This window comes from Carcharodon carcharias, chromosome 1 (assembly GCF_017639515.1).
Source record: "Carcharodon carcharias isolate sCarCar2 chromosome 1, sCarCar2.pri, whole genome shotgun sequence".
Taxonomy (NCBI): domain Eukaryota; kingdom Metazoa; phylum Chordata; class Chondrichthyes; order Lamniformes; family Lamnidae; genus Carcharodon; species Carcharodon carcharias.
The window spans coordinates 152333820-152477998 of NC_054467.1; the positions used below are offsets into that span (position 1 = coordinate 152333820).

A 144179-nucleotide genomic window follows, 5' to 3' on the forward strand; every position below is an offset into this window, starting at 1 on the left:
AAATAGGTTTAACCTACAACTAGAAAGCCATTGTTTCCTAGACTTTGAAATAATTATGCCTAGCAAAGCACTAGATTTTGGTCAATTCTAAAGATAACTGAGCCAAACAGCAACTGGCATTTATAAAGAAAACCTGCTAATAGACTAAGTTTGGAACACTATCAGGAACAGTCGTTTGGGACTAGTTTGAAATGTGAAAGGAAAAACATTTAATATCACCACCTTTATACCTTATTCCATGAGTCATTTATCATTAACGTTTAGTCCTTCTCAGCCAAGATGATGGATTAGTCCAGGTCCCAGATCACTCCATATCTGCAAACTGTTGTCTGTAGCAAGGTTTAGATAGGTAATGATTTTGTTCTTCTCCGAAGTTTAACATTCATTGTGAGGTGGCTACAGGCCCACAAAAAAATAAATTGGTGAAACTCATCCCCGCAAAAAAGTTGACTTAAATATGACAGGCAGTGCTGGACTTCCAACCAATGAACAAGTATATTCCACTGCTTTGATGGAATCACAAGAAATCTACAATCATATTTAAGATAAATTAGCATTAGTGTTTCAGTGTTAAATATTTCTGACCAGTGTCTTTTATTTCTGAAACAACTCATTCTCATGGCTTTCTGTGTACATTGCCCTTAGAAGAGTCACTTGCAGCCACATAATCTAAGTGAATTTGAAGTAAATAATGAGCACAAATAGACATAAATGCAATAAAAACATAACAAACATAACATCTGAATATGCATACAATCTGGCTGACACAAACAGCCAGCAATACAAAGTGGACAGCTGTTGACAGACCAAACTTTAACAGAAGCATTATTGCTTTTGGATTGGCTACACAATTAATTAATTAATTGACTAGGTAGTACTGTTTCATGGGAGACAATAAATGGACGACATGCTTCACTATAAAGAGAATGAATCAGATAAATTACCAAACTGCTATTTATCAAACAAAATTATCATTAACTTTGGTCTTTCAGATTATTGTAACATTTACACAAAAAAAACTTTTCCTTTCTATCACAGCAGAATGAGGTGTTTTGTTATCCAGAATGAAAAGGAAGGTTCAGTGAATCTTTTCCCCACCCTGTGCCTCGGATCTGGGTATCAGGTTAGTATGCATGCATGCTGACTAGGACAGTAATATATCATTATGTACAGCAAAAATCTCAAGTCAATTATGTAGCTTTTTTTGTAATTCAGAAGTTATGGATGAATTCGATAATCACACACATCTGATCAAATTTGATCATTCAATCTTATTTCGCAAACTGATCATCATTTCGGGGTACTGGGAACAAATGCAAGAAATAGGTAAATATGTATAGTTTTTCAACAGCAACCAAAGGTGCTAACAATATCTGGGAATTTAATTTTATATAATTCCTAATGTTTCAGACATTTTATTTAACAGTAAAAACTGACCCTTTAAACACTGGGGACCAACTTCAGTGAAATAACCAACTTTCTAAAAATCCGAGCAAAGCTATAATTAAAAAAGCTAAAAATATAAAAATATTAACCTGCACCATAAGTCTTGGTAGTATTCAGTGAAATACTAAATGGAAAGCAGCACCTCTTTGAATACACTAACAGGTTCCACTATCTGAGGTGCAGAATATTAAAAAAATGACCTGACCCAAAAATCTATACAATATACATAAGTCTGCATAATGAACTATTTGTTAACATCTGTACAGGACAAAAAAATCAACACATCTATATGTAAATCTAAATTATGCAGAAAAAGTAAACAAATAAAGTAACAGAAGTCATAAAAGCCATAATTTATGGCAGCTACCTGAACAAAGTATCCATTTTCCTGTTGTATTTTTCAAGGTCCTGGCTCCAAATGATCATACAATGCGTGCAAAAGCCTTCATTTGATTTTGCTACAGTATTAATTCAAGGTATTTTGTTCCAATTGTTTTGAGTTCAATATTCAGGACGTAGGCAGAGCCAGTTGACATGATTTCTTCACTTTGTTTTCTTCATATGAATATTGTGACTTCTATAGCCACAGTAGTATGTGTTTCTGAATATGTGCACAGTAGATCTCAAGTTCAAATTTAAAAGGACAGAAAGAAAAAAATAGTATATTAAAACGAAACAAGAAACAATACAGCGCAGGGAAACTACTTCTGTTTGCTCTTCAGGTATTAGGTGAAGAATGGAACATGCAGAAAAGTTGATTCTTCTAAAAACTCCAGCTACTAATTTTAATCCATTATCAAAAATCTCCTAGAAAAATGTGGGGTGATTCACAGGCATTACCACCAAATTGATTATTTTAGTAATCATAGAACCATTTTAGGCAATTTTACTGAGTGTTGTGAAAGCTGTGCAGAAGGAAATCGGTATCAAGAAGCATTAAAAGGAGACGGCAAGATGACTATTAGAAGCATCTTGGAAGAGGGTGGTGAGATCCAAATAAAAGGAATGACAAGATAAATGCATCTAGTGAACAATTGAGAGAAGGAAAGTTTGGAATGTAAGTTATGAGAAATACAAAACAATTAACTTGAGCAGAGAAGTATGGATAGACAGGAATGAACAACTCGATTACAGCTTTAAGAATCTGTGAGGCTGACAATCTTCACTAGGAATACCAAGCAAGGCACCATTGGAAGGACAATGCACTTGAACAAGTCTCTGAAAACAAAATCTGTTGCTAGTCTGGTCGAAATATTGGTGTCTTCGGTAAAAATTCTATTAAGATGACCTAAGAAAGAAGTAATTAAAAACAAAATGATTACAAAAAATGTACAATCCTCTTAACAGTTTATTCCCAGCAATACTTTAATAAGACTGAACGAGGAATGACAGCCAACAAACATCCCACAAATTTTGAAACCATTTAGTATGTCCTTTCTTTAACTTGAAAGTCATTAGTCAACCAGGCTCCCAGCATGTGACTAACAATGGCCAACAGATTATAATATCCTCACAGTATTAGCACTGCACAAACACCTGGCTAATATAAATAGAAAGAAGTTGAGTAACAATTAAGAAACTGTGTGTTTTAACACAATTCTTATTTATTTTGATTATGTTACTTTTCAACAAAGCCAATCAATGGCCATTTTGAATATTTTTCTGCTATGTTCTGAAGAGATTTCACACCATGAGTCTGACATCTTTGAAAATGTTCATTAATCAAAACTAACGAGTTGGGAGCTGTGTTTAATTTTAATTACATGAAGAAGTTCAAACAGCTTCTGAATTGTGAAGTGAAAGAGAATTAAGGCCCTAATGGCATGTATTGCAGAAAATGAGGGAAGTTTGAGAGGAAATAGCTAAGGTTCTGATCATAATTTTTAAAAATCCTCCTTAAATATGTAAATTATACTAGGGGACTGAACGGTTGCTTCTTTAATTAAGCTAAATATGCAAAGGAACTACAGTGTTACCTTTATTCAAAAAGGGTTAAGCTAAGCCTAAGCCAATCATCTGAATTTGATTGGTGGTTAAGTGGAGACGGGTCATTATGTGTGACAAAATTAATACTCAACTTGAAAGACAAAACTAATTAAGGTAAGCTAGGATAGTTTTACAAAGGTAAGTCATGTCCACTAAATTCAATAGTTAATTGAGGAAATAAGAGTCCACTGACAGAAAAATGAATAGCTTTCAAGTATATTGATTTTTATAAGGTACTACATAGAAGGTTTGTTAATAAAATTGAATATATTAAGAGCATGCGCTAGCATGGATAGGTAATTTGTTTAGAGGATAGACTGGTGGTTAGTGGATGTTTTTCAGACCAAAGGGATTTAAGGAGTGCTGTCTCGCAGGGCTGGGACAATTATATGGACAGGCTATCAAAATTTGCAGGCATCATAAAAATAGAAACCAAAGTTAACGTTGAAGAGGACTGTAATTGATTACAAGAGAACAAATAGGTTAGTTAGTGGATTGGGCAGAAAGAGGCAAAATTAGATTGGTGAGAAATGTAAGCAATACATTTTGGGAGGAAGAATGAATTCAAAAGAATTACGGGAGCAGTGAGACTGAAGGATTTGGATGCACAGTCTTTAAAAGTGGATGGTCAAATTGATAAAGCTTATGGGATCCTAAGTTTTACAAATAGAGGAATCAAAAGTAGAGAGGCAGAGTTAAACCTAAACAAATCACAGATCAGGCTGCGGTTAGAATGCTTTGTCCCATTTTGGGGTATCTTTCTTCACCAGAATATTAACGGTGAGATTTTAATTATAAGAAAAAAGAAAACGTCAGCTCTTTTCAATGTATTTCATTTAATTTCATTACGCAGTGAAGGTTAAAAAGATATCTGCTAGAGTATTCCAAGTTATGAGGATTGTTTTCCTAATGTACGTAGGGAAAGATTATTTTCAAGAGTTGGTGATTCAGTAACTAGAGGGCATAAATTTCAGACAGCCAAAAAATGAAAGCAGACATTCAAAGGAGATGTTTTAAAAATGCAGAATTTTGTTAGGAACAGAAGTGCAATCCATAATAAAAGTGAAGTGAATAAAAGAAGTGCATAAATACTTGGAAAAGAAAAATAAAAAGAACATGAAGAGTAGGGAAATGGAACTTTTGAGGGGCATAGTGGCAATAATCTAAACGGGCCTCCTCCTGTCTGTACAAGGTTATGATTGTTGAACCTCACCTTCAGTCACCCCTCCTAACTCCCAATTCCTACTTGGAGTTGAACTTCTGACTCCTTTGTGAAATGTCTCAAGATACATTGCCAAGTTAAAGGCACTATATAAATGCAAGATTTTGTTGCTGTAGCTGAAGCAGGCTGTGCATGTCCAGAAAAACAGAGATATGTGATGCCCAGTGCCACCAGCAGTAATAAAGACAGGAAATACTTGAAAAACACAGCAGATCTGACCGCATCTGTGGAGAGAGAAACAGAGCTAACGTTTCGAGTCCATGAACCATCTTCACTGGCAGTAGCCATTGAAGTTTGGTGCTGTGCATCTGCTTGAGCAAAGAAAAACACAAGGCATAACTCCATTTGGTTGGAGGCACAGCTGACCAAGTTTGGGGGGCGGCGGGGGTGGGGGGTGGGGGGGGGGGTGTTGCTGAGTAGTCTCTAATGTAAGTGAAACATAATGCACTCTGATGACTTCAGAATGATTTTTCAATAAAACTAAAAATCAGGGTTACAATTTTTCCTAAGTGCAGAATCAAAATTATGAGTTTTGTTATTTTGTTGTTACTGCTATCTTCCATTTAGTATTAATTAGAAATCATTCCCATTTATTTTCTAAAAATAATTTTAAATTAATATGTAACATTGGTGCTAGCTTATCTTCATTTTTTTACATTTAAAATCAGTTTAGGACTTTATATACATAGGTTGCTAGTTACTCTTTAGCTGCAACTATGAACAAAACAGTTCGTACCAGCAAAGAATGAATCTTAATTCAAACAGTTTCTTGTTTGGGGACTAGGGACATGACGTTGCTATCTAAGAGGAGAAAAACCTTTAACAACTTACTCAGGTCCTCCCTCCTTTGCATTACAAAAAACTCTTCACGTGCCTTTCACATTCTCATAAATCAACATGTTTGATATAGTTGCTGATGTTACAAATAATCTATAGCAACCAATTCAGCGAATGGGTGCTGTTCCACACAAAAAAGCATTTTGAAAGGCCTTTGTTATCTTGTAGACTTTGGTTTCAAATAGGGTTTTCAATAAGGTTAACAGAAGAAAGGTGATGAGAAAAGCAGATATTTAAATAAGACATTAAGTAGAAGTTAACTAACATTTGTGAAATTCCACAAGGAAACAAAGTTTGAAATGAATATTTTCTAACAGCAAAACAAGGAGTGAAACTGTTACTAAAATCTAACGACTTTCACAATCCAAAGTTTCCATAGAATGCAGAGCAGGCATGACGAAAATCCATCAAAACCATTCTGCATTTTTTTAAAAATTCAATTAAAATTAAATAGCTCATTAAAAGTCAGGATGCAACTAAACAATTTGTGTCAAATTGAGAAAAATAGATAAACAGAGGTCTGACCTTGTACTTAAATGCAGTGGGTACAACGCAATTTATGTACAAACTCAGATCACTTTGGTTCTACTTTCATTACTTTAAAAAAAAATTAAACAGAACCGCATTTAGCCAGCAGACAACATCATTTAAGTATTGGTCATCTGTCTGCAGTATTCAATATTAGCAAATTATCCTTGATCTATATTCCATTCCTGTCACCCCCTCCTCAAGTCTTCCCATACTAAACCAAGATCATTACCCGGCATATGAGACTGACATCAAGTGATGCGTTTCTTCCTATGGGGGTTTGATGAATGGGATATAGTGAGAAAAGTTGCAAGTCTTACCTTAGTGCAAATAATATTTGGTAGCTAGAGGAACTGTGGGAGTCAAATTCTTTTCAACTAATCTGTCACAATGTGAGCTGCTACCCTGTTTTTGACGAGCCAATGCCAATTTTACAAAATGCTCGAAGAGCTTACTAATTCATAATGCATTTCAGAAACAGATAAGCACAGTACTAGATTAAATTACCCAAAACAAAAAGGAAACTGCATGCATATAATTTTGTTTTGATCACAAATTTGACTCTTGCTTTGAGATACCTGCTCAATAGTTGTTTTGTCTAATCATTGACCAACAACAATGATTTTACTTGGTTCTCATGGAACCCACTACTTCTCCATTAGATTATTGTTCAGATTGCAGTGTGTGTTTGAAAGAGAGCTTCCCATTTCACTTTGCATAGTTAAACTAAAACAGGCTTAAACATTTTTGTGATGAACTTACATAAAGATTTTTATTTTTGGATGGACACACCAATCCCCTTAATACATCTAAAGTTAATTCATTCTGCAATTAATTTATTATTTTCAGAGCACAGTGCAAGCCTTGTTTTCAGGCCATTCATAACTTTATAAATCTGCCTTGCACGTGAATATGTGCATCTGTGGACCGTAATAAATTTTTCCACTCAAGCGACTAAGTAGGCTGACACCTTTCTGATTAATAACTGCTGAAAGAATAAGATCAGAAGCAAAATAAATGATCATTTAATAGAGAAAGTAACAAAACAGCCCTTTAACTTACATATTCCATCATGTTATTGGTTTCACATTTCCTTTTGCTTAGTCTCCAGTGCAAGCACAGCTGGAAAAGAAATGGAGAAAAGGAAGAAAAATGACTTCCATTTTATTCCTACATCCAGACAAACCCATTTATCCATCTTTCATATTTTTCTACCAACAAAAGCATCTGTTTCCATACTGTGCAATTCAGACCCCAATGGTCTGAACCCCATGCTAAAGTTGCTCCCTGCGGCACTCACCTTGTGGTATAACCTATTGTTTTCCCATTCTAATAACTTCTCGATCGATCTTCGTGTCTGGAAGACAAATGAGGTAGAATTTTACTCTTGACTGGCTTCTGAAAAACGTTGCAGTGCAGCTGCTTGTGTGAATGGAAGAGGCAGAGAGGTGTGGGGACAGTGACTGAATACAGGGTGGTCCTATGCCACAGGCTGTGTTCTGCCAAAGCACCTTTAGTGTTAAACAGTAACTAAAAATGGTACTCATTCCCCGTGTGCCCCCCACCCCTACTTTCAAACCAACAACCTTTTAAAAGGTTTTTAGTTATGACAAAAGAGAAAGTTATTACTATTATAAAGTAATTAATTTTAATATCATGTTGGTTAATAAAAAGCCATCCAAATTATGCACGCAACAAATATTAAATGCAGATGTGTACAAGCAAATAGTAAGATGTATACAAGAAACTTACCGTCAAAATCTACATAACTAGAATATTAAGGAGGGCTTGCACAATTGATATATTTGTTATAGTAACTCTTATATCACAAACCAAATCAACGGCTCGGCTCAACATGAAATTAATGTTATATCTTTATTAAAAGATCATATTGCACTACTTCTGAAATGTATCAACTTGAGCAAAATAATGAGGTTTAAGATTTAAAAAAGGATTGCTTTATCACAATTTGTATCTATTAGTGATTCAACTTCTGGCTCCAGTTATTACCCATAAATTGTAAAGAATGGTCAGTAATTAGATTTAATCCAAATACATAAAATTGAGAACTATATCCTTACTTGAAGTTTAGCAGAATATACTGTTTATTTCTGAGCTTAAATTCTGTTTTCCCCAATACAGTAAAATAAAACCATCAGATAGTGAAATGTATTTTACTATTTGCTTATAGCCTTATTTCTTAAAACACAGTCCTTTATTTCATGTTCCTTCATCTAGTTTAAATTGTGCAAAGTAAAAAGAATGGTTTACTATGCAACTTCTTCAGGGATGCCCATGACTGGAAGCTAGTTCATGTTTTGTTTGAATCAAAGATAGAACATGTAACGCTGACGATATTGATTCTAATAGAGCAAGAGGGACAAAAGAATCCCTACTGATTACCCCTTTCATATCACTAACATATCTATATATCAACAGGAATTGGACTAAGATAGCAGAGAAAACTTGTCCTTTTTAAAAAGGAAGGGGGAAGGGTAAATAAGTGATGAAGCCAGGTGTCAAAATAAGATTCTAAAGCTGCAGGTGCAGAAAAGCCATTAAACATTGCCCTGCAGTTCAACTGCATCACTGATGCAGCTGCTGCTCACAAACCCAAGTACATCACTGTTAAAAGGATGTCAGAAAACAAAGTAAAAACAGGTACAAGATACACAATTGTCCTTTCCTGTTCTAACTTACAACTCAAGCTTCACAGTGTTAATTAAGAAAAGTTATAACTATCAAGGTATATAACCGGGTAACAGATATTCCCACGGAAATTTGCAAGGAATAATTTTCCTTTAAAGGCTGACGTTAGTCAACCCAGAAATGCTGAGCACAGCCTTATTGGTGTGCTAACCATTCTTGTTCATTTAAGTGAGGCAAGAGTCAAACCTGTAGCATCTAAGCCAGAAAAGTAAATAATTTTGCCAATTGCATTTTAAAATATCTTATCTGTAAAGCTACATTTTTGAGATGAAATTCTAACCAACACAAAAGTTGCTACTGATGTAATAAGTCACTTGTTTTAAAGAATATTACCAGTTTGATTTCACAACTGGAACCTGAAAAAATATAATATATTGATAACTAACATTTCTACTGAGTGCAGTGAAATGTCTTGTAAACAGCCAAAATGCTTAATAGTAGAAAGTTTTCTATAAACAATCGGTAAATACACAAAATATTACAATCAGATAATACATTTAAATAAACAACTGAACATAACAAGGTGCCTAAGTATCACTATTATTTTCATAAGTTTTTTTAAACTGAATTCATTACTCAGAATTGTGGAAAATCAAAATCTTAAAACAGGCGATGTTCCAGTTTAATATGAATTCAAAAAAGAAAAAAAAACTAATGTAATAAAATCCCTTTTTTTGTGACTATAGTCTAGGTACATACACAGATTACTGGGATCTTTACTTGGCAAGTCAATCACATTTTAAAAATTAGAACAGCAGATATTTTTTAAAAAACAAAAATACCCTTGGGGGAGGTTTAACTCCCTACTTAACGATTACATCAGCCATCCAGATGTAGACTTTTTCTTTACTAATACTACTGGCATTTATTGCTGGATATCTGTCAGCTACACAAACATAATATAGAAGCAACAGGATAGAAGTTATACTTTTGGATGAAAAAAGTTTGATAGATATATTTAAAATCTAAACTTTGCTAATGCTGCCCAATCTTATTTTGTGAACACCATAATAGCATCTATACATCCTCAGTCTGACCTCCTTTGCATGTAAACAATGCAGCAGTTTATCGTTACACTTTTTAATTTTAGTTGCTAGTCAATCTGAAATAAAAAGAAAATAAGTTTGTGGAGTGTAATTAACATTCAGTTCAGTCATTTTGGCCCTTGTCTAGCCTCAAAGCTTTGTTAAAATTTGCTATTCTGAAGGCTTGAGGGAAATCGATTTGATTCTAATGGTACCATGAAAAGAACATGATCTAACTGCTTTCAGCCCTCCGTAAATCTGTACTTGGTCTTTATCACAATGCTACCCCAATTTAAAAAGCACTGAATGTCTCGTCAATGACTTTGTGAAACAGACAAGGAGCGGACATAAAAATTCCAATAGTTGTTTAAGCAGCAAAGTTCATTTGCATCACAGCGAATTTGAAAAGGCCTGACCTCTCAAACCGCCTCTCAGGTCTATGAAGTTGTAGCCTTGACAAGCTTGCATTGACAGAGCTCATTGACTCTGAAAGGCTACTTTATCAATGGAAAAAGACGGACTACGTTCTTCTACTTCAAACTGGCATCTGCCTGCCCACCCGCTGCTGATCCGAAGGTGACACTAATACAAAACTACAGATTTTACTCCCCAATATCCCTTTAGCATCGACATTAAGTACAGGATATACTTCATTTCTGTTTTTTTTCAATGCTGGCTGGCTGCATTCTACAGGAGTTGTACTTCTTAACAAAGCAAGTACCAATGGAACTACTGGGTGCAATCACATTATAGGCTGGAACAAAAACTCTGAACACAAGCCGAAAAACTGCTTAGCCTCAATACCAGAAGCTGCACAAATTTCAATGTCAGGCTTTAAATAAAGGAAATTTTTCAAATTTCCTAAGGTTCTGTTTCTTGCAAACTTACCAACACAACATTCTATCAAACTAAAGCTTCAACTAAGATAAAACACTGGGAGATTAATGATCAGAGTATAATCTGCCAAAAAATTTGATCTGTCTCTTTACTATCAGCAAATCGGAAATAGTGATGCATTTCTGCACTTTCAAATAGTACCTAAAATATTCCTGAAGTGTAGACACATCACTGAATCTAAATTTTCCTTGTAATTTTATGCTCTTTCTTCCCCTTCGAAAAGCATTGGTTTATTTGCAAACATTGGTAGCCCTCTGATATTTTTCCCAGGTTGTCAGCAAAGCGCAATCTTATTCCACCAGATCACAATATGTCCACAATTTTAAAAGAGGTCACTAGATACCGAGCAGGCATAGAGGTGGATTGTAGTGGCCTTACTATTTGTATGACTGACATCAGATAACTCAGCAGAGAGGATGAATGTGGGACTTACTTATCTGTAAGCAGCAGCTACGCATTGGGAATTTTCAGTGAGATATCAAGGAAGATCACTTAACCCCATTTAAGTTACTTTAGCAGAGTTTGAAGTACAACATTACCCCTAACATGGATGTTTTCCAAGAGAGAAACACTTTACAAATTGCACAAATATTCTGTTATTACTTGGCAGTCAGACAGCTCCAGTGGTGATACCAAGAGGGCTGGAGAGGAACCTAGAGTGGGAGGGGAAGGATCCAGTCATCATGGGCCACATAGGTTCCAACAACATAGGTCAGACTAAGAAAGAGGTTCTGCTGAGGGAGCAGGAGCAGCTAGGGACTAAATTAAAAAAGTAGAACCACAAAGGTAATAATTGGCTAAGCTAAATAAGATCAGAGAGTTAAATGCATGGCTCAAAGATTGATTTGGGAGAAATGGGTTTCAACTCATGGCACACTGGCACCGGTACTAGGGTCAAGAGACAGCTGTACTGTTGAGGTGGTCTTCACCTGAATTGCATTGAGACCAGTGTCTTGGCAAACTGTAAAACTAGGGCTGTAGAGAGTGCTTTAAACTAAATAGTGAGAGGGAGGGTTCACATGAGGGGAGATTTGGAAAGTTGAACAGAAAGGACAAGACAATAGTGCAGGGTAGCAATACGGGTAATAATAACCAGATTGTGACAGGAAGGGGCAGACGGTACAAAAATAAGAGTGCACCAGCAATTAAGATCAAGAGTAGGGAAAATTGGTAAAAAGACAGAATTAAAGGCTCTTTAGCTGAACGCACACAGCATTCATAACAAGATGGATGGATTGCCAGCACAAACAGAAATAAATGAGAATGATTTAATCATCATTAGATATGGTTGCAAAGTGGCCACAGCTGGGAACCTAAATATTCAAGGATATTTGACATTTCGGAAGGATAAGGAGGAAAAGGTGGTGGGGTAGCTCTTTTAATCAAGGATGAGATCAGTAATCATGAGAATTGATCTTGGCTCAAAGGATCAAAATGTGGAATCAGTTTAGGCGGAGGTAAGAAATAGTAAAGAGGCGGGAGTGCTTTATAGGGTCTCTGACAGTGGCTACATTGTCGGACAGAGTACAAAATAAGAAATAATAGGGGCTTGTAAGAAAGGTACAGCAACAATTGTAGGTGATTTTAATCTTCATATAGGTTGGACAAATCAAGTTGGCAAACATAACCTGGAGAGTGAGTTCATAGCATGTACTTAGGACAGTTTCTTAAAACAAATGGTTCTAGAACCAACCATGGAACAGGCTAGTTTAGACCTGATAATGTGTAATGAGACCGGATTAATAAATAATTTCATTATAAAGGATCCTCTAGGTAAGAGTAATCATAACATGATAGAATTTCACATTCCGTTTGATGGTGCGAAACTGAGTCTGAAACTAGTGTCTTAAACTTTAATAAAGGCAATTACAAAGATATGAAGATAGAATTGACTACAGTGGAATTGGAAAGTAAGTTTAAAGGGAAGATGGTAGAGATGCAGTGGCAAACACTTAAGGAGATATTTCATAACTCTCAACAAAAACATATTCCATTGACAAAATATGAAAAAGATGCACCATCTATGGCTAACTAAGAAATTTAGGATGGTATTAAATTAAAAGATGTACAATGCTGCAAAGATTAGTGGTAGGCCAGAAGATTAGAAAAAGTTTAGAACCTAGCAAAGGGTGACTAAAAAATAATAAGGGGGAAACTGGAGTATGAGAAAATTAGCAAATATAAAAATATACAATAAAAGCTACATGTATATAAAAAGGAAAAGGGTAGCTAAAATGAGCTTTGGTCCCTTAGAATGTGAGACAGGAGAATTAATAGTGGGAAACAAAGAAAAGGCAAAAGACTTTGAACAAGCATTTTGTATCTGTCCTCACAGTAGAAGACACAAAACATCTCAAATAGTAGAAAAGCGGGGCAAAAGGGGTAGAGGAACTTAAAACAAATCATGATCACTAGAGAAGTAGTACTAGGAAAAATAATAGGACTAAAGGCTGACAAGTCCATGGACTTGATGGCCTACACCCTGGAGTCTTAAAAGAAATGCCATTTCAACACACCACCCTGCTCTCATGCCCACATGTCCATCCTTGGCCTGCTGCAATGTTCCAGTGAAGCTCAACGCAAACTAGAGGAACAGCACCTCATCTTCCAATTAGGCACTTTACAGCCTTCCGGACTTAACATTGAGTTCCACAACTTCAGATCATGAACTCTCTTCTCCATCCCCACCCCCTTTTTCCAATAATTTATAATTTTTAAAATATATTTTTCTTTTCCCACCTATTTCCATTATTTTTAAATTTATTTCCACCCATTGTTTTATCTCCACCTTTTAGCCTATTTCGAGCTCTTCCCCCCACCCCACCCCCACAGGGGCTATCTATCACTTGCCTGTCCTGCTTTCTACCTTTAATGTCACCATTAGCACATTCCTTAGCTAATATCACCACCATCAACACCCCTTTGTCCTTTTGTCTATGGCATCTTTGGCAATCTCTTCATTGCCTCCACCTATCACTGACCCTCTATCGAGCTTTACCTGTCCCACCCCCCTCAACCAGCTTATAATTCACCTCATTTCTATTTTTCCTTAGTTCTGATGAAGAGTCATACGGACTCGAAACATTAACTGCATTCCTTCCACAGATGCTGTCAGACCTGCTGAGTTTTTCCAGCTATTTTTGTTTTTGTTTCAGATTTCCAGCATCCACGGTATTTTACTCTCTTAAAAGAAATTGCTGCAGAGATAGTGAAAGTATTGGTTGCAATCTTCCAAAATTCCCTAGATTCTGGAAAATTTCCAGCGGATTGGAAAGCCACAAATGCATCACATCAAGAAAGGAGGGAGACAGAAAGCAGGGAATTATCAGCCAGTCGAACATTTGTCATTAGAAAAATGCTGGAATCCATTATTAAGAAGATAGGAACAGGCATTTAGAAAATCATAATACAATCAGGCAGAGTCAGCATGGTTTTGCAAAAGGGAAATCATGATTGACAAATTTATTAGAGTTCTTTGAGGATTTAACAAGCAGGGTTGATAAAGGAAAACCAGTAGATATAATGCATTTGAATTTCCAAAATGCATTTGGTTAAATGCCACATCAAATATTACTACACAAAATAAGAGCTCATGGTGTTGGCGGTGATATATTAGAATGGTTAGAGGACTGGATAATTAACAGGGAACAGAGCGTCGAGATAAATGGATCATTTTCAGGCTGACAAACTGTAAATAGGAATGCCACAGAGATCAGTGCTGTGGCCTCAACTATTTACCATCTACATTAATAACTTGAATAAAGGAAATGACTATATTGTACCTAAGTTTGCTGATGATAGGTAGGAAAGCAAGTTGTGAAAAGGATACAAACAGTCTGCAAAAGGATATAGATACGTGAATGGACAAAAAATTAGTAGATGGATTATAGTGTGGGGAAATGAGAGGTTTTCCACTTTGGCAAGTTGACTAGAAAAGCAAAATATTACTTAACGGAGAGAGACTGCAGAATACAATAGGATGGAGGGATCTAGATGTCCTTGTACATGAATCACAAAACGTTAGTGTGCAGATACAGCAAGTACTTAAGAAGGCAAATGGAATTTTCGCATTTATTGCAAGAGAAATGGAGTATAAAAGTAGGGAGGTCTTGCCGCAACCATACAGGGCATTACTGACACCTCACCTGGAGTACAGTGTGCAGTTTTGGTCTTCTTACTTAAGCAGATATATACAATAAACTCTGTTATCCAGCACACTACCAAACAGAATTCTCTACTAACTGCAAATTCTGATCTTCCCCTAATATAAATCATCACTATAATAACTTGAAGCAATTATGAAGTTATCCAGAACCTGTATTTTATACTTTATGTTTTAATGTACTGTTGAAGATTAGAAGCAAAAAGAATACTGTTCTTTACTTCCTGAATACTTGCATATTAGTTCATGCTACAAGTATTGTGCTGTACTCTGTTGGTGAATGGAATTCTCTGCTAACCAGAATTCTTGCTTAACCGGCACACCCCATTTCCCATGCATTCCGGATTGCAAAGATTTTACTGTACTTGCATTGGAAGCAGTTCAGAGAAGGTTCACCGGGTCGATTTGTGGGATAAGGAGTTTGTCTTATGAGGAAAGGTTGAGCAGATTGGGCTTATACTAATTTAAAGTTTAGAAGAATGAGTGATGATCTTATTGAGGCGGCTTGACAGGGTAGATGCTGAGTGGATGGAAATCTAGAACTAGGGGACAATTTAAAAATGAGGGGCTTCCTATTTAAGTTGGAGATGAGGAGGAATTTCTGAGGAGGGTCATTAGTCTTTGGAATTTTCTGCCAGAGAGCAGTGGAGGCTGGGCCATTGAATATATTCAAGGTTGAGTTAGACAAATTGTTGATGGACAAAGGAGTCAAGGGTCATGGGGTTTGGGAGGAGAATGAAGCTAAGATCAGCCATGATCTTACTGGTGGGCAGGCCAAGTGCCTATTTCAGCTCTTATTTCATATGATCTCATGATCTTATGAAATTTAAACTGTGAAGTGGTATATTTTAGTGGAAAGAATGAGGAAAGGCAATATGAAATTAAGGATACAATTTTAAAAGGGGCACAAGAGCCTCTGCTCTCTAGGTATATGTGTATATACATATACATGTATATGTGCACAAATCATTCAAGGTGGTAGGGCTGGTTGAGAAAGCGCTTAATAATGCATACAGGATCCTGGGCTAAATAGACACAGAGTATAAAAGCAAGAAGGTTCTATGGTAAACCTTTATAAAACACTGATTTGGCCTCAACTGGAGTATTGTGTTCAATTTTTGGCACTACACTTTAAGAAAGGTGTGAAAGCATTGGAGAAAGTTCCGGGAACGAGAGACTTCAGTTACGTGAATGGATTGGCAAAGCCGGGGTTATTCTCCTTAGAGAAGGTTAAGAGGAGATTTGATAGAGATATTCAAAATCATGAGGGAAGGCTCTAGACAGAGTAGATAGGAAGAAACTGTTCCCAATAGCTTAAGGGTCAAGAACCATGGGACACCATTTTAAGATGATTGGCAAAAGGACCAGAGGCAATATGAGTAAAAAGCTATTTACACAGCAAGTGGTTGGATCTGGAATGCACTGTCCAAGAGTGTAGTGGAGACAGTTTCAATCATGGCTTTCAACAGGGAATTAGATAATTATCTATAGAGAAAAAATTTGCAGGGCTATGGTGAAAGGATGAGGGAGTAGAACTAGCAGAGTTGCTCTTGCAGAAATCCAGCACAGGCACAACAGACCAAATGACCTTTTATGTTGTAACCATTCTATGGTTATGATTCTATATGTTTAAAAATATCACAAGGCTATCACAGTACATTGTCCCCATTTCAATCTAGGTGACATTAATGGGAAGAAAGTCATCTCTCATTGCCAGCTATGAAGGTCATTTGGGAAGTAAGTTTGGGAACAGATTTGAACAATTGGACATAACTCAAGAATCTCACTCAGTGACCGTAGAGATGGCTGCTGTAGGAAAGAAAGTGAGAAAAAAAATGTTATTCTGACATTTTACAGATAACTTTACTTGGTCAAATGTGATTTGAATGCATTCTACCTCAAATTTGGACAGGTAATTTTATAGCTTTACATTTTAGTGAGGAGTCAATGTTTGACTGTGCATATTCAGTGCATGCTGTGGAAAATGTTATGACAATTTAAACAGTTGGAAAGTCATCCAAAAATGAGCACTCAAATTGAAATTTTCTAGTGGATGCAACTCCTTGTCCAGAAACCAAAGTCAGAAAATGACCAGTTAGGTAACCCCAAAAAGGAAAATAATATTCAGTTTCCTAACACTGATATCAATCACCTTAATAGTGCTTCTTTCCCCTCTATATTTTTATGATTGATTTCGCAATTAAATCTAATGTATTGTAATACTGCCACCATCTAACTTTAGAGCTCTGTTAAATTTATAAACATTAAGTTTATTTGCATGTTTTATGAAGTCACTAGACAATTTTGAATGCACAATGCTTGGGGAATGAGTACGCAAATATTTTTAGCATGGCTGTGTCTGCGCTACATTATATCCAAGTCTGTAGGATGCAACTATGATCAAAGTTTATATTGCATTTAAAGTTTTGACATTTCATACTTTAAGTGATTTAGTTATTAACTAAAAGGCAATCAATTTAATCTGAGAAAATATAATTGTAGTTCGAGATAGTGACACATGCCAGTGCAACAATTAGTGCTAATGATTTAATTCTAAATTGAATGCCAAAAAATAAATGCTTACTGATACGAAACAAAGTCAATTCTCAGTTTGCTCAACTGTTTAGTTTTCAGTCTTTACAAACTTAAAGAATTTGAGCCTGCACCTGAAAGCACTAAAAACAAAGCAGATAATGTGGTTAAGCTGCTCTGCATGTCCACTGAGAAATTCAGTGAACTAAAAGGCATCTCAGTCTCCAATAATGCATCTTCTTTACAACTTGACAGGTGACAAAAAGCACTTGCACGTGCAGCCTAATTAATCACTACACTTGAAGTCTCAGTGATTTACAGTGAGAAGCAGGTGAAAAGTACAAAACAAAATAGGAAACACTTGATTTTTCAAGTCAATGGAGGGAAATGTCACTAAATCACAGCCAAAATAAATGCCGTACTGAATTTAAAAGAAAATCTCTGGACTCTAAAATAACAAAGCTATGAGAGTTTAGTAATACAATAGACAATTAAATCACACTATTCCTCTAAAATAGTAAAACTTTGAAAGGCAAATTTAATACTACTGTGATTTAGACAGCCTGAATGATATTGTTTTGTGAAGTATCCCATTATATTATTTTGTAAAGTGCTTTAAATGTGGGTGGCCTCAACTATAATTGTCACTTCTATTTTTCTTCCTAAAGAATAAAAAAACTACAAAACACAAATCCCCAATTTTTGCTCTCACATTAGTCACCAGGATGCTTAACAGCAGTGCCTAAACTATTAATTAAAAATAAAAAGGTACAAGCTTCTGTTAAAATGTCTATATTCCACTCAGTTGCACATTTAATCCATTACAATCACATTTCCTCACTGTTCATGATCATAATCTCCAAATTTTACAATAAATAGTTTTAATCAGTTGTGTGTCTAATTTGTATATACAAGTATAACTCTATGGTATATTATTAGTGCTAACAATTTTTTCTAATCCCTATACAGCACAATAAATTTTGTAAATCTTGTAAAGATGCATTTATGGTTTTCAGAATAAATGTTCGTCAGTTTTTTTCCTTTCATGGGATGAGACAGGGCCAGCATTTATTGCCCATCCCTAATTGCCCTCCAGAAGATGGTGGCGAGCTGCCTTCTTGAACAGCTGTAATCCATGTGGTGTAGCTGCACCCACATTGCTGTTCGGAAGGGAGTTCCATGATTTTGATCCAGCTACAGTGAAGGAACAGCAATATAGTTTCAAGATCGTGTGTGGACTGGAGGGGAGCCTGCAGGTGGTTATGCTTCAATGCATCTGCTGCTCTTGCCCTTCTAGATAGTAGAGGTTTGGAAGGTGCTGTCAAGGGAGTATTGGTGAGTTGATGCAGTGCTTCTCATATATAGTACACACTACTGGCACTGGACAACTGTGACGGAGGAAGTGAAAGTTTAGGTTGTGGATGGGGTGCCGATCAAGTGGGCTGATTTGTCCTGGATGGTATCAAGCTTGAGTGTTGTTGGAGCTGCACTCATCCAGGCAAATAGAGGGTATTCCATCACACTCCTGACTTATGCCTTGTAGATGGTGAAAAGACTTTGGGGAGTCAGGAGGTGAGTTACTAACCTCAGAATTTCCAGTCTCTGATCTGCTCTTGTAGCCATGTATTTATACGGCTGGTCCAGTTTAGTTTCTGGTCAATGGTAACCCCTCAGGATATTGATAGTGGGGAATTCAGTGATTGTAATACCACTGAATGTCAAGAGGAGATGATTATATTCTCTGAATAAGGGTCATACAGACTTGAAAGGTTAACTCTGTTTCTCTCTCCACAGACCTGCTGAGCTTTTCCAGCATTTTCTGTTTTTATTTCAGCTTTCCAGCATCCGCAGTACTTTGCTTTTATTTGATTATATTCTCTTTTGTTGGCGGTGCCTATTGCCTGACGCTTAAGTGACATTCATGCCACATATCAGCCTAAGTTTGAATGCTGTCCAGATCTTGCTGCATATGTACACTTATCTCAACATCTGAGGAATTGTAAATTGCACAGAACATGATGCAATCATCAGCGAAAGCAAATATCTTTATCTTCATCATAGTTTACCCTCCATTGCAATGTGAAAGCTATTAAAACAAATCTGTCCAAGTGAATGCTAAGTTGATACTCTAACATGTTGGGCTGCAGAATGGATGGGCACATATTCATATCCGTAATTCCCCAACTAGTGAAGTTTTAAAGTTTTAGTTACACCTGCAGGAGGAATATTTCACTGTAAGGATGTGAAGGTGACAGTGATAAAGGTGAATAATAGTGGACAAGTCACAAACTTTCTGGAATCTAATTAAAAAGCAGCAATGGTTGGTCACCTGAACTGAGGAATGGTACTTGGTGAGGAAAATGAGAAGAAAACCAAGCTCCTTCCTCAAAAAATGTTATATTTGCTAGTTGCTGTGTTATCCAAAATTATTCATTATTCATATCATCATGCATTAAGAAACCATTTTAAAAAGGAACTGACTGGCATTTCAGCCCAAATAAGCATTTTGTACATTTTACAAAATAAAAAAGTGGACGAGTATCATGCCATGATTGCGCAGCACTGTCCACATCATAAATTCACTATCTTAGTCATAGTCTCAAAAAGAAAAAGAAAATAGACATTGAAATAGTCCCTTAAGTTCATGTGAAGTCATATATTTGAGTAGCATATTCTTGACATTACATTTAACTGCTTCATATGTGCCTGGGAGGAGTGACTGATGTGAGCAATGATTGCCATTTTTGTTTAAGTGTTCCATTAACAAAAGCAACAACCGTCTCTTCCACCTCCCCTCAAGATGATATATAGTGGGTGGTTTGGATTGGTATTGGCATTACTTAAAGCTTATCAATGAATGCAAAATTCACCAAAGCAGTTGAAGGGTCTCCTGCATTCCATAAAATTGTGTTTTTATTTCATATTTACAGCATCCACAATATTTTGCTTTCATGAAAGTTCCCCTATAAGTTCAGCATTACTATTCGTGTTCATGGTAAAACTGGAAAATTAATTTTAAAATAATTTAACTACCTTTTGCCCAGTATGAAACCAGCATATTTTTCAAATCTAGCTATGCATTAAGAAACAGCTAATTATATAGCATTTTCTATTTTAAGAACAATAAAAACAAGTAATTCTAGAACTGAAAGGAATATACTGAGAATAGATGACAAAGCAATAAAAAGAGGTTGGGTATGTATCCAGAACAGTACAAGTCCACATACTAAAACTTTACTGGGCATAGATTAAATCACATTTGGGATACCATACTCAATTCTGCTCCCATCACAAAAATCACCTAGGAGTGGAGCAACAAGAATGATACCAAATGTAATCGGAATGAGCACTTTGCTGGGAAAAACCTAGTTATTAAAAAAAAATGTATTTAAAAAGAAGTTAAGTTTGGAGGGATTCTATTGGGATCCTGCCAATCCACCTCACAGTCAGTGAAAAAAGCCTCATTCTCAGCTGTTACAACGATTGGCTTCAAGTTCTTTCCGTGTTTTCAAACCGCGAGGAGGGTTTTAAAAGCATTGAAAGAAATTTAAGCTGCTTCCCTCTACCAAGTTTTTTCAGAACATTGAATAGTCAGACAGGGCCCAGAGACTTTGAGATTGGGGATTTTAGTGGCCAGCAGCAGGAAGAGAGGGAAGCAATGTTGAGCAAGACATTGATTTTGCCAGCTTTGAGACAGATGTCACTATGAACAATAGCACCACATATCAAAGACGGTTGAGAGGTAGTGGAGGCAACTGTACACCAGTACTGCCCACCTTGGAGACAAAGTTCATAGGATTCAATTAGAGGGATTATAGGATTCAATTTTGACAGGAAAGCTACATAAAGCAGTGTGGTGGAAATGGTGTGACAGAAAGGAAAAACAACTTAGGACAGTACACTACACACAGGGCTTAGCTAGTCTGACATAATCACAGCAGCATTATATATTAGTTAAAAGTATTTAGATATTAACTATTCTATGAGTTATGAAGAGCTGTAGTAAAGAAACAGCTTCCTCTAGTTATCAAAACATTTACTGGCATTGAAACAAAGTAATTTATAATGGTACAACTTCACATTGCATAATGAATGTTAGGCTACTAGCCAACATACATCAATTACCATACCAACATAATTAAAACATTTCAGCCACTGTTTATTGCATTATATTGGGATTGTTCTCAATCTTCTATACGGCAGGATATGAACTGAATCAAATGTGTAAATAATCAAATGCCATTCTCATGTTGGCTAGCTTGTTCAAACGTTAATTGACAGCTAAATAAAATTGGCCATTAATTAAGTCAACACATCCTGACAAGAATGTTATATTTTACTTAAAGGGAGCATTCAGAACTTCGAAAACATGTACAGGCTGGTGAATTGAATTCCCTTGCCAAGGGTATAGTTATCTGGTTGAAAGACTGATTACACACATTTGACAATCACATTAAAAACAAGAAATGTTCCCTTTATTGTCATCCAGAGTTTCACTAAAATTATAATCACAAGTGCGTTTGTATTCAAAGAATCAGCATACAAGAATAATAAATACTTATATAGAGCTTTTAATATAATAAAACATACTGCCTCCTCACAGGTGCATTATAAAACAAAATATGACACCAAGCCATATAAGGAACTCTTGGTCAGTCGACAAAAATCTTGGTCAGAGGTTTTAATGAATGTCTTAAAGGAAGAAAACAAAGAGGAGAGGCAGAGAGGTGTAGAGAGGGAATTCCAGGGCTTAGTGTCGAGGCAATTGAAGGCAGAAATACCAGTGGTGGAGCGATTAAAACTGGGGATGATCAAGAGGCCAGAATTATACAAACACAGACATCTTGAATGATTGGGGAGACTACAGAGAAAGGTAGGGGGGAAGCCATTCAGAGATTTGAAAGCAAAGATGAGAACTTTAAAATCAAAGCATTGCTTAACCAGGTGCCATGTAGGTCAGTGACCACTGGCGTGTTATTGGTGAGAGTTAAGACATGGGCAGCAGAATTTTGGACAATCTCAAGTTTATGGAGGGTAAAATGTGGGAAACTAGCCGAGAGTGTGCAGGAATAGTCATGTCTAGAGATAACAAAGGCATGAATGAGGGTTTCAGCAGCAGCAGAGCTGAGAAAGGGGCAATGTCAGGCGATGTTGCCTAAGCGTAATAGGCAGTCTTAACGATGGCTCAAATACACGGTTGGTAGCTCATCCTGGGGTCAAATATGATACTAAGTTTGCAAACAGGCTGGTTTATTCTCAGACTGTTGTCAGGTAGAAAAAATGAGTTAATAGCTAGGAAATGAAGCTTGGAGTGTGAAATGAAAACAATGGCTTTAGTCTTCGCAGTGTTTAATTGGAGGAAATTTCTGCTCATCCAGTATGATGTCAAATAAGCAGTTTGATAATTTAGCAACAATGGAGGAGTTGAGAGAGATGGTGATGAGATAGAACTGGGTGTCGTCAGCACACATGTGGAAACTAACTGTTGTTAGGAACAATGTATAGCTTTAAGTTTAATTTCTATTTTGTATTTGAGTGTTAAGAAATGTGAAGCCTGGTTTTAGTTTCATTTGGAGGTTTTTGTGAGCTGGATGCCAGGATGTCTGGGGCCCTGCTTATATACATGCATTTTTAATGAGATTTTACAACTCTTAAGGTGAACAGATGGATAGTTTAGTGAAGTTTAAAAAAAAATAGAAAAAACTGTGCAGTTGTCTAACGACAGAGGGCCAGAGACAGGGAAACACGGGTCAGTTAATGTGTGTATACCAGACAGTGCAGGCAGAAGGTCTAATCTTGTTAATAAGAAATCCTGTGAGCCTGCTGGGGAACTGACTTTAGGGAACTCCCGTGTTTGCTCTGAAGTTCAAGTAATAGCGAGATAAGATTGCGGTTTTTAGATGTCTCAGGGAGAGGTACCAGCTGAAGAAAAGCATCTAGTGAATCCACCAGAAGAAAGCTGTTTGAAACTGAGCTAACCCAAGCAAGAAACCTTGTTGTTGAGACAGTGGTAAATCTTCACTAGGGTTGTGTGTCCGTAAGGGTTGCTGGGATAAAAGGAACAGTGAGAGTTTGAATCATTTTCTGGTGTCTGTATTGAAATCTTTCCGACCTTTTTGTCTGGTGTAATATAGTTCACTTTTCCTTGTTCAATAAACATTTTATTCTTTGTGTTAACAGTATACTGACAGACTATTGTGAATGTGTTCAGTAACTGACCTCCACGGACTCTTTAAAAAAACAAAGATAGGATCTACCAAACCAGGTTTCACTCTGGAATCTGACCTGGCCAGTATTATCAGCTGGGATCACAAAACTGCTTTTGGATAATGTCATTGAGGAGCAGCAAGTAAATGAGAAATAAGAGGTGGCTAAGGACAAATCCTGGGGGAACACTAGTGTTAATGGTGCGAGAGTGGGGAGAGCAGCCACTGCAATGACACTATAGGATGAGCCTGGGCAAGAGCAGTTCCACACAGCTGGATGACAGTGGAGAGGCACTAGAAGAGTGTGTGTGGTTAACTAAGTCAAAAGCTGCAGACAGGCTGAGGAGGAGGGGGAAAAGTTCACCATTGTCACAGCAGATGTCATTCGTGCCTTTCACAAGAGCTGTTTTGGTGCTGTGGCAGTGGCAGAAACCTGACTAGAGAGATTCAAACATTGAGTTCCAGGAAAAACAGGCACAGATTTGGGAAATGACAACATGTTGAAAGACTCAAGAGGAGCAAAGCGGTCGGAGATGGGGCAGTAGACGACAAAGATGGTGGGGTCAAAGCCTGTTTTTTTGAGAGGAATGATGATGGCAGATTTAGAGGAAAGAGGGGTAACACCTGAAGAGAGCAAGAACTATTAGCAACATTGGCTAACTTGGGGCTCAGGAGGGGCTTAGCAGTTTAGTGGAAATATAGTCATGGAAGCAGGAGGTGGATTTCATGGACAAGATGAGCTCAGAGAGGGCACACGCAGAGGCAGCTGATTAGATGGCCTTGATCTTTGTGACAAAGATGTCCATGAGTTCCTCACACATATTGTTAGAAGTGAGGGTGGAGAAGATAGGGGAAAGAGATTAAAGACAGTCTGTAGTAGAGAAAAGGAGTCAGAGTTATCTCCACATCCCAGGGTAATCCTGTTTCAGCAGATGAGAGCAAGACCCAGCAGCACTTTATGTGGTTCAGCCAGATCTGGTATTGGATAACTAAACCAGTTGTCTGTAATATCCTTTCATGTCTGCATCCCTTGGGCTTAAGAGAGTGGAGATGAGAGCCACTCATGCGCGTGAGAGCAAATAATCGATTACCAGGGGACAAGGGTATCATAGCTGGAGGTGAGGGTGTGGTTAAGCAAATCAGTAGCTGCAGAAATGTTGAGGCAAATGAAAGTCCAAAGGCTAAATAGCTGAAATTTTGCAAGTGCAGCTATAAGTGAAATGGGGGATTTTTTTTTTCAATGGGTATACACAGAAGGAATAGGATTGGGTGTGGAAGGGGGCTGTGGAAGGGGATGGAGTATGATTCAAGGAAATGTCAGAGAAGGCCTTATTCATGATTGATACGATGGTATTAGCGAGGTCAAGGGCATGACTATGAATACGAATCGAGGAGTTTAGAACAATTGAGAGATTAGGGAGATGCAACATGAAGAGTTGAGATGGGGGTTGTAATCACCAAGGATGAGAAATTATTTGGTGCAGAAGCTGAGGGAGGGAAGCAGTGAAGATATCTTGGTGAGAGCATTTTTTAAAAATCAAACCTGAGAGGGGGTAGGGAATGATAATTTTGAATGAGGGGTGGAACAAGGTGAGATGCTCAAAGGAGGATAAAGTGCCAGAGGAATAGGAGATCAGGTCAAGGTGATATTTGGTGATAAGCACCAAACCACTACCACAATGTCTTGACAGGGCAAACAGTGGAAGATAGAGCCTGGTGGGTATTGGGGTGGGGAGCGTTCATTTAGGGAAAAGGTGTCAGCACCCCTCAGTCAAGTTCCAGTCCAGGCCATGATGTTGATGCAATCATCCACAATAAATTCATGGATGCAAGGGCCTTATTCTCAAGTGAATGGGCATTCTGGAGTGAACTGCATAGAGAGGCTGTGAGAGCAGAGGCCACAGATTCATTTGTGGGAAGGCAATTGGCAAGATTCGCCCCCAGTGTTGGGTGGGTAGGTCGATGAGAGAGTAGAATGGGCAACTTGTTGCTCCTCATAATGAGCTGGCACCAATTGTTTCAATCAGCTCTTTGGAAGATTCTAAAAGAGGTAGAGAGGGAAGCTGTAGCTTATCTAACAGGGTCAAGCCTGGGAGGGTGGCAAGAGAGTAAGAAGGTTGAGGAGCACTGAAGGCAGCGTAGGGAATTAGGAGGGCAGAACATTTGAGACTGGAGAAGTGAAAGGAGGCATGACCACAGAAGAGTGGGGTCTTTGGAAGGATAAAACTAAAAGTGAAAAAAAAGAGCAAAAGTGGAAATAGTGTGACGGGCTTGGATCTGGAGCAGTAGTCAAATGTAATAAGGGAAAGCTCAAGTTGCAGAGACAAGGTTACATAAAAATTCTGATACATAAATGCTAGGCAGTAAAGAAGAAATAGGAATTGGTAGATAACACGAATGAGTCAATCAACAAGGTAAGAGGTCCCGTAGTGGGATAGTGATAATGTAGGTAGGGTGGAATGTCAACAAATACTATTATGAATTCAGAAGGATATTCTACTTTCTGAATAAGTTTCCCCCTCCTTTTATGTTTCACTCACATAGTTCACAGAGGTTTATCTGAGGAGAAACTATTTACAATGGAATACTACATTCTTAGAGCATCTGACATGCTAAGTCTGGTAAAGGCCTGACAGATCCAAAGTTTATTACAGGCTCTGTCTCCTGCCCTAAAATAGGAATCTATAATCTTTCATTCCTGGGTACTGATCTACAGCACATAAAATTATATATACAACATTAAAAGGAGTTGCTTATACTGGAATGCTTCCTCACGGCACAGACTTTTCTTGCAATTCATGCTATTCTGAAATTCCCAAGTACTTGAATAAAAATCAATAAATGATTAGTTGTCACATTATTTTCCAAAGGGCTGTTTCAAAACATTTTTCTCTTTAAGTCACACTTTAGTCAAGCACACTTTCCACGATTAAATATCCATTTTTTACTGTTAATGTTACACATTCAGTACCCAAAATCACAGAACCAATAGTATTCCAGTAGGGAAAGGGTGGATTGTCTATGCCCTAAACTACTCAGCCCTTGAAAATGAGAGAGAATTAAGTTAATTTCATTTTTTAAAATAAATAAACACCAATATATCTCCTAGTTCTAAAATTGAGTTGTGTGTGCAAGTTTTGCATCCTCAAACTCCTATCCCAACCCCCCCATCAGAAAAAAAATCAAAATTATTCAAGTTGAACTAGGCTTACAAGGCAAGTTGTTTTCTGAAAAAAAGAACTGGAAATTGTTTGAACCCTGATGGCTTTATTTGCATATTTGTTTGGGAACCTGTATAGCTCAGGAAGACAGGGTAGTGTTAAAGAATTTTTGGAGGGATTGATGATTAAATATTTTGCAAGTATCCAGTCAACCAGACAGGAATTTTGCAGTGGCTCATGTTCTGCACCCCAGCTTAGTTTTTAAAAAATTTGTTCATGATATGTGGGCGTCCCATCCCTAATTGCCCTTGAGAAGGTGGTGGTGAGCCACCATCTTGAACTGCTGCAGTCCATGTCAGATAAGGAGCTCCAGGATTTTGACTCAAGACTTGTAAATCAAAACTCTGTCCAAATCAGTCTCGAATATATTTAATGACCCAGCCTCCACTGCTGTCTGGGAAAGAGAATTCCAAAGACAAACCACCCTCTGAGAAAAGAGATTCCTCTTCATCACCGTCTTTAATGGGAGACCCCTTATTTTTAAATGGTGCCCCCTGGTTCTAGATTCCCCCACAAGAGGAAACATCCTCTCAGCATCTACCCTGTCAAGCCCCCTCAGAATCTTATGTTTCATTAAGTTCACCACTCATTCCTCTAAACTCCCAAGAGTTTAGGCCCAATCTGCTCAACCTTTCCTCATAAGGCAAACCATTCATCCAAGAGTCAATCTAGTGAACCTTCTCTGAACTGTTTCCAATATATGTATGTCACCCCTTAAATAGAGACCAAAACTGTACATAGTACTCTCGGTGCAGCCTTACTAATGTCCTGTACAGTTGAAACAAGATTTCCCTACTTTTATATTCCACCCTCCTTGCAATAAAGCACTACATTCTATTTGCCTTCCTTTATGATTCATATACAAGGACACCCAGATTCCTCTGTACTGTGGCATGCTGCAGTCTTTCCACATTTAAATAATATTTTACTTTTCTATTCTTCTTGCCAAAGTGGACAACCTCCCATTTTCCCACATTATACTCTTTGTCAAACCTTTTATGTGGCACCTTATCGAATGCTTTGGAGGACTTGCTGGTGAAGTTCCCTTGCACCTGCGACCCATGTCTTTCTAGGCCTTATAATGAAAGGAAAGTCATTGATGAAGCAGCTGAAGATCGCTGGGCCTAGAACATTGCCCTCTGGAACTCCTGCAATGCTGTCCTGGGGTTGAGCTGACATGCATCCAACAACCACAACCATCTTCCTTTGTGCTAATTATGACTCCAGCCATTGGAGAGCTTCAAAATCCACCCCCCCCAACCACTATCATATTCCCCCACCCTTCAAGCAAACTAAATATTTACAGTCTTATGAATTGGAGGACAGTCACAGAAAATATCAACCCATTAGAAGGCATAATCCTCACAATTGAAGCATTATACAGTATTTTTAAATGTAAAGTATGTTGGTTATGTAGCAGTGTCATTCATTCACAAAGCAATCTGCAGAATTTAGGAAAAAAGAATGAATGCAATGTTTGGAGCTTATGCCAATTTTCACATGGTCCTTACACAAAAGCTTTATTTACTGTCCTCACCTCCACATGTTAGTGGAGCAGAGGTTGAGATGCCAATCTCATAACACACAGGCTATTTTAAACTACTGAAACATTGCTGGGCACCTTGCCAGAAATATTCTTCGCGTCATCTCACACCCATATGATCAAGTCCAAAGATCATTTCTGGGAACAAACAAGTTTATTTTAACTAATAAACAGAGGTGAGTTTTAATCCCCAAAATCAGGTCAGTCGTTCTGGCATTAAAAATTTCAAACCCAATCCCAACCTGCCCACTTCCAGGCTTAATGGAGGCAGGAAAAAAAGCAGCAGCCAACCTGCTCCCAGGGAGTGGGTTGGTTATTTAAATATTTAAACCTGGTTTCCAGATTTAATCCTGGCCACTTGGGTTTCCCGGAGAACCCAGCAGCTGTGGGGAGTCGAAGACAGCTTTAAGGAGAAGGTATGTGCATCACCCTGCAGCCCCTAAGCTTATTTTCTGACCTTGGATAAAAACACAACCCCTCCCCCGTACAAAGACCTGCTCCCACTCTCCTGGAACTGAATTAGAACGTTCCCCCCAAATATCAGAGATCAGACACCCCCACGCTGCACCTCTCATCTACAAAACCCATCCATCAAGATTGGGCCAGAGATTTCCCAAAGATTTATCCCCAAATCACTAGCTTAGTCAAATATACCAATTAAACACTTGAAAGAAATTTAAGAACCAACTTTCTTTAAAAGTAATTTTTACACTTAAAATTTATCATAATTTTTGAATACTGGCTAATCTTATATATTTAATTGACACCAGTTTTAAAAAAAACTGACAACATTCAAGATGTTTTATAATTTGAATTAACTATACAATTGCAGGCCATGAATCTTAAGATATTCAGTTGCTGAGGTGTAGGACAGCAATTTTGTGTTGCACTGTCACTAAACTGTTGCTCAAAAGTAAAAATCAAAGCACTGGAGCCACTATTTATGCAAACTAATGTTTTTGTGCACCACAAGGATTCTGTATATGTATATTACTGCAGAGTTTCAAACTACAATCAATGTACATTTCATAACAAAACATTGCATATAAAACTTCTTTTAATTGCTTTCGTGGTGATTCCAAGGAGCATATCTTTTTATTTCTGTTGGATTGTTGTGTAGAACATTTTTTTTTCAGTTGGACTGTGGATTAGAATTACAATGGCTGCAGGTTAAAAGACATGTTCACTGGAACAGTATGAGAAATATATACAATGTTGCACTCCTGGAACAGAGTTTGCCATGAAAAACTGGATGGTACTGGAAAGGAGTCCTGGGCCAAGGGTGCTGCCTGACAACAGCATTTTAATTGGATCCTGACCAAGTGGCCAGGTTTTGTGTGAGGACAGTGCAGCTGAATAGCTCCTAGCCTGAAAGGAACAAGACCTAAAACCTCTTTCTCCTGTGTGTGTAAGATTGCAGTAATCATACAGTAATAGCTAGCTGTGTTTTTTTCTCCTCATATCTCTATAACCACTCTCTCTTTCTGAGGAAACCCCTGTAATAAGGAAAAGGGGAAAACCACTGTTAGAGACATTGAAAAGCAAATTCTCAACCAGTGAACTAATTACTGAAAGAGCACCTCGTGTCATCAACAAGAACTGAAAAGAATTTGGAAGACATTGATCAAAATCAACCCATCGAATCCTTTACTCTGGATTGGTGCCATTGAACTGTTTTATCCCACCCTTAAAATCCATCCATTGTGTGTCTTGTATGTACAGGGATTTAAGAAGGGGGTAGAGATTGAGTTATAGTGTTAGAAGTTAGCAGTTCCTATTTCTATCTTTTGCCATTGGTTAAAGACAATTTGTTCAATAAACAGTTATTTACTTATTAAGATTACAAACCTTTTCTGTTAACCTAAATTAAACAGTTAGGTAGAATTGGGGCAATCTGGCGGTTTGATTAATCTTTTCACATTTGTTGCGGCTCAGGGAGCAGTGGGGCTTGATATTGCAGCACACTATCCCCAGAGAGTTGTGACACGATGAACACTAACATTAGTTTAAAGGGTACTTGGATAAAGTTTTTCTGTTTTAAGAAATCCATATACCCTTTGCTTCAAAGCTCTAAAACTGAAAATGATATACATAAATTTAACAGAATATCCTCATAAATCAATTTCAACCTCTCATTTAAATTCTAGAGGTCATCCCTGGTTATATTCAACAGATTTCACCGAAAGCCAATCATTTCCAAAATTGATCAGATCTTAATTCCGTGATTGAAAACTGATTTATACAGTAAATGGAACTCAATTCTGAGTGTTGATATCTCTTTCTCGCTCTGCAGGTACCATGCCCAGAAAGGGCGTTGGTAACCATGGACTTCTGTGTTGGTCCATGGTTATGCTTGGCAAGGTACTGCAGTACGGCAAGGTTTGCTGCTGCCTTCTGCAGATGACTGACCAAGAAACTCTCCTGGTCTTACTGCCTGCCATAGCCATAATGGAAGGATTTACAGGTTGATAATCATCATGTTTGGCCATGTTACAAATGTACCTTCCATGGTCATCAAGTCCAAGGTTGGGACTCAAACCTGGAGCTTCTGGTTCAGAGGCAGGGACACTACCCACTGCACCACAAGACCACCCAACTGTTAATATATAAGTGTTCAATTACACTTCAAGAACAAAAGTATTTTGAAAAACTAATCCTGGTTTGGAACAGGATGAGAACAAGATCTTCATGATTACCAAAATACAGTTACAAATAATTTTGTCTTCCAAAAACACTAATCCCAATTTGAAATCAGTCCAGGCTAGTGGCATAAAAGCCTCTTTCTGCTTTCTGTAAGAGTTGTGTGAGAAATTAATTTAGATAGCCTCAAACCAGGTGGGCATGGGCCACACAACTATGCTCATATTGGCAATAAATAGCAGAGATTGACAATTTCATACAGGATAATTAACTATGAAAAAAATCGCAATGATGGAAGTGGAAGTGTTCTTTAAGTTTGGGATTGAGGCATATTTTTGGAATAGAGTACAGGGAGCGTTTCTCTGCATTTTATCATGCTATCCCTTGCCTGGGAGCACTTGATGCTGACTCGTGAGCATCAGTTCCATTCAATAGTTAACATTCTTCAGCACGACTGCAGCATAAAATTCAACATTTACCATGTGGGTTGAAGACATTTTAAAGGCTTCGAAAAACTTACTCTTTTACTGAGACAGATTACCGGCCACATGCTGCAGCCCAAAGTACAGCAACAACACAAGCAGCCACAGAGCAACCATCGCACATTGACAGGAAGATTCTTCTTTAAACAGCTGTTAACCCGGCTAATGCTGGCCTTGAATTCCTCTGGTGCAACCTATTAAAGCAAAACAGTTGAAAACATAATGGACTGATTCAAAAGTTTTCCAAGTGCTGCAAATGGTAGCAATTATTGCATTATATATGTTAGTTTTCAACCCTTTGGCACCTAGCAAGTTCAGCGAAATGATCATCTTCCTGAGTTAGGTAGTTTTGCAAGCTTTCAGCTTACATTCTGCAATGCTGAAATAGTTAGAGTAATGTGATTACTCAAATGGCAGAAGTACCTTTATTACTGTAAAATGAATCCTAAACTCTAACACCTAAAGTAAAACACTGATTAAATAAAAGCAAAAAACTGCAGATGCTGGAAATCCAAAACAAAAACAAAAATACCTGGAAAAACTCAGCAAGTCTGGCAGCATCTGTGGAGAGGAGCACAGTTAACGTTTCAAGTCCGAATGACCCTTCAAATGACCCTTAGTCCTGTTGAAGGGTCATTCAGACTCGAAACGTTAACTAATTAAATAAGTTAACGCAGCATTTTTGACTCACTCCAACATTTACTATTGCCGGCAGCTTAGAGAATTAGTTTATTCTAACCAACTATTAACCCTGTTACTACAAAAACCTGTGTTTATATATCACCTTCTGTGCAGAAAAAAAAAAATTCAAGGCACTTCATAGAAGTGTAACCAGACAAAAATAGCTGCCAAGCCTAGGAGGAGATATTAGGTGGTGGGTGGGGGGTGGGAAGAGGTGTTGGGGACAAAAATTAGGTCAAAGAAGTAGTTTTTAAAGAATATTTTCAAAAAGGAGGACAGTGGGGCATGGAGAGGAGAAATTTAAGAACAGGATTCCAGAGCATGTGCTGTAGATATGTAGCTGAAGACATAGCCACCAATGCTGGGGTAGATGCACAAGATGGCAGAGTTAAAGAAGTGCAAATTTTTTGGTGGATTGCAGGGAAACAGCAGCAACTTAAATTTATATAGCATTGTTAACTTGGTAAAACATTCCAAGACACTTCATGAGTGTTATCCGAAAATATGTGACACCAAGCTACATAAGGAAATTATGGTAGATGATCAAAGGCTTGGTCAAACAGATAGGTTTTACAGAGCACTTTAAAGGAGGAAAGCAAGATAGAGAGGTGAAGAGGTTTAGGGAATGAATTCTAGAGATTAGGGCCAAGGAATTGCCATCAATGATGGAGCTATTAAAATTAGGACTGCTCAAGAGGCCAGAATTGGGGGAGTGCAGATTATCTCAGAGGGATGTAAAGCTGGAGGAGATTACAGAGATAGGGAGAGGTGAGGCTATGAAGGGATTTGAAAAGGATGGGAATTTTAAAAACTGAAGCATCGTTTAAACAGAAACCAATGTAGATCAGTGAGCACAGGGTTGATAGATGAATGAAACTTAATGTGAGTGAGGAAAATGACAGTAGAGTTTTGGAGGACCTCAAGTTTATGGTGGGCAGAATGTGAGAGGTTGCCCAGCAGTGCGTTAGAACGTTAAGTCTGGAGTTAACAAACGCATGGATGAGGATTTCAGCAGCATATGGGCTGTGACAGGAGTGGAGTTGGGCAATGCTCATGAGGTAGAAATAAGAAGCCTTTGTGATGGTGCAGATATGTGGTCGAAAGCTCATCTCAGGGGGTTGTTTTGAGGTTCAAATATGACATCAAAGTTGCAAACAATCTAGTTCAGCTCCACATAGCTGTCAGGAAGAGGGATGGAGTCGGTGGTTAAATAAAGTTTGTGGCAGGGGCTGGAGACAATTGCTTTAGGCTTCTCAATTTTAGCTGGAGGAAATTTCTGCTCATTGTTACAAATACTATAGAGACCAATAACTTTTAAAAATAAATTTGAGCCCCCAGTTAATAGCTGAAAGGATGTCATGACAAGACTTCACATTTTAAGACTTTTACCGGGACAAGCAAACTAGAAGGGACATTAAATAAGCACTATTTGTATAGGCAACTCATACTTTAACCTGCCAAAAATAATTTTTCCCCATACTTTTAACAGAACCAGAAATCCCACTTCACAATTACAGCATCCCACAGGGCAGACATTCAATTCTCCCATATCCAATCTAAAGTGATTGTTAGCTGACAAGGAATTACTTCCATTCTTTTCCTTTCCCAGCCTGGTAACTTCTAACTCCAGAACTGTTTTTCACGATGAGGGTTTTCCCTGGTGGTTCTCCCTGTAGCTTAAGTTAGCCGACTCTTCCAACTGCATTTTAAATCCTCACAAATTTGGTCTATTAGAGCTAAAAGATGACAAGTCCCCAGGTCCTGATGGACTTCATCCTAGATCTTAAGAGAAGTGGCTGCTGAAATACTAGATGCATTGGTTTTAATTTTCCAAAATTTCCTAGATTCTGGAAAGGTCCCATCAGACTGGAAAATAGTGAATATAACTCCCCTATTCAAGAAAGGAGGGAGATATAAAGCAGGAACTACAGGTGACATTGTCATAGGGGAAATGCTGGAATCTATAAGAAAGGATGTTACAGGGGGGCACTTAGAAAATCTCAATGCAATCAGGTAGAGTCAACATGGCTTTGTGAAAGAAAAATCTTGTTTGACTAATTTATTGGAGCTCTTTGACAAAGTAACAAGCAACATGGATAAAAGGGAACCTGTAGATGTTGTGTAATTGGAGTTCCAGAAAGCATTTGGCAAGTAGCCACATCAAAGTTTACTAAGCAAAATAAAAGCTAATGGTGTAAGGGGTAACATATTATCATGGATACAGCATTGGTTAGCTGACAGGAAACAGACAGTAGGCATAAATGGTTTTCGGGTTGGCACGATGTAACAAGTGGAGTGTCACAGAAATCAGTGCTGGAGCTGCAATTAATTACAATCTATATCAATGATTTGGATGAAAGGACTGAATGTATGGTTGTTAAATTTACTGATAACAAAATGATAGGTAGGACAGTAAGTTGTGAACAGGACAGAAGGAATCTGTAAAGGAACATAGATAGGTGAAGCGGTGGGCAAAAATTTGGCAGGTGGACTATAAAATGAGAAAATGTGAAATTGTCCACTTCAGTAGGAAGAATAGAAAAGCAGCATATTACTTAAATAGAGAGAGATTGCAGAACTCTGTGGTACAGAGGGATCTGGATGAATCACAAAAAGCTAGTAGCAGGTATAGCTAGGAATTAAGAAGATAAATGGGATGTTGGTGTATATTGCAAGGGGAATGGAATATAAGAGTAGGCAAGTTTTGCTACAGTTGTACAGGGCATTGCTGAGATCACATTTAGAGTGCAGTACTGTGCATAGTTTTGGTCTCCTTATTTAAGGAAGAACATAATTGCATTAGAAGAAGGTTCACTTGACTGGTACCTGGGATTTGTGGGGTAAGGGGGTAGCGGTTTTCTTCTGAGAAATGGTTAGACAGGTTGGGCCTATATCCACTGGAGTTTAGAAGAATAAAGTGTGATCTTTTTGAAACCTACAAGATCCTGAGGGGACTAGACAAGGTATTTGCTGAAAGGATATTTCCCCTTGTGGGAGAGGCTAGAACAAGGGGGCATAGTTTAAAAATAAGTCGCCTATTTAAGACAGAAATGAGGAGAATTTTTTTCTCTCAGAGGATCATGAGCCTGTGGAATTCTCTTCCTCAGGGAGCAGTGGAGGCAGGGTTATTGAATATTTTTAACATAGACAGACTCTTGACTAACAAGGGTGTCAAAGGGTGCAGGGGGTAGCTAGGAATGTGGAGCGAGGCCAAAATCAGATCAGCCATGATCTTATCAAATGGCAGTGCGGGCTTGAAGGGCCAAATGGCCTACTCCTGCTCCTAATTCGTAGATTTGTTTGTCTTTTCAGTCCAAGCTTGAGCTCTCATCTGCATTTCTGGATGGTGAACCAAAGACACTTTTTGCCTCTAGCTGCTTTTTCTCTCTCCCAGATCCTGACAGACTAACAATGTCTGAGGGTTTCAGGGATATGTTTGAAGCTGTTCCCCACTCAATGCACAAATCCATAGCAACATGAATCAGATGAGCCCGATATCCAAGTAGAAATGCCGATTATCTATCCTTGAGACTCTAACTCTCTTATTTTGGAAGTAATTGGACAGTTTAAAGCATAACTGTTTACAGCACAACATTCTTGATACTTTCTTGAGACTTTAGGGACTAGCAGTAACTATAGATGCTGCTGCCATTGTCTCCAACTGTGAACTTCTTTGCAGCAAACAACCCAGGTCTCCCACTAATCTTTTAACATGCATGTCACCAAGACCTGTTGTTAGGTAGGCTTCAGAACAAGTCACATGACCCCCTTCATTTTAACCTGAATTAAAAACACATTCCCAAAATATAACAGTCATAAAGCTCATATTTGTAACATCATTTACTGGATATCAGACAAGCAGCTTGACAATTTTGAAACAGTAGACAAGTCGAGAGAGGTGGTGGTGTGGCAGAGCTGGGTGTCACTAGATTATGTGTTAAAAATGGTACAAAAAACAGAACATACCTGAAATACTCAGTAGGTTTCTCTCTCACAGATGCTGCCAGACGTGCAGAGTATTTCCAGCATTTCTGTCTATAGTTCAGAGTTACAGCATCTTCAGTATTTTGCTTTTGGATTAATGTGAAAACTGGTGCTGTATTTTCAAATGATATTGTCAAGGGGCAGTATGTAAATGAGAAATAGGAAGAGGCCAAGAATAGATCCTTGGGGGACACCAAAGGTAATACCATTGGAGCGGGAATCCAAGTCATTTCAGTTGATTCTCTGGCTATGATAGGGTAGTTAAGAATGGAATTAGATGAGTGCAGTCCCATCTAGCTGGAAGATGGTTTAGAGAGGTTAAGCAGGGCAACCTTGTCAAAGGCTGCAGTCTAGGTTAAGAACAACAAAGAAGGTTAGTTTACCTTCGTCACAGCTGCATAGGTTGCCATTTATGACTTAGATAAGTTCTGGTACTGAAGCTGGGGTGGAAACTTGATTGGAGGGATTCAAACATGGAGCTTGGGGAAGGATGGGCACAAATTTGGGAAATAATACAACATATTTATTGTCACTACAATTTCCTTATTTCCCATTATAATTTCTCCTGTCTCAACCTCTATGGACATATGTTTACTTTTGTTACTCTCTTTTTACATATTTGCTGAAGTTCTTACAATCCATTTTTATATTTCTATTTTCTCCATTTAACATTTTTGGTCATCCTTTGTTGGTATCTGGAACTCTCTCAATCCTCAGGCTTAAATTTCTTCTTGGTAATGTTATAAATTTCTTCTTTTAATCTAATACTATCCTTAACCTAAAAGAAAAATACTGCAGATACTGGAAATCTGAAAGAAAAACAGAAACTGCTGGGAAAACTCAGCAGGTCTAACAGTATCTGTGGAGAGAAAGACAGAGTTAGTGCTTTAAGTCCGTATGACTCAAGCCTGTATGGCCCTGAAGAAAAGTCATATGGACTCAAAACATTAACTCTGTCTTACTAGTTAACTATGAATGGATCACTTTGCTGCTGGAATTTTTATTTCTCAATGGAATTTTGATTAGTTGAGAATTACAAAATATTAATTTAAATGTTCACCATGGCTCAACGATCACCATACCTTTTAATCCAATGACTCAATCCATCTTAGCCAACTTTCCGCTCATATTTATATAACTAGCTTTAAGTTCAATACTTTAGTTTCACACTATCTCAAATGCATCCTCCAAATTACTTTTGTAAAGTTGATTTGTCCAATCTATAAGAAGATTAAAATCTCCATGATTATTGTGTTGCCTTATTTACAAGCTTCTTTTATTTCTTGATTAAATATTCTGTCCAGCAGTAAAGCTGCTGTTGGGGGAGGGCCTATAAACTATTCTTACCAGTGTTTCTGACCCTTCTTATTTCTCATCTCCACCTATACGAATTCTACTTCCTGCTCTTACAAGCCAAGATCCTTTCTCACTATAGTCCTTATGTTATCTTTTATTATCAGGGCAACACCCCCATTTTAGCTGTCTTTTCAAAACATCACATACCTACACCTGGAATATTTAGTTCCCAAGCTTGGTCACCTTGCAACTACATCTCTGTAATGGCATAATAGCCATTTGATGAATTTGTGCAATTAATTCATCTACCTTGCTGCAAATCCTTCATGCATTCAAATAAAGCCCAATGTTTTTACTCGCTCTTCTCCTTAGACATAACTGCTAAACTCAGTAGCACCTATAACACTATACAACGTATAACTAATACATAAAGCTTAAATTAGGATGGATATAACAATATTTTTTAAAGTTACTGAAAAAAGCAAAAAGATAATGGATAAAAAAAAGTTTAAATTTTTTTAGCATTTTTCTAGACATTGGCCAATTATGTATCAACAATCTAAGCACGGTTGTGGAATTGTTGTATGTTCTTAATTTTTTTTCCCCAAGATTTGTATGTCTACTTGCTAAGTATTAAAATGTATTAACAGGTGTTCAGTGTCCAGGAACAGACAGAAAACTGATCATCCACGACTACCACACCAGAGTTTAGATCCTTCAGTTTGGACACATTGGACGAATAAATGTTTCAAATGCTGAAGTACAAATTGTGATAGTCACAGATCAATCATTACAGCATATATAAAATGTGATTATCAAAGGCCATAAAAATGGCAAAGTTCATACATATTTTTATCCTGCTTACCTGGGGGGGTTATGATCCTTGCACTGGTATAAGCTGCCTAATGTTGTTTGACTAAATGATGTTAAAGCCACCAACTAATGTTAAAGTCACATTTTGATATTTCGGAATGACAGGGAGCTAGGAAAAGGAGAATGGGGTACCTCTGTTAATTCAGGATGGCATCAGTACTGTAGTTAAGGGGGTGACTTTAGCTTGAAAGAGCAAGGTATAGAATAAGTTTGAGTAGAGTTAAGAAAGACAAAAGGTAGGAGGTCACTTGTGGGAGTAATTTATAAGCCCTGTAACAGTAGTCACACTATAGGACAAGAGTATACAGGAAGAAATAAATTGGGCATGTACGAAAGGTAATCATGGGTGACTTTAATCACCAAATAGACTGGGTGAAGGTAGCCAGGCAAATGAGTTCATAGAGTGTATTTGGGACAATTTCTCAGAGCAAACATGCTGAAGCCAACTAGAGAGCAGGCTATCCTGAATCTGGTAATGTGCATTCAGAAAGGGTTAATTAATCATTTCATAGCAAAGGAGCCTCCAGGCAACAGTGATCATAACATGATGCGATTTCACATTCAGTTTTAAGGTGAGAAATGTGGGTCAAAGTCTAGTGTTCTAAACCTAAATAAAGGTAATTATAAAGATAAAAGGGAAGAGTGGGCCAAAGTGAACTGAGAAGCTAGATTAAAAGGTAGGACAGTAGAGATGCAGTGGCTGACTTTTAAGGAGATATTTAATAACTCACAGCAAAAAATTATCCCAGTGAGAAAGACGGACTCTGAGAAGGATGCATCATCCATGGCTAAATAAGGAAGTTAAGGATTGTTTCAATTTGAAAGAAACACTGTACTGTTCTGTGAAGGTTAGTGGTAAGTCAGAGGTTTGGGTATGAGAGGAAGCTAGCTAGAAATATAGAACAGATAGTAAGAGTTTCTATAAGTGCTTAAAAAGGAAAAGAGTAGCTAAAGTGAATGTTGGTCCTCAAGAGAGATAGTCTGGGGAATTAATAATGGAAAACAAGGAAATTATGAAAAGCATTGAACTGTTATTTAGTGTCTGTCTTCACTGTAAAAGACTCAAAACTTCCCAATGACCTTTGAAAATCAAGAATCACAGAATTGTTAGTGTAGGAGGAGGCCCCATTGTGTCTGCACCAGATCTGAGCATTTTAGCTTACTGCCAATCTTCTGCCTTTTCCACGTAACCCTGCACATTGTTTCTATTTAAATAATCATCCAATGCCCTCCTGAATGCCTCAATTGAACCTGCCTCCACCACACTTGCAGGCAGTGCATTCCAAACCCTAACTACTCACTGTGTGAAAAAGTTTTTTCTCAGGCTCGCATTTGCTTCTTTTGCAAAACACTTTAAAACTGTGCCCTCTGGTTCTTGATCCATTTATGAGCAGGAGCAGTTTCTTCCTATCTACTCTGTCCAGATCCCTCATGATTTTAAAAACTTCTAACAAGTCTCCTCTTAGCTGCCTTCTCTCCACGGAAAACAGTCCCAACTTCTCCAATCTTTCCTCATAACTAAAGTGTCTGATCCCTGGAACCATTCTCATAAACCTCTTCTGCATTCTCTCCAATAAGTTCACATCCTATAGCATGACACACAAAACTGTACACAATACTCCAGCTGAGGTCTAACCAGTGTCTTATATATGTTCATCATAACCTCCCTGCTGTTGTACTCTATGCCCCTATTAATGAAGCCTTGAATAATGTATGCTTTAGAAACAGCTCTCTCTGCCTGTCCTGTCACCTTTAATGACTTTGTACATATACACCCAAGTCTCTCTGCTTCTGCACACCCTTTAGAATAGTATCCTTTATTTTGTACTGTCTCTCCATGTTCTTTGTACCAAAGTGTATCATCTCACACTTCGCATTGAACTTCATCTGCCACCTATCTGCCCACTCCATCAAGGTGTCAGTGTCCTTTTGAAGTTCTACACTGTCCTCCTCACGGTTTACAATTCTCCCAAGTTTTGTGTAATCTGCAGTGTGTGAAATTGTCCCCTGTACGCCAAGATCTAGATCATTTATATATACATATATATGAGGAAAAGCAAGGGTGCCAAAACCGACCCCTGGGGAACTCCAGTACAAACTTTCTTCCAGCCCGAAAAATACCCATTAACCATTACTCTGTTTTCCCATCCCTCAGTCAATTTCGTATCCACATTGCTACTGTCCCTTTTATTCTATGACCTGTAACTTTCCTCAAACGCCTTTTGGAAGTCTATATTCACTACATTAACGGCCTTGCGCTCATCAATCATCTCTGTTACCTCTTCAAAAAACTCCGGCAAGTTAGTTAGATATGATTTTCCTTTAACAAATCCATGCTGACTCTTCCGAATCAATCCACATTTTTCCATGTGACTAGTAATTCCAACCCGAATAATTGTGTGGGACCTCACTATCTGCAAAATGCTCCCCCACTGATATCTCTACCACTTGCCCAGCTTCATTCCCTAAAGTTAAGTCCAGGAACTCCCCCTCTCTTGAAGGACCTTCTACGTACTGGCTTAAAAAGCTCTCCTGGATGCATTTTAAGAATTCCACTCCCTCTAAACCTATCACACTATGACTAACCCAGTTAATGTTGGGGAAGTTGAAATCCCCCACTATTAGTACACTATTATTTTTACACTTCTCTGAAATTTGCCTACATATCTGTTTTTCTATTTCTCTCTGAGTGTTTGGGGGCCTAGCATACACTCCCAGCAATGTGATTACTCCTTTTTTGTTTTTCAGTTCTACCCATGTGGCTTAATTGAGGAGCCTTCTAAGATGTCATCCCTCCTTACTGCTGTAATTGATTCCTTGATCAATATTGCGATACTCCCTCCTCTTTTACCTCCTTCCCTGTCTCATCTGAAGACCCTATATCCAGGAATATTGAGCTGCCAATCCTGCCCCTCCCTCAACCATGGCTCTGTGACAGCAAAGGCATCATATTTCCATGTGTTCATTTGTGACCTTAACTCATGTGCCTTATTCGTCAGCTAACCTTGCCAAACTCCCTTGTGCCTTAACTGGTATATAATTTCTATACCTTCCAGATTCACTTGCTCTCTCTTCTAATTTTGGCTGTGCATCTCCTCCTGCTGAACCTTCTCTCAGGATCCCATCTCCCTGCCAAGTTAGTTTAAACCTTCCCCATAAGCACAAGCAAACGTCCTTGCAAGGATGTTGGTCCCATTCCGATTCAGGTGCAACCCGTCCGCCTTGTACAGGTGCCACCGCCCCCAGAAACGGTCCCAATCTCCCAGAAATCTAAAGCCCTCCCTCCTGCACAATCTCTTCAGACACACATTCATCTGGATTAACCTATTTCTATACTCACTAGCGCATGGCATTGGAAGAAATCCAGAGATTACTACCTTTGAAGTCCTGTTTTTTAAACTGTTTCCTAGCTCACTAAATTCTGCTTGCAGGACTGATCTGTAATTGCAGGACAGATCTTTACAATCTTTTTTGAAGAAGGGCATCATGTTTGCAATTCTTTAGTCCTCAAACACCTCCCTCGAATCCAGGGAACATTGAAAGATTATTGCCAGTGCCTTTGCAATTTCCACTCTCACTTCCTTCAATATTCTTCAACGCATCTCATCCAGTCCCGGTGCCTTATCAACTTTAAGAACTGACAGATAATCCAATATCTCCTTCTTATCAATTTTAAACCCTTCTCGTGACTGAGTTTCCTCCTCTGTCACCATGGCCAGGGCAGCATCTGCCTTGTAGGTAAAGGCCGATGCAAAGTATTCATTTAATACTTCAGCCATGCCTCTTCCCCCTTTTTGGTCCCTAATCAGCCCTACTCCCTCCTTTTACCATTCTTTTACTATTGGTGTGCTTTCAGAGGGTAAAAGGGGTGAATTAACATAGCCTGCTTCACCAGGGAAAATGTGCTGGGAAAATTAGACCTAAAGGCTGACAAGTCCCCAGGACCGATGGCCTGCATCCTAGAGTCTTAAAAACAATGGCTGTAAGGATAGGAGAGGCATTGGTTATAATCTTCCAAAATCCTTCGATTCTAGAAGGATTAGGATAGAAGGTCCCAACAAATTGGAAAATAGAAATGTAATTCCTCTATTCAAGAAAGGAGGGAGGAAACTAGAGACCTAACATCTGTCACGGGGAAATTGCTAGAACCCATTAAGGAGGTTATAGCAGGATACTTAGAAAATCACAATAGGACCAGGCAAAGTCAAGATGCTTTTGTGAAAGGGAAATCATGTCTCACTAATTAATTAGAGTTCTTTGAGGAGGTACAAGCAACGCGGATAAAAGGGGAATCTGTAATGTGATGTATTTAGATTTCCAAAAGGCATTTGATAAGGTGCCACATCAAAGATTGCTCCTGTAACCTGGCCTAGATTTCAGATTTTTATTAGGATTTAGGTTGCCTGCTTGACCATCTTTAGAGGCTGTATTCTGCAACAGGCTAACAAAGTCAAGCCGTCATTTTGTACTAATATTTTATCTAAAATAAGCCTTTTTGTGATTTGAACCTGCTGACAAACAATGTAACATGTTAGCACACTAACCACTAATATTTAAAGTAGCAACCAACTAGTAACAGATGATTGTATTAGAAGAAATACCTCAATTATTCTGTAATTGAAAAATAAGTAATTAATCAGTTTCTTAAGTAAGGGTTGGCTTCTATTTATTTTTGTTTTTCTACCAACATTCCTATCTGTATTTTAAACATGCTGTGAGTGTCTGTGGGAAACAACTGCATTATTCTGGCAAGGTCCCTATCAAAACAAACTATCCTTGACTCATCTAGTGCTGGGCCTAATGAATAAGGCACTTGTCCAGTATTGAGATAAGGAACACATATTTAAGTGCTCCATTGTCATCATGTTTAAGGTAATATGCACAGATGGACAGATCCAATTAAATTAACCTGTACAACATTATCGACAAATTGGTTGTTAACAACAACTTTAGATCAAGGTGGGGCAATACCAGAATTAGGCATAAAGGAAGGTATCTGGAACCATTTTATTTGTGTACACCAATTGAAGGGACTCTGTATTATGTTTTCTCAGGGGCAGTAGAATTCCTGGGTAGAGAATGGGTAGTATAGCTCTGGGCCCAGGGACAGAGGCAGAAAGCCTGTTGGTGTGGACCCTGTATAGTGCCGTTTCCTTCCGAATCAGAGGCAGAATTCCTGTCAGTGAGAAGGATTGAAGTCATTTTCCGCTTCTTCTAGACTGGCTGTCTATTTGAAGTGATGAAGTCTATAGCATATTATTGATAAATATATCTTTTTGTTATTTTGCTCATTTAGGTAATTGATTACTGTATTGTTTTATTTTATCCTTTATTCAACAAACTTTGGTATTATTTGCTAATTCAGTGTCTGAGTCTTTGCTTGATGGTCATATCTCTGTTGAACTAAAACCACTTAAGAGTTAATTTAGGATTAGGTAATTAGGCTGCATGCAGCTAAATTTAATCAATCTAAATATATCAAAACACCCTTTTTTAAAAATGTAAACTGTACAAAATAAGAGGTCATAACGTAGGGAGTAACATATTAACATGGACAGAGGATTGGTAAGCTAACAGGGAGCAGGGATACATCAGTAATTTTTGGGTTGGCAAGCTGTAACTGGTGGGGTGCTACAGGGATCAGTGATGGGACCTCAACTATTTACAATCTATATCAATGACTTGGATGAGGAAACCAAATGTATGGTGGCCAAATTTACCGAATGATACCAAGGTCAGAAGGAACGTAAGTTGTCAAGAGGAGGTGAAGAGTTTACACAGGATATAGATAGGTTAGATGACTATGTAAAAAATTGGCAGATGGAGTATAATGTGGGAAAATGTGAACTTGTCCACTTTGGCAGGCAGGGTAGAAAGTAGTATATTATTTAAATTGGAGCGATTGCAGAACTCTGTGGTACGGAAGGATCTGGGTGTCCTGGTACATGAATCACAAAAACTTAGTGTGCAAGTACAGCAAGTGATTAGGGAGGTAAATGGAATGCTGGCATTTGTTGCAAGTGGAATGGAATATAAGAGTAAGGTAGCTTTACTGCAGCTGTATAGGGCCTTGGTGAGACCACATCTGGAGTACAGTTTACAATTTTGGTCCCCTTATTTAAAAAAGGATATAATTGTGTTAGAAGCACTTCAGAGAAGGTTCACTTACCTCATTCCTGGGATAAAGCGCGTATCTTATGAAGAAAGGTTGAACAAGTTGGACCTATGCCCTTTGGAGTTTAGAAGAACGATCTTATTGAAACATGTAAGATCGTGAGGGGGCTTGACAGAGTGGATATTGGGATGATGTTTCCTCTTGTAGGGGAGGCTAGAACAAGGGGACTCTGATTAAAAATAAGAGGTCTCACTTTTAAGACAGAGATGAGGAAAAGTTCTCTCTCCCAGAAGTCTGTGAAATTCTCTTCCCCAGAAAGCATTGGAGGTTGGGTCATTGAATCTATTCGAGGCTGAGTTGGATAGATTTTTGATAGGATAGATTTTTGATAGACAAGGAAGTCAAGGGTTATGACGGGGCAGACAGGAAATTGGAGTTGAGACCACAATCAGATCAGTCATGATCTTATTGAATGACAGAGCAGGCTTGAAGTGTGAATGGCCTACACTCCACTCCTAAGTACTACACTAAATGGCACACATTTTTGAACAGGCTTTTGCTTCCAAAAACAAGTTAGCACTGCTTACATTTAATATACTTTAAATAATTCTAGCTTTGAAAAAATTGTTCAGTTTTTCACCAAGAAACTTGACTCAATAGGAAAAATTAATGATTTACCTTTCCTGTTAACGATGAAGGGAATTCTGATTCAAATTTGTTGCTCAAACCAAACCTGAAATTACAGAACAAAGCAAAGAATCTACACAACTCTGAAACACTATTTCAAGAAATAAATTTGACTTTGTAGAATAATGGATTAACAATAAAATACTTCACGCGTAAAACATTCAGAATAATGAAATGAAGAAACACACCAGAATAATTTTTGGGGATGGAAAATTTTCTCTTTTAATATTAGTCACTAAAGAATGTCAACATTTTGTTATGTCAGCATCAAGAATTCCTCATACAGCACAGCAAAGGCTCACCCAACTCGGAAGAGGCTGCACTACTAAATCAGTGCACCTCTTCTACTTTTGTCTTGCAGTCCATGAGTGGCACTACCCAAATAACGTTGAAATACAGGCATAATGATTTAGAAGCTGCCCCAATAAGAAGTGGATCCGGGCTGTCCCAAATTAAAATAGACATTTAAGTGAAAGGCAAGAGTGCATTCGTAGAATCATAGAATAGTCACAGTACAGAAGCCAGGCATTTGACCTGTTGAGTCCCTGCCGGTTCTCTGCGACAATTCAACAAGTCCCAATCCCCAGTCCTTTTCCCGTAGCTTGCAATTTTTTCACCCCTTCAGGTACTTATTCAATTCCCTTTTGAAAACCAGTTGAATCTGCCTCTAGCACCCTTTCAAGCAGTGCAATCTAGATCGTAATCACTTGCTGCATAAAAAACCTTCACCTCATGTCACCTTTGATTTTTTTGCCAATCACTTTAAATCTGTGTCCTCTGGTTTCCAACCCTTCTGCCAAAGGAAACAATTTCTCTCTATCTACTCTGTTCAGGACCCTCAACATCCCCTTTAAAGGAGAATGACCCCAGTTTCTCCAATCTTTCTACATAACTGAGGCCCTTCATCCCCAGAACCATACTTGTAAATCTTTTCAGCACCCTCCTTACAGCCTTCGCATCCTTTCTAAAGTGCAGTGCCCAGAAATGGACACAATATTCCAGTTGAGGCTGAACCCGTGTTTTATAAATGTTCATTATAACTTCCTTATGCTTGTACTCTATGTTTCTACTTGCAAAGCTCGGGAACCCATATGCCTTTTTAACCGCTTTCTCAACCTTCCCTGTCACCTTGGATGATTTATGCACATGTACTCCCAGGTCTTTCTGTTCCTGCAGCCCCTTTAGAATGGTGCCCTTTAGTTTATATTTTCCTCCTCATTTCTCCTACTAAAGTGTATTACTTTGCTTTACTTTATGTTAAATTGCTTCTGCCAAGTGCCCACCCATTCCACCAGCATGTTCTTTAGAAGTCTATCATTATCCTCTTCATTGTTCACTACACTTTGAAGTTTTGTGCCATCCGTGGCTTTGAAATTATCCCCTGCCCGCTCAAGTATAAGTTATTAATATAGATCAAGAACAGCAGTGATTCTAGTACTAACCCTTGGTGAACCCCATTGTATACCTTGCTCCAATTCTATAAACAACTGTTCACTATTTTCTGTTTACTCCCAGTCAGTGAACTTTGTACCCATGCTGTGACTTCTTTTTATTTCATGGGTTTCAACTTTACTGACAAGATTTTATGAACTTTATCAATCCCCGTTTGGAAGTCCACATGCACCTCAATTGCTTTAGCCACATCAACCAATTCAATCAAGTTAGTTAACTATGATTTGCCATTAACAAATCTGTGCCTTAATTAATCCACATTTGTCAAAGTGACTTAATTTTGCCCCAGATTATTGTTTCTAAAAGCTTTGCCACCATTGAGGTTTCTTCCGAGTAAACCATGTTTAGAACGATATTAGCCATATTGGACTTTAAATACTGCTGAGTACTGTTCACGTGGAAGGAATTTATAACCCAATTTACAAAGTTGGATTATAAAAGTTTGGGTGATTCATCCAGATTTTGTTGAAAACTGTACAAGATTTGTTATTTAGCTGGAAATAGCAATGCCTATTCTAGACACTACACATAAGTTATCTAACATTCTTCTTCAACCCACAGCAATAAATCAGTGGAGAGCTGAAGTTTGACATGAAAATATAATTCAATGGGACACTGCTCTTCCCATTATGAAGAACATTAAGCTGCTGCCTTCTGGCAGCTACATGTATGGACACATGGCTAAAGCTGCAAAGTCTCAAAATAGATGCCTTTTAAAAGACAGTGGCCCGTATTTTGAAATCAGGAGCAAATTAATGCTGCTCATTGTTCCTTACACTGACCCACAGATTTTGAGATTTTGCACTGCACCTTGCAGCCATTGGAGTCAAATCAATACAGCGTCTTCTACGGGGATCTGGGACCAGATTGAATAATTCTTACTAAGGCACACTGTCTAAACCAGGAAGCGTGGCTTAGCATAATTAATTCAACTCCAAATCAGGCACGGAAAGCAAAATAAAGCGATGGTAAGGAAGATGAGATCGAGAGAGAGAGAGACGGAGAGAGGATGGCGGAGTGAGGATGGCGGAGTGAGGATGAGAGAGAGAGCGAGAATGAGAGAGAGCGAGAATGAGAGAGAGCGAGAATGAGAGAGAGCGAGAATGAGAGAGAGCGAGAATGAGAGAGAGCGAGAGTGAGAGAGAGCGAGAGGAGAGAGAGCGAGAGGAGAGAGAGCGAGAGTGAGAGAGAGCGAGAGTGAGAGAGAGCGAGAGTGAGAGAGAGCGAGAGTGAGAGAGAGCGAGAGTGAGAGAGAGCGAGAGTGAGAGAGAGCGAGAGTGAGAGAGAGCGAGAGTGAGAGAGAGCGAGAGTGAGAGAGAGCGAGAGTGAGAGAGAGCGAGAATGAGAGCAAGAATGAGAGAGAGAGAATGAGAGAGAGAGAATGAGAGAGAGAGAGCGAGAATGAGAGAGAGCGAGAATGAGAGAGAGCGAGAATGAGAGAGAGCGAGAATGAGAGAGAGCGAGAATGAGAGAGAGCGAGAATGAGAGAGAGCGAGAATGAGAGCGAGAGAGCGAGAATGAGAGCGAGAGAGCGAGAATGAGAGCGAGAGAGCGAGAGAGCGAGAACGGGAGCGAGCGAGAACGGGAGCGAGCGAGAACGGGAGCGAGCGAGAACGGGAGCGAGCGAGAACGGGAGCGAGCGAGAACGGGAGCGAGCGAGAACGGGAGCGAGCGAGAACGGGAGCGGAGCGAGCGAGAACGGGAGCGGAGCGAGCGAGAACGGGAGCGAGTGAGAATGAGAGAGAGAGTGAGAATGAGAGAGAGAGTGAGAATGAGAGAGAGCGAGAATGAGAGAGAGCGAGAATGAGAGAGAGCGAGAATGAGAGAGAGCGAGAATGAGAGAGAGCGAGAATGAGAGAGAGCGAGAATGAGAGAGAGCGAGAATAAGAGAGAGCGAGAATGAGAGAGAGCGAGAATGAGAGAGAGCGAGAATGAGAGAGAGAGAGAATGAGCGAGAGAGAGAATGAGAGAGAGTGAGAATGAGAGAGAGCGAGAATGAGAGAGTGAGAATGAGAGAGCGAGAATGAGAGAGCGAGAATGAGAGAGCGAGAATGAGAGAGTGTGAGAATGAGAGTGAGAATGAGAGAGAGAGAATGAGAGTGAAAATGAGAGAGTGAAAGTGAGAGAGAATGATAGAGAAAGAGAGAGAGTGAGTGTGAGAATGAGAGTGTGAGAATGAGAGAGTGAGAGTGAGAATGAGAGAGTGAGAATGAGAGAGTGAGAATGAGAGAGAGAGGGAGAGAGAGTGAGAATGAGTGTGTGAAAACGAGAGAGAGTGAGAATGAGAGAGACAATGAGAGATTGAGAATGAGAGAGAGTGAGAATGAGAGAGAGAGTGAAGGAGAGAGAGTGAAGGAGAGAGAAAGAAGGAGAGAGTGTGAAGGAGAGAGTGTGAAGGAGAGAGTGTGAAGGAGAGAGTGTGAAGGAGAGAGTGTGAAGGAGAGAGTGTGAAGGAGAGAGTGTGAAGGAGAGAGTGTGAAGGAGAGAGAGTGTGAAGGAGAGAGAGTGTGAAGGAGAGAGAGTGAAGGAGAGAGTGAAGGAGAGAGTGAAGGAGAGAGAGTGTGAAGGAGAGAGTGAGCGTGAGAGAGAGAGAGAGAATGAGAGAAAGTGAGAATGAGAAAGAGAATGAGAGAGAGTGAGATTGAGAGAGAGTGAGATTGAGAGAGGAGGTGGGAACGAGAAAGAGAGTGGGAATGAGAAAGAGAGTGGGAATGAGAGAGAGAATGAGAGAGAGTAAGAGTGAGAGACTGAGAATGTGAGAGACTGAGAATGTGAGAGTGTGAGAATGAGAGAGTGTGAGAATGAGAGAGAGTGTGAGAATGAGAGAGAGTGTGAGAATGAGAGAGAGTGTGAGAATGAGAGAGAGTGTGAGAATGAGAGAGAGTGTGAGAATGAGAGAGAGTGTGAGAATGAGAGAGAGTGTGAGAATGAGAGAGAGTGTGAGAATGAGAGAGAGTGTGAGAATGAGAGAGAGTGTGAGAATGAGAGAGAGTGTGAGAATGAGAGAGAGTGAGAGAGTGAGAGAGAGTGTGAGAGTGAGAGAGAGTGTGAGAGTGAGAGAGAGTGTGAGAATGAGAGAGAGTGTGAGAATGAGAGAGAGTGTGAGAATGAGAGAGAGAGAATGAAAGGGAGAAATATAGAGAGGCGGGGGAGATAGAGAGGGGGACGGACAGAGAGGGGGGCGGGACAGAGAGGGGGGGGGACAGAGAGGGGGGGGGGGACAGAGAGGGGGGGGGGACAGAGAGGGGGGGGGGGACAGAGAGGGGGGGGGGGACAGAGAGGGGGCGGGACAGAGAGGGGGGCGGGACAGAGAGGGGGGCGGGACAGAGAGGGGGGCGGGACAGAGAGGGGGGGGGGACAGAGAGGGGGGGGGGGACAGAGAGGGGGGGGGGGACAGAGAGGGGGGGGGGGACAGAGAGGGGGGGGGGGGACAGAGAGGGGGGGGGGGGACAGAGAGGGGGGGGGGGACAGAGAGGGGGGGCGGGGACAGAGAGGGGGGGGGGGACAGAGAGGGGGGGGGGACAGAGAGGGGGGGGGGGACAGAGAGGGGGGGGGGGACAGAGAGGGGGGGGGACAGAGAGGGGGGGGGACAGAGAGGGGGGGGGACAGAGAGGGGGGGGGGACAGAGAGGGGGGGGGACAGAGAGGGGGGGGGGACAGAGAGGGGGGGGGGACAGAGAGGGGGGGGGGACAGAGAGGGGGGGGGGGACAGAGAGGGGGGGGGGACAGAGAGGGGGGGGGACAGAGAGGGGGGGGGACAGAGAGGGGGGGGGGACAGAGAGGGGGGGGGACAGAGAGGGGGCGGGACAGAGAGGGGGCGGGGACAGAGAGGGGGGCGGGACAGAGAGGGGGCGGGACAGAGAGGGGGGCGGGACAGAGAGGGGGGCGGGACAGAGAGGGGGCGGGACAGAGAGGGGGCGGGACAGAGAGGGGGGGGGACAGAGAGGGGGGGGGACAGAGAGGGGGCGGGACAGAGAGGGGGCGGGACAGAGAGGGGGGGGGACAGAGAGGGGGCGGGACAGAGAGGGGGGGGGACAGAGAGGGGGCGGGACAGAGAGGGGGCGGGACAGAGAGGGGGCGGGACAGAGAGGGGGCGGGACAGAGAGGGGGCGGGACAGAGAGGGGGCGGGACAGAGAGGGGGCGGGACAGAGAGGGGGCGGGACAGAGAGGGGGCGGGACAGAGAGGGGGCGGGACAGAGAGGGGGCGGGACAGAGAGGGGGCGGGACAGAGAGGGGGCGGGACAGAGAGGGGGCGGGACAGAGAGGGGGCGGGACAGAGAGGGGGCGGGACAGAGAGGGGGCGGGACAGAGAGGGGGCGGGACAGAGAGGGGGCGGGACAGAGAGGGGGCGGGACAGAGAGGGGGCGGGACAGAGAGGGGGCGGGACAGAGAGGGGGCGGGACAGAGAGGGGGCGGGACAGAGAGGGGGCGGGACAGAGAGGGGGCGGGACAGAGAGGGGGCGGGACAGAGAGGGGGCGGGACAGAGAGGGGGCGGGACAGAGAGGGGGCGGGACAGAGAGGGGGCGGGACAGAGAGGGGGCGGGACAGAGAGGGGGCGGGGACAGAGAGGGGGCGGGACAGAGAGGGGGCGGGACAGAGAGGGGGCGGGACAGAGAGGGGGCGGGACAGAGAGGGGGCGGGACAGAGAGGGGGCGGGACAGAGAGGGGGCGGGACAGAGAGGGGGCGGGACAGAGAGGGGGCGGGACAGAGAGGGGGCGGGACAGAGAGGGGGCGGGACAGAGAGGGGGCGGGACAGAGAGGGGGCGGGACAGAGAGGGGGCGGGACAGAGAGGGGGCGGGACAGAGAGGGGGCGGGACAGAGAGGGGGCGGGACAGAGAGGGGGCGGGACAGAGAGGGGGCGGGACAGAGAGGGGGCGGGACAGAGAGGGGGCGGGACAGAGAGGGGGCGGGACAGAGAGGGGGCGGGACAGAGAGGGGGCGGGACAGAGAGGGGGCGGGACAGAGAGGGGGCGGGACAGAGAGGGGGGCGGGACAGAGAGGGGGCGGGACAGAGAGGGGGCGGGACAGAGAGGGGGCGGGACAGAGAGGGGGCGGGACAGAGAGGGGGCGGGACAGAGAGGGGGCGGGACAGAGAGGGGGCGGGACAGAGAGGGGGCGGGACAGAGAGGGGGCGGGACAGAGAGGGGGCGGGACAGAGAGGGGGCGGGACAGAGAGGGGGCGGGACAGAGAGGGGGCGGGACAGAGAGGGGGCGGGACAGAGAGGGGGCGGGACAGAGAGGGGGCGGGACAGAGAGGGGGCGGGACAGAGAGGGGGCGGGACAGAGAGGGGGCGGGACAGAGAGGGGGCGGGACAGAGAGGGGGCGGGACAGAGAGGGGGCGGGACAGAGAGGGGGCGGGACAGAGAGGGGGCGGGACAGAGAGGGGGCGGGACAGAGAGGGGGCGGGGACAGAGAGGGGGCGGGACAGAGAGGGGGCGGGACAGAGAGGGGGCGGGACAGAGAGGGGGCGGGACAGAGAGGGGGCGGGACAGAGAGGGGGCGGGACAGAGAGGGGGCGGGACAGAGAGGGGGCGGGACAGAGAGGGGGCGGGACAGAGAGGGGGCGGGACAGAGAGGGGGCGGGACAGAGAGGGGGCGGGACAGAGAGGGGGCGGGACAGAGAGGGGGCGGGACAGAGAGGGGGCGGGACAGAGAGGGGGCGGGACAGAGAGGGGGCGGGACAGAGAGGGGGCGGGACAGAGAGGGGGCGGGACAGAGAGGGGGCGGGACAGAGAGGGGGCGGGACAGAGAGGGGGCGGGACAGAGAGGGGGCGGGACAGAGAGGGGGCGGGACAGAGAGGGGGCGGGACAGAGAGGGGGCGGGACAGAGAGGGGGCGGGACAGAGAGGGGGCGGGACAGAGAGGGGGCGGGACAGAGAGGGGGCGGGACAGAGAGGGGGCGGGACAGAGAGGGGGCGGGACAGAGAGGGGGCGGGACAGAGAGGGGGCGGGACAGAGAGGGGGCGGGACAGAGAGGGGGCGGGACAGAGAGGGGGCGGGACAGAGAGGGGGCGGGACAGAGAGGGGGCGGGACAGAGAGGGGGCGGGACAGAGAGGGGGCGGGACAGAGAGGGGGCGGGACAGAGAGGGGGCGGGACAGAGAGGGGGCGGGACAGAGAGGGGGCGGGACAGAGAGGGGGCGGGACAGAGAGGGGGCGGGACAGAGAGGGGGCGGGACAGAGAGGGGGCGGGACAGAGAGGGGGCGGGACAGAGAGGGGGCGGGACAGAGAGGGGGCGGGACAGAGAGGGGGCGGGACAGAGAGGGGGCGGGACAGAGAGGGGGCGGGACAGAGAGGGGGCGGGACAGAGAGGGGGCGGGACAGAGAGGGGGCGGGACAGAGAGGGGGCGGGACAGAGAGGGGGCGGGACAGAGAGGGGGCGGGACAGAGAGGGGGCGGGACAGAGAGGGGGCGGGACAGAGAGGGGGCGGGACAGAGAGGGGGCGGGACAGAGAGGGGGCGGGACAGAGAGGGGGCGGGACAGAGAGGGGGCGGGACAGAGAGGGGGCGGGACAGAGAGGGGGCGGGACAGAGAGGGGGCGGGACAGAGAGGGGGCGGGACAGAGAGGGGGCGGGACAGAGAGGGGGCGGGACAGAGAGGGGGCGGGACAGAGAGGGGGCGGGACAGAGAGGGGGCGGGACAGAGAGGGGGCGGGACAGAGAGGGGGCGGGACAGAGAGGGGGCGGGACAGAGAGGGGGCGGGACAGAGAGGGGGCGGGACAGAGAGGGGGCGGGACAGAGAGGGGGCGGGACAGAGAGGGGGCGGGACAGAGAGGGGGCGGGACAGAGAGGGGGCGGGACAGAGAGGGGGCGGGACAGAGAGGGGGCGGGACAGAGAGGGGGCGGGACAGAGAGGGGGCGGGACAGAGAGGGGGCGGGACAGAGAGGGGGCGGGACAGAGAGGGGGCGGGACAGAGAGGGGGCGGGACAGAGAGGGGGCGGGACAGAGAGGGGGCGGGACAGAGAGGGGGCGGGACAGAGAGGGGGCGGGACAGAGAGGGGGCGGGACAGAGAGGGGGCGGGACAGAGAGGGGGCGGGACAGAGAGGGGGCGGGACAGAGAGGGGGCTGGACAGAGAGGGGGCTGGACAGAGAGGGGGCTGGACAGAGAGGGGGCTGGATAGAGGGGGGGGGAAGGGGGGGAAAGAGAGGGGGGGAAGAGGGGGGGAAGAGGGGGGGAAGAGGGGGGGGAAGAGAGAGTGAGAAAGAGAGTGAGAAAGAGTGAGAATGAGAAAGCAAGAGAAAGCAAGTGTAAGAGAGAGAGAGAGAAAGAGAGTGAGAATGAGAGGGAGTGAGAATGAGAGGGAGTGAGAATGAGAGGGAGTGAGAATGAGAGGGAGTGAGAATGAGAGGGAGTGAGAATGAGAGGGAGTGAGAATGAGAGGGAGTGAGAATGAGAGGGAGTGAGAATGAGAGGGAGTGAGAATGAGAGGGAGTGAGAATGAGAGGGGGTGAGAATGAGAGGGGGTGAGAATGAGAGGGGGTGAGAATGAGAGGGGGTGAGAATGAGAGGGTGAGAATGAGAGAGTGAGAATGAGAGAGTGAGAATGAGAGAGTGAGAATGAGAGAGTGAGAATGAGAGAGTGAGAATGGGAGAGTGAGAATGGGAGAGTGAGAATGAGAGAGTGAGAATGAGAGAGTGAGAATGAGAGAGTGAGAATGAGAGAGTGAGAATGAGAGAGTGAGAATGAGAGAGTGAGAATGAGAGAGTGAGAATGAGAGAGTGAGAATGAGAGAGTGAGAATGAGAGAGTGAGAATGAGAGAGTGAGAATGAGAGAGTGAGAATGAGAGAGAGTGAATGAGAGAGAGTGAATGAGAGAGAGAGAATGAGAGTGAATGAGAGAGTGAGAATGAGAGAGTGAGAATGAGAGAGTGAGAATGAGAGAGTGAGAATGAGAGAGTGAGAATGAGAGAGTGAGAATGAGAGAGTGAGAATGAGAGAGTGAGAATGAGAGAGTGAGAATGAGAGAGTGAGAATGAGAGAGTGAGAATGAGAGAGTGAGAATGAGAGAGTGAGAATGAGAGAGTGAGAATGAGAGAGTGAGAATGAGAGAGTGAGAATGAGAGAGTGAGAATGATAGAGTGAGAATGATAGAGTGAGAATGATAGAGTGAGAATGATAGAGTGAGAATGATAGAGTGAGAAAGAGAGAGGGAGAATGAGAGAGTGAGAATGAGAGATGAGAATGAGAGATGAGAATGAGAGATGAGAATGAGAGAGTCAGAATGAGAGAGTCAGAATGAGAGTGAGAATGAGTGAGAATGAGAGTGTGAGAATGAGAAAGTGAGAATGAGAATGAGTGAGAATGAGAGTGAGAGAATGAGAGAGTGAGAATGCTAGAGTGAGAAAGAGAGGGAGAATGAGAGAGTGAGAATGAGAGGGAGTGAGAATGAGAGGGAGTGAGAATGAGAGGGAGTGAGAATGAGAGGGAGTGAGAATGAGAGGGAGTGAGAATGAGAGGGAGTGGGAATGAGAGGGAGTGGGAATGAGAGGGTGAGAATGAGAGAGTGAGAATGAGAGAGTGAGAATGAGAGTGAGAATGAGAGAGTGAGAATGAGAGAGTGAGAATGAGAGTGAGAATGAGAGAGTGAGAATGAGAGAGTGAGAATGAGAGAGTGAGAATGAGAGAGTGAGAATGAGAGAGTGAGAATGAGAGAGTGAGAAAGAGGAGAATGAGAGAGTGAGAATGAGAGAGTGAGAATGAGAGAGTGAGAATGAGAGAGTGAGAATGAGAGAGTGAGAATGAGAGATGAGAATGAGAGATGAGAATGAGAGATGAGAATGAGAGATGAGAATGAGAGATGAGAATGAGAGATGAGAATGAGAGATGAGAATGAGAAAGTGAGAATGAGAAAGTGAGAATGAGAAAGTGAGAATGAGAAAGTGAGAATGAGAAAGTGAGAATGAGAAAGTGAGAATGAGAGAGTGAGAATGAGAGAGTGAGAATGAGAGAGTGAGAATGAGAGAGTGAGAATGAGAGAGTGAGAATGAGAGAGTGAGAATGAGAGAGTGAGAATGAGAGAGTGAGAATGAGAGAGTGAGAATGAGAGAGTGAGAATGAGAGAGTGAGAATGAGAGAGTGAGAATGAGAGAGTGAGAATGAGAGAGTGAGAATGAGAGAGTGAGAATGAGAGAGTGAGAATGAGAGAGTGAGAATGAGAGAGTGAGAATGAGAGAGTGAGAATGAGAGAGTGAGAATGAGAGAGTGAGAATGAGAGAGTGAGAATGAGAGAGTGAGAATGAGAGAGTGAGAATGAGAGTGAGAATGAGAGTGAGAATGAGAGAGTGAGAATGAGAGAGTGAGAATGAGAGAGTGAGAATGAGAGAGTGAGAATGAGAGAGTGAGAATGAGAGAGTGAGAATGAGAGAGTGAGAATGAGAGAGTGAGAATGAGAGAGTGAGAATGAGAGAGTGAGAATGAGAGAGTGAGAATGAGAGAGTGAGAATGAGAGAGTGAGAATGAGAGAGTGAGAATGAGAGAGTGAGAATGAGAGAGTGAGAATGAGAGAGTGAGAATGAGAGAGTGAGAATGAGAGAGTGAGAATGAGAGAGTGAGAATGATAGAGTGAGAATGATAGAGTGAGAATGATAGAGTGAGAATGATAGAGTGAGAATGATAGAGTGAGAATGATAGAGTGAGAATGATAGAGTGAGAATGATAGAGTGAGAATGATAGAGTGAGAATGATAGAGTGAGAATGATAGAGTGAGAATGATAGAGTGAGAATGATAGAGTGAGAATGATAGAGTGAGAATGATAGAGTGAGAATGATAGAGTGAGAATGATAGAGTGAGAATGATAGAGTGAGAATGATAGAGTGAGAATGATAGAGTGAGAATGATAGAGTGAGAATGATAGAGTGAGAATGATAGAGTGAGAAAGAGAGAGGGAGAATGAGAGAGGGAGAATGAGAGAGTGAGAATGAGAGATGAGAATGAGAGAGTCAGAATGAGAGAGTCAGAATGAGAGTGAGAATGAGTGAGAATGAGAGTGTGAGAATGAGAAAGTGAGAATGAGAAAGTGAGAATGAGAATGAGTGAGAATGAGTGAGAATGAGAGTGAGAGAATGAGAGAGTGAGAATGCTAGAGTGAGAAAGAGAGGGAGAATGAGAGGGAGTGAGAATGAGAGGGAGTGAGAATGAGAGGGAGTGAGAATGAGAGGGAGTGAGAATGAGAGGGAGTGAGAATGAGAGGGAGTGAGAATGAGAGGGAGTGAGAATGAGAGGGAGTGAGAATGAGAGAGTGAGAATGAGAGAGTGAGAATGAGAGAGTGAGAATGAGAGAGTGAGAATGAGAGAGTGAGAATGAGAGAGTGAGAATGAGAGAGTGAGAATGAGAGAGTGAGAATGAGAGTGAGAATGAGAGAGTGAGAATGAGAGAGTGAGAATGAGAGAGTGAGAAAGAGGAGAATGAGACAGTGAGAATGAGAGAGTGAGAATGAGAGAGTGAGAATGAGAGATGAGAATGAGAGATGAGAATGAGAGATGAGAATGAGAGATGAGAATGAGAGATGAGAATGAGAGATGAGAATGAGAGAGTCAGAATGAGAGAGTCAGAATGAGAGTGAGAATGAGTGAGAATGAGAAAGTGAGAATGAGAAAGTGAGAATGAGAAAGTGAGAATGAGAAAGTGAGAATGAGAAAGTGAGAATGAGAAAGTGAGAATGAGAAAGTGAGAATGAGAAAGTGAGAATGAGAAAGTGAGAATGAGAATGAGTGAGAATGAGTGAGAATGAGTGAGAATGAGAGAGTGAGAATGAGAGAGTGAGAATGAGAGAGTGAGAATGAGAGAGTGAGAATGAGAGAGTGAGAATGAGAGAGTGAGAATGAGAGAGTGAGAATGAGAGAGTGAGAATGAGAGAGAGAGAATGAGAGAGAATGAGTGAGAATGAGAGAGTGAGAATGAGAGAGTGAGAATGAGAGAGTGAGAATGAGAGAGTGAGAATGAGAGAGTGAGAATGAGAGAGTGAGAATGAGAGAGTGAGAATGAGAGAGTGAGAATGAGAGAGTGAGAATGAGAGAGTGAGAATGAGAGAGTGAGAATGAGAGAGTGAGAATGAGAGAGTGAGAATGAGAGTGAGAATGAGAGAGTGAGAATGAGAGAGTGAGAATGAGAGAGTGAGAATGAGAGAGTGAGAATGAGAGAGTGAGAATGAGAGAGTGAGAATGAGAGAGTGAGAATGAGAGAGTGAGAATGAGAGAGTGAGAATGAGAGAGTGAGAATGAGAGAGTGAGAATGAGAGAGTGAGAATGAGAGAGTGAGAATGAGAGAGTGAGAATGAGAGAGTGAGAATGAGAGAGTGAGAATGAGAGAGTGAGAATGAGAGAGTGAGAATGAGAGAGTGAGAATGAGAGAGTGAGAATGATAGAGTGAGAATGATAGAGTGAGAATGATAGAGTGAGAATGATAGAGTGAGAATGATAGAGTGAGAATGATAGAGTGAGAATGATAGAGTGAGAATGATAGAGTGAGAATGATAGAGTGAGAATGATAGAGTGAGAATGATAGAGTGAGAATGATAGAGTGAGAAAGAGAGAGTGAGAATGAGAGAGTGAGAATGATAGAGTGAGAATGATAGAGTGAGAATGAGAGATGAGAATGAGAGAGTCAGAATGAGAGAGTCAGAATGAGAGTGAGAATGAGTGAGAATGAGAGTGTGAGAATGAGAAAGTGAGAATGAGAATGAGTGAGAATGAGTGAGAATGAGAGTGAGAGAATGAGAGAGTGAGAATGCTAGAGTGAGAAAGAGAGGGAGAATGAGAGAGGGAGAATGAGAGAGGGAGAATGAGAGAGTGAGAATGAGAGAGTGAGAATGAGAGAGTGAGAATGAGAGAGTGAGAATGTGAGAGTGAGAATGTGAGAGTGAGAATGAGAGAGTGAGAATGAGAGAGTGAGAATGAGAGAGTGAGAATGAGAGAGTGAGAATGAGAGTGAGAGAGAGTGAGAATGAGAGAGAGTGAGAATGTGAGTGTGAGAATGAGTGAGAATGAGAGCGAGAGAGTGACGAGAGAGTGACGAGAGAGGGCGAGCGAGGGCGAGCGAGGGCGAGCGAGGGCGAGCGAGGGCGAGCGAGGGCGAGCGAGGGCGAGCGAGGGCGAGCGAGGGCGAGCGAGGGCGAGCGAGGGCGAGCGAGGGCGAGAGAGGGCGAGAGAGGGCGAGAGAGGGCGAGAGAGGGCGAGAGAGGGCGAGAGAGGGCGAGAGAGGGCGAGCGAGGGCGAGCGAGGGCGAGCGAGGGCGAGCGAGGGCGAGCGAGGGCGAGCGAGGGCGAGAGAGTGCGAGAGAGGGCGAGAGAGGACGAGAGAGGGCGAGCGAGGACGAGAGAGGGCGCGCGAGGACGAGAGAGGGCGCGCGAGGACGAGAGAGGGCGCGCGAGGACGAGAGAGGGCGCGCGAGGACGAGAGAGGGCGCGCGAGGACGAGAGAGGGCGCGCGAGGACGAGAGAGGGCGCGCGAGGACGAGAGAGGGCGCGCAAGAGAGAGGGCGCGCAAGAGAGAGGGCGCGCGAGAGAGAGCGGGCGAGAAAGAGAGTGCGGGCAAGAGAGTGCGGGCAAGAGAGAGAGTGCGGGCGAGAGAGAGAGAGTGCAGGCGAGAGAGCGAGAGCGGGCGAGAGAGCGAGAGCGGGCGAGAGAGAGAGAGCGGGCGAGAGAGAGAGAGCGGGCGAGAGAGAGAGAGCGGGCGAGAGAGAGAGAGCGGGCGAGAGAGAGAGAGCGGGCGAGAGAGAGAGAGCGGGCGAGAGAGAGAGAGCGGGCGAGAGAGAGAGAGCGGGCGAGAGAGAGAGAGCGGGCGAGAGAGAGAGAGCGGGCGAGAGAGAGAGAGCGGGCGAGAGAGAGAGAGCGGGCGAGAGAGAGAGAGCGGGCGAGAGAGAGAGAGCGGGCGAGAGAGAGAGAGCGGGAAAGAGAGTGCGGGCAAGAGAGTGCGGGCAAGAGAGAGAGTGCGGGCGAGAGAGAGAGAGTGCGGGCGAGAGAGAGAGAGCGGGCGAGAGAGAGAGCGGGCGAGAGAGAGAGAGCGGGCGAGAGAGAGAGAGCGGGCGAGAGAGAGAGAGCGGGCGAGAGAGAGAGAGCGGGCGAGAGAGAGAGAGCGGGCGAGAGAGAGAGAGCGGGCGAGAGAGAGAGAGCGGGCGAGAGAGAGAGAGCGGGCGAGAGAGAGAGAGCGGGCGAGAGAGAGAGAGCGGGCGAGAGAGAGAGAGCGGGCGAGAGAGAGAGAGCGGGCGAGAGAGTCCGGGCGAGAGAGAGTGAGTGCGGGCGAGAGAGAGTGAGTGCGGGCGAGAGAGAGTGAGTGCGGGCGAGAGAGAGTGAGTGCGGGCGAGAGAGAGTGAGTGCGGGCGAGAGAGAGTGAGTGCGGGCGAGAGAGAGAGTGAGTGCGGGCGAGAGAGAGAGAGTGCGGGCGAGAGAGAGAGAGTGCGGGCGAGAGAGAGAGAGTGCGGGCGAGAGAGAGAGAGTGCGGGCGAGAGAGAGAGAGTGCGGGCGAGAGAGAGAGAGTGCGGGCGAGAGAGAGAGAGTGCGGGCGAGAGAGAGAGAGTGCGGGCGAGAGAGAGAGAGTGCGGGCGAGAGAGAGAGAGTGCGGGCGAGAGAGAGAGAGTGCGGGCGAGAGAGAGAGAGTGCGGGCGAGAGAGAGAGAGTGCGGGCGAGAGAGAGAGAGTGCGGGCGAGAGAGAGAGAGTGCGGGCGAGAGAGAGAGAGTGCGGGCGAGAGAGAGAGTGCGGGCGAGAGAGAGAGTGCGGGCGAGAGAGAGAGAGTGCGGGCGAGAGAGAGAGAGTGCGGGCGAGAGAGAGAGAGTGCGGGCGAGAGAGAGAGAGTGCGGGCGAGAGAGATAGAGTGCGGGCGAGAGAGAGAGAGTGCGGACGAGAGAGAGAGAGTGCGGACGAGAGAGAGAGAGTGCGGACGAGAGAGAGAGAGTGCGGGCGAGAGAGAGAGAGTGCGGGAGAGAGAGAGAGTGCGGGAGAGAGAGAGAGTGCGGGAGAGAGAGAGAGTGCGGGAGAGAGAGAGAGTGCGGGAGAGAGAGAGAGAGTGCGGGAGAGATAGTGGGCGCGCGCGCGCGGGAGGGGGAGCGCGTTTGCACGTGAGCGAGAGAGCGTTTGCACGCGAGCGAGAGAGCGTTTGCACGCGAGCAAGAGAGCGTTTGCACGCGAGCGAGAGAGCGTTTGCACGCGAGCGAGAGAGCGTTTGCACGTGAGCGAGAGCCTGCGGGAGAGAGCGAGCGCGCACGCGAGAGAGAGAGCGCGCGCACGAGAGAGAGAGAGTGCGCGCACGAGAGAGAGAGAGCGCGCGCACGAGAGAGAGAGAGCGCACGCACGAGAGAGAGCGCGCGCACGAGAGAGAGAGCGCGCGCACGAGAGAGAGAGCGCGCGCGCGAGAGAGAGCGCGCGCACGAGAGAGAGCGCGCGCACGAGAGAGCGCGCGCACGAGAGAGAGAGCGCGCGCACGAGAGAGAGAGCACGCGCACGAGAGAGAGCACGCGCACGAGAGAGAGCGCGCGCACGAGAGAGAGTGCGCGTGCACGAGAGAGAGAGCGAGAGTGCGCGTGCACGAGAGAGAGCGCGTGTACGCGCAAGAGAGGCCACGTGCACGTGAGAGAGCACGTGCATGCGCACGAGAGAGAGAGAATGAGAGAGAGAGAGAGAGAGAAAGCTTCAAAAAATTCTATTTTAATTTCCAACAATAATTACAATCTGAGGTATGAGACACCAGCTTTCAAAAGTAAATTTTCAATGCCAAAGGGATTGATTGGCAGCACTTACAGACTCATCATGCTGTTAGAAATTCACTTATACTTGAATGGACAAGTCCCAACTTTTTCTGTTGTGTTCAGTGGGTATCAGTTGGGCAAGGACCACAAATTCATGCTCTTCTATGATGAGACTCTCAGTGAGATACTAGTGTTAGCATGAAATATCTTGAGGACATCTCAAACGGCAACTTCATGATTTGTGTATTTAGCTGTGCATGTGCAGATGCCAGAAGATATTTTGTGATTTATTTCTTAGTAAAGGTGAGCACTGATAGCCTCAGTATTATTTATACTGAAAAATGGGCCTTTGTTTCCTCGAAGATATTCATTCTGCTAGCAGACACATACATTAGCCTCTTTAGATGAAAATTCTGTTTGAAAGCTTTGCTGCACGGACCATAGGCAGTTGATGTTATACAACTAGGGAACTACACATTCTCTTTAACTTCCTCTCTTGATAATGTTAAGATATTGCTCCCAAATATATTATGTTTACTGAGGCAGAGAGCACCGGTGCCATTTACTGCAAGCGTATTTGGTAAACTTCTGACAAATACGCTATCTCAGACAGGGACTTGAATATCATGCCAAGTCATGGGCTGAATCCTGTCCAGTCATGTGGACAGTTATCAGTTCTGTACTAGGCTATGCTTTTGCACTACTTGTTCACTATTGTCATAACTTTTGAGGTTCTAGTTATACTTTGACCATTAGTTGCCAGATCAGCCCCTAATTAGTCCTGCAGACTAATCAGGTGATACAAGGCAACCATTTTGAGAATGTCTTTCTTTTTGAGGATTTTGTTCAGCTTTCTCAAATCTTTGTATGAAACAACCAACCTGTGTTTTTAGGACTAGGCATAATATTCCTTAATGTGCATCTTGGCACCTCATCTATAATGGTCCTGAATTTTAGGAGCTCAGTACAAAGCAACTATCTGCTTTATCCAGTTTCTCACTGACTGTCTATAAAATATAGTCTGGATGGAAAAATTCCTCAGGTGGTAGGAGGTAAGGCTAGGCAACAAATTACCATTCTTCTGCACAGTAAAGAGAAGCACCTCAATTCTGGTTGACACGATTCCCCTGAAAGCACCATCATTAATAGTAACTGACAACATGAAGATCCTTGAGAAATAACTCGTGCTCAACCACATGTCACAAAAACATGCTTTATGCCAAATAATGATTTTTAATCCAAAGACCTTTTTAAACACTGACTAAAAGTGAAACTTGAGCTCGCAAAAATGGCTACCCAATTTACATCACGGAATCTTCCACATTCCAATCCATTGAGATGGAAATACCATATCTGCAAAGACCTGAGGATAATGGCCTGAGGAGAATACAACTGAGTCACATATCCTGTCCCCATTAGCAAGGTATCAAGGCAATCACCCACGATATTCAACAAGGGGTTCCCAGACATGAACTCATCAAACCATAGTGGGAATGTGCTAAACCCAATCACTTGAATAATGGGACACTGGCTGAGAGAGAAGATTCCCAAACATGAACTGACTTAAGTTACAAGGGGACATGCACAAGTCACAACTATGTTTGAATCACTGGGTGAAGATCATGTGACAGCTCCTCCCTGTGTATGCTTAAACTTCTGCTTTCTCTGCATTAAGAGAGCAAGCAGCTGAGATGCTAAAGAGTGAAGACCCGAGTGGGGTTCCTCCTTCCTGCTGCACAATCCAACCAACCTTGCAAGCTTCGAGCCCTGTTTGCCGACTGTGACCACCCAGGGAACCCTCTTTTGCAGACAGAGACATCTTGAAGGAAATTAACCCAATACTATCATCATCAGAACAACCAAATCAGCCATCTATATCTTTAAATTGGGACCCATGGAAGGAATGTCATAAGAGCACAGAATTCAGCCTGAAACCAGCCAAGTCACCAAATGGCATACTATATATCCCTTTTACTTCCCTGGACTCAGTTGGCAAATCTATCCTTCCCCAAGCTGTAATCTATTGGTATGCGTGTGTGAACTTCAAGAGTGTGTGTACGCGCACACGGGAAAGTCAGAGCCTATTTTATTATTTTGCTTAGATCAGTTCAATTATAATAAAAATAAACTATTTGTTAAACTCAAGAAGACCTGTCTGATTGGTTCTTTTATGATTACAGCAGGTAAGTATTTAAACCTAACTTACTTGGCAAGTATATCCTTTTTGAAGAAACCGATTGGGGTCAAACGAGGAGAGGGAAAAGATGGGAGCCATTCGACCCCTCCTCACCTGATTGTAACACATTTCACAGTACAGTAGTGGTCCAGGGTGCTTGGGGTGTGGGCATCACTGGCTAGGCCACCATTTACTGATCATCCCCAACTGCCCCTGAGAAGTGTTGCCTTCTTAAACCTCTGCAGTCCATATCCTGCAGACACACCCACAGTGCTGTTAGGAAGGAGTTCCAGGGTTTTGACCCAGAGATAGTGAAGAGATGACAATATACTTCCAAGTCAGGACGGCAAGTGGCTTGGGGGCTGGGGGGGGGCATTCCGGTGGTGATGCTTCCATGTGTTTGCTGCCCTTGTCCTTCTAGATGGAAGCAGTCATGGGTTTGGAAGGTGCTGCTGATGAAGCCTTGGCGAGTTCCTGCAATGCATCTTGTAGATGGTACACACTGTTGCCACTGTGTGTCTGTGTTGGAGGGAGCGAATGTTTTTGGATGGGGTGCCAATCAAGTGGGCTGCTTTGTCCTGGATGGTGTCCAGCTTCTTGACTGTTGTTGGAGCTGCACTCATCCAAGCAAGCTGAAAGTATTCAATCACACTTCCAACCTATGCCTTGTAGATGGTGGACAGGGTTTGGGGAGTCTGGAGGTGAGTTACTCACCGCAGGATTCCTAGCCTCTAACCTGCTGCTATAGCCACAGTATTTATATAGCTAGTCCAGTTCAGTTTCTGGTCAATGGTAACCCCCAGGATGTTGATAGTGGGGGATTCAGCGATGGTAATGCCAATAATATCAAGGGCAATGATTAGATTCTCTCCTGTTGGAGGTGGTCATTGCCTGGCACAGCATGAATGTTACTTGCCACTTATCAGCCCAAGCCTGGATATTGTCCAGGTTTTGCTGCATTTGGGCAAGGACTGCTTCAGCATCTGAGGAGTTGTGGATAGTGCTGAACATTTTGTGCAATCATCAGTGAACATCCCCACTTCTGACCTTATGATAGAAGGAAGGGCACTGAAGAAGCAGCTGGAGATGGTTGGGCCTAGCACCATCCTGAGGAACTCCTGCAGTGATGTCCTGAAACTGAGACGGTTGACCTCCAACAACCACAGTCATCTTCCTTTGTGCTCAGTATGACTCCAACCAGTGGAGAGTTTTCCCCAATTCCCATCAACTCCAGTTTTGCTAGAGCTCCCTGATGCCACACTCTGTCAAATGCTGCCTTGGTGTCAAGGGGAGTCACTCTCACTTCACCTCTGGGGTTCGGCTCTTTTGTCCATGTTTGAACCAAGGCTATAATGAGGTCAGGAGTTATGGGGCCCTGGTAGAACCCAAACTGAGCATCAGCGAGCAGGTTATTGGTAAGCAAGTGCCACTTGATATCACTTGATGACCCCTTCCATCACTTTACTGATTATTGAGAGTAGGCTGACGGGGCGGTAACTGGCCGGGTTGGATTTGTCCTGCTTTTTCTGTACAAGGCATATCTGGGTAATTTTCCACGTTGCCAGTGTTGCAGCTGTACTGGAACAGCTTGGCTAGGGGCATGGCAAGTTCTGGAGCATAAACCTTCAGTATTGTTGCTGGAATATTATCAAGACCCATAGCCTTTGCAGTAACCAGTACCTTCAGCTGTTTCTTGATCACATGGAGTGAATCAAATTTACTGAAGACATCTCTAATGCTGGTAACCTCCGGAGGGGACAGATATTTATCATTCACTTGGCACTTCGGGCTGAAGATTGTTGCAAATGCTTGATCCTTATCTTTTGCGCTGATGTGCTGGGCTCCCCCATGACTGAGGATGAGGATATTTGTGGAGCGCCTCCTTCCAGTGAGTTGTTTACTTGTCCACCACCATTCATGACTGGATGTGGCAAGACTGCAGAGTTTAGATCCGATGCAGTGGTTGGTTGTGGAATCGCTCAGCTCTATCACTTACTGCTCATTTCGTTTGGCACGCAAGTAGGCCTGCGTTGTAGCTTCACCAGGTCAACATCTCATTTTTAGGTATGCTTGGTGCGGCTCCTGGCATTACCTCCTGCACTCTTCATTGAATCCCTGGCTTGGTGATAATGGTAGAGAGGGGAGTATGCCAGGCCATGAGGTTACACATTGTGGTTGAGTATGATTCGGCTGCTGATGGCCCACAGCACCTGGCTGCCAAGTCTTGCGTTACTAGATTTGTTTGAAATCTATCCCATTTAGCATGGTGGCAGACAGAGGGCATCATCAATGTGAAGATGGGACTTTGTCTCCACAAGGACTGTGCATTTGTCACTCCTACCGATACTGTCATGGGCAGATGCATCTGCAGCAGATAGGCTGGTGAGGGTGAGATCAAGTATGTCTTTCTCAGTAGAGCAGCTATGTCCTTTAGGGCTCAGTCCATACTGGGGCTACTGAGCCACTCTTGGCGATAGACATTTAAGTCCCCCACCAAGAGTACATTCTGCACCCTTGCCACCCTCGGTGCTTCCTCTAAGTGGTGTTCAACATGGAGCAGTACTAATTCATCACCGGCAACTCCCTTCCAATGTGCCATCACCTCTGCTGGGTCTGTCCTGGCAAGGGACAGCACATGCTCAGGGATAGTAATGTGGTGTCTGGGACATTATCTGTAAGGTATGATTCCATGAGAATGATTATGTCAGGCTGTTGCTTGACTAGTCTGTGAGACAGCTCTTCTAATTTTGGCACAAGCCTCCAGATGTTAGTAAGGGCGACTTTGCAAGGTTGACACAAGTGAGTTTGACATTGTCATTGCCAGTGACTAGGTTGGTGCCGGTTGGTCCATCTGGTTTTTAATGGTTTGATACAACTGAGTATCTTGCTAGGCCATTTCAGAGGGCATATAAGTGTCAACTACATTGCTGTGGGTCTGGAGTCACATGTAGGCCACACCAGGTAAGGAATTTCTTCGCTAAAGGACACTAGTGAGCCAGTTGGGTTTTTATAACAATTAATGGTTTCATGCTTGTAATTCCAGATATTTATTGAATTCAAATTCCACCAGCTTGGTGGATTTGAACTTGGATCTCCAGAGCATTACCCTTCATCTCTGGATTACTAGTCCAGTGGCAGTACCACTATACCGCCACCTCTCCCTCCTCTAACTGAAACACAAGTTTGCAGAATAATTTTGTGCAGCAGGCAGGAAGTGACTTTCCTCACCACATTACATTCTCGTCACTATCAGTACTTTTTAAAGCCCTTCATGGCCTCTCCCCTCCATATCTCTGTGACTGGGGTAGGCGATGGCGTAGTGGTATTGTCGCTGACTAGTAATACAGTGACCCAGTGTATTGCTCCGGGGGATCTAGGTTCAAATCCCACAACGGCAGATAGTGAAATTTTAATTCAATAAAAATCTGGAATTAAAAGTCTGACGATGACCATGAAATCATTGCCAATTGTCGTAAAAACCCATCTGGTTGACTAACTTACTTTAGGGGAATGAAATCTGCTGTCTGACCTACATGTGCCTCCAAACTGACTGCAATGTGATTGACTCTTAAATGCTCTCTGAACAAGGGCAATTAGGGATGGGTAATAAATGCTGGCCTAGCATCCCATGAATAATAAAAAACTCCTCTAGCCCTATACCCCTCCAAGCTATCTTTGTTCCTCCAATTCTGGCCTCTTGCACATCCCCAACTTTAAATCACTCCACCATCGGTGACTGTGCCTTCAGTTGCAAGATCCCAAGGTCTAGGATTCCCTCCCAAAGTCTCTCTGCCTCTCCATTTCTCTTTCCTCCTCTGAGGTGCACCTTTATGAAGAAGCTTTTGGTCATCTGTCCTAATACCTCCCATGTGTCTTGGGATGTTTTACTGTGTTAAAGGCACTACACATGCAATTTGTTGTTGTGAAGAATTTACTGCAGTACAGAGTGCAAATTTCGTAGTAACCACAGTTGCAAAGGGTTGATTTTGGCCTTTAATGAACCAGATTGTAATGCCATAAATCCCTGAATTTCACAGCTAAATCCTAATTTAAATGAACTAGCACCAATGTTCCCTCTAACCTGTGCAGCTGCGCAGCAACCTCCAAGTTGCTGCAGGCCACAAAAGTTGGCCCTTTTAAGTTACTGTGGATGTAGAGCCATGCAAACAAAAAAGGGGCAGTGCATTTAAACAAATCATCCTGCACTCAAAATCACTTCACGCCCTCATATTATTGTTCTCACGATTTCAGTTTGATCGAAAACTTCACAGTAATACTCAAGAATCTTCAGAACCCATCATTGCCAGGGAAGAGAAATAAGCTTCAAATTACATAGATTATATCAGAGTTAGGGCAGTGAAATCTGTTTTTACAAATATTGCCTCTTGATTTACTTTGCTGTTGGAAAGAGTCATATTTACATATATTCATTAATTCAATATAAGGAGAATTATATCCTAGACAGAGTAATATTTAGAAATGGTATTATAATTCTGTAGAAGAGTCATATTGGATTCAAAATGTCAACTCTGTTTCTCTCTCCACAGATGCTACCAGAACTGCTGAGATTGTCCAGCATTTTCTGTTTTTATTTCAGATTCCCAGTATCTACAGTAGTTTCATTATAATTCTGTATGTTGTCAAAAACCTCCAGCTTGAAACTTAATAGGGTCAGACACATGCAGTTTTTGACCAAGCTGCATTGGAAAAAAGACAACAAAATGGAAGCTGCATGCCTTTCAAATCAGGGTGGGAAAATTAAAGGGTAGTAGGTGGCTTTTGCCACTTCCCTATGATTAGCTGCCAGGGGCATTGCACTCTCAACCATAGGCATCAGCTGACACCATGAAAAAAAATCAAAATTTTTTAACTCTGAAAGATGGCAAGGGTAGAATTCACAAAAATACATTTAGAAAGTTTAGAACACTGAAAATAATGACCTTTTCCCATAAAGTTGCTGCCAGTGACAAAATATCTACTCAAAAGATCTAGCTTTAAACCATCCAGTATCAAAGGATGAAAAATGAGCAAATTTAAGGATATTTGTTTCCATTGTGTTGTGCTATTTTTGAAGAAATAGCATTGTATAGGGCCAATTTAGAATAGAAATGAGGTAGGACAAAGCAAATGCTGGTGTGGTTTTGCTCATGATTGCTTAAATATATTGTTGAGAGATTAAGTGCTAAAAATAGAGCCAGTGGTCAAACATAGAACATTAAAAATTAGTCTGGAACTCTGTGCGATGAATATACTTGCATTCGAAGAAAAACAAAGTGCGAGGCTCTGAATCATTTCTCAGAATTTTTTCTCCTGTTCAATTTTTATCTTTCCTGAGCATGTGCGATTACAATTTGGATATATCTGCTAGTGTAAAATGTATCTGCTTTGTAATGAACTTCTAAAATTCAGGATCATTTACAGATGATGTTCCAAGATACCAAAAAAGGAATCTTCTCCATCGCTGCCTAGTCCTAAGAACACAAAAGGTTCATTTTATATGAAGATTCGAGGAAGCTAAACAAAATCTTCACTGGTTCAAGTAAATTCTCTGGTCACCAGTGGTCTTGCCTTCCCCTCGCAATCAACATGCTTCAAAGTTGAGCCTAAACCTGTTCTCAACCAACATTCATACTTCCAGAAGGTGTCACTATACAGCAACTAGGAGGGAGGAGCTGAGGATGATTTTTTTTCCTCAATGGTCCAACAAATTAATATTATCGGTCTATTTTACCTTAAGGGCCACCAGAATCAGACTGAAGCTTCATGCAGCCAACATTTATAGTCATTTTGAAGTAGGGGGTCACTGATCACAAGCTAAATTTGTCCCCTTTGCAGCTCAGTACATTGAGGCCACTTATTGTGCTCCACTATTATCTTCCCTGAAATCAGGCCTGGGTTTGAACCTGATCATTTTCCATTAATGTAATTTTAAAAATTCTTGTCAATTGCACACTGGTTTAAACTGCATAGAGCCATCTTCTAATGGGTCAGTCACCTGCATGTACAACTTTTTAACTCAGCAGTTCACTGTCACATTTTATATCTTTAATGCAAAGCAATTATAATCATGTCTATCTAATGTGTTAATAAGGCAGAGTAACCATGCAAGGCACGATCAATTTATTATGAGACTTCTGGATAATTGCTTGAGCCAGAGAGTGCCACCACAGCTAATGTAGACCATGTACTAAGTAAGATTTACAGCTCAAAAAATGGTTACTGCTTGTTTAAATTGTAATTAGTCAAGTTATTTTTCAGTTCTATTCCTTTATATCAAATGCGCTGAATCATATTTTCTTTATTGCAAGTTAAAGGTACTGAGCAAATAAATGCAATTGTGTGGTTATTTCTGCCTGCTCCACTCACTTGTCAGTTTTACAATGTCTTGCTTTTTTGTAAAAGGCAGAAAAGCCATGACTTTTCCTTATTTAAGAACTATTTAAAGAAATATTTTGAACATCTGTTCATACCATTCACTTCAAAAAGAGAGAACCTGGTTCCACATTACTTGTATTTGTTAACATCTACTCAAATGATACTCATGTATTCTAATCCACATCAGTTAAGTGGGCTTCATTGGACAACCTTCAGTACTCAATTAAGAACTTTCACTTTTCTTGATGTGTACTCTGAATGCGGATTCAAATTTACTATTTAATTTTAAAAGTTTTAATTAAACTGGTTTGCTTTCAAATGCAAATGTTATACCATCAGAAAAACTGGTTGCAGATAAGTTTCTTGAGCAAGTTTGATTACTTTAATCAGAGCATAGAGGATTGCCTAACAACTCTTACACTTGCAGCACTCCAAAGCTTCCTCTTTTACAAAGGGAACCCAGCATGTTAGGCGGATTACTAAAAGTTACAAATGAACTTCATTCCTTTTTGAAAAAAAGTGAGTTTGCTGGGTTTAAAAATGCCTTGTGCATGAGCTATAGGTTTTATTCTCAATTCTCAGCACAATATAATTTCTCCCTTCTCCCATATATGTACAAATAATAGTGTTGACAGCAGACAACCGGCCCATAAAGCAAGCGTACTGTTTCAAGCACACTGTCTTTTGTACGACTACTTCCAGCACTCCAGTTGAGAGGATGAACTGGTAATTAGACATTTTCACAACTCTCACCAGCACCATTCCTTTGACAAACATGACTTTACCACCTATAAAACTTGTTATATGTTTGATGAGAAGCACCACTTCTCACAGATGAATGAACAAGGTATTTGGTAGTTTCAAACTCTGCCCAATTTCAAAATGAACAATATGTGATCAGAGAGAATACAAATTAAATTAGATTAAATGCTAACACAGCACTTTTTAGTTACTGTATTAAAAGGCCAAGTGTTCATTGTCAAAAAAAATATATTTTACCACATGGCACAAGTCGTCTTCCAACATCTAAAGGGGATATTGGAACAGAGACTTGAGCATTCGTATACACAAATCTTTGAAGGCAGCAGGACAAATTGATTTGGCTGTCATTATCTCTGCTGTCTATGAGGGTTTGCTGCATGCAGAATGGATGCTGCTTTTCCCTCCATTATGACATATGAACAAGGAGCAGGAGTAGGCCACTCAGCCTCTCGAGCTTGCTCTGCCATTCAATAAGATCATGGCTGACCCAATAGTAACCTGAAATCTGTATCCCACCTACCCCCAATAACCTATCACCCCCTTGCTTACCAAGAATCTATCCATCTCTGCCTTAAAAATATTCAAAGACTCTGCTTCTACCGGCTTTTCAGGAACAGCATTCCAAAGACTCATGACCCTCAGTGAAAAAAATTTGCCTCATCTCTGTTTTAAATGGACGACCCCTTATTTTTAAACAGTGCCCCCTAGTTCTAGATTCTCCCAAAAGATAAAACACATCCTCTCCACATCCAACCTGTCAAGGCCCCTCAGGATCTTATATGTTTCACTCAAGTCACCTCTTCCAGTGGATACAAGCCTAATCTGTCCAACCTTTCCTCATAAGACAACCCACCCATTCCAGGTATTAGTCAGGCAAACCTTCTCTGAACTGCTTCCAATGCATTTACATTCTTCCTTAAATAAGGTGACCAAAACTGTATACAGTACTCCAAATGTGGTCTCACTAGTGCCCTGTACAACTGAAGCAAAACCTCTCTACTTTTGTATTCAATTCCCCTCAGAATAAATAATAACTTTATTATTTCCTAATTACTTGCTGTATCTGCATACTAGCCTTTTGTGATTCATGCACTAGGACACCCAGATCCCTCTGCACCCTCAGAGCTCAGCAATCTCTCACCATTTAAATAATATGCTCCTCTTTTATTTTCCTGCCAAAATGGACAATTTCACATTTTCCTATATTATACTCCATTTGCCAGATCTTTTCCCACTCACTTAACCTATCTATCTACACTTCAAAAGTATTTCATTGGCTGTAAAGTACTTTGGGTCATAAAGGGCACTATTTAAATGGAAGTTCTTTAAAAAAAACATACAGGTCCCAGGCTTAGAGGCATAGAGTATAAAAGTAAGGAAGTCTTACTGAACCATTATAATTCACTCCTTAGCTGGAGTATTGTGTATATTCTGGGCTTCGCACCTTAGAAAATATGTCAGGCCTTGGAGAGGATGTAGACATTTACTAGAATGGTACCAAGGGTTTCAAATACAAGGGTTGTCTGCTCTCTCAGGTCTTACAAGCAACCAAAGAAGACTTGAAACATTTATTTCAAGTTAAGTTTAGTACAACTGTGTGATTGGATTTAAAGTGACATCCACCAAGTAAAACAAGATTGTAAACAAACTGTTTGGGTCACTAGAAGAAGTGCTTTTCTGCAAATTACATACTGATAATACAATCCTCATCTCACCTTTTATGTCCATTATTCAGCCATGACTTGCTGCTATATGAGAACAAATAATATTCCATGAAGAATTTTAAATGTCCCAGGTCATGCCTCTCCCAATAGCTTTCAATAGCGTTCTAAGCAAAATACTTACCCAGCTTTCTTTTTGGATCAATTAATCAATTCAACAGCAGCTGCTTTTCTTGGAATTTCTTCCATACATCCATGAGCTGGGGCAGGGGGTGTGAGTGAGGGCAGAATTCTAATCTCTAATTTCAGTTGAAGTTTGTCACTTCTAACTTTGTGCCAACTACTTTTTTGCTCGATTCAAGTCTAAGTCACCCAGTCCTCTTAGCACTTTTAAAGCCCTAAATCACATCTTCTCTCAATCTTCTTTTCTTTCAATTAAATATTTAGTTCCCGAGTGCTTATTGGTTAAAGGCCCAAGGCCCAGAATCATCCTGGCCATTCTTCTCTTAATCCTTTCCAACATATTTATGTACAGTTGAAGATAGGGCATCCAAAATTGCATACCCTGTGTGATCTCAAAAGTGGAAACAAAAAGTTCAAACAATTTCTTTAAAATATTTAAATACCCTTGAAAATTAGCATTCATTAGTAATTGATTAGCCAGCTTAATACTTGTGTCAGATTTTTGCTGATTGGGGAATTGCGGTTTTTACATAATATTGTCTTTTAGGGGATTAAAAGAGTGGGAGAGCTCATGACACAGTAAATCTACACTGTGTGAAAGGATGGTCAATGGGCCTCTTCTTGCAAGGTCAGCATCATTATCCATTACAGCAATCATATTTGTTCACCAGGGTAAGGGTTAATTTTGCAGTGGATAAAAATCATTGTACCTGTACTCGTCAGTAACATAGTTGGGCACCCATGAGGCATCAGTAGCAGGAGAATTATATTCAACCACAATCTGAAATCTCATGGTTTTGCATATCCCCCACTCTACCATTAACATCAAGCCAAGGAATCAACCCTGGTTCAATGAAGAGTGCAGGACGGTATGCCAGAGGCACCACCAGGAATACCCAAAAATGATATACCAAACTGGTGAAGCCACAGTACAGGACTACATGCATGCTAAACAGCAGAGGCAGCATGCGATAGACAGAGCTAAACGATCCCACAACCAACAGGTCAAATCAAAGCTCTGCAATCCTGCAATGTCCAGTCGCAAATGGTGGTGGACAATTAAACAACTGACTAGAGCACAAGGCTCCGCAAACATCCCCACCCTCAATGACAAAGAGCTCAGAACATTAATACAAAAGACAAAGCTGAAACATTGGCAGCCATTTTCAGCCAGGAGTGCTTAGTGGATGATCCATATTGGCCTCCTTCTTAGGTCCCCAGTTTTACAGATGCCAGTCTTCAGCCAAATCAATTCACTTCACGTGATATCAAAAAAAAAGCTGAAGGCACTGAACACAGCAAAGGCTATGGGCCCTGACAACATCCTGGGAGTAGTACTGAAGACCTGTGCTCCAGAACTAGCTGTACCTCTAGCCAAGCTGTTCCAGTACAGCTACAACATTGCACCTATGCAGCAATGTGGAAAATTGCCCAGGTTATGTCTTGACCATAAAAACAGGATAAATCCAATTCGGCCAATTACCACCCCATCAGTCTACTCTCAATCATCAGTAAAGTGATGGAAGGCGTCATCAACAGTGCTATCAAACTGCACTTACACAGCAATAACCTGCTCACCGATGTTCAGTTTGGGTTCTGCCAGGACCACTCAGCTCCTGATCTCATTACAGCCTTAGTCCAAACTTGGAAAGAAGAGCTCAATTCACGAGGTAAGATGACAGTGACTTCCTTGAACATCAAGGCAGCTTTTGTGTAGCAGCAAGCAGCCCTTATAGGAATCAGGGGGAAAAACTCTCCATTGCTTGATGACATACCTAGCACAAAGGAAGATTGTTGTGGTTGTTGGAAGTCAATCATCTCAGTTCCAAGACATCACTGCAGGAGTTCCTCAGAGCAGTGTCCTAGGCCTAACCATCTTTAGATGCTGCTGACCTTCCCACCATTACAAGGTCAGAAATGGGGATGGTCACTGATGACTGCACAGCATTCAATGCCACTTATCGACCCCTCAGATACTGAAGCAGTTTGTGCCCATATACAGCAAGGCCTGGACAACATTCAGGCTTGAGCTGATAAGCGGCAAGTAACATTCGTACCAGGCAATAATTATCTCCAACAAGAGAGAAGATAACCATCTCTCTTTGACATTCAATGGCATTGTCATCACTGAATCCCCCACAAACAACATTCTGGGAGTTACCACTGACCAGAAACTGAACTGGACAGCCATGTAAATACTGTGGCTACAAGAGCAGGTCAGAGGCTGGGAATTCCACAGCAGGTAACTCACTTCCTGATACCCTAAAACCTGTCCACCGTCTATGAGACACAAGTCAGGAGTGTGCTGGAATACTCTCCACTTGCCTGGATCAATGCAGCTCCAACAGTACACAAGCAGCTCCACACCACCCAGGACAAAGCAGCTGGCTTGACTGGCATCCCATCCACCACCTTAAACACTCACTTCCTCTACCACCACATACAGTGGCAGTAGTGCGTGCCTTCTACAAGATGTACTGAACCAACTCAACAAGCATCCTTTGACAGCATCTTCCAAACCCACAGCCTCTATTACCTAGAAGTTAGAGTGCAGCAGATGCATGGGAACACCACCACCTGCAAGTTCCCCTCCAAGCAACACACCATTATGACTTGGAACTATGTCACATTCCTTTACTGTCACTAAGTCAAAATCCTGGAACTCTCACCTACCAGCACTGTGGTTGGACTGCAGCAGTTCAAAAAGGCTGCTCATCATCACCTTCTCATAAGAAATATGGGATGGGCAATAAATGCTGGCCTTGCCAGTGGCACACTCATCCCATGAAAAGAATAATAAATGGGTCATTCTTTTTCAGAATATTGCTATGTAACAATGTAATTTCACAGCTGCCATCTGTAAATGATCACCCAATAAATTAAATCATGATTCCACTGATTAGGTCATATGCTTTAGTATTAATATCAAGTTCAACAGCACAAAGCAAATCATTACCAGCAAACAAACAATAGAAAATTGCTTTCACAAACTCTACAGCATTCAAAGCAGTATCTTGAGGATCAAGATGACAAGTGCAACCATGATAGTGATTCTGTGTCCTTTATTTTTAGAATTATTCCTGGCAAGTTGAATGCATTTGTGATTTCACATTGAAAATAAATATTATTGACTGGTGCCAAATACTATTGTTTGCAATTCAATTAAACAAACAAGTTTGTTAAATAAATAATGTGCTTAGGGAAAAAGCAAGAAGTGTTGCTTGCTTCAAGGGCTTGAATATTCACTTGCAACATACTTCAAAATACTTTCCAAAATGATCCAGTGGGGCATAATGAAGCCATTTTATAACATAAAAGTGTTTGATGTGTTTGCAATATTAAGAAATAAGATTCAAAACAACCCAATAATGGTCAGATTTTATATATGTTAAAATGTAGAAGACTGCTGTATGAATAGTCCTTACCATTTTGGCAGTGCTAGTTCACGATAGTGGCTTTCTGCCAGCAGTTATTACTGCTTTCTGGTTGATGACAATCAGGTGAGACAGTTAAGTTCCAGAAATGTTTTAAAGACGAAAACTATGCTTCTAGTGTTTTCAACAAAAATGCCAGGAATCAACCACAATTTGGAACACTTCAATAAAGCACGTGTTTACAATCAATTGGCTTGACAGTAAGAAGAAAGTAAAATATCCATTCAATCGTTTTCATAATTCTTCTATAATAGGCAACAATTTTCCAGTTAAAGCACCGTTGATTAAGCTCTAATAATCTTACAGTGATTTCACAAATTTAACTTTTCAATCAAGATCATGTACTGAACCACATGAAGCATCTGGGTCAATGGCCCCTGGGGCTAGAAAATGCCATCTAACATACATGAGGTCAGACTTTACGTCACAACATGTAAAAATAGGTGTGTAAAAATGAGCACACAAAATAATTTCATCTCAAGGTTCAGGTGATAAAAAATTCAAGTTTTCCTCCTGTGGCTGTTGCTCCCGTCCACCATCTAATATACATTCACTGTTATTTTCCAGTATCCAACTATAGTATCTCACTTGATAAACTTGCATGGATTGATAAAATAATTAAACATACACATACTGACAAGGAGTTCAACATTCACCATTACAGTCACCACTAGAGGAGCAGGGCACAAACATGATAAAACAACCTACACACAAAATAGCAATCATCAGGCAGTGACATTATTTTGGGTTTAACAGGTAGACAGAAAGCCAGATTGACTAGCAGCCCTTTACACAACCACCGGACATCTCAGTGTTTTACAGCCAATTAAGTACTTTAGAAGGTAGTCACTGTTGTAATGTAGTAAACAGAAAGAATGAATCTCAACTCACGTTTCTGTGGCATCTTTCATGTCTTCCAGGCATCCCAAAGTGTTCCCAAAATTACTCTTAAAGCATAATTCACTCTGCCATGTAGCCAAACGTAGCAGCCAATTTGCAGACAGCCGGATGATCACAAACAGCAAATGAGGTAAGTGACCAGTTAATGTGTTTTGGTTGACAGATAAATGTCAGTCAAGACATCAGGGGAACTTCCCTGTTCTTCTTTCAATAGTGCATGAAATCTTTTATGTCCACCTAAGCAGGCAGACTGGACCATGATTTAACAGCTTACTCAAAAGATGACACCTCCGACAATGCAGCACACTCGTAATGAAGTTCCAGGCTAGAGTATGTGCTTGATGTTAGTTCTACTGGATGACACCAAAGAAAAGCAAAAGCTTAACCACCTGATGACTGGAAAAATAATAGCCAAACAACACAGTCACAACTGTGGCTAATTAAATAGGCCAACACCAAAGAACTGGCCTAACAATGCTAAATCAAGAATGAGACAGTGAACTGAGAATTGTGCAGAAACCGCACATTTAAGGTTGTTGGCCAATTTAGCTAAAATATCTGACTAATAAACAGTTGCAGAAGGTTTATTACTGTATAAGGGGAGGTGGTGGCATAATGTTAATGTGACTGAACTAGTAATCCATAGACCCAGGTCAACCCCCTGAGAATACATGTTCAAATCTCACCAAGGTAATGGAACTTAAATTCAATTAAAAATAATCTGGAATTGAAAGCCAGTCTCAGTAATGGTGAACACGACACTGTCATCGATTGTCGTAAAAATCCATCTGGTTCACTAATTAGGGAATCTGCTGTCCTGACCCAGTCTGGCCTACTTGTGACTCCAGACCCACAGCAATGTGCTTGACTCTTAACTGCTCTTTGAAATGGCCTAGCAAGTCACTGAATTCAAAGGCAAATACGGATGGCCTTGCAACAAACCCTGGCCTTGCCAGCAACACCCACATCCCATGAAAGAATAAAATTAAAATTAAATTATAATTGCCAGCTGTGGCTCACGCCTCTGAATCACTACTCCATTAAGGCTTAAATTAAATTAAAAATTAAGGCTGGCGCTCCAGTGCCATCCTTCAGAAGAGAAATTAAGCCAAGGCCCTGTCTGCCATCTTAGGTAAACGTTTTGAAGAAGAGTAGGAGAGTTATCCCAGGTGTCCTGGCCAATATTTATCCCTCAATCAACACAGGCTAAAACCGATTAGCTGGTCATTATCACATTGCTGTTTGTGGGGGCTTGTGGTGCGAAAATTAGCTGCCCTGTTTCCTGCATTACAACAGCGACCACATTTCAAAAGTACCTCGTTAGCTGTGAAGTGCATTGAGACATCTGCTGCTCATGAAAAGCACTATATAAATGCAAGTCCTTCTTTAAATATACAGGTACTACATGAAATATACATTAGTTGGCATCTTGTCAGCAGCCTGCAAGGACCTCAATATTCATACTACATCAATATACTAAGCGTTCCATATACCCACCCTTTCTTGAACTAACTTTTCCATTCCAATAAAACAGGGTTCATAACTTGTAAGAATTCTAATTTATCATACTTAACTTACAAATGTATTTTGAGTTTTATTCTAAAAGCATTTGAAACTGAAGAGAATTTTACTATTAAATGGAATTACCACGAGCATACTACAATATCGTTAACAACATTTTGCACTGACCAAACCAAAGCTCAGCAGAAATGTTTTAACAGCTTATCCTAAAATGCTACACTCAAAGACTTTTAAGTAAACCCAATAGCCTTAAAGAAGTAAAAGTGCTTTTCATTTTATACTTCAATACAGAGTAGAGATCAGATACTACAGGTATCCTATTACAAATAATGTGCATGCAATATAAAGTTCTGTTGGACTTCTTAATATTCCAACTAAGTGGGTGGCCAAGTGTCAAAACGGACATTTAAACATTCCATTCAATATTATAAGACGGATCGAGGCCGTTCAAATTTGACAAGCAATCAATAAAAATAAAAATCAATTCAGACTAGGATTGATGTTCTGTCACCAAATGATGTTAGATATTTAGTATTTTTATATTTACAAAACATGCTAATGTATCTACATCAAGTTGCTCCACACTTTGAAACCAATACTGTGAGCATGAAAAATGTGAGAATTTATAGAAATATAGATGACTCCCTGCTCTATATGGCCTGCTGATTTCTATGCATCTCTTTAGATGACACTGATACTCACAATAGCAGTGGAGTCCACTTAAAAAATTAGTTTTGCAAATTTGCATACCATCCAATTCCTGTAATGTGATGTAAAAGATTAATTTTTATTTAAGTTGCATTGTTCATCATCAGTACCCTAAAACTGTATCATATTTTGTAACATTGAATCTTTTTATGACTTTTTCTTGCAAATTATAAAATCATTCTACATCATCAAAAATAATGAGTAGCTATTTTATATGTGGATACATAAACTGTGGATGAGCAGAGATATTCAGGGATCCAAGAAAGGAAATCAATAAAAGCTAGTGGGCAGGTTCAAAATATAATTAAAAAAGGCTAATGGAATGTTGACCTTAATCTCTAGAGGGCAGGAATACAACCGGGTGAAAGTTATGTAACAGCTAAACATAAATTTTGGTTAAATGGCACCTGGAATAATGCATTTAGTTTTGGGATACGCAACTGAGGAAGGATCTATTGACTTTGGAAGGGCTGCAGTGCAGATTCTACAAAATTATACTCGAACTAAAAGGGTTAAATTTTGAGGACTGATTACATAGGCCAGATTCCCTTTCTTATAGATTATGGCATGATGACAAAACTAGTTGGGAATGTGAGTTGTGAAGAGGATGCAATGAGGCTTCAAGCGGATTTGGATAGACTCTAGTGAGTGAACATGAACATGGCAGTTGGAATATAATGTGGATAAACATTAGGCTATCCACTTTGGTAAGAGGAACGGAAGTGCAGAGTACTTCTTAAATGGTGAGAGATTGGGAAGTGTCGATGACCAAAGGGACCTGGGTGCCCTTGTTCATAAGTCACTGAAAGCTAACATGCAGGTTCACCAAGCAATTAGGAAGGCAGATGGTATGTCGGCCTTTATCATAAGAGGATTTGAATGTAGGAGTAAAGATGTCTTGCTTCAATTGTATAGAACCTTGGTGAGATCGCACGCGGAGTATTGCGTACAGTTTTGGTCTCCTTACCTAAGGAGGGATAATACTTGCCATAGACGGAGTGCAGTGGAGGTTCACCAGACTAATTCCTGGGACATCATGATTGTCCTCTGAGAAGAGATGGAGAAAACTGGGCCTGTATTCTCTGGAGTTTGAAAAGATTTGAGGTGATCGCATTGAAAATTCTTAAAGGGGTGGACAGGGTGGATGTGGAGAGGATTTTTCCCTTGGCTGGAGGGCCTAGAACCAGGGAACAGAGTCTCAGATTAAGGAACAAGCCATTTAGGGCTGAGATAAGGAGGAATTTCTTCACTCAGAGGGTGGTGAATCCTTGGAATTTTCTACCTGGGAGGGCTGTAATAGCTCAGAATATGTTCAAGTCAGAGATCAATATATTTCTAAATACTAAAGACATCAAGGTGGGGATAGCGCAGGGAGGTAGTGTTGTGATAGATGATCAGTCATGATCTAGCTGAATGGCACAGCAGGCTTGAGGGGCTAACGGCCTACTCCTGTTCCAATGTTCCTATCTAATTGAGGCAATCAAAGGAGATGATAGGGAAATTATTTCCTCTGGTTAGGCAATCCAGGACGACATAACATTAAAATTAGAGCAAGGCAGTTCAGGAGTGATGTCAGAAAGCATTTCGCTGCATAACAGGTTGTGAAAATCTGAAACACTCTTCCCCCCACCCCCTCAAAAAAAAAAGCAGTAGATGTTAAATTAATAGAAAATTTCAAAACTGAGATTGTCAGATGTTTGATAGGCAAGGGTATTAAGAAGTATGAAGATGGACAGATGAGCTATGATCTAACTGAATAATGGATGAGACTCCTCAAAAGAATCGGCACATGATCTGGAGTGCACCACCCATATCTTAAAAACATGAACGCACACTGTATAAATAAATTTTACATATAACATTTGTAATGATCATGTTGCTGATAATTTCACTGATTCTCTTTTTTGGTCATTTTGTTACTGGATCTTATAGACTTATTGAAGCAAAATAGTTGCTGAAATCAAGGGCCTGAAAGAGTTTAAGATAGCTGAATGTTAATGTCCATTGGCAGCTACTGATACTAATTCATCTGTTGGGCTTGCTAACTTCAAACCTACTCTCAATAAGGTTACTAGCATATTGTTTATTAAACAGACACAAAAGTTATTCTATTTTTTTTTTACACAATTCAAACAATAATTAAAGATCTAAACTTTATCAAATTTCAATCTCGCAATAAAATTCTCTGCTCATCTTTCTACCCACAAAGACAACATCTGAAGTATTTGATATCTCTCGACTGTCTGAAAAATCATATACACACTTTTGTGAGTCTTCAGTTTCAGCTGCTAAACAATATTGAAACAGTGGGAAGTTAAGTTTTGATGACCTCTTGATAGTTGCACTGTGAACTTTATATTGGCCCAATATTGCTTTCATTATGCTCAAAACTTGAATATGGATTCCCTCTTGAGCTATTACTACATGCAATGGGTGCCAATTTCGAAAAACTCATCAGGTGCGATAACACAATAACTGATTGCAGGGTTCCAGGGAAGTGAAAATTAATCGTTTAGTAGTATAGGACTTGAATATTGCTGAAAAAAAGAGACATGTCTAAGCTTTTTGTCTTGCACTCTTCAAGACACTTGCAAGAATACTAATACAAGGGGGAAAACAACAATTTATATTGTATGTGAAGAGAGTGCTGATTGGTTGGCAAGTGGCATTGCCATGGAGAATGCACCATTGATGGTGACTGACAGTTAACTGCATTGTTCAAATTTAAACTAGGCAGCGTGACCCTGATTGGTCAAGGCATTACCCTGAGGAATGAGTCAGCAAATGGCTGTCACTTATTTTGTTCAGCTGAAACAGATGCAATATGTACATGTTCTTTCTGTCTGCAAAGAACAGGGCCCTGTGTATTAACATTTGTAGCTTCCAGTGCACGCAAATGCATCACAATGCAAGCCCAACTGATAATCTTAAATTCTTAGAACATTGAGGATTATTTAGCAAATGTTGTCCAGATGAGTCATAAACCTATTTATCCTAAAATTCCTGCTACAGCATGGACTGTTATCCATTTTTTATGTATATAAGCATGTATTAATAAATTGTCATTAACATAGCAAAACATCCCAAGTTATTTCGCATGAACATAATTAAACAAAAATTTGCCACCCAGCCACATAAGGAGATATTAGGGCAGATAGCCAAAAACCTGATCAAAAAGGTACATACAAACACACAAATTAGGGCAGAGTAGGCCATTCAGCTCCTCAAGCCTGCTCCACCATTCAATAAGAATCATGACTGATCTGACTGTTGCCTCAACACCACTTTCCTGTCTACACCCGACTTTTGAAGCCCTTGCCAATGAAGAATCTATCTAACTCAGCCTTAAAAATATTCAAGGAGCCTGCCTCCACTGTTCTCTGGGGAAGAGAGCTCCACAGACCAATGACCCCCAGGGAGAAAAAAATTCTCATCTCAATCTTAAATGGGAGCGCCCTTATTTTTAAACTTACTTTCAATTGTAGGTTTTTTTAGAGCATTTTAAAGGAGGAAAGAGAGGTAAAAGAGGCGGACAAATATGGTGGAATTCCAGAGTTCAAGGCCTCGGCAGCTGAAAGCACAGCCAGAGATGGTGGAGCACAAGAGGCCAGAATTGGAGGAGTGCAGATACCTTGGAGGTTGGAAAGCTGAAGGACATTAGAGGTAGAATGAGACGAGACCAGGGGGAGATTTGCAAACAACAATAAAGAGGGAGTCTGAAACACAAAAGTGATAGGCATTTCTGAGGCTGCAGTCATGATGCCAGGATGGTACATTACCTCCCCAGGATGTCACAGCTGTAGATTATTCTGGTGGGGTGGGTGGGTAGGGGGAACAACCAGAAATTATGGCACACATTGGTACCAACAGCATTGGTAGAAAGGACGAGGTCCTGCAGGCAGATTTTAGGGAGCTGGAAAATAGTCTTAGAAGCAGGGTCACAAAGGTAACAATTTCTGGATTACACCCAGTGACGTATTCTCGCGAGTATATAAATAGGAGGATAGTGCAGATGAATGCTTGGCTGGAGAGAGGCCTATAGATTTCTGAGACATTGGGGCCAATTCTGGGAGAGATGATACCTGTACAGGCCAGACAGGCTGCACCTGAACAGAGCATGAACCAATTTATTCATTAAGTGATTTGCTACTGTAGGAGAGGGTTTAAAATAATTTGGCAGGGGGGTGGAAACCAGGCAGTAGATCGGGAAAAACAAGGTACACAAAGATTGGGAGATACAGGTAGCACCAGAGTAAGAAATAGTAAGGCATCACATGGGGTCAGACTAAGAGAGAATACACTTAAGACCTGATTCAGGTTTACAATGCATGTTTGGATGCACAAATCATGGTAAATAAGGTTGGTAAGCCTCAGGCACAAATATTACATGGGAATATGATGTTGCGGTGAGAATGGAGACCTGACTCAAAAAAGGCCAGGGTTGGGTACTAAATATTCCTGGACATAAGGTATTTAAGAAAGATAGGCAAGAAATGAAAGGAGGAAGGGTGATTGTATTGATTAGGGAGAGAGGGTCAAGGGCAGAATCTATTTGGTTAAAGTTAAGAAACAATAGAGTTGCCATTGCAAGAATAGGTACATCCTAAAAGCCACCAACAAGTGAGAAGGATGTGGAGAAACAAATTTGCAGGGAAATTACAGAGAGGTACAAGGGGCATGGTAGAATAGTGGTTACATTGCTGAACTTGTAATTCAGAGGCCTGAAGACATGAGTTCAAAACCTACTGCAGCAGCTAGAGAATTCAACTTCAATTAAATAAATTTGGAATAAAAAGCTAATCTCAATAATAGAGGCCACAAAACTAGTGGATTGTCAATAAACCCCATCCAGTTCACTCATGTCCTCTAGAGAAGAAAATCGGTCATTCCATACTCAGTCTGGCCTATATGTAATTCCAGATACACAGCAATGTGGTTGACTCTTAACTAGCCTCTGAAATGACCTCACAAGCCACTCAGTTGCATTCAAGGCAATGGCTCGCCATCATCTTCTCATCATCTATTAGGGAAAGACAGTAAATGTTGGCCTTGCCAGTGATGCCCACCTCCCATGTATAAATAAAAGTACCAGGGAGTAGCGACACATGAGGAAAAGAAATCCTGGACAGATCCAAATGGAGAAGTCTGTCACCAAGCAATCTCAGCATCCGAGAAGAATAGTCAGGTCCCTGTGAGCATGCTGCAAAGCTAAGGCCGTCACCCACCCCTCCACAGTGAATTCAAAAGAAATAGTTCAAATCAGATCTGCAAATCAAGATTTAGCTTATCACGTCACACACCACCAACCCAAGCTGTGAAATGAACACTCATCCGCCAAAGTGATGGGAGAATCCATCATTAGAGGAGTGATAATGGGGGACCTAATTTAGACTGAAATAACAGTGTAAAGGGCAGAGGGAGAAGGGTTTCTGAAGTGTGTACCAAAGAATTTTCTTGATCAGTACATTTCTAGCCCAACGAAGAAGGAGGCAATGCTGGATCTGGTTCTAACCATCCTGACTTGGAAATATATTGCCGTTCCTTCACTGTCACTGGGTCAAAATCCTGAAAGTCCCTTCCTAACAGCAGTGTGGGTGTACTAACACCACATGGACTGCAGTGGTTCAAGAAGGCAGCTCACCATCACCTTCTCAAGGACAATCAGAGATGGGTAATAAGTGTTGGCTTCGTCAGCAATGCGCACATGCAAGAAAATTTTTTTTTAAATTTAAGTAAATTAGTTGAGTTTTTTTGATGAGGGTAATCTGGTTGATATGGTCCGCATGGACTTCCAAAAGGCATTTTATAAAGTGCCACATAATATGCTTGCCAACGCAGTCGAAGCCCATAAAATAAGACAGCAATTTGGTTACAAAGTTGGCTGAGTGACAGAAAACAGTGAGGAGGACATTTGTTTTTGGACTGGGGTAAAGTATATAGTGGAATTCCCCAGGGATCAGCACCAGCACCACTCTTTTTCCTAATGACCTAGACCAGGGCATACAGGGCAAACTTTTAAAATGTGCAGATGACAAAACTTGGAAGTATTGTGAACTGTAAGGAGGATATCTAAGACCTCACCTTATATATGTGTTATAAACTCTATAGAGGTATGCTTATTGCTATCTCTAAAAAATTAAAACTGGACAAAGACCTTAAAATGGTTGAATCTATGGCTGTCTGTGATTCCTGAACAAAAGGAGCTACTTTGGCAGCATCAGAGAAACTTGCATCTCATTACCTCTTAAGAGCCACTAATGAAAAATTATAGGCTGTACAGAACAAATTCCAGAGAGCTATACAAAGGCCATCTGCATTTCATAAACCAAACTGGCCAACTGGAGTCTACTTATCTGCTAGGACAAAGGGCCCCACAACCTTCCTTTCAATTCTTAATGGCTGAGACATTCAACAATCTCGGGACCCTTTGTCAAAGACACTGAAGAGGTGGGAGTCATGTGACATGCAGCTTTAGTTTGCGGAACCAGCGATGTTGCCTTGTAGAACCGCAAAGTCAGTCTGCTGTTTACCATCCTACAAGCAGCCTCACAGAAGAGCTCTGCCCAGGTTGAATCCCTGGTCCCATTTCGAACCCCTGGTCCCATTTCCACAGTTTCTACTGGAACTTCTGTACCATGGCCTACAAGACGGATTCATCTCCATATGCCTATCGCACCGTGTGAAGTCAACTCCACTGGAAAAGTGAATTGTACAACATCGGTTTTCAGTCTGCTGACCTCCATGAAGGAATACCTCATTGGACTTTGATTCTGGACTATGGACCCATATGAAACAATTTTTCTTTTCTCTATCCCTCTTTTACAGTATGAATGCAAAGGAGGCAACGTTGCGACCCTCCTCCCATGTTTGTGTGTACAAATAAACTAACCCTTTGAGTTCATCCTAACTCAAGTCTGACATGAGGTTATTAACAGAAAATTCGATCACACCAAAACTGAGGGGTTAGGAAATTCAGCAGTGTTTATAAAAGGGGAAGGAAATTAAAACATCTGTTTACAGATGGGTGAAGAGGAGAAATTAACCCCTCACTTCCCAGCCCACAAGGACGTGGACAGGCCTGGTCGAATGGGTGGACATGTCAGAGATGACTTTTAAGGCAGAAGTGTGAAGTGATACATTTTAGTAGAAGAAACAAGGACAGGCAATATGAACTAAAGGGTACAATTCTAAAGGGATGCAGGACAGAGACCCGAGAGCATAAGTGTACAAATCATTGAAGGTGGTAGGTTGAGGAAATTGTTAAAAAGGCATTCAAGATTGTAGGCTTTATAAATAGAGGCAAGCGTATAAAAACAAGGTGGTTATGATGAACCTTAATGAAACAATGTTTCAGCCTCAACTAGAGTACTGTATCAAATACAGGGCAATGCACTTTAGGAAGGACATGATGGCTTTAAAAAGGGCCTGGGAAAGTTTTGAGAATGGTTCCAGAAATAAGGGATTTCAGATATGTGGGTCGATCGGAGAAGCTGGGGCTGTTCTCCTTAGAAGAGAAAATTGAGAGGAGATTTGTTAGGCATGTTCAAAATCATGAGCAGGATCTGGCAGAATAGAGAAAAATTATTCCATGAGCAGAAAAGTTGAGAATCACAAGACAGAGATTTAATGTGAATGGTATAAGAAGCAAAAGCGACATGAGGAAAAACATTTTTTATTCAGCATTGGTTAGGATCCAGAATGTAATGTTTGAGAGCGTTGGAGGCAGATTCAGTCATAGCCTTCAAAAAGAGTTCGATAAGCACCTGAAGTAAACAAATCTGCCAGGCTACATAGAAAGGATGGCCAAGTGGGATGACTCTTTCTGTGTTGTAACCATTCTAAGATTCTATGTACCATGCACGACTTCACCCAAGCAGATGCTGCGAATAAAACTAAAAAAATTGCTGACATGCTATTTGACCACAGCATGCATCAAAACTCTGCCCAATCATGTTCTCACTTGACCCTATAAAAATGTAAAATTCATTAACAAATCTATTTGCTGTAGCTTTTTATGCACATTTACCACAGTACTTCAAGATGCAGTAACGCTCAAAGAATGCACATGACAAAACTGGACGAAATCAAAAAGGAAATACACAAAGAGTAGAACATCACAATCCACTCAAATCTAATAAAGATCCTGCATCTTTGCTTAGCTGTCTCGCACTGCTAGAATAAGTAAGGTGCATTACACTGAGCATCAGGTCCCAGGTTGCTACCCCCTTTCTCCCTTTTGAATAATGATGCTAACCTACTCTTCCCATCACTGGCAGAACTGGGAAAACGCTCCTCTCCTGGGAGTTACTTCTGATGTAGTCAGAACTGACTGCAGCGTCACGTTAACCATCAGCATCAACTTTTCCTGCCGAGAGAGGGGAGGGCATGCCGGTCATGCCGCCCTGGTGTTCAGTGGGCAGTCCCTGTCACCGCCTGGGCTGTGTGTCAACGCGCTGTCATCCACAGGAGCTGAAACCCAGCCCGGCAGCTCGGGCCACGGCTCCAGGTTACCCTCCAGTTACTCCCCCCCCACCACCCCAGTTTCCCTCCCTGCTTTTTCGGTCGTTCTTACACAGTGACGTGTCCTGATCCCCGCACCACCACCGGGTCGGGCGCGTATTTCAGCAGCTGCTCCTCCAGCGCTCGCTCCTCGTCCTCCTCTTCTTCATAGATCGCATCGAAATCCGCCATCATCATCCCAGAGGCCGCCAGCTCCATTGAGACACCGCGAGCTGCCCGGCGACCGCAGCCAAGTCTCGCGAGAGCGGCCGCCCACCACCGCGCCCCCGGGTCAAAGGGCGCGGGGGAGGAAATGACGTACATGCCACAGGTCAATCACCTTAAGAGTGCCTCAGCCACTGAGGTTTGTTGTATTTCTGTGTCAGACACTCTGGTCCAGCATAAATTTTTGCCCAGGCAAAATGATTCAGTCAAATTTTCACATTTTAATAGAAATTTTCTTACTTCTATATTTACCTAACAACCATCTACCACCATTTGTAACTACATTTTTCATTTTTCTTTTTCACTAACATTTGGAATTTTGACATGAATTTATCCACCACACTGCATCTTCGTTTTTTATTCATTCATGTGATATGAGTGTCGCCAACATTTATTGCCCATCTCTAATTGGCCTTGAGAAGGTGGCGGTGAGCTGCCTTCTTGAACCACTGCAGTCCATGTCATGTCAGCGCACCCCCAGTTACATTAGGAAGGGAGTTCAAGGTTTTTGAGACAGTGAAGGAACAGTAATACAGTTCCAAGTCAGGGTGTGCAGTGTGACTCGGTGGGGAACTTGCAGGTGGAGGTGTCCCCAGTTGCCTTGTCCTTCTAGATAATATATATAGCAGAATTGAAAGAAGCTGTTGAAGAAGTTTTGGTGACCTACTGTGGAGTCAGTGGTGGAGGGAGTTAATGTTTAATGTGGTGGATGGGATGCCAATAAAGCAGGCTGCTTTGTTCTGGATAGTGTTGACCTTCTTGAGTGTTGTTGGAGCTACACTCATCCAGGCAAGTGGAGAGTATTCTATCACACCCCTATAATAAAAGCAAAATACTGCGGATGCTGGAAATCTGAAACAAAAACAAAAATTGCTGGAAAAACTCAGATCTGACAGCATCTGTGGAGATAAAAACAAAGTTAATGTTTTGAGTCTGAATGACTTCTTCAGAGCTAAAGAGAAGTAAACGTGGTGAAATATATACTGTTTAAGGGGGTGGGACAGGTGAAGCTGGATAGAAGGCCAGTGATAGGTGGAGGCAAAGGAGAGATTGCAAAAGATCTCATAAACAAAAGGTCGAAGGGGTGTTGATGGTGGTGATACTAGCTAAGGGTGACATTAAGAGTAGAAAGCAGAATGAGCAAGTGACAGATAGCCCTAGTGTGATGGGGTGGGGGAGGGGACGGTCTGGGAAAAAAGATCGAAATAGGCTAAAAGGTAGGGATAAAACAACAAATGGAAATACATTTTTTTTTAAATAATAAAAATAGATGGGAAAGAAATATATATATATAAAAATTTTAAAATAAATATTTGAAAAAAGGGGATCAAAAAGGGGTGAGGATGGAGGAGGGAGTTCATGATCTGAAGTTGTCGAACTCAATTTTAAGACCGGAAGGCTGTGAAGTGCCTAATTGGAAGACAAGATGCTGTTCCTCCAGTTTGCATTGAGCTTCACTGAAACATTGCAGCAGGCCAAGGACGGACATGTGGGCATGAGAGCAAGGCGGTGTGTTGAAATGGCAAGCGACAGAGAGGTCTGGGTCACACAACACCACCCTGCTCTCATGCTACAAAAAAATTAGAGGGTACATTGGTGTTGGGCATTTGAAATGAGAAGCCCAATATGCCTGCTTTATGGGGATGATAACATATGAAAATAACACATAAACAAATAAGAAATCAATTTTCAGAAGCAAGAAGGAAGACCAAGGTCTGAACTTAATGCCCTCTCCACGGTGAATTTGGTGCTGCGAGAGGCATTGATTCACACAGGTGGGTGACAGATGCAATTAATACCCACCTCAAGGCCTCAGCCCGCCGACCCTGGCATTCACCCAGTGGCAGACAGGAGACTGGCCATGCGGGAAGCCCAAAAAGAAGACACAGTCGGGGCTACTTGGGGCTTTGTAGAGATGTACTACCAACAGGCTTCTTTAGTTAAACAACAAACTTTATTTGCATAGCTGCTGGATTAGCTGCATACCTCTAACAAGGCCACAATACATTGCCTAGATTAGGAAACCTCCATCCTTTATAACATTCCCCACACTTAGTTTTGATTGGCTGTTCTTACTCAGTAAGGCTAGCCTTAAAGCAACAATCAAAACGTCCCTCCCCCTTTAATTCCTTGTTTTATATTCCTTAATTACAGAAATTACCTTATACAGGTGAATAGAAAACAATATCAAAAATCTTAGAAATAATTCCCACACTGGTACTTTGTCATGAATTCAGGTTATGCACTTATATTCATAGGTACAGTATCACAAATCAAGTTGTTGAGGGGGTTTGTAAGTAAAGTTTCTGTTCTGGATGCAGTGGCATAATTCTATAGATGCTAGACAGGCTTTGGGGAGTGAGGTGGTAAACCACTTGGCGCAGAATCTCCAGTCTCTGACTAGCTCCAGTGGCCACAGTATTTGTATGGCTGCTCCAGTTTCTGGTCAGTAGCAACCTCCAGGATGTTATAGTTTTTCTCTTGTTTTTACAGATGGCAGCTGCTCATCATTCTGTCATTCACACCTCCTCTAGACACATCTTTTGTTTCTTGTCTCATTACTACTCTCATTGGTCCTGCACCACCAACTCTTCTGTTATTCAATCTCTCTTATCTTCCACCCTTTCACTGAACCTTTCTTTTTGTTCTTTTTCTACTCCATCCCCTTTTACTTGCTTAAGATCTATTACCCCGTTTTTTTCCTGTTCTGATGAAGAGTCACAGGCTGGAAAAGTTTACTTTTTTTTCTGCTTAGCTTCTGCCAGATCTGCTGAGTATTTTCTGTTTTTATTTCAGATTTTCAGCATCTGTAGTATTTTGCTTTTGTATTCAAGAGATCTTGGGATATTTAATGGCTGGGACTCAGGTAAAATAGGAAAATGGGATTCTTAGCTTTACAACAGAATAAAAACAAGGATGTGATGTTGAAGTTGCAAGTTACATTAGGCTACAGTTGAAGTATAGCATACAATTTTGGATGCAGCCAAGATTCAGTAGAGTATCACGGTAATGAGAGTTCTGAAGATAAACTCAGTATTTCCCCCCCTGGAACAGAGAAAATTAAAGGAGGATCAAATAGAAGTTTTCCAAATTAGGAAATGCTTTGATGAGCTAAATAGTGAAATATTGCTTCCATTGGTTGGCAAATTGATAACAAGAGTGCATGGACCTCAGGAGAATCATTTAAAGGGGGATGTTCAGACATTTTTCCATGCTGTTTTCATTGAACATGGAATGGTTTCCTGCGGCTGCCCATTGAGGGAAAGCTATAACATAATTTACAAGAACTGGATTAAGTTTGAAAGGAAGAAAGTAAAAGGTTGCAGAGGGAGTGCATGGGGAATGGGATTAAAATAGAGAGTGTCAATTTAAGAGCAGGCACTAATCCAACCATCAAGGGCTAAAAGGCTTTCCCTATGCTATTATTTTTTTGTGACTGTGGATATTTTCTAAAATAACAGCATAATGTTTTGGTGTTGGATGATCAGCCATGATCACAATGAATGGCGGAGCAGGCTCGAAGGGCCAAATGGCCTACTCCTGCTCCTATTTTCAATGTTTCTATAGGCTGAGGGTATCCTACATGATTGACACTAACAGGAACTGCAATATCAGGTATCTCTTTTGGCTCAGGCAGTACATCACTATTTAATTAGCAGAGACATCAGTTATGTCTATAACAGGTCGGTGAGGTTTGTCGGTGCTTTTGGGTTCAATAACATTCCTTGGCGGCAACACTGACTGTGGAAGCATCTCCTGCTCCTCAGATGATCCACGTGTACAAACGATCCGGCCTGCCACGTCCATTTGGTATGAAAAGGGTCTGGTCTCACAGACTATAATTCCTGGGATCCAACTTGGACCGTTACCGAAGTTTGTTAGTAAAACAGCTTCATCTACCATAAATTTCTGGGCTCTACTATGCAAATTGTAGCTTGTTTTCTGATTACCTTGTTTCTTCTCTACCCTCCCTGGCAAATTTGGAAACACCAGGCGCAGTCTCGTTCTGAGACGTAGAAACATGGAAAATAGGAGCAGAAGTAGGCCATTCGGCCCTTCAAGCCTGCTCCATCATTCATTATGATCATGGCTGATCATCCAACTCAATAGCCTGCTCCCGCTTTCTCCCCATACCCTCTGATCCCTTTTGCCCCAAGAGCTATATCTAACTCCTTCTTGAAAACATACAATGTTTTGGCCTCAACTACTTTCTGTGGTAGCGAATTCCACAGGCTCACCACTCTCTGGATGAAGAAATTTCTCCTCATCTCAGTCCTACATGGTCTACCCCGTATCCTCAGTCTGTGACCCCTGGTTCTGGACTCCCCCACCATCGGGAACATTCTTCCTGCATCCACCCTGTCTAGTCCTGTTAGAATTTTATAGGTTTCTATGAGATCCCCCCTCATATGATGCTTCATAAGCAGCTTTGCTGGAGGAATTCCCATTTTTGCATTTGGAGTCGTGCGGTAGCTAAGAAGGGAATGTGAGATTTTGGTTTCCAAGGTTCCTTCCGACAAATTTTTTATTCCTGACTTGAGAGTTTGGATGCCTCTTTCAGCTAGTCTATTTGATGTTGGGTGATAAGCCACAGTTCAGATGTGTTTAATGTCATTTAGATTGGTGAAGTTCTGAAATTCAGTATTTGTAAATACAGCTCCATTGTCTGATACAATGACTTTGTCGAAAAGCATTGGCTTTAATCTTTTGATGGTAGCATGCAGTGTAAATGATTTCACCTCAAAAGTCTTGACCCAATTTGAGTATGCAACGATAATGAGCAAAAATATTGTGCCTAGGAATGGACCCATGCAGCTTATATGGATCCGTACCCATGGTCGGCCAGGCCAATCTCAAGGGTGTAGTGGGGCCGTGGCTGGCAACTTTTGTTGCAGCTGGCACTGTTGACAGTGCTTGACATACTTTTTGATATCTGCATCTATACCAGACCACTACATGTAACTCCTGACAAGCGTTTTCGTTTTTGAAATGCCAGGATGAGTGCTGTGTAATTCGGTTAGGAGCAGTTCCCTGCTTGGTACAGGAATGACTACTCTTGCTCCCCAGAGTATGATGCCAAGCTGATTACTCAATTCATATTTGCATGTGAAAAATGGTTTCATTTCCTCAGAGACTGGCTCAATTAATCATCCTGTAAGTATCTGGCCTCTCACTTTGGAAAGAAACGGGTCTCGATTGGTCCAGTTCCTGATCTGCTTCAGGCACATGGGCGATGTGCCTATATAATTCAATGCATGGTTGATCTCTTGGAGTACAGGAGTACACAAGATGCTTTCTTGCAAGGGTAGATGGCTAAGGGCGTCCATGTGCGCTATGTGTATCCCAGGTTGGTGCTTGAAATTGTATTCATAGATGGACAGAATTAATGCCCATTGCTGAATTCTTGCTGAGGCTATTGGTGGGATAGCCTTGTCTCCTTTGAAAAGGCCCAAAAGCGGTTTATGAACGGAGATGATAGTAAAGCGCCTGCCATGCTACTACTGGTGGAATTTTTTGACTCCAAAGACTATTGACAGTCCTTCCTTCTCAATCTGCGAATAACCATTTTTGGCCACTGAGAGGGTTCTCGATACGTAACCTATTGGCCTCATAGAGCCATTGTCCATTTCATGGGACAACACTGCACCAACGCCATATGGAGAGGCATCACAGGTCAATATCAATTCTTTAGAAGGATCAAAGTGCACTAACAAGGTTGAGAAGTGCAGCAGTTGTTTTTCTCTGTTGTAGTAACGATCATAATATGATTGAATTTTACATTCATTTTGAGGGTGAAACGAGTACATTTAAGACTAGTATTTTAAAATTAAGTAAGGGCATGAAAGCAGAGCTAACTGAAATGAACTGGCAAATGAGGTTAAGAGATACGTCAATAGAAGTTCAGTGGCAGACATTTAAAGGGATATTTCAGAATACACAGAATATATACATTCCAATGGGAGAGAAAAATTCCAAGGGGAAGGCCCACCATCCGTGGTTAACTAAAAAGTTAAAGACTGTGTCAGACTTAAAGAAAAAAAATATAATTTTGCAAAATCAGGTAGCAGGTGAGAAGATTGGAAAGAATATAAAAAACAGCAAAGAATGACAAAAAGATTAATAAGGAGGGGAAAATTAGGGATGAGAGAAAGCTAGCTAGTAATATAAAGTTGGATAGTAAGAGTTTCTGTTGGTATTTAAATAAGAAAAGAGTTAACAAAGTGAGCATTGATCCTATTGAGAGTGCATCGGAGGAACTGATAATGGAAATAGGGAGATGGCAGATGAATTAAACAGGTATTTTGCTTTGGTCTTCACTATAGAGGACACAAGTAACATCCCCGAAATCTGATTGGCTCAGGTATTTTTTTTTGATGCCTGAGTGATTGGAAATGATTGCCGCTTCACAGCTGCTTCTGTGGTGTTGGAACCACGCCTGGCTGCAGGTTCCTGCCCTGACTGGTAAACATTGCCATTTTGCAAGCTCTGTGGCTCCTGCAAATCTTTTTCAGCACTTTCCATGGCCAGCGCTATCTCTATTGCCTGTTTAAAATTTATATCAACTTCTGCCAGTAATCGACGCTGAATGGCGTTGTTGCACATGCCATAAACTAACCGATCTCATAGCATGTCATTCAGGTCACTGCGAATCACAATGTTCTGACAATTGCTTCAACTTAGCAATATAAGTTGCAATCAATTTGCCTGGGGCCCTCACCCTTGTATTGAATATGAATCTCTGCATAATGACTGATGGTTTCAGCTAAAAATGGCCCTTCACTAAATCCAGGAGTTCACTGAACAATTTGGAGTCGGGCACGCTTAAGGCTGTGACACTGTATATAAGGCTCTAGGTTTGACTCCCACAGATGCTCAAGAGAATTGCTTTGCACTTGGCCTCCTCCCCTATTTCATTGGCCTGGAAATAAAACCCTCGATGTATTGAATCCAGTCCTCCATGGAGGAGTCAAATGGGTTAATCCTCCCAAAGAGAGGATTCCTGGTGAGTATATATATCCTTTTCCTTTCTTTCCTTCTTTAAAATGAGATACTCACAGTTGTTGGGTGAGAGGCAGTGCCAGGATCGTTTATCCCTGTCACCAGATGTGGAGATGTATTACTGAGTGGTTTCTTTAGTTAAACAGCGAACTTTATTTACAGAGCTGCTGGATTAGCTATATGTCTCCATCAAGGCTACAATACATACCCTAGACGAGGAAAACTCTAGCCCTTATAAAATTCCCCTGCTCAGTTTTGGTTGACTGTTCTGACAATGTGACCCTTAGTAAGGGTGGCCTTAAAGCAACAATCACCATAGGCTTCTGGTGGGGGAATCCTTCATTGATAGGTACTGCGTGCTCAATCAGGGGACCCGGCATCGGATAGGAGGCCCACTGAGAGCCCCCTTGTTCCCTTGTTCTTACTGTCGACTCATTACCCATGGGACCGCCACCCCAAGACCTCCCATCCACCATTACTCATTCACTCCTCAAGCCACCAATCTCTTCTGTGCTTACCATTCACTGCCTAACTTTCTGAAACCCAAAACCTTTCAATTCCTTTGTCCTAACCTTTCACTGTTCCCTACTATTCAATCCAAGCTTCCACTTTATCACATTCTCCATACCAAACTCTCATTCTTTCCTCCTAGTTAATCCTCTAAGAATTATATTTCCCCCACCATTCAGCACAAAGTCTTCAATCTTTTCCATCTGTCCATTATGCATTAATTCATATGAAGCTTTAGGGTTGGTTGCACCATTTTGTTAATAGAATCTCTCCCCTGGCTTCCAAAAAGAGCTGGCACATTAATAGCTTACCCAGAAACCTTTTGACCCAAAATATCTGAGAGCAGAAAATCAGACAAAGGAGCAGCCGTTAAAGGGCTGCAGTTCAACATGAAAGACCAATTTTGCTGGAGAAATGACTTTGTGTTACAGTGGAGATTTGTCGGCAACATTTGTCTCTAATTTTTAAAAATTCTTTCATGGGATGTAGGCTTCGCTAGCAAACCAGCATTTGTTGCTCATCCCTAATTGCCCTTGAGAAGGTGGTGGTGAGCCGCCTTATTGAACTGCTGTAGTCCCTGTGGTGTACGAACACCCACAGTGCTGTTAGGGAGTTCCAGGATTTTGACCCAGCGACAGTGAACGGCGATATAGTTACAAGTCAGGATGGTGAGTGTCTTGAGGGGAACTTGCAGTTGGTGGTGTTCCCATCTATCTGCTGCCTTTGTTCTTCTAGGTGGCAGTGGTCATGAGTTCAGAAGGTGCTGTTGAATGAGCCTTGGTGAGTTGCTGCAGTGGATATTGTATATTGTACACATTGCTGCCACTGTGCGGCGGTTTTGGGGGGAGTGATTGTTGGATTGTTGATGGTGGTGAATGGGACACTGATCAAGTGTGCTGTTTTGTCCTGGATGGTGTTGAGCTTCTTGAGTGTTGTTGGAGCTGCACTCATCCAGGCAAGTGGACAGTATTCCATCACACTCCTGACTTGTGCCTTGTAGATGATGGACAGGTTTTGGGGAGACAGGAGGTGAGTTACTCACCACAGGATTTCCAGCCTCTGACCTGCTCTTCCAACTACAGTATTTATATGGCTATTACAGTTGGTTTCTGGTAACCCCCAGGGTATTAATATTGGGGGATTCACTGATGTAATGCCAATCAATGTCAAGGGGAGATTCTCTCTTGTTGGACATAGTCATTGCCTCGCACTTGTGTGGCACAATTGTTACTTGCCACTTGTCAGCTCAAGGTCTTGCTGCATACGGACACAGAGTTCTTCAATATCTGAGGAGTCCTGAGTGGCATTGAACACTGTGCAATCATCAGCAAACATCCCCACTTCAGATATTATGAAGGGAAGGTCATTGATGAAGCAACTGAAAATGGTTGGGCCTAGGACACTACCTTCAGGAACTCCTGCAGCAATGTCCTGGGGCTGAGATAATTGACCTTCAATGACCTTCAATGACCACAAACATCTTCCATTGTGCTAGGTGTGGCTCCAACCAGTTAGGTTTTCCATCTAATTCCCATTGATTCAGTTTTGCTATGGATCCTTGATGCCACACTGAAAAAAATGCTGTCTTTATGTCAAGGGCAGTCACTCTTGCCTCACCTCTTGACTTCAGCTCCACTGTTCATGTTTGGAACAAGGCTGTAATGAGGTCAGGAGCTGTGTGGCCCTGGTGGAACCCAAACTGAGCATCAATGAGCAGGTTATTGCTGCGGAATATTATAATATTGTATTGTAATTCTGATATTACTTTGATAGCACTATTGACAACACCTTCCATCACTTTGCTGATGATTGACAGCAGACTCAGGGGGCGGTAATTCGCCAGGTTGGATTTGTCTAGTTTTTTGTGGACAGGATATTCTTGGGCAATTTTCCACATTGTCAGGTAGATGCCAGTGTTAGCCATACTGGAACAGCTTCACTAGGGCGCTGCTACTTCTTGAGCACAAGCCTTTGGTACTATCATTACCCATAGCATTTGAAGCAAATCGTGCCTTCAGCAGTTTCTTGATATCAAGTGAAGTGAATCAAATGGGCTGAAGACACATCTGTGATGCTGAGGACATCAGGAAGAGGCCAAGCTGGATCATTCACTTGGCATTTCTGGCTGAAGATGGTTGCAAATGCTTTGCCTTCTTCACGGATGTTCTGGGCTCCCACATCATAGAGGATGGGGATACTTGTGGAGCCTCCTGCTCCAGTTAGTTGTTTAATTGTCCACCACCATTTACAACTGGATATAGCAGGACTGCAGAGCTTTGATCTGATCTGGTGCTTGTGGGATCACTTAGCTCTGTTTATTGCATGTTGCTTCAATTTTTTGGCATGCAAGCAGCCCTGTGTTAATGCTGAAGAGTTGGAGATCCTGCTGCAGAAGGTGCACCAAAGGATGATGGCCCTATATGGAGTGGAAAACCACCTCCCAGTGAAAGCATAGGTGCAAACAATATTGCGAGAGGTTACTGACGGAGACCTAGCTCCTAGCTGGAAATAAATATGCATTTTATGGTTTCTGGCTCATGATAACTTTGTGTTCTGTTTAACATGTTTTTTGTGAAACTGTGCCAGTATGGTAGCATAGTAGTTATGTTAATGAACTGGTAATCCAGAAGCCTGGATTAATGATATGGAGCCACGAATTCAAATTTTTCAATTCAATTAATGAAATAAATCTGGAATAAAAAGCTGCTATCAGTAATGTGACTAGGAACTTCTGGATTGTTGTAAAAAATAATTTGCTTCATTAATCTCCTTTAGGAAAGGAAATAGCTGTCCTTACTCTGGCCTACATGTGACCCCAGACCCACAGCAATGTAATTCATTCTTAACAGTCCTCTGAATTGGTTTAGTCAGCCACTCAGTTGTATCAAACCGCTACATAAAACTATAATAAGAACAAAATCAGATGGGGCACCAGTTACAACAAAAGTACCCAGTTGATCCTGCAAAATCCTCCTCCTCTGGGGACATGTGCTGAAATTGTCATGTTGCATGACTAGTCCCACAGACTAATCATGCAACAGTCGGACATAGTCACAATTGTAGAATTAAATCTTACAGCCAATGACCTTGATTCTTCCATTACCATCACTGGGTATGTTGAGTCACCGCAGCAGGACTAATCCATGACAGGTGGCAACGCAGTTCTATATAGTCAGAATTCTCAACATTGACCTCTGACTCATGATGTCTGAAGGACCATGGCAAACATGAGCAAAGAAGCCTCCTGCTGATCATCACTTACTGCTGTCCTTCAGCTGCTGAATCAGTACTCCTCCATGTTGAACACCAGTTGGGAGAAGCACTAAGGGCAGTAAGGACATACAATGCACTCTGGTTGGGAGAATTCAATGTTCATCACCAGGAGTTGCTAAGTAGCATCAGTATGTACTGAGCTGGCCAAGTCCTGAAGGATAAAGCTGCCAGACTGAACCTGCGGCAGGTGGGAAGAAAACCAGCAAGAAAGAAAAACCTATTTGACCTAATTCCATCACTGATTTGCCAGTGGCAGGTGCATCCATCCATGGCAGTATTGGTAGTAGTACAACTGCACAGTCCTTGTGGAGACAAAGTCCCATCTTCACATTGAGGCCACGTCTCATCACGTTGCGTGAGACCACCACTGTGCTAACTATAACAGATTCAGAACAGAACTAGCAGTGCTAAACAGAGCATTCATGAGGTACTGTGGGCCATCATCAGAAGAAGCAACAGCAGAATTGTATTCCACCATAATCTGTAACTTCATAGCTGAGCAAATGCCTCACTCTACGATTACTACAATGGCAACTGCATCAGGGACCTATTGTACCCCATGCTTTTGTTTATTCAAAAAATGTGTAATGTCTGGACATATTCCTTTTGCCTACAGAGGACAGGTCCCTGCACCTGAACATATGTAGTTTCTAGCAAAAGTAAGTGAGACACATTGTGAGCCCAACTGATAATCTTAAATTTGTTGTTAGTGTAATTCGTATCACACTCAGGATTGTTCAGCAAGTACTGTCAAATTGCAGAATCACATCTAATGTTAGACATTATGTTCTGAATTTTGCAAGCATGGGCTGGTTGAATATGATCAGTACTCTGCCTATTGTGAACAGCAAAAGGAACAGGCTCATAGACTCAAAGACTTTTACAGCACAGGAGGCAGCCATTCAGGCCATCGTGTCTGTGCCAGTCAACAAAGATCTGACTACGCTAATCCTATTTTCTGGCACTTGGTCCATAGCCCTGGAGGCTATGGCAATGCAAATTAATATCTAAATACGTCTTCAATGTTACGAGAGTTTCTGACTCAACCATCCTTTCAGGCAGTGAGTTCCAGACTCCTACCACCCTCTGGGTGAAGAAACCTTCTCCTCAACTCCTCTCTTAAACTTCTACCTTTTACCTTAAATCTATGCCCCCTGGTTATTGACCCCTCAACTAATGGGAAAAGTGCCTTCCTACCCACCTATCTAGGCTGTTTGATACATCCATCTGTTGCAGGATGTACGGCCTACATACCTGGCATCACACAAGCACTGAAATTTATACACTACATTATTTATTTGTGTGGTAGGAAGAACATCTTTTTGGCTTGAAGGCAGCATCCTGTTAGTAGAAAATCCCATTCACGTTGCTACTGTATAATAGCAACGCAAAATGGCTAGCTTTACCTGTTGCTCAAATTTTTGAGATAGTTACCCTTTCCAAATAATTTGAGGTAGATTGGGCACTTTTCAGGTCCAAAAGTGGTGGCCTTAGGCCCATTTGATTAGCCTTGATTACTTTTGTACATGTGCACAAGCCTGTAGTGATTTATATAAATGGGCAGCTAATCCCTTTGTTTCTTGAGTTCATACTCCTTCTCCATTAAGAAAATACCCTGATTTGTCTTTCTTAGTTCCAAAGTGAATGATTTCAAAATTCTTCTTCAGTTTTCTGCCCAAATGCAGGTTCAACCCACAGCAACACAACCCCCACCACAGGTAGGGTAAGGTCCCACATCCACTCCAGCTGGAACAGGGATCAAATCCTGTGCTGTTGGCATCAATCTGATCCGCACCGGTCATCCAGCCACCAGTCATTCGACCCCCCAAAGAGTCCGAGCTGCTTTGGTAATGTGCACTTTTCCATGCATGTTGTAATCCAGAGCTATGAATAGTGATCGAAGAGGCTCCGATTTTCTTTCCATCACATGGTTGACCAGGACTCTCTCCTGCTCTTAATGCCTGCCATGGGTGCATGTTGGAAGGATTTACATGTTGATACTCAACCTGTTAGGCTCCATCAAGTCCTGGAATGTAAGCTTTTGGTTCAGAGGCAGGGACTCTACCCACTGTCCCACAATACCTCGTATATCAAAATTCTCCACTTAAATACCATCTGCCCTAGTTTTGCATGCTCACTTAGTCTGGTTAATTTATGTGCCTCCCCATGGGGCAGAAGTGAAGAAGTTCTTCAGTAAAAAGAGTACTAACACATGGTTAGGACCTTGTGTGAGGGTAGTGGAAGCAGAAACCTTGCAAACCTTAAAAACATTATTGCATGGCTTGAAGGAGGAGTCTGTAGTTTATTCTCTGGATATATGAAGGACTGAATAGCATCTCTCTTCTTAGTCTATCTTGTAATCCAATGTATAATTTAGGAATATGAAGAGTTTATAAAATTGCTTATTTATATAGTTGTTGTCTTTATCAAGTTTTTAGCTGTGACTCAAAAAAGGTTAAATGATCCTGTGCCAAGGGTCACCCTGGCCTTTGCTATGTAAGCAAGTTGTATGGTTCCTTGGCTGGAACTTCTGTAGTTGCTGATGCATACCAACCATCCACCTACACCACATAGCTGTAGTCTCTTTTCCACACTAAACATCTGGGGAAGGTCAGTTCTTTGGGATGTCTACAATTACACAGCAAGATCCTGCTTGCAGTGGTGTGAAACTTGCATGATGCACTTTCAGTTCACAACATCTGAAGTACCCTCTGTGACTCTACCCTGAACAAAACTCCCACTCAAGTACACAGCATTTCAAATCCTGGACACACCAATTCACCTCACGTCAATCTCAGCAGAGTGAAACAATGGGAGTAAATGTGCAATAAAAGAGCAAGCCTTTGTCCTTACTAGAAAATTTCTCTTCAAACAGCTGTCCAAAGATTGGGTGAATATGGAACAAATGTAAAGTCCTGATGTTTTTTTTCCATTTCATTGTCCTTTTCTAAGGCCTTTCAATGAAGAAAACAAGTTCATTAAAGATAGATTTCAGTGTCGGGGGAAAAAAACATTTTTTTAAGCATTTCTCAGTTTTATCCTTGTAAATCCCACCAATGCTATTCCATAATGAACTACCTGATAAGCTTCCCTTAGTTCAACACATAGGTTTGCATCCACATTAATATAACTGCCACTTCTACTACAACAGCAACAACAAGTTGGATTTATATAGTGCCTTTAACATAATATACAATCCCAATTCACAGAGGCATTACAAAACAAAACTTGACAATAAGCCACATTAGGAGGTATTAGGGCAGATGACCAAAAGTTTGGTTTCCTTAGGTTTTAAGGAGTATTTTAAAAGAGGAAAGTGAAATAAAGAGGCGGGGAGGTTTTGGGAGGGAATTCCAGAGTTTGGCCCTAGACAACTGAAGGCATGGCCACCAATGCTGATGCGATTAAAGTTGGGAATGCTCAAGTGCATTTCTCAGGAGGGTTAAGGGTGGGGCTTACGAGGATAAAACAGAAATATTTTTTAAATATCTCTTTTCTTCCCCGACACTGAAATTTATCTTTAATTTAAGTTGTTTTCTTCATTGAAAGACCTTAGAAAATGACAATGAATTGGAAAAAATTACATCAGGACTTTTACATTTGTTCCATATTCATCTTATCCTCTGGACAGCTGTTTGAAGACATTTTTAGCAAGTGGTATAGACCAGTAAGCACAGGGGTGATGAGTGAACAGCAGTTGATGTGAGTTCGGACACAAGCAGCAGAATTTTGGATGACCTCAAGTTTACAGGGGATAGAATATAAGAGGCCAACCAGCAGTGCATTAGAATAGCCAAGTCTGGAGGTAACAAAGGCATGGATGAGTTGAGGTAGAAATAGGTGCTCTTGGTGATGGTGCAGTTTTGTGGTTGAAACTCATCTCGGGGTTCAATAGGACACAAAGGCTGCAAACAGTCTGTTTCATGTTCAGTTAATTGCCAGGTAGAGGGATGAAATCAATGGCAAGGGAGCAAAGCTTGTGACAGGGCCAAAGACAATGGCTTCAATCTTCCCAATATTTAACTGGAGGACATTTCTTTCTGCTCATCCAGTGCTGGTTGTTGGATAAACAGTCTGGTAATTTAGGGACAGTTGAGGTGTTGTGAGAGTAAGTGTGGTTGAATTTTTCTTAGCTCTGCCTGTATCATAAATACTTGTCACAAGATATGGCAAAGTTGCTTCAGTTCACACACCTGATTTTATGTGAGGAATGTCAGCAATTACAGCAATTATATGAAGCTCATTAGGAGATAGAGACTAGTAATATATTGAGCAGAAAGCTACAATAGTGGGGGGAAAAACTTTAGTGCCGGATTACAATAGTGAAGAGACTAATATTTTGTACAAAGAATACATTGGATGTGGCTTTTAAACCTTTGGTAAGGAATGGGGAACAGGGGGTTTAGCATTTAGGAAATTTAATTGCTGGCTCTGGATTTTGTGCCTGCCATTTTTTCTTGCAAATGCATTTGATTTTAAAACTTTGTTTCTTTCCTGCCTTTTTTTTTTGTGTTTCTTCCTCCCTGTCACTTCTCCCAAAGTCATTGGCTGGGAATCTCCTCTGAATTACCATCTGGTTAAGGGCAGATTTATTGGAGTTAACAAAATAAGTTATTGTTTCAAATTCACCAAAAAATATATGATCTTCCTCCCCAAAAATGCCAGTTCCCTTTAAAACTTGCCAGCAGCTCACACAGCCACAGTGAAGTGGTGTTAAAGCATTATGACTAACTCCTACAGCTCATTATTTTCCATTTCCACTCAAAATATTGTCTAAGTAATTAATGCCACTACATTCAAGACAATAAGAGTCAATGCAAGGTATGTCTGAAGCAGATACCACACTGAAGAAGCCATTTTGTGTACTGCAATTGAAGGTTGGTGTTTCTTTGCTTGCATAGTGATTCTTTTAGCACTCTTGTTATGAAGAAGAAGAGGATGAATACACGGAAGAGAGTAGAGTTCAGCTTCATAAAAGGTATCTCTTCCTTACACAGCTTCACTTAGCAAGGACTACGGATCAAGAAAGTGTTATTTAGGCGGGTGCATAACAAGGAGAGGAACTGTAGAGCCAGCAGACAGCTACCTGAGCAAAGAGAGCGCAATGATAGCCCAGACGGCTTCTACCGCCAATCTTTCTGTTAGCTAACTTATTTCTGTCACGAATACAGATGGAAAACAGAGAATCCCGGATAAACACCCCAGCTCAGAAACAGAAGGCTGAGCTACAATGCCAGGTTATTCCCTAGGCAGAAATTTGAAAATCTGCCCCGATATTGTAACCACCCATATGGAATATTTCACACTTATCAGCATTAAATTCAATTTACAATTTGTCTAGTTGTATTACTGTTCCTTAATTGAATCATCTGTCTGCCTCTACTCCGCTTCCTATTTTAGTATTGTCATCAAGTTTGTAACAAATGATATCGGAGAGGGGCAGGCCAACAGCACCCATTACACCACCATTTTTCTACTCTGCACTACCTTCAACTTGCATGTGCAAGATTAACTGTTCTATTAACACTTTATTAATATTCATAATACCAAGACATTCCAGCAGATCACTTTAAAACCTATTAAAACTAGAATTATAAAGTTTGCTTCATAAAGGTGAAAGTCGCTCTTTGCTTCCCTGCCGATTCTAATGCTGAATTTATATGGCAGCTTAGGTGTAGAATTGAACTGCTTGGCCGGGACACAAGTGTAATATAAATGCACCCTTATTTTTGTATATAATGCAAAAAGTGCAGTGCGACTGTCCTGTTTCAGAATTTGAAATACCTGAATGAAACAGATGAAAATGAATCGGTCTGACGTGGATTGCTCCAAACTTATGTGAACTCCCTTCCATTACTCTGTGCACCAGCAAAGCAGAGACTCCACCAGGTGCATGAGAGGGATGTGATCTCATCTCTCATTGTCTTTTTACGTGAAACCGATTTTAAAGGCAGACTTCACGGTTACTTTACCATCGATTGCACTACAGCTGTGAATCTATCATCAGGCTGCAGCTGATTTACTCGTGTAAGTGAGGCGGGGTGAATTCGGAGTAACATTTCCGACCTCCCAATGTCAAATATAAAGGCGACCGTGAATAAGAGGGCGTCTATGAAATCGGTCAGCTGCTTTTTTTCTGTTGCAAAGAAAATAAAGAACACACAACGTTTGGGACTTGTTCATGAATATGGCGAATAGGTTGCAGAAACCACATAAAACTACAAGATTCTGTTTAATTCTGATCCGAACTGAATATGACTTCGCACTGCTATTGGGCATCTATGTTTCCTCTCTGAGAACCATTATGTATAATTTCGGACTTTAAACATCCCTGAACTCATTCAGATGAAAGACATGGGAAAAGATGTTGGATGCAAACTGATTATAAAGAAATTAGACTCAGATTTTAAATTAACAGAATGCATAAGCTTTTGCGCGCAGTACGTTTGACATTTTGACGATGTTGCTTTGGATAAGCTATCAACATTTAAGAGTTAGTGTGAGTTGGTGTGTTTCCGTTTGCTAGCCTCGCCTATGCCAAATAAAACCACGATTTATTCTAAGTCCATGGATTCGAAAGAGGTCCTGGTGATTAAAAGCGAGGTTCAACCAAATTTTGAGACTATGATAGATGCCTAGTAAGATAAGGAGATTGTGAATTCATACCTTTAGTTATTCACATTCTTGTTAAACAATCAAGCAAGGTTTATAAACACGTTGTATGGGGGAAGGGAAACAGATCTCACTTCTTTCCAAAAATGAGCTGTCTGAAATTAACACATTTACAACCGTTCCCTGTGTCACGCGCTCTCCACTTCGTTTGTTTCCTGACTCCTTTTGAAATGTTTCAATGGACGATCCGCCCAACGTTGACACTTTGGGACAGATCCCATAACGCCTGACTTCATATTTTCGATCTTAATTATACATCAAACAAGCCTAAACGCCCATGTTCTGCCCGTACTGGTATGTTTTTGTGCAAATCTGAAACTTTTATTACCCAAACACAATTTTTTTCATGCAAATCACTTGGAAAGAACATAATAAATGAAATAAAAATAAGAATATCCAAGCTGTTTTTCTGAATGGATAAATGAAGAATAATTGCTTGTGAAAAGTCACCCCAGTGGCATTTTGTTGTCTCTTCGATCATTGTCCTTTTCCACTATTATTGAAGACTTTTTTGAAGTTTAAAGGACAGCAGACCGAGCGGTTCTTTTCAATTTTTGTTATTCAAGGACTGTTGCCTGGTAACAAATACTCAACAAATCACAAGTGTATTTTACGTTAATCAGGAATATTCCAGTGTATCAGTGGGAACGTTTTTTTTAATAGCCCGATACAAATTAATGATGCCCATCCATCTGTCCGGCCTTAGCAATGTAGTCAAACAAGACAGATCTAGTAACATGAGACAGTTTAATTAAACTGCACGTGTTAATGCAACTAGTTTCAAGCACCGGAGCCATACATACGAACGAATGTTATAACATTTTTTGAGAATACAGTTGTGGTTTTTCTTCGTATCGTGGTCATATTTAACAAAGCTTTAGTTCAAGTTCTTTTAGAAGCTGTGACTTTGAGTGGCTATTGTAAAGTCAACAGACGAGCCTTGGTGTCAGCTACAATGGCTTTAACTGAGTCTAACAATCTGTACGTTTACCGTGGTAATGGATCACGGTCCCAACTTGTAGAATGGGCTGGCACCAAACTGACATTGCACCCAAAAGCACTTATTTTTTGTTGTTTTACTTTTTGGTGAACATTCCCATATTTAGTGGAACAAAAGAAATTTAGAGCGTTAGTGTCAGTTGCATGCGAACTCAATTTAAATCGAGGAAAGGGGCAAATTTATCATAATTCCGGTTTAAATATTTCAGCTTCATCAATTGATTATTCGGTGGAATTATAACAAAGCAGAGCAAACATAGCATTTTTTTTGGAGAAAAATTAATTAAAATTAAAATTTTATCAATATAACGTATTTAACCCCGAATTGTAACACGCATTATTTTGCAATAACATGTTTATATGTTATTAAACTTTCCTTCAGCCATTTTTCAAGACGGTTTGAATTGTTTTCCTGGTATTTGACAGGTTATTTGGAATTAATAAGAAAATCAAAGGAAAAAACCCCCAAAACAGACAGCAGACCCTGTCAAAGCAGCACACTATTGTTCTCTGTTGCTCTTTAGAAACTGGAATCACAAAAGAGCAATTTTGTTACATTCGCATTTTTTACACCGACTTAAGCAACACAGACAAAGCACTTTGTCACCCGAGTAGAATAAACGGATTCAAAGGATTTCCCCTAAATAGACTAATTTTATACTTGAATTATGAAAGTAATGTTCAGGTAACAGTCGGCGCTCTGTACCCAGCCGCTTAATACCTCTTAAATCCTTACACGTGTCTCGGCTAGTCGAAGCAATTTGACCTCATTATAGGCTCATAACCACTCTCATTCCCAGGATTACTTCATGAACAATGAAATTTTATTGGTCATAATTATCGAAAATAATATTGTAACGAGGGCCATGCGATGCGGGCGCGCGCCTTGCATCATTCCGCCTGGCTTAGGCATTCTTTCATTTTATTTCACTGGAATCATTGGCCTTTTTCTACCTCCCTGCTTCTGTAATATCGTTCACTCGCTTTATTAGTACAATTACAAAGCTGCTTGGTGATGTGATTGAGGCTGCCTGACCTCCATTCAGCTAACTCGCTGAAGAACTTTTCTGGTTCAACTTTTATTACAGAGACGTCTGGGCTTCTGAGTGACCGTTCAATTTCATATGCTCCCCTCCTGGCTGTCGATTCCTCTTGGAGGAAACCAGGTGATCTGAGGGGAAAATAAATAAGAACACATTTAATATTCTTATCACAATTGAGTGGGAAATATGGTTGGCATTCGACTACCCGAAATGGGATTGGTGTGGAATATAGTGGTGTATGTTTAAGGAGACATGTCTGCACCGATCTAGCACTGGTTCTAACTACATCAAAGCTCAGATCTACCCCTGATACTTTTATTAAGTATTTTATGGTCTTGCCTTGATGTTGACTGCAGTGAATGAAATTGACACGGGAACAAACCGACCCTGCTGTTGACTCTATTTGCGGAAATGTTGAACAATACTTTGGGGCGTTCAAACTGGCGAAAAAGCACATGGACCTTGTCTCAGGAAGGTGGGAGGTTTGAAAGATACATTGACTAGATCAGGTTTGCGTGACAGGGTTGACATGGGGAAATAATAGCAAGTGGTGGTTGTGCTAAATTATTGGCATTGAACATTTAACGCAATAACGGGCGCTACCTTAAGACTAGTCGTCGAACAGAGAAACAGTTTTCTGGGTTCCGATTGATCTTCACTTTATCGTAATTTATTCTCGTAGGTGACATGCACTTTAGGTTTGCTATTAGTGAGAATAGTGTACGTAGCCGTGTACTTGAAGCCCTGTAGTTGCACGTCTTCGGGGCTGGGATACATAGTGTGAAACGATTATAGAGCAGTGAACTGTAGCTCTGTTGTTAGATAACACGAAATTAGCACAATTGATTGAAATCTTATTGACGTTGTCCAAGAACCTTATTTGAACGATTATGATTTTCAGATTATTTGCCTGCATTTCGGTCAGTCGCGGAATTTCTTGTTGGAGGTCCTTTCATGAAAGCCGTGTAAAGCTCCAAGTTGACCCGCTAGGACCCTGGCGCAGAGCAAAATCGCTAATTATTGTCACAAGATGTCGGATTAACGCATTGCTAGGATAGTTAGCTGCCTGTTAACATGCACTAATCTGGTACCCAATAAACACTTATTAATTGAATGATAATCGCAAACAAATAGCGCAATCATCATTCACTCTGTTAATTCATAAAAAGTGAATTGCCAAACATAAACGAACTTAGTCCACGGTGCGTGCTGTTTGTGTTACAATGATTGAAAGAACCGCAGTTATTACCTTTAATGGTAACAAGATAATTGAATATATTTGTATTAAAGTAAGTGTTGAAATCACTGGGTAGGTCCAAAAGTGACAGTTTCTATTGAGTATGTGCTGTCAATCCAAAAGCTGAAGTTCTTCACTGTGCTGAAATGTATGTTAAGTAGTACTGTGTGTCTGTCTGCCAACTGAAAAGTACCGTTTAACAGACCTTCTGATTTGCCAATAGAAAGGCAACGGGGTAACTCTACAACACATCTTGCTGGTTTGTCAATGTTTATTAATGATGAAAAGAGTCTCACAATCCTATCTCGGATATTCTAGTTTCTGGGCGGCTGGGTATCTCAGTATGCATTAAAGTGTGACTGGTAAACCGAGGTCCGGTTCATCTCTTACCAATATGTGTCGTTTAATAGTCAGTCATTCAAGGGACACACGTTCAAAATGACGATTTGCTTAAAGCTCGATGAATTTCTGTACTTTACATAATGCTTGCCGAGCAGGAATTACCACTTAAAAAGGGGATTTCAATCGTCACGGCCATGTCTCCATTAAGAGGCCTGTTTTTCGATATGATACATCTGAATAGTATAATTATGTACGTCTATTATCTGCATCAGTTTCTAAGACCAGTTCTGTAACTATTGATCATTTATTTGGTTGTAGTGGGCACATTGCTTGTAATAATCCTGTCAGGGATTAATACATTGTTTGTGTTTATGTCGGCGTACACTTAAAATCAATGTCCTTGATTTCTTTTTTATTCAAAGCTGTTCAAACCTGTAAGTAGTTCACGTTCAGCTCCATCCATTATAAATAAGACAGGCGGGTAATAAACCGCACTAAAATCGGGATCAAGTCACTGGACACACGACCCTTCAGAGATTGTCACGAGATTTCAAATAATTTTCAATTGACTCACTGGGGAAGGGGATAGTTTATTCCAGTCACACTTCCTAAATCGTTGTGAACGTGTGTTTCTATGGGTATTTGAATATAACGTAGTCCAAAAATCTATTTGGGTGCAAATAACTCAGACAATGGTTGAATTTCAAATGCTTAGTTCTTGATCCATATGATATCATCGAGGAACTGAACTGTCAGATATTGTGATTTAATTGCAGCTAGGAGTTTATTCTATTTTCAGCGCACATTTGCCAAGCGGACAAAACTATCGTGGTTAACGAAAAAAAATCAATATAGTAACAAAACTTAAACTGATATAATTTTGAAAACTAATGAAACGAAGAGAATTGATGTATTAACTTTGCAAAAATAAAAATAAAATTACAGGTAGAATCCGGAGATACAATGGTATTGTGTTTACGTTGGACTGTAGCCATCTGCACATCTGAAAAACGCTGCCAAAGATTCAGAATAAACTATTCCCTTTTCCAGTTAGTCAATTGAAAGTGATTTTAAATCTCATGACAATGGTGCTGTTATCGGCAGCTGGTTAACTTGTGCTGTGGACATCTTAAATCAGCTGTGGGACTTTCCCTTTACACACAGCAAAATTACAAAACAGTCACTTAAAAAGTTTTTTGTTTCTTGTTTTGTCAGACTTTGATAGTGTGTCTCAAGGGGTTGCCTGACAAATGGGGAAATGTTGATCTCCGGCTCTCTTTATAATCACGTGTTAATAGTTCACTGGCAACATTTAAAAAAAAGCCTTGGAACGGGACGCACACGTGGGTGATGTTCAGACCAACCATCGCCAGAGACCCTTTTGTTTAGCCTCCAGACATAAGTACCTTCTGACTCTGCCTGCCGCAGTGTACACTGAACCCAGCAACCAGCAAAGCCAGTCAGAGCCAAGGAGAATACACAAAATGTCTCGATCGTTTTACGTTGATTCCTTGATCATCAAAGATTCTGCAGTGAGACCTACTCCTGTCTTGAACGATCACGGCCAAGACTTTCTGATTCCCATTAGCGTCCATTCTCCAACCATGATGTCGGTTTCTGGTCCCGTCTGCCCGTCCAGAAAGACGGGTACTTTCTGTGTCTGTCCCCTCTGTGTCACGTCCCATCTCCACTCATCCCGGAGTGGAATCCCATTGCTGAAAGGCCAGTTCCCAAACGGAGATCCCCCGTACTGTCAACGAATCAACCAGCAGTCAAACCCTGGGCTCGGTCATCCACCTGTTTGCACACCCACTTACAGCGTAACAGACCCTAGGAGATACCACTGTCTCACCGTGGGTACGTACATCTGTTTAAAACCGTGAACGCGGCAGATACCTGAGCACAAGTTGTGGGCTTAGCCAGTTTTGTGTGTTAAGAGAGGGATCATGGGAGTCAAAAACTCTGCTATTTGCAAATGTAACCATAAGGAATACTTTGATATTGTTTTGAAGAGAGTTTCCTGTTCTGACGGTGGGCAGCAGGTACCACGTTTGGAAAAAAGGTGAGCGGTTAGTAAAGGACTTCAGGATTTATATTAAGAAAGTATCTATCTGAAAGATATAAGCAAGGTGAAAATTTAGGTGCGAATTTTATTAAAAAATGGAGCAAAACAGAACACAGACGTAGCAGTTATTTATAAAAAAAGTTTCATAATAGTTTGTAACATTTATTTTCAGGGGTCGGAGATAGCGGGATAAGTTATCTTTTGTTATTGGCGGGTTAGTATTTTATTTTTGCCTTCTGCCTTTCCATATTGTTTTAATGTTGTATTATGGACACAGGTCCTGAAAATAGCGGTCACTTACAGAACGGTAAACGGATGCGAACGGCCTTCACCAGCACGCAACTCTTGGAGCTTGAGAGGGAGTTCGCCTCCAACATGTACCTGTCGAGGCTTCGCCGGATTGAAATTGCAACCTATCTGAATCTGTCCGAGAAGCAAGTGAAGATCTGGTTTCAGAACCGACGCGTCAAACACAAGAAGGAGGGCAAGGGGACCCCGCGGAATGCGCACAACGCCTGCAAATGTAGCAGCCAAGGGCACTGCCTGCGCTCCGAGGACGAGGAGTCCCTCTCCCCAATATCATCTGGCAAAGAAGACAAAGATATGTCACCCGCATAGTCACCATGGAATGATCTGCAATGTTTAAAAGTTTACAGACATTTTCAATTCTGTATTCCTTCAACGCACTTATTTTACTGTTTGCTTAAGAAAGTCCCTAGGTGCAGTGTTGTGATTGCAATCGGTTGTCTTTGCCTGCTCACTCTTCTGGTATGAATGGATTCATTGTAGAATGTTTCTAAGATGGAACACGCAGCAGTTTCATTCACATCCCGGGTTTCAATACTTGGGTTAAAATATGAAGCTAACATCATTTTGTATGAATCGTTCGAGCTTTTTTTTTCTCTCCATACGCAATGGTGATGCAATAGTCACGCACCTTTTAAAAAGCAGTTCTCGAGTGTTCTATATAAATAATGTATTTTCAAACTCTGTTAACTTCTGTAAAAAAAAAAGACACCTGTGTAAATGCACCAGACCCTTAAAAACAATTGTAGGTTGAATGGGAAAAATGTAAATAGATAGCTCATTGATACATTGTTGTAAAATGTCACGGTTGAAGTTCACTTGTTGTGAATAGTTTTATATGACATTTATATTTATATTTATTTAAAATAAAATGTTGGGATGTTTGAAGGAAACTGTTCATTTTGTTAGCTAGACATAATTTGGCAGAGATATAGATTCATAGAAAGAAGTATAACACCCCCGAGACAATTTTCATCACTTTGCACTTCCTTGGTTCATTTTCCTGCATTTTGATCATCACGGAAACTAATGGATTCCAGAAATACAATTCATAGATTGTCCCAATGAACGCAGCCATGCGTCTGCGAAGCTCTGTCATCTAACAAAGTTGCGCTATAAACAAAAAAAAGCGAATTAAGAGAAGTACTCGATAAAGTTAAATAATCGATGTTCTGTGATCCATACTGATGGACTTTCCCAGCGGAAGGAAGAGTGTGTGCGTCGGGGGTAACATTAACCTACCCACCGGAAAATAACTTCGTCCTTGTTTTAAGAGTTAACAGACCAGGTTGCTTAACCACAGTTCATGATTTGAGTGAGGGTGAGAGATAGAATTACACAATTCCATCAGTGATTGGTAATAGATAAAAATACCACAAAGAACGTATCCAAGTGCAAAACTGCAGGTGCCTATCAGATGGCACATGTTGTATGTGACCCCAAATATGTTGATGAAGGTAGCGGGGACACGATATTGTTTTATTTAACTTGCGTAAAACATATAAAGATTTGTTCAGTTGACCCACCCCTCAAAAATATCTGATTTATTACTGGCCGCAATAAATGATGGATGGACTATGTCCTCGCTCGTCTGAAATTCGAAATGGTCGCTGACCTTCATTCTCACTTGTAACTTCACACCTGTGACAACAAACACTCCCGACCATTTTATTCCTTCTGGTCGTTTTAAGTAGGTGCCACACGGACCCCGCTCTCCAGACGAGCTGCCGTAAGACAGAATGAGGGCAATGTTTCCAATGAACACGAGCTAAGATATTAGGGGAGGGTTCTAATGATCCAAGAAATGTCTGTTTGTTTTTATAAGTGGAATGACAACATCTTCTAGAGGTTAGCTACAAATCCCAATCAATGTATTTTGTTCTACTAAAAGAACACCATCAAATGATACAAGACATTTAGAATAGGAAACCAATGATTTCTAGAAATATAAGCTCATTTGGGAACAAGCCTATCGAGAAACAATTTGCATTATAATTTCAAGAAAGGACGGTTTTTCCCCCCTCAATCTTGGTTCCAGTGAAAAGCGATGTTTACAAGTAGATCAGAAAAAATGCTGCATCTTTGTAGTGGGTCGATTTCAAAAAGATCACAAGGACACACGGAATAGGATGATAAAACAAAACCGAGCTTCCAGAAGTTTCGCAGTACGAGGCGGTGATACTTAAATATATAAAACCTCGGTTGCTGGCTCAAGTCAACCATCTTTTAAATGCATATCGAAACAGCTCCTATGACGTGTACTTCGACTTTTTGTCGTTGTTGGGGACCAGGCACGGCTGTCAGCCTCCCGTTTGAATTTTGATTGTAAACTTAAGCTGAGAATAGGCTATCCGTTTCTTGAATTTTGCCAGCGCCCAAACAACAGGCAGTCCTTCGGGCACTCGGTAGAATTGTCAGGGCAATAAGAGAAGATAAATTGGAACTTTATTCAGTCGGTAGTAGAGGAAAAATAGCCACAGATTAATGAACTATTGACAATTTCCATCTGTTGAAAAGCCGAAGTTGGCAATGCCCGGGACTGAGCGTGGGGAGCCCGGCTGGGCTAGCTGTGGCGAAGGGCGCATTGTGTGTCTTTTCTATGGAAGCGACAATGATGGATAGGAAAGCATTGAGGAACCCAGAGGAGTGATTCAGCAACTCGTAAACCAGTGTCACTGTTAGACATGGCCCGAGGTGCTTTTATGATGCCTTATTAGCCCTATCTATACAATATCGGTCAAAGATATATGACTTTCACGTCCTTTTAATTGACTTTAAACCAAATACAGTTGGGTGCACAATTAGCATGTGTCTTTTCAGTGAAATGGGTGATGTTCATTGGCAAAAAACTAAAAGTAATCATTTTGAGCCATTCAGTCCATAAACGTAGTAAATGTTCTGGCACAATGGAAACAATGAGAGTTACTGTTATGTTGGAAATAAAAGACACCTAAAATTGACACTCTTCATCCACCACACCCCTCTTTTTTGAAAATTAGCGAATCATTTCTAGCAGAAATCACTTTAACATTACCGTTGTTTTCTAAACATCACCTCATATTTCAGATAGATTTGTGAAAAGTCATTTGGATTTTTAAAAAAAAAAGCAATAACAGCTTTTTTGAATTTTAGTGTTTGCAATGTTACTGAGCAGCTTAGTTTTTTTAACCTACATGTGCGACGAGCTTGCCAATTGGATATTGAAGTCATAGAGATCACAGCTTTGATCTTGCAGTATTGTTAAGTGGATATTTTTACGCAGTTTAAGGCTAAAACGAGCCTACATTATGCAGTCATCACACGTTTGGTGTAAAGAACATCAGTAACATTGACAACTTCATCCAAACGGCACCGTTTATTTTAAGTGCCAATGCATTAAAAGGTTTATATATCACCCCCTCCCTCCCCTCTCTCTCTCGGAACCTCTGCAGAAGCAGAAAAAAGACTATGTTCGCCAAGGGAACGCTTTGACAGGTACTCTGCTGCCAAAGACTTGCATTGCATTGAGTGGGACCCCCGACGGATGCAAACCCAGAGCCTTTGAACGGGAAGCTGAAGGGCTCCAATGTCGGCTTAGTGAACGATTTAGTCACTGTTTCATTAAGCACTATTTGAACCTTACAACATGTGGTAATTTCTAGGGGCAAGTTAACCGCCGTGTAAAAGGAGGATTATGTGGTAAGGACACAAGAAAATTAGCGAACGGTTAATTTAACTCGTTTCTGGCAGAATTTTCGATACATTCCTAATTGACTGGGGAAGCAGGTGAAGTTGAAGCCCAGGCGCATTCAGCCTCGCATTTAGGGTGGGAATAAATGAGTCCCATTTAACTGGCTGTTGACAATCTATCATTGCAGAAAGACACAGAATAACTATTAGTTTAATTTTTCATTAATTAAATTAGACCCTGTCTCGCAGGTGGAGAGATCAAAGTCGCCCCACCAACAAGTATAACCAAAAAACACAGACCTCCACCCCCCCCCCCCCTCCCCTCCCCCTTTACTGGGTTGTGGGCCACGGTTTTAAGATTTCAGACCAGCTGCTGGGACTATACTGGTCTTTGTAGACAACAAATGTAAACCCAAGAGAATGAGGAAAACTGTCAAAACAAGGCACAGAGGAGAAATTCGGCGCTGATTAGCGTCAATCAAGCAGCGCCCAGCAGCCAAGGCGGCAAATAATTAATAGCAATTATTTCTACCTTTTCTCTCCTTCTGTGGCTTGTAATATCGATAATAATAAGTTTTATAAAAGTTTGCGTGATACACCTGACAAACGTGCTGGCTTTACTGGCTGCTCTTTGGATTGTTATTGCCACAGTTTTTCTTTTCTCTTTGTGTTTTATAGAGGCTGCGTTAGAAAGAAACAAAATTGATACTAATCCCGCAAAGCAGGCCATTGACTCCTTTCAATTTCACTTCTCCAAGCTACTAAAAGGTGGAAATGACAATAATGTAATTATTTAAGTGCAGCTTGAGCAAGCAGCGCCTCTTATAATCTGGCCAAGCATACCGTTCATTTCTTTGCACAAAGCGCAAAACGCACCGCGTCTATCCATCTCACCGCCCGCTTTTGACGTTTTCTTGTTAAACAATATTGGGATTTTAAAAGTTTCTCAAACTTATAGTGCAGGATTGAAAAGGCAGCTTGCCATAAATCAGGCTCTTTGGTTAATAAGGCGCCCGAACACACAATAGAGCCCGAACTTAGTACCTGTGTCTGGTAGACGAGGTGAAAGATGCAAATGACAGAATATTCGCAAGGAAAAAATACTCGAATCCTCCAAATGGCTCTTTTGTGAGTTTCTTTAGAAATCAAGCAATTCTGCATGACAAAGAACAATTAATAAGCCGTCTTTTCACGAGCTAGCAGCTGGTACCCCGCCGGGAAAGTAGGGGAAAATCAGAGATGAATGCGCGCAAAAGTTTTATTTTGCGCACCGACATCTACTGTTTGGAACTGCGGCCACCTGAACAATGTTGATGAAAAAAGGACACTTGTGAAGGATCAGGAGCTTTTAATAAGCATAAAACATCTCGAATCACTTACCCCGGAGATTTAGAAAGGCCTTTGGTTGGAGGTGCTGAAGTTGGAGATGGTTGGACACGTGGCGGATCAGTTCTCTTTTTGGAGACTGAATTACGCGGCAAGCGCCCGGCTAGCACTGTGTGCTTCTTCACTCTTTGTCATTCCTTTCAAACTATCTTTTTTAAAAAAAAGTGTCAAGCAGGTTGAAGAATGTCATCTTTGTTCCATTAGCGTGTGCCTCATACTGGTAATATAGCTAATTTTTAAAAAAAAGTTACTTCTTGTGTCCGGGTGTTTGTATTTGAAAGAAGCCGGACCTGGAGTCCTAAGGGGCCCAGCCAACAGAGCTGCTTAATGTGATTTATACTTCTTTTGTAAGAATTGAAGCTCTCCCCTCCCTAACTTTAACGCCTGCTGCATGCACCGAGCAACCTAAGTACATCTTAGTTCATGTGATAGCAAATGGTAGATAGCGTTTGAGAGAGTTTGTTACATATTCACATGGTTTTGCGGTGAATTATTTTTGAGACCTGTAAGGGAAATGAATAATGGTAATTTGCACTTACTTCCTGCTTTGACCGATTTTAAAATACTTTCGTTCAAGAGATAGATTTGAAAGAGCATCCCGAACCACATAATATATATTTTTTAAATTAATCGGCGTTAAACGCAAACATTTTTCAGAGGATTACGGAAATAATTGGGTAAAATTTGAGTCCGTTCGTGCAAATAAATTGAAACGGTTGGGATATAGTAGAGTGAAGTGCGAGTGATTTCGGTGCAGCCGTGTTTTATTTGTTAGAACACAGAAAAGACAAGGACGAAGGGTCCCGTACAGTTACAGTGACACTGTTACTACTTCGAATCACTGAATGATGCTGTGCGGGATAATTTGTGGCGACATTTACAGAGATGCGCATTGGTCTTTCTTTGAGACCCTTAGATTTGGAACATATAAATGGCGCATTTATCTGATTTTTGTGGAAGATATTAATAAATGACAGCTCTATATACATATAGCCACTTAGCGGCACCATAGTCCTATAAATATGGGGTGGGGGCGGAATCCTATTGGGCTTTATTTGCTGATTAACCTCTTATCAGGTTATGTCTTTAAACAGCTATAAATTACATTCCAGAAGGATGACGAGACGATTCCGGATTGCATAATGCAGTCATATGTACCACACCCTTTCATAAGCTTTAAACGGCCCTCACCGGGTGTACACGCATTTTTCCCAACCAGCGTAGGGACTGCCCTGAGAACAGGGCAGTAACATACTCTTTCCACCGTGCGTTCTACTCTCTACCACTGGCTGCCATTGCAATGTATTCAGGAACAGGCCACGGTAATACATACCTAATATAAATGGTATTGGAGTCTTCGTATACATAATTTAACAACTTAAGGCCATTTATTGCCGAAAGCCAGACTGTACCCGGGAGATTTTTGAATTCGTGTTGCATTCGAAAGCTGAGGTCAGACTCAATACTGTGTGAGTGACACAGGATATATCCCACTGTTGTTACCCTTGTAGCTGTGACTCCGGTTTAGACCTGTAGGAGTGTATCCTCGAGGATTCTTACATATTTCGTGAATCACAGTCGTGATTTTTGAAAGCGTGGTTTAAAAGTATAGTCAGGTTGGAGTAATTCAGAATGTGTTTGAACAAGAGATTGAGAAAACGTGCGAGAGTGCACGCTATTGCGAAAACCTAGTGGAGTACCTTGTGGAATCTTTGTATTTATAATGTTTAGTATCAAACAAATGCCCGTTCGTGAATGTGTCTTATGTAACATGCATGAGTTTGAATGGTCATGAGTTGGCTACGAGTGCAGGTCGTTTTAATGTGTCTGACATTGTTACTGACAGCGAAATATGACTTTTTGTGTTATTGCGCACTCGCGATTATGTTCTCGATACACATGTTACGCACATAAAGATAAACATAAGTCTGGCGCAGAGTGAGAGCAAGGATAAAAGTCAAGGAACGATCTCGGTAGGTACTACTAGGAGCACAAGAAGTATCACAAATTGCAACGCGGTCAAAGGAGAGCAGAAATTGCCAGAACCCAGAGGGAAATGACGGGGAAAGAACGCGGGGCATGTTAACACCCAATGAGTTCAGCATTTAAATGGAATTTCCTCCTTTAAGTCATCTACTCGTAAGTAAATGCCAGTCGACAATGTTTTGCGCAATGAAAAGCTATCTTAGATGTACACCAGGGCAAAAATTGCACAACGAATCAGTTGAGCGATCTGATTGAGACTCCATTCTGACAGGATGTGTGTGACTCTCTGCAGGGGACACTTTCCAATCACCTGTGTTTTACTAGTGCAGTATAATTAGAGTCCAGTGGGAAGTCAGTTTCGCTTTTCAAATTCTTAACGCTAACAGAGGATTGGCGATCATAACTAATGATAACACAGACTTTTTCATTGGTATTGGCCTCAGTTACCTCCGTATATCGAGTGACCTCGGCCTAATTGTGTAACTACAGCCTACAATAGGTTGCACTATAGACCGTTGCTATTTTCGGATCTATTAGGGACAGGGGAAAGAGGCAAACTGAACTCTATTTTTCTCACAGTCTGTCCGCAAGCAGAGGTGTTTGAATTTTGAAACTGGCTGTGGCATGTTTCCCGAAACCCTCTGTTTGTGAAGTCAGTGTTAAAATGACTCGCAGCAAACTCATTTAGGGCTAAATCAGAAACGGAGCATGGTCATCGCAATTACATACACTCAAGAAGATAGGAAAGAGTTTTACGACTAGGAATACTTTGGAACAAAAAAGAGAGGGATATTTATTCACGTGCATGTTGGAGTCCAAAATGTTAGAGTCCAGTGAGGGTTCCTTCACATAGGAGTTAAGTTTCATGTGGATTCAGCTAGCTGAAAGCAGGAGTTGTCGAATTCCTTCAAAGTTGGTGATGATGCAGCAGGATGGGTTTGGTACACACAGACTTGGCCCACTCTCGAGGTGATAGCAGGAATCTTCCAGAGAACCAGGCTTCGAGGAGGTTTAGACTTGAGGCAGGCTTTGCTGTCAGCCTGGAGTCCTGCTTTGGTGTTGACAGGCTAGGTGTTAAGGGCAGACTGCTCTGGGAGTCCAGGAATGTAACAAAACGTTCCAAGGGCCAAAGGAGCTTAGGTCATGTGGTGTTGCCCATTGGAGTTAGTTTTGGGTTACAAGCAGTTTTTATATCTTTGGTCAAAACCCATTGTTCACCTTAGGAAATAGATGGTGGCTATTAGTGCCTCTGCAGGTATAATGAGATTTGATGGCTCTATCTCTTTGTTATAAGCCCAAACTGTGGAGATAAACTGTCTGCTGCTCCCTTGTTTCATTGATTGTAATGGGTCCAAATAATGATAGATGTGAGATTCCACATGGATGAGAGTTGAACTTAGTTCTGTAATTACAGTCGGAAGTTCCCAGAACTACAGCCAACTTGCAAATCGTGTGATTTGTAGCTGAATTTTTTTTTAATTCATTCATGGAATGTGGGCTTTGCTGGCTGGGCCAGCCTTTATTTCCCATACCTAGTTGTCCTTGAGAAGGTGGTGGTGAGCTACCTTCTTAAACCGCTGCAGTCCATGTGGTGTTGGTACACCCACAGTGCTGTTAGGAAGGGAGTTCCAGGATTTTGAGCCAGCGACATTGAAGGAACGGTGATATATTTCCAATGCAGGATGGTGAGTGACTTGGTGGGGAACTTGCAGGTGGTGGTGTTCCCATTATCTGCTGCCCTGGTCCTTCTAGTGGTTGTGGCTTTGGAAGGTGCTGTTGAAGGAGCTTTGGTGAATTCCTGCTGCGCATCTTGTAGATGGTACACACTGCTGCTACTGTATGTTGGTGGTGGAGGGAGTGAATGTTTGTGGATGTGGTGCCAATCAAGCAGACTGCTTTGTCCTGGATGGTGTCAAGCTTCATGAGTGTTGTGAGAGCTGCATTCATCCAGACAAGTGGGGAGTATTCCATCACACTCCTGACTTGTACCTTGTAGATGGTGGACAGGCTTTGGGGAGTCAGGAGATGAGTTACTCATTGCACAATTCCTAGCCTCTGAGCTGCTCTTGTAGCCACAGCCCAGCAAAATACATTTTTAAATAAGCAGAAAGTAATATTTGATTAACACAGTTCATGATCTCTTTCATCAATTATGGACCTGATATTTGGCTACTCCTGAAATAGTTGATTAAATGTTTACAATACCCATCTTGCTGAAATACAGCATGATCAGAGTTATGGCCCAAAGCACGTTAGCAGAATCAACAAGATATATATATCAGTTTAAGTCTGAAAAAAACAGTTTATGAAATTAGTACACATGTTTAACACAGCGTTATTTCATTCCTCTATACAATGGTGGGTGACTTTAAACCATTTATTTTTACATGTCTATGTATACATTCAAAATGGAGGAGTACCAAAATGAAGTAACCATTTGTATTTCAATATTGCAAATATAATCTCTGAACATTAGTTTCCATTTAAACTCAAAATGTACATCTAACATTTTCATTAACCATAAATGATGTGTTGTTAGAAATAAACCATTTAGATGCTTGTTCTGCCTTTCAATGAGACCATGGCTAATCTATAGCCTAACCTTTGAATCATATCCCTTCATTTCTTTTGGTAACAAAAATCTATCAATCTTGGATGTAAAATTAACAATTAACCCAATGACAATTGTTCCTTGCTACATAGAGTTTCAAATTTCTACCACCATTTGTATATATGAGCATTTCCTAAGTTCACTCCTGAAAGGCCTGACTCCTATTTTTGTACTATGGGCAATCTAGGATTTGGGACAATCAGGAGAAATAGTTTCTCTCTATCCATACTATCAGTTCCCCTTAATACATTGAAAACCTCAATCAAATCATGCCTTAATGTTCAAGATTCCTGGGAATACAACCCTAGTTTGTAACCTCTCCTCATAATTTAACCCTTGGAGACCAGGTGCCATTCAAATAAATAAATGCATCCTTCAAGAACATTATATTCTTCCTAAGGTGTAGCACCTAGAACTGAACATAATACTCCAGATGTAGCCTAGTCCTCTAGATGTAAAATCTGAATAGATAGGTAGAGAGGGAGAGAGTTTTTTTCTACATGTTTATATCATTTTAATAATTTTTATACCAAGAGTGCAAGGGGTTAGAAGTAATGCTGCAACCATCCAAAGCTCTTGTTAGACCACACTTGATGCATCATGTTTGGTTCTGAGTATTACACCATATCAAGAAAACATTGGCATGGAGGGAGTGTAGATGGATTGGAATGATACCTGAACTCCAAGGGTTAAATTATATTTTTTGTTATCTTTGTCCATGGACCTGCTAAGTCTCTGTGGACCTTCAATATTTCTAGATTTTCACCATTCAGAAAGTACTCTGATTTATCTTTCTTAGGTTTGTAGTAGGTTACCTCAGATATGCCAATAATGAAATCTATTTGCTATCATTTTGCCTATTCACTTAGTCTATTAAGATCTCTTTGTAATTTTATGCTTCCATGTACACTACTTACAATGTTTCCTATCTTTGTCATCAGCAAACTTGGATATGTGGTTGTCTATCTTGTTAATAAATACTAATCAGTGTATTTCACAGTGAATACTTGAGTCCTCAAGACATATTCCTGTGGGATGCCACTAGTCACATGCTGGCAACTGGAGTATCTGCCCATTATCTTTACTCTTTATCTTCTTTCACTTCACCAATCTTGTAATCAGGTCAATAATTTACCCTCAATTCACAATCACAGAATCACACAGTGCAGAAGAGGCCCTTTGGCCCATCGAGTCTGCACCGATACATGACTTACCTACCTAAACCCATTTACCAGCATAGCCTTGGCCCATAGCCTTGAATGTCATGACATGCCAAGTGTTCATCCAAGTACTTTTTAAAGGATGTGAGGCAACCCACCTCCACCACCCTCCCAGGCAACGCATTCCAGACCATCACTGTCCTCTGGGTAAAGAAGTTTTTCCTCACATCCCCCCTAATCCTCCTGCCCCTCACCTTGAACTTGTGTCCCCTCATGACTGACCCTTTAACTAAGAGGAACAGCTGCTCCCTATTCATCCTGTCCATGCCCCTCATAATCTTGTACACCTCGATCAGGACGCTCTTCAGCCTTCTCTGCTCCAACGAAAACAACCCAAGTCTATCCAACCTCTCTTCATAACTTAAATGTTTCACCCCAAGCAACATCCTGGTGAATCCCCTCTGCACCCCCTCCAGTGCAATCACATCCTTCCTATAATGTGGTGACCAGAACTGCGCACAGTCCTCTAGCTGTGGCCTCACCAAGGTTCTATACAACTCCAACATGACCTCCCTACTTTTGTAATCTATGCCTCGATTGATAAAGGCAAGCATCCCAAATGCCTTTTTCACCATTCCACTAACATGCCCCTCTGCCTTCAGAGATCTATGGACACACATGCCAAGGTCCCTTTGTTCCTCGGAACTTCCTAATGTCATGCTGTTCATTGAATACTTCCTTGTCAAATTACTTCTTTCAAAGTGTATCACCTCACACTTTTCAGGGTTAAATTCCATCTGCCACTTATCTGCCCATTTGACCATCCCATCTATATCTTCCTGTAGCCCAAGACATTCAAACTCACTGCTAACCACCTGGCAACTCTTCGTGTCATCCGCAAATTTACTAATCCTTACTAACTCACATAGTCATCTATGTCGTTTATTTAAATGATGAATAATAGGGGACCCAGCACAGATCCCTGTGGTATGCCACTGGACACTGGCTTCCAGTCGCTAAAGCAGCCTTCTGTCATCATCCTCTGTCTCTTACAACAAAGCCAATTTTGAATCCACCTTATCAAATTACCTTTATCCCATGTGCATTTCCCTTCTTTATAAGACCTTGTTGAAGACTTTGCTGAAATCCATATAAACGACATCAACTGCACTACCCTCATCTACACACCTGGTCACCTCCTCAAAAAATTCAAATTTGTTTGACAAAGGCATGCTGACTATCCCTGATCAAACCTTGCCTCTCCAAGTGGAGATAGATTCTCTCCTTCAGAATTTTCTCCAATATTTTCCCTACCATTGACGTGAGACTCACTGGTCTGTAGTTCCTTGGCTTATCTCGACAACCCTTCTTAAATAACGGAACCACATTAGCTGTTCTCCAGCCTGCTGGCACCTCCCCCATGGCCAGAGAGAAATTAATAATTTGGGTCAGAGCCCATGCGATCTCCTCTCTTGCCTCCCCCAGCAGTATGGGACACAAATCATCTAGACCTGGAGACTTGTCCACTTTTAAGATTCCATGAGTGCAGCAGTCTTTTATGAGGGACTTTATCAAATGCCTTTTGAAAGTTCATATTAATAATATCCATAGACATCTCCCTGCCCATTATTTTAGTCAGCTGTTCAACAAATTCAATCAGATTCATCAGCATGATCCACCCTTTGCAAATCCATGCTAGCTCTCTCTGATCATCTGAAAGTTTTCAACGTATTCACTCATTCTATCCTTAATTAGTGACTCTAGTAATTTACCAATAACAAATTCAGTCTAATTGGTCTATAATCTATAGATTTCTCTGTCCCACTTGCCTTAAATAATGAAGTAATATGTGACATATTCCAATCTGAAGGAATGGTTCTGAATTGAGAGAGCTTTGGAAGATTATAGTTATGGCACCTGCAATGTTCTCACCAACTTCCTTTAAAACAATGGAATGAAAACCATTTGGTCCTTCGGATTTGTCACTCTTTGGTGTTAATATTTTCTTTATTGCTGTTAATTGGCTTGCATTAATTCTGGCAAATCCCTCTCCCTGATTCAATCATAGTTTCCTTGGATGTCCACATGCTCTAAATACTGATGCAAAGTAACTATGTAATGCATCTGCCATTTCATCATAGTCATTTATATTTCATTTATAATATTTCTATTTCATTTCACCATTGTCAGTTTTTAAGGGGCCTAGATTTTAATTTTAATGGGTGTAAAATCATGAACTGCAATCACCCAATTTCCTGATATGTAAGCGAGGAGCACCATAATGAAAAATCTCCCTATATATCACATGGCTGATCATAATACACACAGACACACACACACTCTTTGAAACAGCCTGGTATAAAGTTTTTGGGGGCCCTGCGACACAAAGAGGCCCCATTTAGAGGAGAGACAGAAATTGGGATGGAACCAATGCAGCAGCTGGGCCCTGCTGCCAATTAGATCATATGACGTAGGAGCATAAGTAGGCCACTCCGCCCATTGAGTCTGCTCCGCCATTCAATGAGATCATGGCTGATCTGATAATCCTCAACTCCACTTTCCTGCCTTTTCCCCATAACCCTGGATTTCCTTACTGATTAAAAATCGGCCTATCTCAGCCTTGAATATACTTAACGACCAAGCTTCAACAGTCCCCTGTGGTAAAGAATTCCATAGATTCACTATCCTCTGAGAGAAGAAATTCCTCCTCATCTCTGTCTTAAACGGATGACCCCTTACTTTGAGATTATGCCTTCTGATCTGAGACTCTCCCACAAGGGGAAACAATCTCTCATCATCTACTCTGTCAAGCTCCCTAAGAAACTTATATGTTTCAATGCAGTCACCTCTCATTCTTCTAAACTCCAATGAGTACATGCCCAACCTACTCAACCTCTCCTCATAAGAAAATCCCTCCATACCCGGGATCAACCTTGTGAACCTTCTCTAGACTGCCTGTAATACCAGTATATCTTTCCTTAGATAAGGGGACCAAAACTGTTCACAGTATTCAATGTGTGGTCTTGTATAGTTTTAGCAAGACTTCCATATTTTATACTCTATTCCCTTTGAAATAAAAGCCAACATTCCATTTGCCATCTCTATTACCTGCTGAACTTGTATGCTAGCTTTTTGTGATTCATGCACAAGGACTCCTAAATTCCTCTGTGCTGTAGCCTTCTTCAGTCTTTCTGCATTTAAATAATATTCAGCTCCTCCATTCTTCCTGCTAAAGTGCTTAACCTCATATTTTCCCACATTATATTCCATCTGCCAAGTTTTTGCCCACTCAGTTAACCTGTCTATATCCCTCTGTAGACTCTTTGTGTCATCCTCACCACTTGCCTTCTCACCTATTTTTGTCATCTGCAAGCTTGGCGAAGTACATTCACTTCCCTCAACCAAGTCATTAATATATATTGCAAATAATTGTGGCCCCAGCACTGATCCCTGTGGCACTCCACTAGCTATCCATCGTGAAAATGCCCCCCTTAGCTGAACACTCTGTCTTCTATTAGTTAGCCAATCCTCTATCCATGCTAATATACTACCCCAACACCATGGGCTCTTATCTTATTAAGTAGCCTTATATGTAGTACCTTATTGAATGCCATTTGGAAATCCAAATATATTACATCTACTGGTTCCCTTTTATCTATCCTGCTTGTTATCTCCTCAAAGAATTCTATTAAATTTTTCAGGCATGATTTCCCCTTCATGAAGCCATGCTGACTCTGCTTGATTATATTTTGTATTTCTAAATGCTCTGCTTTTGCATCCTTTATAATAGACTCCAACATTTTCCCAATGACAGATGTTAAACTAACTGGCCTATAGTTACCTGTTTTTTTTTCTCCCTCCCTTTTTGAATAAGGGTGTTACATTGGCAGTTTTCCAATCCTCTGGGACTTTTCCAGAATCTAAGGATTCTCGGAAGGTTACTACCTGTGCATCCACTATCTCCCTGTCATCTGTAAATAGCATAATGCCTCCAAACAATGTGCAAGTGCCCTCAACACTGCAATATTGGATAGGGCCAAAAGCAATACAACATGTGGGATTTTTGCCATGCTTTCGATCTACCCCTAAAAACACCTCTCAAAAATTTGGAGGGGTCATTTTGACTTTTGAGTGATACTGAAGATGAAAATCTGATGATTTCATATCGCCTGCTTTACACAATTTCTTACTATTAATTTATAATATATTTATACTTCATTTTGATAGTCCTCTACTATTTTAAATGTGTATACATAGACATGTAAAATAAATGGTTTCAAGTCATTCACCATTGTATAGAGGAATGAAATAACGTTGTGTTAAACATGCATATACTAATTTCATAAGCTGTTCTTTGCAGACTTAAACTGATATATAGATCTTGCTGATTCTGCTAACGTGCTAGGGGCCATAACTCCGATCATGCTGTATTTCAGAAAGATGAGTATTATAAACATTTCATCAACTATTTCAGGAGTAGCCAAATAGCAGGTATTGATCTGTCATGTCCGTAATTGATGAAAGAGATCACAAACTGTGTAAATCAAATATTACTTTCTGCTAATTTAAAAATGGATTTAGCTGCCATGTTTTTGGTCCAGCAACAAGTCACATGGTTTACACATTGGCTACAGTTCTGGAAACTTCCAACTGTAATTACAGGGCAAAGCAAATTTGCCCCATTCATAAATACACCACCTAAAACTAAATCTATCTTACATTGTTGGTAGCCATAATATTGTGATTGTTTTGTTTGTACAGGTGATTTGTGCAATTAGGCTAATCTTTTAGTATTCAAGCTTTTCTATACCATTGACACTAAGAAGCTAGCATGGCTGACAGTGCTCTGGTCCCAGCAGCAGCATTAGGAGCGGTGGCCACTGCAAGGACTGCATTGAGTACTCAGTGTTCAGGAACCATGGGACTGGAGTTAAGGTAAGATGGGGAGTAGGTTGTGTGGTGGTGGTTTTCTCACCACAGGCAGGCAGGCCCCGGTGAGGAGAGTAAAGGGGGGGATGTGGGGCTGGTCTGGTGGGGAGGTGTGGATAGAGCAGAGAAGAGGGAGAATGATGGTGAGGGGGGGAGGTGGCAAAAGACTGCTGGCATGAGAAAGAATGAAGTGACATAGGGTGATGGTTATTTAGTTGAGTAGGTGAATTGAATTTGGGTTTAGCGATATCTTATGTATACAGGCCAACTCATTACAGCCTTGGTTCAAATACGGACAAAAGAGCTGAACTCCACTGGTGAGTTGAGAAAACTGCCCTAAACATCAAGGCCACATTTGACTGAGTGTGGCATCAAGCAGCCCTAGCAAAACTGGAGTCAATGGGAATTGGGGGGAAAACTCTCCACTGGCTGGAGTCACACCTAGCACAAAGGAAGATGGTTGTGGTTGTTGGAGGTCAATCATCTCAGTTCCAGGACATCACTGCAGGAATTCCTCAGGGTAGTGTCCTCCCCTAACCATCTTCAGTTGCTTCACCAATGACCTTCATTCTATCATAATGTCAGAAGTGGGGATGTTCGCTGATGATTGCACAATGTTCAGCACCATTCACGACTCCTCAAATACTGAAGTAGTCCGTGTCCAAATGCAGCAAGACCTGGACAACATCCAGGTTTGGGCTGTCACGTGGCAAGTAACATCGCCCCACACAAGTGTCAGGCAATGACCATCTCCAACAAGAGAGAATCTACCATCACTGAATTCCCTACAATCAACATCCTGGGGATTACCATGAACCAGAAACTGAACTGGACTAGCCATATAAATACTATGGCTACAACAGCAGGTCAGAGGCTGGGAATCCTGCAACGAGTAACTCACCTCCTGACATTCCAAAGTCTGTCCACCATCTCCAAGGCATAAGTCAGGAATGTGATGGAATACTCCCCACTTGCCTGGATGAGTGCAGCTCCAACAACACTCAAGAAGCTTGACACCATCCAGGACAAAGCAGCCCGCTTGATTGGCACCCCATCCACAAATATTCATTACCTCCACCACCAACGAACAGTGGTAGCAGTGTACACCATCTACAAGATGCACTTCAGGAACTCACCAAGGCTCCTTCAACAATGCCTTCCAAACCCACGGCTGCTATTAACTAGGGGGGGGGGGGGCACAAGGACAGTAGATGCATAGGAGCACCACCACCTGGAAGTTCTCCTCCAAGTCACTCACCATCTTGACTTGAAAATATATCTCTGTTCCTCCACAATTGCTGGGTCAAAATCCTGGAACTACCCCCCTAACTGAATGGTGGTGTTCCTACATGACATGAACTGCAGCAGTTCAGCAAGGCAGCTCACCATCTCCTTCTCAAGGGCAATTAGGGATTGGTGATAAATGCTGGCCTAGCCAGTGACATCCACAGCCCATGAATCAATAAAAAAGTGATTTGTAATTCAGTAGGTAATCAAATTGTAGCAAGGGAGATAGCCAAAACAAAAAATAAATAGGGTTTAACATTCTGTAACTAATTAATGGTAATCAAGTGCTCAATTGGGGCAGATTAGTGATGCTGTTGTGGTCTTCCTGACGGTAGGTGGATCCTGAACGATGGCTGGAGTTTGCCTCCTGGAGGCTAGATAGAGCTCTAGAAAGGCCTGCTTGAATCTCCTGCACCCATTCATTCCCCACCCTCCCGCCAATCCCAGAGGTGCCAGAGAGCCGCATTTGTGGTTGCAGGTCATCTGTGGAGGGACTCCCCCTCTTCCATGATGACCTGGTAGCTGTGGCCAAACTTTCTTTAACTGTTTTCTGAAGCCTTTAGAGGGCACCTCCGACTTGATACCCCCCACTTGCATCAGCACTGCCCAGCTCCCCTGGTGAGGCTGCCAGTCACCCACAGCCTTGGGTACACCAATTGGTTATCCTGCCTTTGGACCCAACCTACTTCCCCAAATGGGATGGGCTCCAGGAGGCAGTCTGGCAATTGGCTGCCTCCAGGAAGATTGCACAAATGGGCTTGACAGCTACTGATGTCCAAGAATCATTGAAGTTGGTAAGATTCCACCCAAGTTCTTAGTGTGTCTGATGGGTTTCTGAGTTTAACAGATATTTTACATCTCTGGTAAAATATGACAACTATGCCCATGAAGCAGGAAATTGATATTTTAGCTTTCTTATTAATTTTTATCACCGCCATTTGGTAGGAAATGTTTTGAAAGAAAACCTATTTTGATCCTTTCGAACATGGTTATAGGCTTTAGGGCTGCATCTCAGAATCCTGTAGAATCTAAATAGCAGATGTATGAAATCTTCCAATAGAGTTCACAGCACTAAAGTAGGCCATTTGACACACCCGTGTTGACTCTTTGCTAGAGCCATCCAAATCTAACCTACCCAGCTCTACCTGTCCCACCCCCCTGAACCAGCTTATATTTCATTTCATTTCTATATTCCCTCAGTTCTGATGAAGAGTCATATAGACTCAAAGCATTAACTGTATTCCTCTCCGCAGAGGCTGTCAGATCTGCTGAGTTTTTCCAGCTATTTTTATTTTTGTTTCTAATCTCTCTGCCTTGCTCTCGTCCTGAAGGTTTGTATTTTTTCTGCTTCAAATGCATACTTACTTTTTCCCTCCAATCATGGCTTCTTAATGTTCTCCTTACTGATCTCTGAACTCACTCCATACAAAGTCCAACTTGAACAGAATTCCATTCTGTTCTGCTTTGTACAGGGCCTCTCTCATCTATTATCCCTGTGCTTGCCAATCCTTATATACTTCCTATCTGTCTTTTCCAGATGTCCATCCTAACATGCACTGATTTCAAAGACATTACCCTTGTTTACTAATATCTTTATGGCCACATTGCAATCTATGTAATTTAGGTGTCTTATGTATAGATTAATGATTTATAGGGGTAAAATAAGCAAAGGTTATCAAGTGGTGCAAATGACATTATAAACCAAGTAGAATGAAACTTGACTAGTTTCTGATGATTTTCAGATATCAATCATAGAATCATACAGAATGATGGAGGCCATTCAGCCCATTGTTCTTGTGCTGGCTCTTTGAAAGAGCTATGTAATTAGTCAGACTCCCCTGCCATTTCCCTGTAATCCTGAAAACATTTTTTTAAAGTATATCTCCAATTCCCATTTGAAAGTCCATTACACAGAGTTCTTTTTAACTGTAACATAGATTGAAGATCTGGCATGTGGGGAGGGGTCAGAGTAAACTCACCTGATTCATGATCTATACTAGAGATATTAAAATCATAATTTCAGTGTTATAAAGTTTGCAGCAGAGCTGGAGTACCACCCTACCTACATATGGACTGAGGTAACAGTGGCACTAGTAAATGTTAGAATTGGACTCCTCTGTGGATTGCCACCTGGACATGGCGGAGAGGCTTGTGTGCTCCAACGATCCCTTGAGCGAAGCTTTCAGCAGCTCCTTGCACCTGGTAGGGCCACCCATGTGGCAAGGCCAGGGGGAGGTGCCAGACAAAGCATGGTCCAAAAAAGCCCTCAATGGCAGAGCAGGTGAAGGAACATTGTGCATCTCATTGGCTTCAAAAGTGAAAGAATGCTGCGGTGGCAAAGTGGTCCCAGTCATCGTGCTCCAACACTTCACTGAAGGCTGATCCCCAACCTGTCGATAACATCCCAAGGTACCCATGTTAAACAAAGTCACATGCAGCATCTACTAGAGTCCGTTTGTCAAGTCCTGTGGTGATGGAGAATTGGGGATGGGGACAGGGCTGTGAACCTGGGAGTCCCTAGTGAAAAATCTGCACACAGGTGACAGATGCATGAAGGTTGTTGGACACCTGTGCTGTTTGTAGTAGCATCTGTGATTGGCAGATGCTAACCTCCATTAACCCCCAATGCGGAGGGGGCTGGAAAGGGTGCCCTAAAAATAGGCTGTCCCACTTTCTCCTGACTGAGGTACCATAGCTTCAGGATCACCATTTTTGTGGTCAGAAAAAGAAAACTTGGAATGTCAGAATACTCAAGGTGCAGAATTTTACCTTTGCCCACCGGCAGATTTGTAGGCGGGGCTTGGCCATAAAATTCTTTGGATGCCCTTCCCACTGGGCTCTCACTGACCCAACCTCTCCAGGATATTACGGTGGGACAGATGAGGCCTAAGCCGGCAACCCCACCTTTGCCCCAGTAGGATCCTTAAGTGGACAATTAATGACCACTTAAGGGCTGTTTCCTGCCCAGACTAAATTTTCAGGCTGGCGGGAGGAGTTTAGGGGCAGAGAGGGAAGCCCGAAAAGTGACCTTGTTCAGGCCTCGGGCAGGAAGTGGGGGTAACCAGGGCTGACTTGATGAAAACAAAACTGAAATTTGTTACCTAGAACAAAACAAGCGGCCTTCATTGCCTGGCCGGACAACCCAACGTCATGAGTCAAAAAGCACCATTCCAACAGCTCAAGGCTGATGCTCAAAGACAAACCTGGAAGATAAATGAAACATGGTGGGAAGAGAAAGCCTGAGAGATGGTTTGCTTACCATTGTAACATGACGTAAAGCTTTTTTAGAGCCACCAGGGCCACCTATAGACCAAGGTCAGATGAACAAAATCCCCTTCGCGCCCAGGATGGTGTTTATCTTATTAAGGATGACAATGCCATCCATCAACCCTGGAGAGAAAATTTTCAACCACTCTTCAACAGTGAATCCACAGTGGCATCTGGTACTCTTCAAGTTATCCCCCTGTATCCTGTGGTAGAACCCATGGCTGAAGCACTATTGATGGGAAAACTGTAGCAAGGAATCAAACGGGTGAAAAATAACGAAGCCTGCAGCTCCAGTGGTATTCCAGCTGACATCTTATAAGTTGTTGGGCTTTTACTCACATCAAAACTCCTATAGATTTGGGAGGAAAAAGAGTTTTGTAGAATTTGATAATATAAATGTACTTATGAAAACTGATCATATAACAGCATGGCTTGTGAAAATAAAAGAATACGTTGAGTTCATTGTCAAAAACAGCAGAATGCATTTAGCAGTGAGCTTAGATCACCCTTATGAGTTCCATTGAGCTGGTACGATTTACAGCAACAACAGCGCTTTGCATTTATATAGCACCTTTATCGTAACACAACACCCCAAGGCACCTTCCAGGAGCATTATGAAAAGAGTTGGCACAGAGCCACAAAAGGAAACATTAGGCCAGATGACCAAAAGCTAAGAAGAGGTAGATTTGAAGGAGCATCTTAAAGGAAGAAAGAAAGATAAAGGAGCAGAGAGATACAAGGAAGGAATTTCAGAGCTTAGGGCCAATGGCAGCCTTCAGCTGCTATGTGAACTGATGAAAATTAGGAATGCTTATGAGGCCACAATTGAAGGAGTGCAGAGATTTGGGGCAGGGTGGTTGTGTTGATTTCAGGCAGTCCAAGAGTGACTAAGGAAGAGAAATGAAACCGGGGGTAACTGCCCGAGCAAATTTTCCTCCAAACCCAAAGAGGAAAAGAACAAGTTTGAAAGAGACTCAGACACACTCTGTAGCTGATGAAGGCCATGATCTGGAGTCCAGTGAGGATTCCTTCACATAGGAGTTAAGTTTCATACGGGTTCAGCTAGCTGAAAATCTAATCCAATATGTTTGCTTTGTAACAAAAAACAGAAAATGCTGGAAAAACTCAAGAAGTCTAGCTGCATCTGTGGAGAGAGAAACAGAGTTAATGACCCTTCTTCAGAGCTGAAGAGAAGTGGAAATGTGATTAAATTTATACCGTTAAAGGGGCAGGGGGAGGGGAGGACGGTGGGGCAGGTGGAGCTGGATAGAAGGCCAGTGATAGGTGGGGACAAAGGATGGATTTGCAAAGATGTCATGAACTAAAGGATAAAGGGAGTGTTAATGGTAGTGGTTAGTGCTCAAAAAAAAAGGTGCTGATAGCGGCATAAAGGTAAAAAAGCAAAATGTGATAATAGCAGAACAAGGGTAATTATTGTGTGAAAGAACAACATGGAACAAGTAACAGATGGCCCTGTAGGGGATGGGCGGTGATGGGAAAAAAGGGGGATAAAAAGAGGAATTAAACCACGGATAAATGAAAAAAAATAAAAATAAGTGGATAAAAAATAAAAATGAATGTAGAAAAAGGAGAGTGAGGATGGAGGAGAGAGTTCATGATCTAAAGTTGTTGAACTCAATGTTAAGTCCGGAAGGCTGTAAAGTGCCTAGTCGGAAGATGAGGTGCTGTTCCTCCAGTTTGCATTGGGCTTCACTGAAACGATGCAGCAGGCCAAAGATGGAAATATGGGCATGAGAGAAGGATGATGTATTGAAATGCCAAGTGGGAGGTCTGGATCATGCTTGCAGATAGACCGGAGGTGTTCCGCAAAGTGGTCACCCAGTCTGCGTTTGGTCTCTCCGACGTAGTGGAGACAACATTGGGAGCAGCGGATGCAGTAGACCAAATTGAAGGAGGTACAAGTGAAGCACTGCTTCACCTGAAAGTAGCTGCCCTGCTTCCTACTTTACAACAGTGACCACATTTCAAAAGTACCTCATTAGCTGCAAAGTGCATTGAGACATCTGCTGCTCATGAAAAGCACTATATAAATACAAGTCCTTCTTTAAATATACAGGTACTACATAAAATATACATTAATTGGCATCCTGTTAGCAGCCTGTAAGGACCTCAATATTCATACTACATCAATATACTAAGCGCTCCTCATACCCATCCATTCTTGAACTAACTTTTCCATTGCAATAAAATAGGATTCATTCCATGTAAGAATTCTACTTTATCATATTTAACTCAAATGTATTTTGAGTTTTATTCTAAATGGTGTGGCTAAGGGTACCCGTATGGTTTCCAGTTATGCCTTTCTTTTTATGGGGTATGCGGAACATTCCTTGTTCCAATCCTACTCAGCCCCCTCCCACAACTCTTTTCTCAGTACATTGATGACTGTTTTGGTGCCGCTTCATCTGGACCTGGAAAAATGCATCTTTTATTTGGAGGAAGTGAGACCAGTTTAAGGAGAAATTGTTCAGTGAGAGAACAAGTTCAGCCAGACAGAGGAGGGTGGTGGTGGATGAGAATTGTTCAGGCCTCTGTTCAAAGAAGAAGTGGAGAGCCCTCAGACCATCCTGGTGGGCAATGGAGGTGTAGAGGGATTGGACGTCTATGGTGAAGAGAAGGCAGTTAGGGCCAGGGAACTGGAAATTTTTGATATAACATAGGGCATCAGAGGAATTGCGGATGTGATGTAGGGCATCAGAAGAACTTTGTAGGCAGGTTGGCTCAACAAGTTTGCATAAGTTATTTAATTGGGAGAATTTAATACTCTGTTATACCATTGGTGATATTTTATATTATATTTTTGAATACGTTGGCTCTGTTATGATTTATGGTCATTCTCTGGAACCATGCTAAAGTAGCCATTATTTGAGTGTGAGTTTTGACTGTACGCGTTGTCGGGCTATTTAACTATTGGACATCTCAGAAAAGCCTGTGACTATTCTTATCTAACATTAACAAACATTTACTTTCATCAGGAGTCACAGGATATCTCTCATAAACAGGAAACCTACCTGCCCTCTAACCCAGGGGCTCTGAGGCTAACTGTAGCACTCCTACCATTACATTGCTGAAGATAAGACAAACTCTGCACTGACCTGGTTCCAAACCAGAAATCTTCCTATTCTAACCACAGTAAGGTCAGTCATGCTAAGTCTGTACAATGTCTCCCAGGGAAGGAAAGATCTGAAAGATATAAGGTCACAGGAGTGTGACTCTGCGACACTGGTTTGACAGGAAATAACTTCACCTGAGGTTCATTTCAAAGATATTTAGTGAAAACTATTGGGAGCTGTTCTAGTGAAATAGTTGATTTCCCTTCAGGGAGTTCATTGTCTTCCTGAAAGAACAAAACAATGATGAAGAGATGGAGGATGAAAGGATGCAAGCCAAGAAAGTGCAGCATCACACATGCAGGCAACATTGGCCTGCAGGCATCCATACCTTTCTTAAGGCAGTCCTTTGGGATTGAGATTGAGTTTCTCCTCCTCCAATGTGATGGGTTCTGAAATGGCTGGTAAGTCCAATGCACAATCTGCAAACACTGCCACGTGTGGGGCAGGTGGTGCTTGAAGGATTGGGTAGATATTTGAAAGTTTGCGTGCACCCTCCAACATTCCCGACAAAGTCTCTCGATGTGTTTGATGTCTTCCCAAATAAGCCTTCACCATTTTTGGTCGGTCACAAGCCAGGGTCTTACATGAATCAATGGGTATGCTTGGCCTCTTCAGGGATGTTTTGAGGACATCCCTCAGGTGTTTCTGCTATCTACCTGGGAGTCTCCTGTCATGACTGAGTTCCGAATAGAGCAGTTGCTTTGGGAGTCTGGTGTCAGGCAAATGAACAATAAGTCCTGAGCTGGTTTTGAGTGATTAGTGCCTCAATGCTGGGCATATTGGCTTGGTAGATGATGCTGCTGTCGGGCCGCCTTTCTTGCTACAGGACTTGGAGGATCTTGTGAAGGCACCGCTGGTAATACTTCTCCAGTGTTTTGAGCTGCCTGCTATAGGTCATCCAAGTTTCTGAAGCGCATAGCACAGTGACCACTGCTACCTGGGAAAACATGACCTTAATCTCAGGTTTGAGACCCTGGTCCTCAAATAGTATTTTCCTCAGTTGGTTGAAGGCTGAGCTGGCACACTGGAGGTGATGATGAATTACCAACAGGGTATCCATACCACAGGGTCTACATAACGTAGAGCTCCAATTTTTGGATTGTCCTGCAGATAGTTTGAGAAGGCAGCATTTTCCCCCTGAGACTTGGAGAGAGATATCCCAGTTGTTAGAGCCTGACTTGCACCCTCTTTCCACCAGGGCAATACATTTTTTTTGTGGTTGTAAAGTTGACAATCGCACCATTGTCTTCAGGAGAAAATAAGGTCAGATACAGTGTAAAACAGGCCAGCAGCTCGCTATCGCCCATTTCATACTTTTGGCAAAGACCAGTTTCACCCCCTTTAATTCCATGAATGTCCAGATAATGAGTGATGTCAGCAATGTTACCAGGTAGCCACAATTTGTTTTTCTGGTGATCCAGGACACCAGCTCAGACAAGGTGACCTCAGTATGCACTTCACATTTTGGCATCCAAGAACAGAAATCAAAAACAGCTTCAAGCAGTTTCTTGCATACTACCAGGATCATAGTGGAACAAATCATTGATATTCTCAAGTCCTATTTTTGATGTCTGGACAGATCAGAGTTCACCCTGCAGTACAACCCAGCAAGATGTTCACATTGATGGTTCATACAGCATCTTTAAATTGGCTATTACAAAGAGATTGGTCCTTCCAAACACAACCTGAAGTGCTGGAAACCTAGAAGAATGATGGGGTGTGCTAAAAACCCAGGTGATAGCTTCATGTACCATCACACAAGAGCTCATTACCAACTTCTTCTGCTGCACTTCATCTACTTATCACACAAACACCTCATAATCTCATCTTGCTTTCAGGTAAGCACTTAATAAATGGAATATCAGGAAAGTTACAAACCTTGCCATGTAAGGGCAACAGGAGGCCTTCCTGGAAAAGTGCAGAGCACATCAAATTGCTGGAAATTAGCATATTTACTATCATCTTGTCCCTTGCTGGTGCTGTACTGATAGTGTTACTTGTTGTCACAATGACTAATCTTTACCTTTTGCACTAGAAACTCTCTTCATGTTGCTATTGACCTTTTACTATTTCAAAGTAAGATGGTTGTGAAGTTTGTGTCTGGACTGCACTGATGGAGCACTCTAGGATTGAAACGACACTTGACTCAGTGAAGTTGATGCCCTTGCAGGATTTGCTTCTGGTATCCGGGATGTTTGCTCTTCCAATGCTTCCTGAACCCAGGTTGCATTGCTGCAGGTGCACCCTCACCCTCATGAGAAGCAACAACATCTACACTCACGCCTCACTACTCACTAATGCTAGGCATGGGCTCATTTGGGATAATGGTCTCAGAGAGAGCAGATTGAATAATCTAATTTATGACCTGAAAGTCTTGAGCCAAAGCAAGATTGCATCCCATGCTTATAATTTTCATTAGATAACTCTTGAACACATTTTGCCTGCAGGGCTAAGTTGGAGGACTGCTCCCAGCTTTCCTGATAGCTTCCTGTTACTCCTAATGGGGGAACTGAGGGCAGGGAGAGAGCAATTGTTCCCTAGAACCAGCAAGAACACCCCAAGGCCACAGTGAGATTGTTTTTTTAAGAGGTGGCTTATAAGGTCAATAACCTTAGTATCATCTCCATAACAACATTAAAGCATTAGAAATAGGAGCAGGTGCTGCCAGTATGGCCCATCAACCCTACCCCACCATTCAATAGGATGAAAGCTGATCTTCTACAACAATTCCACTTTTCTGCCCTATAGCCATAACCCTAGATTCCATTAGTGCCCAAGAATTCATTGATCTCAGTCTTGAACTCGAGGGCTAATCATCCACAGCCAACAGGGATAGAGAATTCCAAAGATTCACAATCCTCCGAGTGAAGAGGTTTTTCCTCATCTCAATTCCAGATAGCTGGTCCTTTATCCTGGAACAATGACTCCTAGTTCTAGACTCTAGAATGATGGAAATAGCATCTCAGCATTTATCATGTAAATCTTCCTTTTATACGTTTTATTGAGATCACCCACAATCTGGGTTCAGTGTAAAATTAGGTTTAATGACCTAACGAGCAACAAAAGCAAATAGACCTATTCATCACTCTCAATATCCCACCTCACGATATGCCTGTCACACATCCTCCACACACTTGCCAATTCCCTCCACAAGATCACAATAGAAACTTAGCCCAGGATTTTGCACCCCCCACCGTACCCCTGCCCATCACCACCACCCCCCCCCAGGCTGGCAGGTGGGGGATGTGTAAAATTGGGCACCATGACAGCGGCTCGTTCCTGCCATCAACCCACCAAACCCTGTCTCCCACCATGGAATTTGCTCACAGCAGGAGAGGCGTCATGAAGCCTGTTTGCCTGTGGGCCAATTGGGGCCTTAAGGGGCCAATTAATGGCCACTTAGCAGCCTCCTGTCTCCACTGCTAGGACTTTACTCAGGGCAGGGAGGTTGGCGACAAATCTAGTGAGCCTTGTGGCCAGGCCAGAGCAAAGGCCAGGGCACTGTGCTGGTTGGAGGTCCCCCCACCCCACCAAGGCTTTTCAGCTACTTCCCACATTTCCCTCACCCCTACTGAGTCGACCCTGGCCCCCCACACCCATCACTGGGACCTACCAGCCTGACCCCACTGAGGCCCTGGAATTACCTCCATGCTGCTTTTCTCAATGCCACGATTGAATCTACCTCTACCACACTTTCAGGCTGTGCCTTCCAGATCCTAACCACTTGCTGTGTAAAAGAAAGTTATTCCTCATTTGCCTTTGGTTCTTTTGCCATGGTGAAATTACCATTGAAAATCTGAATGAAGGCATTTAGAAAGTTTATATAAAATGTACATTCAATATGTACCATCTGCACAGCAGTTATGTATTATTCTACTCCAGTAGACTTGTGCAAGGTTTAGCCAGATGTCACTTATTTCTCCTGAGCAAATACATCATGAACCTTGTGGTCATATCCTTTGCCTATGCTGTTAGCCTTCACTCAATCAGAGCAGGATGTCCTGGAGCTGATTGACCCTGACAGAATCAACAGCACGGGGGAAGGTGAGGCTGGCGGCTTACCTCAGCTGGAAGACTGGATATTACTTATAATCCTTCATCCACCTCAATAAATATGCAGGAAGTTTCACACCTTCAAGCTCTATTCTCAAGAATACAGGCTGCAAATATCCAACTTCTATCTGCCATCCTAACTCATCACATCTCTCTCTCTTTTCAGTTCTTCACAGCACCATGATGCTCCTCCAGAGCAGGACATCACAGACGAGGACAGTCCTGCTGCTGATGCATCACCACTTGTTCTATTCCTTCTAGGCAGTAGCTCATACATTAATGCTCCATATTGATTAGATAATGAGACAGTGAGGTCCACAAATGGTGAAACATTCAGCATCAGTGGGCAGCAGTAAGTGCTGACGGCAGGGAAAGCCAAGGAAGCAACTCACTGGTCCCCTCCGAGCTTTATGGCAGAGGATAGAGATGAGGATGTCATGGACCCAGCCATGAAAAGAAAATTGCTAGCCTCACATGAGCAGTTATATGAGATTTCGGAAGGCATGCCAAGGAGTTTTAGCACTAAAACAGAGATTGTGGGGGGAGTCCACTTTCAGCCTCTGTGGTGTGATCACACATTGCAGTTTATTTTGAAGGGTTCAGCCATCACCCTCTCAACAGGCGTCTATGTTTAAATGCTTTATAGTTTTGGTGGAAGCTTAAATGACTGCCATGGAGGCTCTGGACTCCAGCATGAAGAGACAGGTGTGCAATGGGGAGTGAATGGTATACCAAATTGATAGGGGCCTTTAAGAACTTGCTAATATTCTGCAATCTGGCTCCTGTAGATGAATAGTTTTATTGAGCCACTGTCCCACAGAAGTTCAAATGGCATGACAGGAATGTTGATCTTTCTCAGGATGTCAGCACATCTGTTCCATTGCCAACCCGCAGCCTCAACCAAGGTGCCAGCACACCAATTTGGGCAGGCTGCCCCAGCAGGAGGAGTTGTTTGGAGTCAGGCTTTCACAGGCTGAAGCACCAGGAAGGGACCAGCAACAAGCATCTCCAGGATTCCAACATGAGGAATAGCAATTGTCCACCAGTAATGCTGACGCCATGAGAGGGCCCTCATAGCAATATACATGTAGTCAACAGCAACCTGGATGTGTGCAAAGTGAGACACTGCTGCAAATTCTAGAGAGAATGGGACTTTATAGCTGCCTGATGACAAAATTAAATATCTCTGACCCAATCCCATGCAAGAATCAGTCATGTTGATTTGATTTCAGTAACAGTGGCATAGTGGTATTGTCACTGGACTAGTATGCCAGAGACCCAGTGTAATACTCCAGGGACCCAGGTTCAAATCCTACCACAGCAGATTCAGTAAAAATCCAGAATTAAAAGCCTGATGATGACCACAAAACTATTGCCAAATGTTGTAAAAACCCATCTGGTTCACTAATGTCCTTTAGGGAAGGAAATCTACTTTCCTTACTTGGCCTGGCCTACATGTGACTCCAGACCCACAGCAATGTGGCTTACTCTTAAGTGCCCTTTGAACAAGGGTAATTAGGGATGGGCAATAAACGCTGGCCTAGCCAGCAACACCCTGTCCCGTGAACAAATAAAAAAAATGAACATCTTAATTATGCTAAGTAGCAATATTTTGACATAGTCAGTTCTAAGATCTTCTCTCCACCAGGGTCTTCACAAGTAGACTCTCTGGATGATGATTCCTCAGGAGAGTTGATACTTTCTGAGGGTGCATCATCACAGGAAATATGCTTACCAGGCATCAGTGCACATACCTGCAATTCAGAGGGTTAGTTGCACAGATAGTGTGCAAAATTATAACCTAGTCATTTTTTTCTCATGTCACAAGGCATTTTTTAAAGTGAAAGTCACTGACATGTCCTCTTACTCTTAGCAAGCAAGTCAAGTCTCAGTCACTTTGTTTGAATGTATTTGAAAATGCACATCCTATGGATTCACCCATTCTCCACTGTCATACTGTTGAAAGTACAAAATGTAGTCAAAACTGTATCCCCATCTCTTTTTCAATAAAAAAAATTTGATAAATTAATTTTTAATTGCTGGTCTGGACAAAACCTCTTTTCCTCCCCACCCCCGGCATGGGTGGGATGACAAAACTGAAAGTTTCTCTGATATACATGCATTTCAAAAATGAATGTTTTACTGAATTTAAAACAAGAAGGAATTTTTAAATTGTAATTGGGATATTTAAAACCATCATACTCCAAAAAAATGACAAATTGATATTTTCAACAAGTGATATAGGCATAATTGCAATTAACAATGAGGTCCGAAATTATGGCCTCTGTGAAGGCTTGCTGACGGAGATGAGAGGTATTGTAGATGGCAGCATGACATGTTACAGATGTTATTGATCTCTGGCTGCTGCTGGTAATGGCATCATCTATGGACATAATTTTGTTCTTTACTTCACTGTACTCTGCAAATCTAATAGAGATTAAAATGCAAACTAGTCTATTCATAACATTAAGGTTGAAGAAGTCTTTACTTTGTTCCATTTGTTGACTGAGCAATAATAATCTTAGGTGGTCGGCCTATTCTCTTTGTCAGATGAACATTGCCTACTTTCCAGGCACAAATTTTCTGACATAGAGAAAGGATAATCAATTATAAATTTAATAGTAGTTTAAATATTACAAGGAGCTTCTTACATCATTTATGATTAAAAGTTTCAATTACAATGTTATAACTAATATCTGAAATCATTCAGAACTATAAATTTGGAAAAGACCGGCGTTTCTTCAAACGTAAGCACTGGTAAAAATTGCATTTATTTCATGAAACAATAATGTTAAAATTTACTTTTCAGAATGGCTTTTCAGGAGGTGAACAAAATTTGATGTCATCGCAGGGCTATCAAGCACCATCATTCCATTCCACACGTTTTATAGACAGCAGCTCACTTTGTGACCAAACTTTCATAACTTTTATAACCAAATAGTACAATCTTTGGTGGCTTGTGAGAGCAATACATGTGTTATACATGAAGCAATTACCAAAGTGACCTCAGCATTTCAGCATTCAAGACAGTTAATATATATAATACATGTAACATTGTTGAGACTTTGCTTGTGTGTGCTGATGACCTGCTCCCCCCTCCACTTCCCCGTCCCTCTCTCCTGTCTCCCGTCGCTCTCCCCTGACCCTCTCCCTCTCCCATGTTCCAACCCCTGTCCATCTCTCTTCACCCATCTCCCCCATTTAGATACAGAGCTCTTACTGGGGCAGGAGTGCAGAGCCTGTGGGCATATGCTGAAGCAAGGTGGGGAGCCCAGTGCTAGTCCCCGTACCTATGGGTCTCCTTGGTCAGGATCTTATCATGTAAGTCTTGCTGCACTGACATCCCAGCTTGTGCATCCCAGGGAAGGTGAGCTTGTGCTTAATGGCAGCTTGCATGATGAGTCACTTAAAGAACCATGCGGGCAGCCAGAGCGCACTGTACTGGGGCTCTCGGTCAGGGAGCATGTGGCCTTGGAACCCTCAGGAAGATATTGTGTTCTGAGTGGGCAGTGCCAGCAGGATCCTGAGATTCCTCCATCACCTTCGGTCCAATCCATCACTGACACTAACAAAACAGACCTCTCCTCACACGAGAAAGTAGAGAAAGAGGAATCTGACATGTAGACCGTTCCTGATTGACAAGCTATTGGCTAATAACTGCTGTGGATCTGGCATTCCAGTCAGCAGTGACAATGGATCAGGCAGGAGGAGAAGAAAACCTGCGCTGGATTACATACATGTGGTTCGCACCCAAATGTCGATCATATTGTAGAATACAGTTTTTTAAACTGAAGAATGGCCAAAAGTCAATTTTTTCCAAGTCAAATCCACCTAGAAGTCATTTTCTTCAAGCCACATGGGGAGTGGGTGGTGTAGTGGTAATGTCACCTGATGAGCAATCCAGAGGCCCAGGCTAATGCTCTGGGGACACGGGTTCAAATCCTACCATGATAGCTGGTGGTATTTAAATTAATAAAATCTGGAATTAAAAACTAGTCTCGGTAATGGTGACCATAAAACCATTGTCAGTTGTTGTACAATCCATCTGCTCCACTAATGCCCTTTGGGGAAGGAAATTCTGCCATCTTTACCTGGTTTGGCCTACATGTGACTCCAGACTCACAGCAATGCGGTTAACTCTTAACTGCCCTTTGAAATGGCCTAGTAAGCCACTTAGTTGTATCAAATTGCTACAGAAATGCCAAAATGGGATGAAACTGAATGGACCATCCAACATTGTCTGAGGCACCTGAAATGACAACAGCATACACTGCAAAGTCCTCCGTACTAAGATCTGGGAGTTTGTGCCAAAATAGGGAGAGCTGTTTCACAGATGAGTCAAGCAACAGCCTAACATAGTTATACTTGTGGAATCATACCTTACAGATAATGTCCCAGACTTCAGCATCACCATCGTGGCAGTGGTATACAGTTGGGAGGGAGTAGCCCTTGAAGTCCTCAACATCATCTCTGGACCCCATAAAGTTTCATGGGATCAAGTCAAGCATGGGCAAGGAAACCTCCTGCTGATTACCACGTACAGCAAAGCCATACTCAGCTGATGAATCAGTGCTCCTCCATGTTGGAAGAAAGTTTGAAGTCCCCCACCCAGAGTATGTTCTGTGCCCTTGCCACTTTCAACGTCCATCACCAAGAGTAGCTTTGTAGCACCACTACTGACTGAGCTGGTTGAGTCTGAAAGGATATAGCTGCTAGGCGGGGCCTGTCGCAGGTGGTGAGGGAGCTAACAAAAGGAAAAAAACTCTATCCTTACCAATCTACCTGTTGCAAATGCATCTGTCCATGACAGTATTAGTAGGAGTGACTAAGCAGCACAGTCCTTGTGGAGACAAAGTCCCTTCTTCACATTGAGGATACCCTCCATCATGTTGTGTGGCACAACCACCGTACTAAATGGGATAGATTTTGAACAGATCTAGCAACTCAAGACTGCAACTGTGAGGTGCTGTGGGCTATCAGCAGTAGCAGAATTGTACTCAGTCACAATCTGCAACCTCATGGCCTGGCATATCTCCCAATCTACCACTATCACAAAGCAAGGGGATCAACCCTGGTTCAATGAAGAGTGCAGGAGGCCATACCAGGAATATCACCATTTATGCCTAAAAATGAAGTGTAACCTGGTGAATCTATAACACAGGACCACTTGCATGCCAAACAGTGTGGGCAGGATGCAATAGAGCTAAGTGATCCCAATGGATCAGATCTAAGCTCTGCCACATCCAGTCATGAATAGTGATGGACAATTAAACAATTAACTGGAGAAAGAGGCTCCACAAATATCCCAAGATTCAATGTTAGGGAGCCCAGCACATCAGTGCAAAAGACAAGGCTGCAGCATTTGCAACAATCATCAGCCAGAAGTGCCAAGAAGGTAATCCATCTTGCCTTCCTCCAGAGGCCCCCTTCAGCAAATTGTATTCACTCCACATGATCAAGAAACAACTGAATGTACTGGATACTGCAAAGGTTATGGGTCTTGACAACATTCCAGCAATAGTACTGAAGACTTGTGCTCCAGAGCTAGCCCACGCCTAGCCAAGCTGTTCCAGTACAGCTACAACACTGGCATCT

At 42.0% G+C, this 144179-nt stretch overlaps 2 protein-coding genes across 2 annotated transcripts; one reads left to right on the forward strand and one right to left on the reverse strand.

Annotated features, from left to right (window-relative positions):
- Positions 1–562: 562 nt before the first annotated feature.
- Positions 563–87694, reverse strand: LOC121284874 (cysteine-rich hydrophobic domain-containing protein 2). Its single transcript, XM_041200721.1, has 6 exons — positions 87505–87694; positions 45064–45118; positions 31475–31630; positions 7320–7376; positions 7082–7141; positions 563–2734 (listed from the first exon to the last, which is right to left on the reverse strand). The coding sequence occupies exons 1-6, from the start codon at positions 87648–87650 to the stop codon at positions 2684–2686; spliced, it is 525 nt and encodes a 174-aa protein (XP_041056655.1). The 5' UTR covers positions 87651–87694; the 3' UTR covers positions 563–2683.
- A 22521-nt stretch (positions 87695–110215) lies between these two features.
- Positions 110216–111414, forward strand: gsx2 (GS homeobox 2). Its single transcript, XM_041200710.1, has 2 exons — positions 110216–110588; positions 111074–111414. Exons 1-2 carry the CDS (start codon positions 110216–110218, stop codon positions 111412–111414), a joined length of 714 nt encoding a protein of 237 aa, XP_041056644.1.
- Positions 111415–144179: the final 32765 nt, after the last annotated feature.

What these genes read in the sequence shown, in the direction of transcription:
- LOC121284874 (XM_041200721.1), bottom strand. Translation starts at nt 87,650, where the DNA reads ATGGAGCTGGCGGCCTCTGGGATGATGATGGCGGATTTCGATGCGATC. An exon ending in ACAATAGGTTATACCACAAG is followed by an intron (nt 7,142 to 7,319) that starts GTGAGTGCCGCA and finishes TTTCTTTTCCAG; the next exon opens with CTGTGCTTGCACTGGAGACT. An exon ending in CCAATAACATGATGGAATAT is followed by an intron (nt 2,735 to 7,081) that starts GTAAGTTAAAGG and finishes CTTCTTTCTTAG; the next exon opens with GTCATCTTAATAGAATTTTT.
- gsx2 (XM_041200710.1), top strand. Translation starts at nt 110,216, where the DNA reads ATGTCTCGATCGTTTTACGTTGATTCCTTGATCATCAAAGATTCTGCA. An exon ending in ATACCACTGTCTCACCGTGG is followed by an intron (nt 110,589 to 111,073) that starts GTACGTACATCT and finishes TTATGGACACAG; the next exon opens with GTCCTGAAAATAGCGGTCAC.